Raw genomic sequence first — 144,179 nt, 5'->3', positions numbered from 1 at the left:
AATTTTAAAAATTAAATAAAGAAGATGTGGCACATATATACAATGGAATATTACTCAGCCATAGAAAGAAACGAAATTGAGTTATTTGTATGAGGTGGATGGACCTAGAGTCTGTCATACAGAGTGAAGTAAGTCAGAAAGAGAAAGACAAATACCGTATGCTAACACATATATATGGAATTTAAGAAAAAAAAAAAAAGGTCATGAAGAACCTAGGGGCAGGACAGGACTAAAGACGCAGATGTAGAGAATGGACTTGAGGACATGGGGAGGGGGAAGGGTAAGCTGGGACGAAATGAGAGAGTGGCATGGACATATATACACTACAAAACGTAAAATAGATAGCTAGTGGGAAGCAGCCGCATAGCACAGGGAGATCAGCTCGGTGCTATGTGGCCACCTAGAGGGGTGGGATAGGGCGGGTGGGAGGGAGACGCCAGAGGGAAGAGATATGGGGATATATGTATATGTATAACTGATTCACTTATACAGCAGAAACGAACACACCATTGTAAAGCAATTATACTCCAATAAAGATGTTAAAAAAAATTAAATGGAATGAAATTTAAAAAAATTTCCCATCCGCAATGGGATCCCGTTGCCACAAAGTCCTGTAATAACATCTGCTCAGTTATCTCAGCAGCGGCCCCCTTCGTCCACTCCGCGCACCCCCTTGCTCTGCTTGTACCGCTGCACCACGTACCATCAGGGCATCCCTCTGGATGAACCCCCAGTGACTCCCTTTACCAAGTGTAATTTCCTTTGTTGCATTCTTAGAACATTTCCTACTATGGCCCCATTTTGGTACAACCCTATTCTTTTTTATTCTGCTCCGTGTACTTTCTATATTTGTCCAGCGTCCAAAGTCCCAGAGATGACTGCTCTTCCAACTCACAATTTTTCCATTAGTTTATGCAGGTACACAAAATAGATGTTCTCTGAAGACAGGGTTTATTTCCGAGTGTCTGTTCACTAAAGGGCCTGGTACACAGTAGAACTTCCACAGTTATTCATCGACTCATTAAATGCTAAATCCTCATTTTTGAGAGAAAGGAGTACGTATTGTAGGTACCAATAAACGCATCTATCATACCAATATCCTAGGCCATAGAATAAGTTTTTTTTAAATTATTTTTCTGCGGTACGCGGGCCTCTCACTGCTGTGGCCTCTCCCGTGGCGGAGCACAGGCTCCGAGCGCGCAGGCTCAGTGGCCATGGCTCACGGGCCCAGCCGCTCCGCGGCACGTGGGGTCTTCCCGGACCGGGGCACGAACCCGCGTCCCCCGCATCGGCAGGCGGACTCTCAACTACTGTGCCACCAGGGAAGCCCCATAGAATAAGTTTTAATTTATACAAATTATAGTCACTAACTTCTTGCGTTGGCTCTTGTAACTATTACAGCTGATGCATTGCCTCAGAGCTTATAGGCTGAGAGGGACCCTTGTAGCCTACTCCCCAGGCAAAAATACATTGTTGCCCCGGTCAAGGGTGTGGCAGTCAGTGGGAATGAATTGCAGCACTGGGCTGGCAAGGATCCAGGGGGCTAGCTCCCCAGTCTCTGCTCATACCGCCGTTGGCTTGATCGGACTGTGGCTTGTGGAACCTTGAAGAAGAGAGGGAAACTCGCTGTTCTCTCCAAGGAGTGGCTGGTGGGGCGGACCCTGTCTCCAATGCTCTCTCCCCACTCAACCGAAACCTCCTCCTTGCTTAGTCAAGCTCACTCCTCCTGACTATAGAAGAAAGAGAAAATTCATGTTGTATGTGGAAAGAGGAAAACAAATTACATACTGCATCTGGCCTCATTTTCCAAGTTAAATCTCTTATAGGTAAGTCAAGTGTTGCTTGAATTTGGCCACTTAGAAGCAAGGGATCAACGGTAGCAGCGAGTTTGATGTCCTACTCAGTGTTTCCCAACTCTTGGCGGTTTATCAGGGTCATGGAAGGTGAAGGGATGCTGTCAAAGATACTGATGTCTGGGCCCAAACAACCACAGATAATGATTTTAGCTCTAAAGGCTCAAGCATGTGCATTTTTTATGAAGCTCCCCAGGGAATTTTGATGAGCATTCAGGGTTGGAAACCATCATTTTAAGATGTAGCAGCAGGGGGTAGATGTATGTGTAAGTTCCTTTCTGTCTTAAGAGTCTATGATTTGACGGAATAAACAAAGTACTATGGCAAAGAAAGTAATTCTGGGCCAGAAAAACATGACTTGGTGGAGAAAGAGTATGTTCTGTGGCCCATATCATTAAATTTTATTATCCCACATAGTAGACTGTAACACAGCTATATGCTTAAGCTAGTCTCCTTCCAAAAGTTAAAGGAAACAGGCCTGTTGGCTGTCCTATTGGGTTCTGAATGGCCACAATTTGCAACACCTAATGACCTTCCATCTCAGGGCTAAGGAGTATCAATATTTTAAACCTAATTAGAAACAGCCTTTGCAATCGTTTCAAGTAGGAAACTTTCAAAATTGAATCAACAAGTAGAAAAGGTTCAAGCAGGGAATTTGTCAACAAGGACAAATTCACAGGAAATTGACATATTTAATACAAGGGAAAGAGAAACCACTATTTTCTCAAAATACTTAGTTGAACTCCTTAAGTCCTCTCTAATTCCTGGAAGATTTGTCACTTTCTCCTGTGTTCCTTTCCATTTTCCTATTCAGATAATATGTTTGAACTTCCATATGAAATGTCAGATTCCATCACCCGTTCACCCCTGACAAAGTTACACGGAAACATTTGCATCTTTTCACAGAGAGCTTTTATTCATGTGTGCCGCTACCTTTAGTGTGCTTTTGATGTAAAGCATCACCAAATGAGGAGTTGTCATTTTGAAACAGGTGTGATCATTCTCAGAAACAGGAGAAGGTTTTATTTCAGAACTTAGTCTGCCCTATGGCTGGTCTTGAAAATATACTTTCCAGTGACACTCTTGGGAGAGTCTTTTATAGACCCTGCTTAGCCAATCAACAGAACTTGAATGGCTTGGTTTCTGTTGATTTAGGGTAGCCTCAGAAAGGAAAAGATGCATTTTCCACTTCAAAATAAGGTCCCGTGATCTGAAACTCTGCATAATGTATTCATTCCTTTGGATTAATTTGTTGCTGCATGTGAGACAAACTTATCTGCAGTCATTTACACCATAGTGTGAGCTAGTTCACTAGCCGCTTTCTGATGTGACTGCCAGCTGTTATTTTATTTGGATCAGAGAGAATAAGATGTATAGTGCCATGTCTAGGATAGCAAATTGCTGTGAAGACCACCAGCCCCTTGGGGAAAGGGCAGGAATTCCTCTGTAGCAGTTAAAGACTTGTGTCTGAAGCAGCAATGAAATAGGGCAGCCTGGGGCCAAGGAAAATGTTCCTCCAGTAGCACTAAGAAATAATCTGAGATGCAAATGCATACCCTTAACCTCTCTGTCCACACCCCTTAGCTATCAGCTGGAAGAAGAAAAAGGGTGAGCTCCTAAAATCCCCACATAGATCCCTGGGATTCTGTGGGTGAATTCGGAAGGTCCTTTTCCTCCTGGGTTTGTTTCCCTTTGACCAGTTTTCAACTGTTCAATAATCGTGAAGTAGGGAAAGGGCTGTAGAGTGATGGTGTGGGATACTACCCAGCAGGGTGAGGGGTTTGGACCGTGAGCTCTTCCCCGGGTCCTACTGGGGGCATCCTGAAGGTCAGAGCAACCTGAACATCAGCGGAAGAGCCCGGGAGAGGATGAAGAGACATGCTCAGAAGACGGGAGTGGAAACATCACCTGGTGACTTCTCTCTGTCACCGTGGTGCCCTCGTTTTCGCTCTCACCCAAGTTGAACCTCTGTCTTTTTTTTTTTTTTTTTTTTTTTTTTTTTTTTGCGGTACGTGGGCCTCTCACTGCTGTGGCCTCTCCCGTTGCGGAGCACAGGCTCCGGACGCGCAGGCTCAGCGGCCATGGCTCACGGGCCCAGCCGCTCCGCGGCATGTGGGATCTTCCCGGACCGGGGCACGAACCCGTGTCCCCCACATCGGCAGGTGGACTCTCAACCACTGCGCCACCAGGGAAGCCCAAGTTGAACCTCTGTAAGGCATCTTAGATTCTTTCTTTGCAGTCAGTCACCAAGCACGATCCATCTTCCCTGAATATTCCAACAGTGGCGTCTCTCCTCCACGGCTCCACAACACTTCTCAGTCAGACCTGTGTCACCTGACACCTGGGCTGAGTTTTCTTCTACCTGATCTCCTGGCCACCAGGGCCCATCAATCTGCAGCTCACCATATAGCCAGAAAGATGTCCTCCAAGGGTAACTTTTCTTCCCCCAAATCCTTAAAAGATCTCCTTGTCACCCCTAAAGGGTTCCCCTGATTGGGGGACCCTTACCGCTGACAGCTCTGGGGATCCTTTTGGAGACTCGTGGTGACGACGTCACCTCACAAGATTCCACATCATCAAGCCCGTTCCCTTTCCGTTTCCCTATCCATCTCCATCCTTCTAAGTGAAAAGTTTGCCATATGTGCTTGATGGCGTTCACACTCTTCGAAAACCTACTGATTTCCCTTTTTAGCCAAGAGACAGTAGGCTCAGAGCCTTTGTGGGCAAAAATGTCTAGCAAGAGTTTACTAAAGTATTTTGTTCTCACTTTGCTTCTTTCATCATTATATTGATCGCAAATTATACTGGTTATTACTGACCATAGTAATAAAGTTTTTTTTTTATAAAGTAAGTTTATTCAAGTTTTTTAAAAACGGTAAATCAATTTAAAGAAAATATTAGCTAAGAGTTACTGTATGACTCAGATCTGGCCAAAATTGTGAAGATGAAACTGACAGAAATTTGGAAAACACTGGCCCCGTGGAATCTAGTCCATCACTTACCATGCCACCCAAGGCCTCCAGTATCTGTATGTCTCCATGCCCCCCTCCAGCCATAACCTGAAAACCACCTCATCCTGGGGCACCGCGCCCCTGCCTGGAGTGAGGGCTCTGGCTACTTCTCATCTAGCAGTGACTTCTGTGTTCTTTGGGTCTCAGCTCAGTTTTCTGCTTTTCCGAGTCGTTCTCCTGCCATCTCCCCACCCCTCCCAGCTCCTCGTGTCCACCAGGAGAACTGGCCTTTCTGGATTTATTTATTCTTCATCTATTCTATGGCAGTCCCCTGTGTCTGCTCTGCCCCCTTCCCCTAGTGGGGCTGAGACCCTGTGTAAAGGAATGATATGACGGCAATGTAGTGCAGTAACTACTATGATCACAGTAGTTAATGTTTATTGAGTGTGTATTATGTGCCAGACATTCTGCTTATATATAATATATATTTTAAGTTTTCTTCATAATAAGAGTACGGCAAAGGAAGTACTATTAATATGGCCATTTTACAGATGAGAAAACTGAGACCTAAGGAGCTCAGGTAACTTTCTTCAGGCCACAGAACTACAGACAGTAAATAACAGTGCCAGGGAGGAAGTGGCAAGGGAGGGCAAGTTTTGGATGTGTGCTGTTGGTTCAAGACACATTTAAATGTAAATGCACCTGGATGCCACGGGCTCTAACATTTGCTAGGACACAGAGGGACAGCAAGGAGATCAGAGACCTTGCCCGAAGCAGGAGCCAGCAGTGCCTGCAACGCTTCTCTTCTGCCCTGTATTTGTGAGGGGAACTTAACAGAGAAGGCATCAAACAGTGCCTGCGAGCATCCCAACTGGACACATGAGGGCTCCTGATGGTAGAAGCTGATTACACTTCTCTGAGATTCTAAAATGACGTAGTTATCTCTCGCGCAGTCTAAAAGCTAGCAGTGGGTTTTCATGCATGAGTCTCCTTTCTGCTCACACCCCCCCTGCCACGTAAATATTAGCCCATTTTACAGTTAAGAAAACTGAGGCCCAGGGAAGGTAAGCCCTTTGTCCCAGATCAAAGAACTGTTTCATGCAAAGAGGTGGAGCTCAAGCCGGTACCCACAGCGTAATAGGGTCTCCTTGGCCGCTGGATCTGGAGTCTGGATGTTGCTCTATAAAGACCTTTAATAAAATCTTTTTAAAAGAAAAAAAAAAAAAGAGGTGGGGCTCAAATGTGAATGGTTGGTCACAAAACCAATGCTTCATTTAGTTATTTTTATGGTACCATATCTGCTCCCTTAGAGAAGAGGTAAGAGTTTTGCTGGTTTGGATTCACATTACATCCGAAAATGACATGCCAGCTTGGAGGGGGGGGGATGATTTCTGGTCTAGGATGATGTGGGAAAAGAATAGGATTATTAGAAACAAATCCTAGACTTGATATCACAATGAATGTCACCAGCAGGATGGTGGTTCCTCAGTTCTTGTCCTCTCAAAGAGAAAGAATTCAGCCGAGAGACATAGAGCAGATTTAAGTAGCAAGAGTTTTATTAAGCAGTGTGAAAGTACACTCTTGAGAAGGGAGGAGAGTGGGCTGTCTGGGAACCAGAAGCAGCCTCGCTGTGGGGTCGGGTTGGGTGTTTTAGAGTGGTGGTCCCTCCCCCTGTCCTGCGTCATTTGACTGACAAGTTGATTGACAACTTTAGGTTATATCACTTTTCTCCTAGTGTGCAGGTGCTTGCCCATAAGCACCCAACTGAAACCCACGGGGGTAGGGAGACAAAACCCTGATGCTAATTTATTATAAATAGGGCATAATGAACCCCGGGTTACTTTGAGTCACCTTTTAGGTCCTGGTGTGCCTGCACCAACCTGTGATGGTGGCTTTATCTTGCTTGGTCTTGATATGGCTGGAAACCTAGGGGTGGTCCTCAACCAGAAAAGGGAGGATCTCTGGGCATGTTCTGATCACCTGTGTCCAGGTGGGGGAGGGATGAATGACCCCTTCCCCGATGGGGTGTGACCTGCTCATGTCTGACTAACTACCTAACAAATTCAGTAAAGCACTGGTGCTCTGTGGAATGGTTGCGTCCAGGGTGGCATCGCTGTAGGGCACCATCAGTGTTGCCCACAGAGGCTAGAAGGAATGCCTTCCAGGCAGAGCCGGGCACCTTCTCTTCTTCATGATCGGCCAGGCTCAGGCCTGAGGTTCAGCTCGTCACTGTTTCCTCTTCTGCTGCTCTTCTCCCATCCTCAAACCCAGATGGCTGGACCGCTTGCAGTGTCTACAGTTCCGTGAGACTGTTTTCAGACAGGGATGCAGAAACTCAGCATCAACTGTGGGCAAAAGACTGATGGGGGGCTTCCCTGGTGGCGCAATGGTTGAGAGTCCGCCTGCCGATGCAGGGGACACGGGTTCGTGCCCCGGTCCGGGAAGATCCCACATGCCACGGAGCGGCTGGGCCCATGAGCCATGGCTGCTGAGCCTGCGTGTCCAGAGCCTGTGCTCTGCAACGGGAGAGGCCACAGCAGTGAGAGGCCCGCGTACAGCAAAAAAAAAAAAAAAAAAAAAGACTGATGGGGTAGCATGTTGCCAGTTCAGAGGTATCATAGGATGTGATCCTATGATATCCTATCCTATCCTCCCTGCCCACCGTCACCCTCTAAAGATGGGCTTGCATTTCCATCAGGTTGAGGATGACCGTTCTTGACCTTGACTCAATCCATCTTTTTGTCCCCAAGCTTTAGCCACACCAGACTCCTCCCCATTTCTCTGGGAGGTTCATGACTCTCATGCCCTCATAACCGTTAACATTTCTTGATCTAGAATGACTGGCTTTATCTTTTCCGTATGTAAAACCCTGCCCATCCTTAATACTCAGCTCAAATACCCTCTCTATGGGGAAGTCCTCACCATTTCCCCCTCTATCGTTTCTCTGAAATTGCATAACTCCTTAGTTCTGATACCACACATCGCAGTACTTACAAGCTCTTGTTTTAGAGTTATATAGCTCTAGGCCTAAAATCTAGTTCCTTCAATTACTAATAACAACATTGGGAAGTTATTAATTGCTCTGAATATCTCCAAATTCATCTCAAAGTAGGGATAATAATCATAGATTGCTCAGGAAGCTGGTTTGGAGCTAAATGACAAGGAATGATACACATATAGCATGATATCAAGATGAAGACAAAATACTATAACAATTAGGGACTTCCCTGGTGGTGCAGTGGTTAAGAATCCGCCTGCCAATGCAGGGATCACGGGTTCGAGCCCTGGTCCGGGAAGATCCCACATGCCGCGGAGCAACTAAGCCCGTGCACCACAACTACCGAGCCTGCCCTCTAGAGCCCACAAGCCACAACTGCTGAGCCTGTGTACTGCAACTCCTGAAGCCCGCATGCCTAGAGCCTATGCTCCGCAACAAGAGAAGCCACCGCAATGAGAGGCCCGCGCACCGCAACAAAGAGTAGACCCCGCTCGCCGCAACTAGAGAAAGCCCGCGCACAGCAACAAAGTCCCAACGCAGCCAAAAATAAATAAATAAAATATAAATAAATTTGTTTTAAAAAAATACTATAACAATTAGTTTTATTTCCTTTGCTACAAATAAAATTTTCCACTCCATCCTTTGTAGAGCAGTTACTGGGATACTGGTGTACACTGATCACAGCCTCAGTTTCCCCAGGGGGTGCAGTCTCTGGGGACCGACAGGGAGAGAGTGAGGAAGGGGAAAATGACGAGTACAGGACAGTGACGACAGCGCAGATTTTATTTGCCGTCTTCTGCCAGGGAGAAGGCTGCCGTGGACAAAAAGGTCACCCCTGCTTCTCCAGGTTACAGTCACTGAAGCCAGAGCATCCACAGATTGATGGATTTCTACGCACCGCAGCTTCACCTCTGAGATGCCTGGCTCTTGTCATTGCTTCCAGACAAAAGTTTGCAAATCTGGCTTTTCCCAGTGGATAGCAATAAAGACCCCTCACCTCATCTCTTGAAACCCTCTCAACACGCGCATCTTGGACCTCCCCTTTTAAGGACCCTAATTTTAATTCCCAAGACCCAGGAACATAACTGGGAGACTTTCCTGTGCAAAATTTTACTGTCTCTCTCCGTAGATAGAAAGAACTAATCCTCACGTAGAGCTTACTTATGCTAGGTATTCTTTCGAGCCCTTTAATTCAGTCAGCCATTTAGTTCCCATAATGATCATAGTGAGTAATTTCTATTATTCTCCCCATTTTACAGATGAGGAAATGAGGCAGCAAGAGGCTCACTTACCTCAGGTTACACAGTTAATAAGTGGCAGAGCTGGGATTCACACCAGAGCCTGTGATTGTAACCAGTAAGCAACACCCCTTTAATGGACGGATAGATGGAAAGTCAGTTATATAGATATGCATCTAAAGACTGACTTAAACTCTCTCTTTGAGGCTCACTTCCCCTTAAACTGAATTAGGTACCCCCTTTTCTCCTTCTTTTATCATTCTGGATCTGCCTCAAGAGAGACAACGTATTTGATTTCTCTTTGCCACACCAGTGTCTATCATAGTGCCTGATACAGAGGTATTTGGTGAATGAACGAATAAGTGTTTGGGGCGATGTCTGTCTATTACATCTATGGGAATCAATCGATAATATTCCACTTCTGGAAAGTAGGGCTTGTGCTTTAATAGTCTTAATATGCCCCCCAATGCTTAGCAGCTGTCTCATAATAAATGCTACCTAAAAGCTGGTGGAAGGAGTGAAAGAATAAAGCACTTTCTGGAACCCCCTGATGCAATCGGCCCCTGCTCCTTCCTGGGCTCTGAGGTTCGCTTGTCTAATGCTTTAGCCCCCTCAGGCTCCATTTGTGTAGCTTATTCATGTTTAAAAATGAAGATGACATTCTTCTATCCTAGAAATACTCTCAGCTCCAGTAGCTATTTTTAAAAGGACAAGTGCTGTAGTGGTTACAGAGCTATGTGAGGAACAGCGGGAGTTTATCATTCGTTGGTCTGTGGACTCATTCGAACATTTATGGTTCATTTCTCCGTTTCTTCCACCATTGGGTTTTCTTAGTTCCTGAGCTGGATTATGTCCTCCATGTTATGAGAAGAACTGTACTAAATCTGATAGTGAGTCTGCGTCCAGGGAGTCTGGAAAAGTAAGCTCTCTCTCTCTTTCTGTCTCTTGTCAAAAATGAGTGTGTGACACAAATGATCTTCTTTACCAAACAGAAACAGACTTACAGATATCAAAAACAAACTTATGGTTACCAAAGGGGAAACGTGAGGGGAAGGGATAAATTAGGAAGTTGGGATGAACATACACACAACTACTATATATAAAATAAGCATCAAAGACCTACTGTGTAGCACAGGGAACTCTACTCAATATTCTGTGATAACCTATATGAGAAAAAAATCTGAAAAAGAATGAATATATGTATAACTGAATCACTTTGCCGTACCCCTGAAATTAACACCACATTGTAAATCAACTATACTCCAATAAAATTAAAAATAAATTAATATTGCTGGAAAGGGATTCAAAGTATTTGAGGGTCAAAAACATCATGCTGAGTGAAAGGAGTCAGATGGAAAAGACTACATATTATATGACTCCATGTGTTTTCTCCTTTTTTTTTTAAAGTTTTAAAAACTTTAAAAAAGTTTTTAAACTTTCTTAAAGTTTAAATTTGGTAATTTTATTTTATTTAAAAAATGTTATTGAAGTATAGTTGATTTACAATGTTGTGTTAGTTTCAGGGGTACAGCAAAGTGAATCAGTTATACATATACATAGATCCACTGTTTTTTTTTTTTTTAGACTCTTTTCCCATATAGGCCATTACAGGGTATTGAGTAGAGTTCCCTGTGCTATACAGTAGGTTCTTATTAGTTATCTATTTTGTATATCATAGTGTTTTTATATATAGTAGTGTCATCTATTTGAATGTTAGGAAAAGGCACATCTATAGCAACAGAAAGCAGATCAGGGTTACCCTGGGCTGAGTGTAGGAACAGCATTGACCACAAATGGGCATAAAGATGCTTTTGGAGTTGGGGCAGGCATGGAAGGTTTCTAAAACTGGATTGTAGTGCTGGTTACAAAACTCTGTACGTGTAATGATTTGTAAAAACCATTGAATTATACACGTAAAGCGAGTGAGTTTTATGATACATAAATTGTAACTCATAAAGGATCTCAGTAAAATAAAAAAAAGAAATGGGTACGTGTGTGTGTCCTGAGAAGGGTTAGCTACCCTCAACAGAGCACACAGAGCTCACGCTATCCGAGGCACTGTGAAAGTTGTGAAAAGAATGAATTTTAGATAGCTTTCCTCTTCCGGTCTCCCGGTCTCTTATTAAGGAGAAGATGTCTGGGAAAAACATGCACCACCTTCTCCATGTTGATATGCAGCTGTACAGACACCTGGAGCCACGGGGACTGTGGGTCCCTTTCATGTGATGACATCGATCTCTGGTAGGTAAGGAAGTCCAACATCCAAGGCAGCCCAGGAGCCTGCCCCCCACCCGGGAGTCACAGCTTGCCCAGTGCCCTCATATTCTACCAGGGCTGGCCACTGGGACCAATAGCATCTTATGAAAAGAGTGAATGTCTCTTCTGAGATGCGATTAGACACGCCCTAGAGCTTTCATCTCAGTCAACGGCTCTCTCAGACGGTTCACTCTGAGGAAGCCAGCTGTCAGCTTGTCAGCCACCCTTCGGACAGAGCCACACTGTGGGGAACTGGCGCTTTCTGCCGGCACCCACGTGCGTGAGTTTGGGTCTTCTAATCCAGTGAAGCAATGGGACAACTGCAGCCCTAGGAAACATCTTGACCACAACTTCTAGAGAGACCTTCCACCAGAACCACCCATCTGACTGCTCCCTGACTCCTAACAGTCAGAAGCTGACATCATTAATCTTTGTTATCTTAAACTGCTAAGTTTGGGGATAATTTTTATGCAGAAATAGTTAACTACAGCTTTGCAGTGAGATCAGGGAGTTGCTATCAAACAGACTGGGGCTGGAATCACCCCTGTCTGGCTGTGTGACCTCTGTGGGCTCTTTACCTCTCTGAGCCCCAGGTTTCTCATTTAAAATACCAACTTTATCTCATAATTCTGACCTCATAAAGATATGACTAAATGGGGAAAAAAGTATGTGGCACACTTAATGCTGGGATTGCCCAGTGTTAGTGAGAGTTTAGTGCTCATTAATTCATAATTAACTTAAAGAAGTACCAGATATTAATCTAAATAATTTTAAGAACACCTCCTTGGTTCCTTAAAAAACTAAAAATAGAACTACCATATGACCCAGCAATCCCACTACTGGGCATAGACCCTGAGAAAACCATAATTCAAAAAGAGTCATGTACCACAATGTTCATTGCAGCTCTATTTACAATAGCCAGGACATGGAATCAGCCTAAAATGTCCATCGACAGATGAGTGGATAAAGAAGATGTGGCACATATATACAATGGAATATGACTCAGCCATAAAAAGAAATGAAATTGAGTTATTTGTATGAGGTGGATGGACCTAGAGTCTGTCATACAGAGTGAAGTAAGTCAGAAAGAGAAAAACGAATACCATATGCTAACACATATATATGGAATCCAAAAAAAAAAGTTCTGAAAAACCTAGGGGCAGGACAGGAATAAAGACGCAGGTGTAGAGAATGGACTTGAGGACATGGGGAGGGGGAAGGGTAAGCTGGGACGAAGTGAGAGAGGGGCATGGACATATATACACTACCAAACATAAAGTAGATAGCTAGTGGGAAGCAGCCGCATAGCACAGGGAGATCAGCTCAGTGCTTTGTGACCACGTAGAGGGGTGGGATAGGGAGGGTGGGAGGGAGACGCAAGAGGGAGGAGATATGGGGATATATGTATGTGTATAGCTGATACACTTTGTTATACAGCAGAAACTAACACACCATTGTAAAGCAGTTATACTCCAACAAAGATGTTAAAAAAAAAAAAACCCAAAACATCTCCTTAATCTACATTTGGTGTGCAAGTAGTTTCTAATGGAAACCATTGGAGAAGACAGATTGACTAGTAAGAATCCAATGGGCAGTACAGATAAGATGGATGGGAAGCAGGTAAAAATGGCGGATGTCTGGTGACGCAGAAGGGCCCCCTGGCCTGATTCACTTATGTATTAACATATATCTCCACAGAGAGATTTTTAGCTTGCCAGCAGGACCTGGAAGGTTTTTGCATGATGGCCTGTATCCTGATGGAATGTCCTGCTCAGGCAGACGTGAGCAGTCTCTTTTCTCCTTCAGGACGTTGTGTTGTAAATTCTTAAAACTTCCTATTTTCCTGGAACTTCATCACTCCCACATTCAGGCTGTGAGAACCTCTCCCAGGTGACCAGGTGCACAGGGGTAAGAAGGCTGGTCCCTGCCAGGAGTTCCCTTTCTTGCCCTTCCCTGCTGTGACCTAGTGACAGTCAAATGCAGCAGTGAGATCCCCTCCCGTTGGCTCCCGCCTCCACCCTGAGACCCTGGAAAGGCTTTAGCCCCCAGGTCCCCACTCTCTCGGCTTCCCCCCTGTTTGATTGAGTCTGCTCCCTGGTCCTGAGGCAGGGGATAGATGGGCTCCAGGTCAGACATTTACAACCAGCCCCCTGTTTATACTTTGAGATGGAAATAACAACAGAAACAGGATAAACAGCTGGACTTTGTCTCCTGTGGACACTTTAAGATAACAGTTATGGCAGGAACAGAGAGGGGCTAAACGCTGCTTGAGTAAAAGATGGAGAAGTCACATATTTCCCATCCTTAGGGCCAGAGAGATCTCGACTGCACATGCACAGAAAGACTCCTCAGGGGTCAAAAAGGGAGGGATGCCAGACCATAATAAGTTTTGCTAACTTCCCAAAGGCCCTGGTGCTGAAATCCATCTTGGCTAGAGGATGTGCACACACATAGGGGAGCCCTGAGTCAACGAATAAAGCAAGATGATTGGCCAGAGGAAAACAAAGACCCAGAAGACTGCCCCTTATAAATGACTTAACCTTCCCAAAGGCACGACTCTTTCTGAGCTCACCCGTGTATCTGTCTGCATGTACAGTACATCCCCTACATACAAACGAGTTCCGTTCTGAGAGCACGTTTATAAGTCCAATTTGTTTGTAAGTCCAAAAAAGTTAGCCTAGGTACCCAACTAACACAACTGGTTATATAGTACTACTGTAGTGTAATAGGTTTGTAATACTTTTCACAGAAATAATACATAAAAAAACACAAAATTTTTTTTTAATCTTGCAGTACAGTACCTTGAAAAGTACAGTAGTAACAGCTCCATCACCGCTGCTTTCACACTTGCTTCCAGACATCCTGGGCTTGAAACAAAGATACTGTACTACTGTACTCTGAACACTACTGTACAGTAAAGTACACAAAAGCACAACCACTTGTAGAGGATCCATGCACGTGACAGTGTACACCAGACACATGAACTAACTTAAGTGATTGGACATGCAAACACACATTCACTTCTTTGAAAGTTTGCAACTTGAAGGTTCGTATGTTGTGGACTTAACTGTATTCTCCTTTTCTAATAAACACCTTACTTTCCTCTCTACCTTCCATCTCCTTGCCAAATTCTTTCTTCAGGGCTGACAAGAACTGGGGCCCAGACTCTAGCCCCTGGCCGTCGTGGTCTGGTGGTTAGGATTTTGTACTCACTGCTGTGACCAGGATTTGACCCCTGGTCAAGAAACTAAGATTTTGTTTCAAGCTGCTCACTGCTATCTCTCCCAGACCAGTCCCTCCTCCCACATGGCCCCTGCATGGTATGCTGTGCCCCCTCTCTCGGACCTGTGAGTGTAACGAATGTCTCTCACTTTCTTACACCTCTCTTGTGTTATTTCATGTCTGCTCCTGACTGATTATCAAAAAAAAAAAAAAAAAAAAAAACCCTGTTTTAAGTAACATAATGATCATTTACAACACAGATGGTTTATCCTCAAGAAAATTTTTACTAGGGATGAGCAAATGGTTTCCCATTGGACAGAGAGAAACCCTGAAGCCCTCTAGCTGGAGGTACCTGGCTAGACATGTGTGGGCTGAGAAGTCTCGTCCTGCTCTCAGCCTCTGAGTCTCTTATCTCATCCCTGAGATGCAAGGACACAGCCCAGAGCATCTGAGACACCTTCAGCCTCTTATTCTTGCTTCACCAGAAAGCCAAGCATAGCAACGTGTGCCCAACACTCGTTCAGTAGAACACGGGCCAAAGGCATCACCTGGGACTTCTGCTCAAGGCTCTGCTTCTTGGTCTCCACGTTCGAAATGCAGTCCAGCAGAGGTTGTGCAGACAAACGCTCTGCCTCGAAGTGACCCTCGGGGCCTCCAGATGCGGTCTCAGGCTGCTCCGTCATTTGGGGTCGCTACTGACATCCTGAAGCTCCTGTGCTCTTGGGGACGCGCTGCCCTCCTCATGGCTCTGTGATGCAGCAGGGGCTGCAGAGCTGGGCACGGCTCCACAGCGCTGGGGACACTGGCCGCGTCTTGTGGTCAGAAGGAGCTTGCTGGCAAGCATGGCTTCCCTGCGCAGTCAGTACTGGGAGGACTCCAGCCCCACACACACCCTCTACACGGTGATCACAGCCCTACTAGGAGCTCAAGAGTCTGCAGTGGTAGCAGGTTTTGCAGAATTGGGTCTCTCAGCTTGCCAGTTTCATGCAAGCCTTTTCAGTTATTTTCTCAGGTTTCTCAAACTGGGGTTCCACACCAGAGAAACTGTTAGATCGCAAGTCACTTTCGTAAGGGAGGGAACAGTTCTCCTCTGCTCTCTTAGGGTCCCTGGCTGGCTCTGAAAATTAAACTCACAGAGACGGATTAGGAGAAAAGCATACACATTTCCTTGAATGTTTACACGTACATGGGCGCCTTCACAAGAGAATGAGGACCCAAAGGAGTCCCCAGAGCAGGAAATTTCCTGCCTTTTAGACAAAGAAACAATAAATTCGTGAAGAATTGGGAGAGGGTTTGGGCTGTAGGTAGTAAGTGAAGAGGTCACAGGGAGGATAAGGGTGAGTTTAACATGGTTTCCTTGCACGGATTTCTGCCCCGATTCCCTGTCTCAGGTGATGAGACCATCTCCCTTCCGCCTGGTGTAGGGCGCACCTTTCACAGGGGAGATTTATCTCCTGCTTTCTGGGAAGAAGGGCAAGGGATGGGGGTCAGAGAGATACTTTGGCTTCTGCCATTTAAAAAAGTCCTTCAGCTGAAGATATTAATATGCTGAGGCTATAATATTTGGGGGAGCGTGTCCTGGACCCAATAAATGACAATAGCATACTCAGAAGCGGGGTCAGCTGAGGTCACTTTTCTTTTTGCTGGACTGGGGGACTCTGCTTGTTCCCAAGGTGCATTTGGGCTGGTCACCAGGGCAGCGCTTAGCCATGTGTGTTTCTTGGAAGCCCAGACTGCCTGACCACTTTGAGTTATTCCTTCATGGTCTGCACTCTCACCTCCTCAAGTCTTTACCCAAATGTCACCTTCTCAGTGAGGTCTTTCCTAGCCACTGTGTCTAAAAATGCAGCTGTTCCCCCAATACTTCTCTTACCCTCTCTTCTTTTCCCCTCGGGACTTAGCACCCCTAACAACCTAAATATTTACTTATTTTCTCTATACTAGGATGTGTGTCAAGAAATTGTTTTATTTACCTCATGTCCTCAGAGCCTAGAACCTTGTCCGGCACCTCGTATGTACTCCATAAATATTTGTTGCATTAATTAATATTGGTAAAATGACAAGAAGGTACACACACCTTGCTTTGCAATGTTGTAATTCCCTAGTATATTACGGCATCTTTCTTTAAAATTTTTTTAAAATTTGCTTATTAAATTTATTTTATTTTTGGCTGCATGAGTCTTCGTTGCTGCACGCGGGCTTTCTCTAGTTGTGGTGAGCGGGGGCTACTCTTTGTTGCGGGGCGCAGGCTTCTCATTGCCGTGGCTTCTCTTGTTGCAGAGCACGGGCTCTAGGCACACGGGCTTCAGTAGTTGTGGCTCGTGGGCTCTAGAACACAGGCTCAGTAGTTGTGGCGCGTGGGCCTAGCTGCCCCGCGGCATGGGGGATCTTTCTGGACCAGGACTCGAACCCGTGTCCCCTGCATTGGCAGGCGGATTCTTAACCACTGCGCCACCAGGGAAGTCCTGTTACAGCATCTTAATATTTGCAAAATCTTCCCTACGCATTGCCACATTCTGACCCTCACCTTAGCTTGACATAGCCAGCACTATTGTAGCATAACCAAATTTGGGTCTGCTCCCTCGCGAGGTAAAGCCAGCCAGCCTACTGACACGGGGTTGAGGTGAAGGAAAGTGCGGCGTTTGTTGCAGGAGCTAAGCCACGAGTACAGGTGGCTCATGTTCAAAAGACCCGAACTCCATGATGGTTTTCAGGGAAGGGTTTTTAAAGGCCAGGTGAGGAAGGGGGTGAGATCAGCTCGTGCACAGTTCTCTGATTGGTTGGTGGTGAGGTAACAGGGTGGTGCCACAGGGGTCAACACCATCAATCCACAGGCTCTAGGAGGTCTGGGGGCTACATGCCCACGGTCATTATGCAGTTAACTTCTTCCATTTGGTGGCGGTTTTCGTATCTGTGAAACAACTCAGGAATGTGCATCAGACATTGTTATCGGTGTCCTTCAGGGAGGAACTAAAGATTCTGTGACTGCTACATGGCTGAACTATTGTTTCCGTTGTTACCCGTTCTCCTGGTCCAACTGCTATTTCTTATTATTTTTGGTTACTACACGTTCACATCCTTTCAATCACTAATTTTGAGCCAGCCTTTTGTGAGTCAGGGGAGACCTGGGAGACCACAGCTCTTCTACAAACAAGAGGCAGGCAGAGGGCATGGGGGTCTGTCCCAGGAAGGCCCCCAGAGAGTCCTGTTCAGTTTCACTATTAGGATCCTCACTTTGTGAAAAGTCAGGCTCAGAGTGGTGAAGTGATTTTCCTAAATTCACACAGCTGAGAAGTGTCACGGCATCCCACAGCAGTGTGCTATCACTCTTGAGTGTTTTCTTCTTACAGATGTGGTTAGTGATTTAGGGGAGATGCAGAGAAGAATTCTGAAAACCTTTGATGTTTTTCAAAGAAAGCTTTGATATTTCTTAAAGCCCAAGCCTTACTCTTTCTCCCCTTTCTTCTGAAGAACAATAAATTCATCAAACAGCAGTTATTCTGGTAGGATCAACGATCAGATCAGAAACATTTAAAGAAAAATACTGCCTTTTATTCTTGTTAAAGAATTTCACATTTTGGAAAACATCCAGGTGGGAGCATGAGCAGGGTCAGGGTACAGGGTGGCTTGGGGGTTCCTCCTATCCTACCCCACAGGGTTTGTTTCCTTCTCAGCACAGGATTGTGGGGTGAAGTGAAGCTACATACCACTGGATGAGGTTCCAGACGACATGTCCAACCTTGTTTCTCCAGAGAACCAGGCTGAATGCATTCAGAGACCTCCAGGAGAATTTTGTTAATTATAGCTGGCAAAGTGCAATGGCTGCAGACAGACTTGGGTTCTGATCTCTGCCTTGTCACTTACCATCTGTGTGACCTTTGGCAAGTTAACTAACTTGTCTGAACCTTGATTCATACAAAAAATAGCGTCGATTCTTGTGCCAGGCTGTCTGGCCTAGAACCCTGGTCCCTCTGCTAACCAGGTGCATAAACTTGGGTAAGATAGTTAACGTTTTCTGTCTTGCTTTCCTCATCTCTAACGGGGATAATATCAATACCCAGATCTTTATGGTGATGTGAGAATGATATCATCACTATGTCACCGGACTCAGTTGTTTATTATGAGCACCGAATGAAATATATAGGTTGTCTTGGGTTGGCCTCCCACGGAAGCAGACGCTGTGGCTATAATTTGGCTGTGGACCGTTTGTCTGGGAGCGGGGTCTCAAGAGGCACTGGTAGGGGGTCAGGAAGCTGCAGAAGGAAGAGAGGCGGCTCCCAGGTGTGCACTGTGGCCAGGTTACCGCTGTGGGCGCAGGAGACGCCGACCTGGGGGCGGGGGGCTTTGGGAAACTGGGTCAGACGTGCCTGAAAGTTGTGTCTCTGAGGGGTGAGGGTTGGCTGCTGCCCGCGCGCTTCGGAGTTGCTTCGCGAACATTCAGTCTGAGCAGGGCTGAAGCAGCCTCCGTGCAGGGGCGAGGGCTGCGGGCAGGCAGACGGCGCGGTTCCAGATTCCAGTCCTGCGCAGGGCGCGCACCGGGCAGAGAACCTGCCTCCTTTTAAGTTTTCAGGGAATGTCTGAAACCTCCCCTCTGCCTTTTAAAAAAGTTTCCATGGCCCGATTCTCTCCTTCAAGTCTACTCTGGCTATATTGGCGATTCCCTCCAAGGAGTGAGACAGAGATGGAGCGCCAGTGGTTTACTTGAGAGGTGACACCACGCAGCAAGGTTAGCGCGGTGGGGGGCGGGGGAGGGGCAGGGAGAAGACAGCCCCCCGCGGAGGCTTCATCATCATCTACCAGGGTCCCGGGGCGGGCGCCTGGGACTCAGCCCTTCGGGCACTCTGGAGCCTTTACAGGCACCTCAGAACCGTCTCTGCGCGGGGCAGGGATGCTGGGCGGCGTTTATCTACCAAGCCCCTGCCGCATCACGGGATGATGGCTGCATTCTCTCTCCAGGGTGAGGGAGAACCGTGGCCCGTTATCTCTCTTTCCTATCCTAGTTCAGTGCCTGGTTCCTAATAGTTAAAGCGCGGGCACCCAGGGTAAGAGCTAGGGGTTAGTGAATTCTGCCAGCTCTCAGCCGCGTAGCTTCTGTTGTATCAGAAAACACTTTGAGCAAGTTCTGGGCTAGGACAGTGCCTTTGGGCCATCACCTCACCATCCTCGTTAAGACCACACCGCACTGGGTCTGTCCCTTCCTGGTGTGGCAAACGGAGACACGGTTGCCTCACCCTGCCTGACCCTGCACTGACACCTATGTCACCCAGACAGAGCATAACCCAGGCTCTCGGGATGTCTGAGTTGGTGTCTCCCATGTGCTGTTTGCACGCCACGTCCGTGTGGCAAGCACATCCCAGAGACTGGAATTGCAGTTGCTGATGCCAAACACATTTCAGAAATGCTTGGGGGTTGAGTCAGGCTAGGAGTGATTTCACTGAGTGAACCGTGAAGCTAACATTTCTGGTGGCCCCGCTCCTCCAGGTTGGGTTACCTTTGCTTCATGATGGAAGCAGGACTTACAAGAGCCGGCTCGGCAGCTCCCAGGCTGGGGTGCTTACTGGGATGGGGGCGGGTAGACCACTCGTTCCATCCAACACCATTACTCCCTGGAGACTCTTTATCACAGGATGGTCCTGGCCGCAACTGGTTGGGAAAACTTATGGGGCACCTCAGACTTACATGCTAAGAGCCACAAGACATAGATCATACCTAGAGCTCTTCAAGGAGCTAGAAATCTATTTGAGGTGATAAATATAAACAGATTGGCAAGTACTCAGCAATTCTCTGCAGCGTATAGATGTGCCAAAAAGACATAAATAAGAAAAATGACTGCAGGGTGCAGAGGAGAAAAAAGATAGAGCCTATCAGCTGATGTGACCAAGGTTAGTCACCATTATAAGGTGGAGCCCAAGCAGAGCCTTGAAATTTAGGTAGGTGGGATTTAGGTAGGTCAAGAAGAAGAGGATAAAACACATCCACTCAGAAAGCACCCAGTAGCACAGAGCAAAGCCTGGACTTCTCAGTCTGTCACTTAGGGCCTCTCCTGTCGGTCTGGGTAGCCGTCTTGATCTACAGTCATGCAATCATTGCATCGGAACTTCTCAGCACTTACAGTCTCCCCTCGGTATTCCCGGTGGATTGGGTAAAGAATCTCGACAGAGTCCAAAATTCTGGGATACTCAAGTCCCTTGTTTAACCTAGGCACGTCTCCCCATATACTTTAAATCATCTTTAGACTGCTTATAATACCTAATCATACAATGCCAACCTATATAAACTGCTGTCTGTACGTGGCAAATTCAAGTTTTGCTTTTTGGAACTTCGTGGAATTTTTTTCTGAATACCTTTGCTCTGCGGTTGGTTGAATGCACAGATGCAGAACTGGTGGATTTGGATGGCTGACTGTACTCTGCACAGGCATTATTTTGTGCACTGCAGATACAGCAGTGAACCGGATGGGGGGGGGTATGTGTCCTGGTGGCATAGACAGGTGATGGATATATGAATAGGTAAGAAGCCAAGGTGACATTAGAGATTGTGGGTAGGGTGGTGTCTTTTCTATAGGTTTGTTGGGAACGGATTCTCTGAAAGAGACATTTGTGTTGAGTCTTGAATGAGGAAAGGGAGGTAACCACTCAGAGAATGAGGGAAGAACTTTGGCCAGAGGAACAGCAAGGGGAAAGCCCGGAGGAGGTAACGGCCTTCCCCTGTTCGAGGGACATAAGAAGGTCATAGGCCTGAGAGGGGAGGTGCGGTTAATGCAGGTGTGTTACGGTGAGGGCAAGATGGGGGAAGTTGTGCACGCCGGAGAAAGGGGTTTAGGGTTTTATAAGACGAACGGGAAACAGCAGAGGGAGGAGATAGCATGATTTCTACTTTGACCAACGTATGGAAAAGCACGCGAGCCAGGCCCTAAGGGTGAACGCAGAAGCAAGGAGGACCCACGGGAAGCCTTTGCAGCATTCCACGTGAGCGATGGATCCTGGGCCAGATGGTGGACATGAGGACAAACGGGTGAATTCGAATTTCATTTGGAAGTAGAGTGTACAGGACCCACTGACCCCTTACCCTGTACCATTCCATCAGTAATCCATGTCTCATCCCAGCTCCTGCCATCCCATATCCCACACACACTTCAACCACAACAGACAAAGCTCTCCTCTTCCAGCCACATCCAAGCCTCACGATGGCTCTAAAATAGAGTTTACTCATCATAACTACCTCTCAAGGCTACTCTCATCCTTCAGGACGAGTCAGATCTGATCTCTCCAAAGGCCTCCCAAATCCTCCATTAGAACTTTCCTATTCATAGCCATCATGACAATCACTTTAAAGTGATTTATTAATATGATATTTTTTTCAGCTTTGGAGGTACCATTCCACTGAGTATCTCCCTTGATACTGCTTCGGATGCAGTAGACACTCAGTAAGTGTTATATTGCACTGAATTAAAGTGAATGACGTAAAGAGTAAAAGTCCAGTATTTTAGCGTGGGGAAACCCTCCAGGAATGATGATATCCTGATGATGGCAGTAATGATGATGAAGATGATGCTGTTGACAACTATAATGATGATATTGATCACAGCCACCATTCACTGAGCACCTGGGATATACTGGACACTTTGCTAAACACTTCCTACATTTTATTCTCACAGCAATCCTATGATGCAAGATTTATTATTATTGCCATTTTCCAGATGAGGAAACTGTGTTGTAGAAATATAAAGTAAGTCACTCAAGCTCATACAGACAGTGGGGACAGTGCCTTTACTCTTAGAAAGCCTTGCTCTAAGGAAGATCTCTAGGATGCTTGTACAGAAGATCAGGTGTAGGGAGATGGGAATCGAGACAGGAAAACCCGGTGGGAGACTCTTGTGAGAGTCTTGGCAAGAGACGGTGTTTGAACTTGTGCAGTTCCTAAAATGGAGAAGAGAGGATGGATTCTAGACACAGTAGTTGACGACTAATTGGATGTAGGGGGTGAGAGGGAGGTAGGAAGACCCTGTCAGGGTTTCTGTTGAGGCAGTTGGGTAGCTGTTGGCACCAACAGACTCTATGGAGAAAACAAGACTTGCAAAGAAAAATAGCTGGACATACTACAGTGTGATGTGTTGACATTGAGACATCTGTGAGGCATCAGTTCTGCTCTAACACTTATTTTGAAACCTTGAATTGGTTCCAGTGTTATTAACACATTAAGGAACAGTTTGAGAATAACAAAATTTTGTGTCTGCTCATGTGTGATTTCATCCACAAGAAGCACTAGGTGATACAGAAAAGAGAACTGAACTGGACCAAGCCACACAGGAATATCAGAACTCACATACTTCATACACACACAGATACATACTTCACACATCTACCAGCTACCTCAGGTCACCTGTGTTATGAGCCACTCCTACCCACATCTAATACTACGCATTTCTTTTCTTTTTTTTTTTTTTCGTTAAGCCTTTGACTATATGGAATCTACTCCCCAGTACTTTTTTTTTTTTTAATATTTGTTTATTTGGTTGCACCAGGTCTTAGTTGCAGCAGGGAGGCTCCTTAGTTGCGGCTCCAGGGCTCCTTAGTTGTGGCATGCGAACTCCTAGTTGCGGCATGCATGTGGGATCTAGTTCCCCAACCAGGGATCAAACCCCAGCCCCCTGCATTGGAGCGTGGAGTCTTATCCACTGTACCACCAGGGAAGTCCCGTCCCCAGTACTTTGAATTTTCACCAGTGCAGTGGTAATTATTGTTAATAATCATACAATTTTGTGTAACTGCAAGTTCAGAAGTATTTCTTAAGTTATCAGTGACAAAATGATTAGATATTATTTATTAAAATGTCACTAGTAAGTGTATTTATCAGTTTTTAAATCTTTTGAAAATGAATACATATACATATAACGTGTATGAAATCTTAGATGATTAAATAAAATTAAACCAACCAGGACATGATTTTATCCAACCGTATTATGTAGTGAAGTGTTTGACATAATATAAATAGAAGAAAGTACTAGGGCTAATATTTTGTATCTACAATTTATATCTAGTTAACTGGAAATTACAACATATTACTATGCTTCATGCCCCATGAATGCAATAGATATCTGACATGGTAGAGTTAGTTTCTCTGATTGTTCACAGGGAAAATCATATCCAGAAAATCTGTCCTTTATGTATGGGTGAAACCACGATGAGTGATAATGTTTTGTAGTGCTACATGTTTCTGAATGATTTCACATATCCCTCTTTCCACCACTTCACAATAACTCACAAAGTACAGTGATTCCAAAGCACATTTCTACAGGCAAACTTCAGGTCTTTTTCAAGGTAAAGTGCTGTATTTATTGCAGTATTGTGTACTTCTTAACTGGTTAAGATGTACATCATAACATTGATTTTATTAGGTTTCATCTTTTTTTTTTTTTAATGTGTCATGAATAGAATTCTGGACTGTTGTTCCCCTAACCCTATTTTTTCCCTATAAGCCCTAGTGCTTTTATTGTGTAATTTTGCATAATGTTGCATCATAGCTGGGTCCTTGATCAGAGGTTGACAAACTATGGTCCACAGGCCAAATCTGGACGATTGCTTATTTTTGTGAATAGAATATTATTGGAAAACAGCCACGCCACTTTGTTTATATATTGGCTACGGCTGCTTTTGAACTACAGTGACAGACTTGAGCATCTGTGACAGAGACCCAATGGCCCATAAAGCCTAATGTATTTACTCTCTGGCCCTTTACAGAAAAAGTCTGGTAATGCCTCACCTAGATCAAAAGGAACATGAAGGATCCAAATGAGGGTGTCTAACCAAAGTTAAGAGAGTGAGGTTAAGTTCTCCAATCCAAGCTCATAAACCCTTCATTCCAAAGTCAAGGTCAACATGACTGATACAAATTAAACACATTTGCAAGAGGATGAAAGTACTCACTTACCAGTACTGCATACCCAACAGACGTAATAAATACTGGGAAAATATTTTTGAAAAAATATGATATTAGATGTTTCCAAAAAATCATCGATATATACATCATGGGAAAAATTAGAACTTTCTTGGGATTTCTTAAATTTATTTCATATTTTTAGTTGTTTTACTTTGAACTGCATATGGCATGGTTGGGGTGGGGGCGGGGGGCAACTCTTCCATACTTAGGGCCTACAAGGTCTTAATTCAAGGAAGAATTGTGTCTCCAGGACTGGACTTTACAGGCAGGATGACAAAGGGCTGTCAACATTTTGTGGCTATTTCTCTTCCCAAACCACCGTCTTTTTAGTAGCTGACCTGGCTCTTCTACTTTCCAATAGACCACTTCAGTACAAATTCCAGCCCCATCGTTTTCTGTTATTTGGGGGAAATTCGTTAAGTGCTCTCTGCTTCTTAATCTTCGTCTATACCTTGGGGATAGATAGTCGATAATCCATATAAAATGCTTAGAACAGTATCTGGTGCACATTTAGGTGTTCAGAAAATGTTAAATAAATGCCTGTTTAAACTCCCAATATACTTTCCCCCAAGAATATTTAGTAAAACCTGAAAGGGGAGAAGTAGGTGTGGCATCTTTTCCAATTAGAAGTCTTTTCCCTATCAACCTTAGATCTTTGAAGTTAAACCGTTCTTCCTGTCCTAACTGGTATAAAATGGTCCTTCAGTCACTCTTTTCCCCATAAGAATGCAAACCACTTTTGAAAGTACTTTAGTCCGGAAGGAAAGGAAGAGTGGTGACCCATAAGGACGGACATGCGAGGTTCTCTACTTAAGTCATCACAACTGCACTGCAGGGGTCGCTTTATCCTCACTTCACGAGTGATCCAACCAAGGTTTAGAACAGCTCGTTAGCTCGCTCGAGACACATAGTTTCTTTGGCTTTATTGATGGTTCTCATCCAGGAGCATTTTGTCCTCTGGGGGGCATTTGGCCATGTGAGGGGATGGAGGTGGGGCAGGGGTGGCACTAACCTCTAGTAGGTAGAGGGCAGGGATGGTGGTAAACATCCTACAATGCCCAGAACAGCCTCCAACTACCTGTCCCAAATGTAAATGGTACCGAGGTTGAGAACCCTGGGTGAGATCACACTGCTTCAGAGGGGTTTTTATTTGTTTTGTTTCAAGAAAATAAGTGAAAAGAAAATACATGCATATAACGAGACAGGCTGGGACCTGGGACCTGGGACCGTTTGCTGCAGGGCTTGCACCTGGACAAATATCTCCTCAAGCTACAAAATACAGAGAAACTATAAGGGACTAAAAATAACTGTGTGGATGCACGGCTGGGGCAAATTATGGACAACAAGATACAAAAAGACCAACTGCCACTTTTGAGGAGCCGGGAGCAAAAGCAGGGGGTCAGGAGAGAAAGCAGGGCACTGCGCATGCCCCCTGCACTCAGCACCACAGAGGGGTGGGCAGACCACCTAAGCCACACCTCTGGCCCCACCCCCTGGCCCCACCCCATATAAGGAACCAGCTCGACCCCCTTGGGGAGTGAGCGAGGGAACCTGTTACTTGTTCTCACTCCCCCTGTGCAGCAGGGGCCCCAATAAAGCCTTGCCTGGATTTCTTGTCTCCTCTTATCAATTTCTATTGATTGGGGAAGGCCAAGAAATCTGACTGGTAACAGTAAGATTTCTAAAGAACTTGCTGAAATGGTTTCATTCGATTATTATTCAATGTTGCTGATGAAATGGGACTCTTTTTTTTTTTAATCTTTAAATTGGATGATTTAACATCTATTTTTAACCTCTTACACTGCTCTCTGAGACTAGTTAATATGGCTTTTTGTAAAATGCTTGGAACATGTCAAGGAGAGAGGGAGATGCTATTCGACACTGCAAATACCACGTGGACATTGCCCTACATTAGCAGAATTGCCTGAGAAGAAGCTCAAGGGGCCAGACATGATTCTTAAGGCTACTGTGAATTATGCTGTGCTAAGCAGTGATACTTAGAGGAAGAGTTCCGGGGTATTTTTTTTTTTTTAAGCTGTGATTCACATCCCTTTGGGACTCCGGCAGACAAGAAGCAAATGCTGTTGGTGCCCCATCCCAGTCCGCTTACAAGATAGGGCGTCCAGCTACTGTGATTTTTCGCTGCTAAGGACCCACGGCTGCCTCCAGGGAGGTCATGCCCCATCCTACGGAGCAGAGGCCCAAGATGGACTTGTTACTGACCAGGGTTCTCGGCTTTCCCCAATCAATAGAAATTGATCAGAGGCCAGACCTGAAATCCAGGCAAGGCTTTTGGGGGGCTCCTGCTGCAGCAGAGGGGAGTGAGAACAAGTTACAGGTTCCCTTGCTGGCTCCCCGCTGGGGAGTGAGCTGATTCCTTATATGGGGTGAGAGTAGGGGCGGGTCCAGGGCTTAGGCCAGAGGTGTGGCTTAGGTGGTCTGCCCGCCCCCTTTGGTGGTGCTGAGTGCAGGGGGCATGCGCAGTGCCCTGCTTTTGCTCCTGACACCCTGCTTTTGCTCCCAGCTCTTCAGAAGTGGCAGTTGGGCTTTTTGGTCTTTTTGTATCTTGTTGTCCATAATTTGCCCCAACTGGACATGCACGCAGCTATTTCTAGTCCCTTATAGTTTCTTTGTATTTCGTTGCTGGAGGAGATGTTTGTCCAGGTGCAAGCCCTGCAGCAAACGGTCCCAGGTCCCAGGTCCCAGCCTGTCTCAGACTGACAAAGGGCTGTGAAAGGATGGTCCCCTGCCTGAAGGAAGACCATCTCCATGGCACACTTCATATTCCAGAGCTCTCCATGTGATCCGGTTGCAGCTGGACGCCAGCTACGATTTTCCTTAGATTTCTTCCCCTGTTCTATTCGACGCCCTACACTCCCTTTCTCCTGAGAGCAGCCCCCGATACATCACTTTCACAAAAGTACCCACTGGGGCTCTGGGTCTATGGAACCTGGCCCCAAAACACGTGGGGTCAGCAAATCCAAACGATGAGTGGTATTCCAGGTCCTTCTTCACGACACACTCTCTTCCCTCCATTACAGCCAGGGGCCCGAAGGAGATGCAGGGGACCCACCGGAACTCAGGCAGGTGTGGTCGGAGAGGATTCCAAGCTCTACCTGAGGAGCAAAGGGTTGCTGGGAGGTTGACTCTCCCAACCCAAACTTTTCCCTGAGAGAGCAATTTGTCTCTTGGGCCTGAAACCAGGCCCCAAGGCAATGGGAGCTTTGCCAGACACCCAGCTCCCATCAAGGTTAATGGGGAGGAATTTTTCTTACTTAACCATTCTTATTCAATTTACACATTTAAGATTATCCACACAAAGTAGTCTGTGAAACTGCATCCCTTAACAATACTATTAATCATGTCTTATGCGAATAGATCTAATTGAATGTTACTCTTTTCTTCCATGATCCCTGAAGTTCTAGAGAAATAGCTTGATCTATTTATACTCCTCCGTTCACAAAGACAGATTATGGTCACCAAATAATTAAAATGACAATTAGAGCTATTTCCTGATCATAATTCTGCAAACAGTCCTTGGTGAATGCAGGATTTTTTTTTTTTTTTTGGTAATGTCAGATTCTTAAAATACACAGTCATTGAGTTCAAGGGAAATTTATGTTTTTTCTCTTTATTCTGACCCCATTTCCAGATGGACTTTTTTTTCTAAGTGAACACACACATTTATTTATTCATTCCTCACTTGTTAGTCTAATATCACCTGTGGACCAGGCACTGTTCTAGGTACTGAAGATACAAAGATGAGAATAGACAACAGACAGACAAAACCCTGCCCTCCTGCAGCTCACTTTCTAATGGGGAGACAGATAAGAAACAGAATACACTGATAAATATACAGTATATTATGATATCAGATGTTGATAAATGAAAGGAAGAAACATTTAGCAGAATAACTCCTCACCTTAATGCAGGAGATGATAACTTAGATAAAATTGTGACACCGTGTTTCTCGTCAGATGACAATTTCACCGAGACCTGGATGAAGTGAGAGAGCCAGGCAGATGGGTTTTGGGGGAAGAGCTTTGAGTCAGGGAACAGTTAGTGCTAAATCCCTGAGATGCCAACATGATTGGCAGGTTCAGGGAGCATCAGGGTTGCTGAGTGCAGCACAGATGGCACGATGGAACATGGGGTCGGCAAGGAGGCTGCTGTGTCTTACCAGAGGCGCCAAATAGCGTGGGCAAGTCAGTTCTTTTTTAAAAAAATTTTATTATTTTTTATTGAAGTAGAGTTGATTTACAATGTTGTGTTAATTACTGCTGTACAGCAAAGTGATTCAGTTATACATACACATATATTCTTCTTTTAATATTCTTTTCCATTATGGTTTATCACAGGATATTGACTATAGTTCCCTGTGCTATACAATAGGACCTTGTTGTTTATCCATCCTGCATATAATAGTTTGCATCTGCTAATCCCAAACTCCCACTCCATCATGTCAGTTCTTCATAATCCCTCCGATTACAGGACAATTGGCTTCCTCTGCCCCCGTTACTAAAGGCTAGTGACACCTTACTTATTATGACAATCAAAAATATGCCCTACTGATTTCCAGTGGCACACTGGGACGTGGGATTAGTCCCAGTGAAGAACCAAGCTTTCCAACAAGGAAGTGACACGATCAGGTTCACATAGTTGAGGTCACTGTGGCTGCTGCATAGAAGACAGATCGAATGGGTGGAGAGTTGAAGAAGATCAACCATTTAGATGGTCCTTACAGTGGTCCAGGTGAAAGACAATAATGGCCAGACTACGAGGTATCAGTGGAGGTGGTGAGAAGCAGCTAGTTTCGAGGCAGAATCTGAAAGTGGAGCTGGCGGGATATGCTGATGTTGGAAGTGTCCTGGAAAACGTTAAGGTTTGCTGTTGCCATGACTGTTCTTGTCTTGCTTATCATGTTAGAAATGATGCACATGGCTATTTTATCCTCTTCTGTGTGTCATTTGTGTGTGTGTGTGTGCACGCGCGTGTGAGCTTGTGTGGAAGCCTTTACATGTGAGTGTCACTTCTATCCCTGGGTTTCCTCGCCTCGACACTACTGTGTTGGAGAACTGTTCTGTCAATTGCAGGATGTTTAACAACATCCCTGACCTTTACACACTGAATGCAAGAGGGCAGTAAGTGCATGTAGTACATTCCTCCTAGCGTGACAACCAAAAATGCCTCCAGACATTGTGCAATTTTTCTAGGGAGCAAAACTGCCACCAGTGGAGAATCACTGCTCTCAGCAAAGGTGGCACTGAAGCTGTCTCTACTGGAGTGACCTTGGGCAAGTCATTGAGCCTCTCAGGGCTCAATTTTTTCCTTTGTGTTTATCATACGTGTGAGTAAGATGTCTGCTAACCCAAGCTGGAAACTGTATAAATTAGTTAACCAACTCTGTCTTTCTAAGGAATTAACTTCCACTAAATTTCAGATGAGCAGTGCCTCAAAAATATCTTAATAAAAACACAAAATTAGTTTTTCTTTTGGGAGTGAAAAAATGTCCCCACCAATTATACAGCTCATTTTCTCAATGTTGGCCAAAATTTGGACAGGGAATATTTGCTAATAGGCATTCCCAGATTCTGAAAAAGCATCTGCAATTTCCAGGATAATTGAGGACTTATAACCTCAGCTGTCCATGTGTGGTTTTCTGTGGTCCTCATTGGGCAGTTTGGTCCAATAAAGTGTAGCTATTTGTTGACAATATTGAATTATGGCAGACACTGCTAGGGATTATTCTGTTACGTCACATCTGCTTCTTTGCCCAATTAGAGCTGTAGGTAATAATGGTACATTTTCTCTTATCTACCCTGAAAGTTGTGATTGAGAGGTGTTCATGATCAAAAGGATGGCACTCATTTGAATAAACTGAGGCTGAGATGGGCTTGTGTCTCTCCTCTAAGCAGCGAGGAGTTGGAACCACAGCCTGGGCCTTTTCCTCTGAGGTCTGGCCTTTGCTGGGCACAACTGCAAGGTCTGCTTTTTTGCCAGATGTTGAGGAAGCAAGTCCGCACACAGATTTACCATGGGCTATGAAGGTGTATTTACAAAACCATGGATACAACAGAAAGTCAAACCACATTGTTATATATTTGTGTATGTGTCGTAAGATGGCTGAAAGCTATTCTGTGTGTTCTCTATTTGGATGACCTATATGCAGCGTTTCTACTTTATGAAATCTACGGATGCTTTTGATTAAATGAAAAAGAGAAATCAATTTTCTATATGTAATGTCTGCATTCTAGCTTCTCTAAGCTTGGCCACTGCCAGAGATTTTTAAGGAAAGCAGAGTCAGCTGAATGTACCGGCCTCTTTTGGCTTTTCCTGATTTCTTTCCTGGCCATACTCATTTCTTTTCAGGCCATACTCATAAATGGTGGATTGATTTGTGACATTGATTAAATTAAGCAGCATATGTACAGAGTGGTCCCAAGAGGACCGTATCCGGTGACTGAGAGGAGAAACCTTGAGATGACTTTCATTATTCTGACAACTAAGCTCTACGGAGACGGCAGTGATGTGGTCCACCATGAAGAAGGCCCAACATTTATCGAGCATCTGGCCTCTGAAGAGCTCTGTCAATCAGCGTTCTACCTGGAAAAGTGGTTGAATAAGAAAACAGAATACATTTATAACCCCAGGCAGGTCATCAGCCTACTGGAGAAGCCATTAGGTCTACTTATTGGAAGTTCTAAAAATTTCAATGGCCAGAGGAATTGCAAAGAAATGATTATTCCATTTATTCTTTCCTTCAACAAATATTTGGACATTTGTTTTCACAGACCTTAATGCTAGGCAGAAAGGGGAAGACAAACCCAATAGGACATAGGCCTTCTCTTAAGGAGTTCATGAAGTCGTATGGTTCAGACTGACATGGACAGTTCTCACTGGACTCCATACGCATGACAAAATAAAACTCATCCAGTGATAGAGGAGAGGTCACATATGCAAAATAACAGAAAAGAGTACAGTTAATTCTACTTACGAAAGGAGATGTGTTTAGTGAGTATCTTAATTTGGGGGCTTCAACCACAATGAACAGAACACTGCACGCAATTAAAAGTGGCTTAAACTGGCGCTGGGGATCTTGTTAACATGCAGATTCTGATTCATTATTTCTGGGGTGTTACCCAGGATTCTGCAGTTTTAACACGTTTGGAGTTATGTTGATATAGTTCGTCCAGTGGCCACCCTTTGAGCAGCATGGACTTTTAAAACAAGATTTTGTATTATCTCACATAACAAAAGTTTGGAGGGAGGTAGGTGATGACAGGGCTGATTTAAAAGCTCAAACAACATTCATAAGGACCCAGGCGCTTTCCATTCTTCTTCTCCCCATCTTCAGCATCATGGCTCTGTCTTCAGGCTTTTCCCTCAAGGTCTCGAGATGGCTGCCAGGGCTCCAGGCATCACACACAGGCATGACAAAGTGCATGAGCAGCAGCAGATGAATAGTGCTCCTCTTGTGATTCTTTTCATAGGAAGAAAGGCCTTTACTAAAAAATTCTTGGCACCAAGCTTCCCCTTAGTTTCCATTGACTGAAATCATGTCTGATGCCCATCCTTCACTGCAAAGGCTGTGGGGAAAGTGAGTCTGAAATGGAGCAGGACCCTGTGGGGCTCCTGGGCATGGAAGCCTTTCTGTGTCGCCCAGTTTCTTGTTTGTAGGGAATAGGCTTCAGCCTCCATGACCTTCCCTGAGTTCCAAAGGGCAGGTTCAAACAGTTGCTAATCAGGGAAGGGAGGGGATGCAGAGACTAGGGAGGAGAAGCCAAGACACAATAGTGCAGCCTTGGGGCAGGGCCCTGGTTCCCCCTCAAGGGATATACATCACAATATCTTTGAGCTGTTTTGCAGATACTGAAACCCCTACTAGGTGGGAGAAGTTAAAGGTATGCTGCCCACAGGCATGTAAACCCCAGACGAGATGTAACCAGAAGGTTGATGATGCCGACTCCCACTTACCTCCCCACTAACCAATCAGAAGAATGTCTACCAGCTGATCACATCCTTTTCTTTGAACCATTACTATAAAACTCCTCACCGCCCCTCCAGGTTGAGACACACAGTTTTGGGAGTATTTACCTGCTGTGGCCCCCTTTGCCTGGCAAAGCAATAAAGCTATTCTCTTCCACTTCACCCAAAACTCTGTCTCTGAGATTTAATTCAGAACTGGTGCTCAGAGGCTAGACTCCGGTTGCAAGTGTTCAGCCGCTACAGTGAGATACGGGCTCTGATGGCAGAATGCTGGGGAGGAGAATGGTCATTCTGTTGGGCAGTCAACTGCATTCATCAGTGGGGCTGGCGTTCTCTTGGCCATGGAAATCTTGCAGGGCTAGGAAAACCCCGCTGAGCTGGCACAGGGAAGGGAAGATTGCCATCCATCCTATCACGTGTCACTTAGATTACGTCAGAGCCATCTCTCTCTACGGGTGCACGCCTCACCCCCCTTTCTCTTGTCTACATTCAGAACACTAACCTTTCTCACCTAGAGGACTGTAATTGAGTCCTAAATGACCTCACTACCCCATCCCTCCATTTACACCTCTCTCCATCCTGCATAGAGAGTCAGAGACTTCTAGCCCGCAAACGCGACTGTCATATACCTTGTTCAAAATTCTTTAATGGTTCCTCATATCCTTCATGATAAATGTTAATATTAAAATATTAACTCCATAGTATAGTATAGTCTTCAAGTGTCATTGAAACTTCCTGTCTACTACTTGTCCCGCCAGCTCTCCCAACACTCTCCATTAAAGGTCAATGTCTCTGATGTGTGTGTTGGGGGGTTCCCTGGTGGCCTAGTGGTTAGGGTTCTGAGCTTTCATTGCCGTGGTTCAGGTTTAGTCCCTGGTCGGGGAACTGAGATCCCGCAAGCCACGCAGCATAGCTACAAAAAAAAAAAAAAAAAAGGTCAACATCTTCGACGTTAAAGAGAATACTGATTCTCTTTAGTATTGCTAGAGACCAACGGTTGCTAGGACCAACGATTAAATTCTTTGGGTGTAAAGAATTCCTTTCAATATCTCTGCAGATCATGAAAAATGATTATTGGAATTCCCCTGATTTGGAACATCTACGTTTTCTGATCCACTCCATGTGCTAGATGCTTAATCATCAAGGTCATCTTCAAATATGCCAGGAGGCTCCTGTGAAGACTCCAGGGTCTTTCCACTCACTGAGGGAGTCAAAGTCATTTGGAGTCAAAGTTTGTATTTCCTTAACATTACCCTTAGTTTGCCTTCCCTTCCATGATTGATTAAGTTCTACCCAAGACTGGAAGACTGTCCAGCTGACCGACTTTTCAATAGGCATGGTTTTTGTGTATTGATGTCTCTGCCCAGCCTCTCATTGCTTTTATTATTCTGCCAGATGTGGCTCATAGACTCCTTCCTTTCCCTTCCTGTCCCTCACAGTCCCTCTCTCCCCTACCAAATCCAACACGGAGCCTGTCCTATCTTAGGCGCCTAGGAAATGCTCTTTCCATTTTCTTTCTTAGGAACTTATTTAACACCTCTTATCAGGTTTGGTGCTAGGGGCTTAAAGACCCAACACATGGCTGCAGACTTTAGGTGATCACACGTGTTCTCCATGGCCATGTGAGTCTGATGATTGCCATATTGAAAGCATGTCCATGGAGCACTGACAATGGGGAGGAAATAGTTCTTAGGTCTTCCTGATGGGCTAGAAAAGACAATTTGGGGAGGGTGTTGGTGACAGAAACCTAAAAGCAAGGAGAACCTGGCTGCAGAAGTGGAGATGCCATTTCCCTAATGATTAGTGATATAGAGCATCTTTTCATGTGTTTGTTGGCCATCTGTATGTCTTCTTTGGAGAAATGTTTATTTAGGTCTTCTACCCATTTTTGGATTGGGTTGTTTGTTTTTTTGATATTGAGCTGCATGAGCTATTTGTATTGTGGACACAGGGTGGGAAGGGGAGGGTGGGATGAATTGAGAGAGAGGCATGGACCTATATACACTACCATGTGTAAAATAGATAGTTAGTGGGAAGCAGCCGCATAGCACAGGGAGATCAGCTCGGTGCTTTGTGACCACCTAGAGGGGTGGGATGTGGAGGGTGGGAGGGAAACGCAAGAGGGAGGGGATATGGGGATATATGTATACGTATAGCTGATTAACTTTGTTCTACAGCAGAAAACTAACACACCATTGTAGAGCAATGATAATCTAATAAAGATTATATTAGAAAAAAAAAAAAGTGGAGATGGCAGGCAGGATCCCAGTGAGAGGCACACGGGTGTGGGGCATTTGAAAGAACCGTGAGCCGCTAAGCTTGGCTGGACCTAGAAGAAGCGGGAGTGGTAGAAGGTGAGGCTAATGAAAGAAGCAGCAGATCATGAATTTGGAGGCTGTATGGGAAGTGCAGACTTTTATCATGAACCACTGAAGAATTTTGAGCATGGCATGTCACAGTCACATCTGCAGGCTAGAGGGTCACTCCAGTCGCTGTGCTGAGAAGGGCGGGAGGGCGAGAGAGCCTTTCAGGAGGGAGTTCAGAGTTCAAGTGAGAAATGACCATGTTCCGAATCAAGGCAGCAGCAGAGGGCGCCTGATAGCGTGGTGTGGACCATTAGAGAGCTATTTGGGAGGTACACTTGGCTCTGTTAGGTGATGCATATGCAAGAGAAGAATATGCCTTCCAGGTTCCTTCATTCTGAAGAGATCCCCCCTCGCTGGAATTGCTGCATGACTTCTTGGGTAGAAAGTTGTGTGCCACACATATCCAGGAGCCTGCAACTGTAACGCAGGCTTGATTCCTGGTCAAACTCTCTAGCACACGCCTCTCCCCGCTGAACTCTTAAGGAATTGAATACCATCGCTCACAGAAGCAGAACACTGGCCATGTGTGAATACCGCACTTTTCCTCTTGGGTATGATCTCTATTTTTATTGAACAACTGTCAGTAGACCATGCAGCATTGCCAAAAACACACCGAAAATAGAATGAGGCAATTACCTCAGCACAGATTAACACAGAAAGTAAAATTGCACTTATGTAATGCTCATCCTCCAGGTACCGAGACCAGCCTGCCGCTGATTTCTGTGTGTCTGTTTAAGCATCACAACAGCACCATCCCTGACCACGTCGGAGGGACCGACTCTCTCCAGGATTCCCTCTTCTTGTGTTCTCTAAGCCTTTTCTCAGAGCAGACACCGGAACACCAAGTTGCTCTCAGGGATGAGTTCCCATCGAGACGCTGCAAACACAGAGGGATAATAGTAGCTAAGAACATTTCAGCACTCCTCTGGTGTTTGGGAACTACGTGTCAGTGAACTTCAGGAAAATACTTGTTTTTTTGGAGAACGTCAGGCCTGAGAGGAATTTTGCGGATGACTTAGGCCAATCCTCTAGTTTTCCAGAGGAAATCACTGAAGCCTAGGGGATTAAGTGACTTGACTGTGACTTCCTTTGTCCCTTGAGTTTAGAGAGAGGACTGAAACCTCAGCCTCCAACCCAACAAGGGCATTTCCCCTACACCCCTGGCTTCTTGCAAAGAAACAGGGACGATAGGAAAAGCTTCCCTGTCAAATCCCTAACACCCCCAGTGGGTGGAGAGAACTTTAATACAAAAGAAGGAAATCAGGACTTCCCTGGTGGCGCAGTGGTTGGGAGTCCACCTGCCGATGCAGGGGACGCGGGTTCGTGCCCCGGTCCGGGAAGATCCCACATGCCGCGGGAGCGGCTGTGCCCGTGAGCCATGGCCGCTGAGCCTGCGCGTCCGGAGCCTGTGCTCCGCAACGGGAGAGGCCACGACAGTGAGAGGCCCGCGTACCGCAAAAAAAAAAAAAAAAAAAAAAAAGAAAGAAGGAAACCACCCCCATAATTAGATACAGCACCGACTCCAGACCAACTAGCAGATATATTGCGCTGGCTTCCATGAGAGCTACAGAAGGAGAAAAGAAAGCCTGCATCAGCCACTAGAGCCTCACATGTGGGTCTGCTGGAATGATCGCATTTGCATAAAATCCAGCTAATAACAAAGATAGCTACAACTAATTGCTAAGGAGGGCCACTTGGGCATCTATTGTTAAGGTCACCCTGCTTTTTTCCCCCCAAATCTCTGGCATTGCAAACTGAGCTGGCTCATTGCAGTCTATTAAACTGTAGTCATAAAATGATTAACCTCACTGCTGGAACTCTGACCACACCTTGTCAGGCCGAATCTTATAGCAGAAAAGTAACAGGGGGGCATGGAAGATAACAGAGATCTTAGGAACAAATGGGATACCTGAGACACCGTGATGATTCTGTCCTATGCACCTAGGTCCCTATTATTTTAGTTAGAGAGAGAGAGGCTGTTTGCCAAATACATTGATGTCATATACACTATCTCTTGATGTCATATATACTATCTCAATTAATTCTTAAAACCGCCACATGAGAGGATTATGAGAAAATGTTGTCCCTTATAAGCAGAGAAACTGAGTCAGAAAGGTTTTGAACCTCCCCGTTTGGACCTTCGCAAGTTTAGACCCACTTAAAAAAACTATTCTGCAATCATCTCATACTTACAGAAGAGTTGCAAGTTTAAGCCAGAGCATTCTCATAGACCTTTTACCCAGCTTCCCCTAATCTTAACATTTAGCATCACCAGGTGGACCTAACTTTGACAGGTTTTTTGAGACGTAACTCACATATCATATAATTCACCCGTTTAAAGTGTACTGTTCAATGGTTTTTTTAGTACATTAACAGATATGGGTAACTGCCACTAGAGTCAATTTTAGAACATTTTCATGACCTCAAAAAGAAACCCCCTACCTTTTTTTTTTGTTGTTGCGGTACGCGGGCCTCCCACTGCTGTGGCCTCTCCCGTTGCGGAGCACAGGCTCCGGCCGCGCAGGCTCAGCGGCCGTGGCTCACGGGCCCAGCCGCTCCGCGGCATGAGGGATCCTCCCGGACCGGGGCACGAACCCGCGTCCCCTGCATCGGCAGGCGGACTCCCAACCACTGCGCCACCAGGGAAGCCCAACCCCATACTTTTTAGCTATCACTTTCCTTCCCCATCCTCCGCCCCAACCCTAAGCAACCACTAATCTGTTTGATGTCCCTATAGCTCTCCTGGCCATTTCGTATGAATGCGATTATACAATATGTGGTCCTCTGTGACTGATTCTTTCACTTACCATAATGTTTTCAAGGCCCATCCGTGCTGTAGCATGTACAAGTACTTTATTTCTTTTAATGGCCAAATAATATTCCACAGTATGGATATAACATATTTTTCTATTTGTCACTTGATGTATATTTGGGTTGTTTCCACCTTTTGGCTTTTATGAATCACGTGGACCTATTCTAGAATCAAACATGGACTCAAAATGTCTACTGTATTGCTAACAAAGCTGATTGGAGAACATGATTTTAGATCTGTAAGGACGTGGAGGGTGTCCTAATATATCACTCTTGAATTAAATTCACTTATCCATCCAGATGCTAATTAAAGACCTTTCCTTGAGGGCAAGTCCTCAAACACATGGCAGAGGGCAGTCCAAACACGCATGGCCTATGGATTTACCATTACCAAAAGGGGGGAATGTAATGGATAATGCTGTTTCTTTCTTCAAATTCATCAAGTCGGTCATTTGACCTGCTCCTCTAGGAATCAGTAGGGGCCAGAGAGATGACTTAGGTTACCCCAGAAGCAGACCCTTGAGATAAAGGTGAGAGTTCAGTTTCTTTGGAAAGTTCTATTAGAGGTCTAGGAAAGTGAAACAAGGAAGCCAATAAAGGCTTCACTTTTGAGCTAGTTAGCGTTGCGGATAATTGGGGCACAGTGATGCTGAGGGCCTCTGGGAGACAGTGTGGAACGTGCCTTAGAGTCATAACAGCAGAGGAGCTGTGTAGACTCTCTACCCATCAACTCCCATCAGTCAGTGGGGGAGAGGCAGTCAGACTACCTCTAAACGAGTTAAACTGAAAACACCAGTAAATCATGTTTGCCTCTGTATTTCTGTAGCATTTGTAATAGACACAGGCAAGTTTTACGAAAGCTCCACCTCCGACCCAGAGGGTCCACTATTGTAGATGTGAAGGTCACAGACTCTCATGGCCTTCAGTGCCAGGCTTTCTTCTCCGATTCACTAATCAAAAGTTACGAACATAGCTTCTGATCCCTTCTCTCTCCTCTGCTTTTTTTATTGGCTCTCAAGATAAGGCAGGGGCAGCAACCAGTCAGCTCTTCACATTAAGCAGCATATTTTGCTGAGCTGGGACTTGACTCCTAGTTGCTACAAAACAAATCTAAGTTTATATGAAAGGTGACAAACTCCATGCCCTGTCATTTATTCTTTTTATAGCATGCGCGATACCAAGAGTCAGCAAGTCTTGTTGATTACGTGAATCGACTAGAGCAGAAAGCATCCTAGTGTAGAGATTTCCTGTGTCCATAGTTAGAAATTGTTTGTTTTAATTAAGAGAAAACTAATTCCACTGCTTCTGATTACTACATACATTTTTACAAAGAAACCCATAATCCCAGTATTAAGAGGGATAAACGCAGTTTATCCCTCTTAATACTGGAGTGCATATTACTCTAGACAGGAGTCTAAATACATATAGATGTAATAAAAAATGTATTATACTTTAAACTCATTTTTAAACATTTAACGATTGCCAGAGAAAAACATATGGAGATTTTACTATGCCCTAGGCACTGCACTAAGTTCTTCATAAATACTATTTCATTTAAAGTACAACACTATGAGAGAAATAACATCAACCCGATTATTGGAGGTCACGGTCACGGCTGGCACGTTGAAATGTCTGACTCTAAACTGAGATCTGTCCATTCCAGATTTTAATTTTCACTATTCTCTCATCCCTGCAGCTGATTTTTTCAGTTAAAATTGTATTATAACCATCACTCCTGACAATATTCACCTATCCACTACAACAACAGTTGAATGTCTGACTAATACTCCATTTATAGTTCTTCAAAATATTTCACCATTTCTCTCTTGTTAAGACATTTGAGTTTGGTTTTGTTTGGTTTGAATTTTCTACTAGTACCAATATAAACAACGGCAATAAATACCCGGTAGATAAATCTTGTTGTACATCCTTAATTACTTCCTGAGGATGAATTTCTAGAAATAGAGTCATCGGGGCAATGACATACAAACATTTTATGCTTTCAATAGTAAAATTTCCCTTCAGAAAAACTATACCAAATTACACACCTGCCATTTATTGATCTGTGAATTCATTTAAAACAAAACAAAAAACCCCCAAATAAATGAAACTACAACCTTTCCAATCTCAGTATCATCTTAGAAATAGAAAAGATCTTAGGAGTCTTTTTTTTTTTTTTTTCCTAATCTCCTACACATTATGGACCTTTTTCACAGTGCATACCTGGTCTGGGGTATCTGTCCTATAATTCACAGAAAGTGGAGACAGAGAAGAATGATTTAAAATATCCCTAAAGCACAAACAGTCAGCAAGAAATACTGCTCTAACAGTTCAAAAATGCATCCAGAATAGGAGAGACTCATGGGGAAATGAGGAGATCGTGGCGGGATTCCAACATACTTGACACAGGTCACAAAATGATAATGATTTTCTGGTCCTTCTCCACCTGGAATGGGTTTGCTCTAGGTTTTGGCAGCTGAGTACATACCACTTGCCCTATGCAGTTGTGCAACAGCTCGGTTTTCTTTGCCTTTGGAGATTCCACAAACAGAGGTAGGGTGGTCAGTGGGAGAAGAAGATTGTTTAGAAACAAAAATGAATTAAAGAGTGTTACATTTCTAGGTCATAGGGGCTGTGAGTTTAACTTTTTGTGTCTTCTCTTCCACCCAAACTCTGAAAAATTTCATCGCTGAGTCCCTTTAATTTTAGAGACACTGGGATTTAGCTGTGTTTGAAGGAGAAAGTGACCTTCCGCTGGTTAAGCTTTCCTTGAGTACGTTACCCATTAGATACAAAACATGGCTGGATGTTGCAGTGGAAAAAAAAATAATAATACAGGTCAGTGAAGCAATAGAAATCTATAAAAAAATCTATCAATATGTAAATTCTGCGAATGATTGGCAAATACAACCGTGACAGCAAAGAGGAGGAAAGATTAATTCTACCTGGTGAGGGGATGAGGATAGGGGTGGAAAAGAAGGTTGTATCTGTAGACCGTGGCAAGGCCGGGTCCTATGGACCTTTTTTTTTTTTCTTCTTCTTTTGGTGTAGATCTGATAAAGAATTGAAATCATGAAACAGTAACATTATGAATACCAAGATTTGCTTTAATCGTACACACACTTTCTTCGGGGACATACAGACTCCATTTCGGCTGCACGTTCAAAGTCATCCTGGAAGAGGAAGGAAAAATGGAAATTTCTCACACCTCCTCTGCTTTGGGAAACTGGATTGATTGGGGGTAGGGCTCAGGGTCCAGGACTCAGTCCCAAAACTTTGGGCTTCAGGAGCTGCAAGGGACCATTCCGGGGTCTATCTTGTAGTCTTCGGGGCGGGGGTATCCCACTTTATTCACCCTACCGCAAAATCGCCTAGCGCAATACTTAGCACCCGGTTAAGCAATGGTTTGTCCAAAGGATTTCATGCATCAGCCTTTTTCCCTGTTAGAGGACCATTCCCCTATCAGCACGTTATGCATCCTCTGCCAGCTCGGCTCATCTCCGATCTCCAGAGTTAGAAAAGCAGGGAAAGCATCGGCCCGGAGTACCCTGAGAGCGGAGCTCTGCCGGGGGGCGGGGGGGCCGGGGGAGGGAGGGAGGGCGGCGAAGGCGGCGGGCCGAGCGAACACTCCCACCTCAGCTCCCTCCCCCCGCAGCAATCGCCCAACCCCCGCCCTCTCTCTCCATCCCGGACCACCGCCCGGGAGGCGGGAGAGTGGCGCCCGCGCCGCCGAGGCTGGCTCCGGCGGTCACGTTCGTCCCCTGCAGCTTTTGCAGTCCCCTCCTCCCTCCTCCCCGGCCCGGGTCTGGAGGCGATTCCCCTCTAGCGACTGAGCCGAGCGTTTCTGGGCGAGCGGCGCTTCGCCCCCTCCCGGCTTTGTCTCCTCCTCCGGCGAGGCTCCGGGCCCGGAGCAGGGTCTGCAGCGGCCGCCGCAGCGGCGAGAGCCCAGCGGTGCCTCCTGGCGCGGCCGCCCGGGGCCGCACCCTCTCTCGGCGGAGGCGCCGGAGGACAGCGGCCCAGCCACGCACCGCCCGCGTCCCGCGCACCAACGCCGCAGCCGCCGCGGGAGAACCAGCCCACCCGGCCGGCCGGGTCCGAGGCCGGCAGCCCCGCTGGCAGTCGGGTGGGGACGGCGGCTGCTACGGGTCTGGCAGTGCTCCCCGCGCTGCGAGGATGGAGCAGCCACCCCGGCCGCGGACCGGCGCAAGGTAAGGTGCAGCCGCCTGTTGCTTTTCGCAAAGCGCGGCATCGTCCCCTCGGCCCGGGCGCCTAGGCCATCCCTCCCGGCACCGGTAGAGGACAACTATCACCCCATTTCTGAGCCTTGTCCAACCCCCGCCCCCTCCCGGTTCCCTGGCGCAGATCCTTGGAGAGATTCCCTCCTGGCGAGTTGGGGGCGGGGGTGGGTGGTCTACCCTCTTCGCTCGCGAGCCGCTGGCTGCAGTGCAACAGTCTGCAAACTTTTGTGCCCCCTCCCTGCGTGCTGCTCAGCCAGTGCGGTGCAAGTTGCGTGTCCAGTTCTCGCTTGCGCCCTTCCCCCACTCCTCTCCCCACCCCAACCCCGAACCTCCCCTCGCCCTAGGCATCTGCCTGTTTCTCCGTGCGTTCTTGCCAGTCGACTTTTCGCTCCCTGCAGTTCCCGCTAGAGAGGCGAGGGTTTGGGACCCAGCGGGGCTGATCCTGCCTGTAGGGGTTGAGTGGGAGCGGAGATGGAGAGGTAGTATAGGTGGGACGTGGGGAAAGGCTTCCCCCGCCCCTGGGGCTCCGTCCGGCGCGGCGGGAGTCGGCCCGCTCTTCCATTTGCCACCTCCAGCTCGGGAATGAACCCCCTGGAGTGGCTCGAGGCTGTGCGCCGTGGGAAGGCAAGTGCAGCTGCGGGTGGGTGAAGTAAGTGGTTAGGGGAGGGACAGGGAGCTGGTGAGGCGGGGGGAGGAAGCTGAGGATGGGTACGGATCTGGTTGAGGGTGGACCAAAAGGCTCTGCTAAAGGGGGCGAGGGGCCGGCCCCAGGCCGCCTTCAGACGTGGAGGAAAAGGAATTTGAGCCTGGTGGGGGGGGGGGCGGGTGCGTACAGACGGATGGCGGAGGGGTTGATACCTGAGAAAAGCAGAGGGGCAGACCCGAGCCCTGGAATGCCGGGCCCCGGAGGCCTTGGGAAGGCAGGCTTCTGGGTGCCTGGGATGGGGCGACCTTTCTCCCCGGGAGAAACAGACCTCCCGATTCTGTGTACGTTGGCATCTTGGGCGGTGACTGAGTGGTCAGATCAGGGACCAGGGGAGCTTTTCCCTGCTCGAAGAGGACCCCCGTGTCCCCTCCTTTCTCCGACACCGGCTTCCACACCTTTCCACTTCCCACGCCCACAGTCCCTGCCCCGCGCCGGGGAGTTAGGGATGTTTCCACGGCCGCAGGGTGGGAAGGGGATTCCGGTACTCCGGCGGCAGGCTTGGGTGGTGGGTTGGGGATAGTCCCAGCGCCTGGCGAGTAGACCTCGGTCCCAACTGGTTGGAGGACAGCGCAGGGGGCGGAGGCTGCAGTGGGAGCCCCCGCCCCCCTCTCCCGCCCCTCCCCACATCGCACCTGGGCGGAGCGAGGGACCCGGGGAGCCCCAGACGCCCGGGAGGCTCGGTAGCGCGGCACGGAAGGGCGTGCGGCGAAACGCAGGGCGCTGGGCTAAGGAGTGTGAGCATCGGGTGAGGGGAGGCCTGGCTCTCAAACCCGGGGCCCCAGGCAGAGGTGCGTCTGCCCAGCTCTCAGCCCCCCAGGTAGATCCTCTGGTTGTTGCAGACGCTTTGGCGGATGCGGAAAGGCGAGGCGCTTTCCTCCTTTGCACCCCAGCAATCTGGAAGGGGGCCTAGACTGCTGTGGCGAGGCAAGGGCAGTTCCTGGGATCCACTGATGCTGGCGGGGAACACCCCGGGCTGTCAAAGGCCTGGAAGCACCTTATTTAACCTTTCTCTCTCTGAGGAGGTGCACGCCCCTCTCAAAGTGGCGCCTTGGGCTGAGAATCCAATTCCCGGCTGGTTCCTCCTGGCTCCATAGGAGGCGAATTTGGAGGTTGCGTAGGTCAGGAGCCCCGTAAATCCCTCTGGTCCTTCCTGTGCAGCTCTCCCACGTGCAGGCTTTGAGGGGCACCACCGGCTCTGCGGTTGCCCTGCGGACATCTTCTGCTCTCCGGACCCGAGCTGGGAGAAAGCAGAGCTCAGCGCAGTCCCCTTTTCTGGGCCCTACGCCCTGGCCAGACCCTTCCGGAAGAGACGTCGACTGGCCAGGGCTCCGGAGGAATCCTGAGTTCGGTCACTCCCATCCGGGCCCCCCCTGCAGCCGCGAGCTCCCTGTCTCCCTACAGCAAGCTCCAGAGTCCCAGGCGGCGGACAGGGGATGCCCTCGGAACAGGCTGGGGCGCACCTGCTGAGCGCAAACTCCACACCCTCCCAGGCCAGGCGTCGAGGGGGATAGAGCGTTGGCCTCCTCCGAATTCCCTGGATAACTGAGGTAGGATCCCAGAATGAAGTCCCTCACTCGGCACCACTGAACTTTGGACACCCGAGGACCTGGTTCTTTCTGGGTGCTTGTCGCCTGGTTTTGTGCTTGGGCCACTTGCTTTGCCTGTAGAAACAGATTGGAACGTGTCCCTTGGCGACTCTTGAAGGAAGACTTAAAATCCACACCAAGGTGGTTTTTTTTTTCAGATTGCTGAGCTATTCTGGGGAGACAGGTAGTAATAATAACCACCAGCATTCGCATTTACTCTGTGCCAGGCTCTAAAGATTTCATTCATGGGCACTAATCCTCACAACAACCCTGGAAGGTAGTTATTACTCCCGTTTTATTGGTGGGGAAACTAAGCCATGGAGAAATTAATTTCTTTGCTCGTTTTCACCCAGCCAGTAAGTGGTGGGACTGGTTAGGCTTGTGGGTAGAGAACACTGGTGTGTCCCCTTCTTTGAACCCCATTTGGTACCAAAGAACCTTTGTCCCAGGGAAGCATGGGTGAGGCCCCCCGTTTTCTACTCAAACCCCAGGCCATGCTGGCAGTGCCATCCTTGCACTGGAGGCCCCTGTAGCTGTGACCCTGGGGAGACGGATGGTGCACATCCCCCCTCAGAGCCCCATGGGGCGCACCTCCAGAGGATGGGATCCTGGCACCGGAAGCAGATTTGGGGAATTGGCTGCTGGCGCTGGATTTCTTTTCTGAATCTTTTGGAGGACATTCCCTTTGTAAACGTGAGGAGAAATGGAAGGGGGATCCGAATGTGAGCAGGGCTCTGCTCTAGGGACACACGCTGTAGACACAGTATTCTGCAAATAAGTCCCTTTCTAGTGACTGAATCACAGAACATTAGAGTCGGCTCAGGTATCACCCTTCCCAATCCAGAAGCCGGGAGGGGCCTCCTTGATGTGGTCAGGGCCACACGGTGTGTTTCTGGTACCACTAGTACTAGACCACTGTCTTCTGACCCGTGGTCAAAATAAGCTCTGTTTATGCATGTATAGATTAGGTTCACTGTGGCTGTTTTCAGCATCTTAGAATTAATTCATGAAAATTTAATTAGGGAAACGCTTGTTTATTTAAAAAGTAGACCCTTTTGCTGATTTCTCATAAATGCCTCCATCTGCATAACCAGAAAAAGCCACTATCATAGAGTGGGTAAGCCACCACAAATGTGTGTCTTTTGCCAGACATTGCAGTATGCTACTGATAAGCCTTCCAATAAAAAAATTAACTAACCGTGCAACCCTTTAGATGATTCTAAACAAAATTTAACGGATTCTCAACCATTTTAGCCAAGTCCTTCTGTTAAGTTTAGTGGCTCTGTCCTGCCCCAAACCCAATTATCTGTGAAAATAAGAAAATCTTGGGGCTTCCCTGGTGGCGCAGTGGTTGAGAGTCCGCCTGCCGATGCAGGGGACACGGGTTCGTGCCCCGGTCCGGGAAGATCCCACATGCCGCGGAGCGGCTGGGCCCGTGAGCCATGGCCGCTGAGCCTGCGCGTCCGGAGCCTGTGCTCCGCAACGGGAGAGGCCACAGCAGTGAGAGGCCCGCGTACCACCAAAAAAAAAAAAAAAAAAAAAAAAAGAAAATGTTGGACCTCAGAGGGAAAAATCCTTTTGCATGCAATGAGATGATTTGGTGTTAGTTCTTCGGGATTTCTGACCATTGCGTTAAACTTTAGGCCGATGTCAATTTGAGGCAAAATCACATCATACTTGAGGCTCAGAAAGGGGAAAATAATTCTTTGTCCCTTTCTCACTCCCTGAGTCCCTTTAACAAAGGGGACTTTCTCTAGCAGTTTAGGGATTCCATATGCCCCTAGGCATTCTTGTAGGACAGAATTCTGATTTCTAAGAGCATCCTATGTCTTTTCTCTGTAGCTACAATACTAGGATGTTCTCCCCCTGGAGCTGAACCAACAAAAAGTCAGTAAACAGAGAGGGGAATTGGGAAAGCCTGTTTCTCAGAGTCACATTGTGTGTGTGTGTTTGGGGGGTGGGCGGTAGCTAAGAGTTACAGGCGGAGGGTGGAAATTTGGTGCCTGTTATGTCACCTGAAATAAGATTTCCATCCCTGATGCTATGCTAAACGAGGACAGAGGCCCTCGGGCAGTGATGGGTAGGTTTGGGGTGAAGGAGGAAGAGGTGAGGATGAGGGGTATGGAAAGGAGGCTTGGCTGATGAAGGGCCTTGGGGTGGCAGAGATGACCCCGGAGAGCCTGCACTGAGAGATGCTGTCCTTCCCCCCCTTCCCCTCCTACCCACCTCCTCAGTCCGCCATCTGTGTTGGGTTGACTGATCTGAATCCCAGTGTCCTCAGTTATCTCAGGGGAAGCACTCACTTTCTAGAGAATTCATTAGAAACGCATATTGTTTTTATGTAAGGAGGGGAAAATGTGCACAGATGCCTCAGTCCTCAGGGAGAGCCCTGAACCTCAGATCATCCCAGAAGGGTGATCTTCTGAAGGTGGGGATACCGCTTTAGTTGGATTACTGCAGTGTTAGAGAATAAAAGATGTGGCATTGAAATCAGGTGTGACAACGTCCCAGAGAAATGGTTTCTTTTTTGGGAACCTCAGGAAGAAGAATTCTTTTGCACCTGGGCAGACATCCTGGTTTCCAATTCCTAGCTTTTCAGGGGTGTCAGGGAGTTAGCTGTATCCTTATCCCATGAGTGTGGTCTATACCCCCTCTACTTACTTACTCATTCCTGTGTGGCCCACATAACACTTCTAATGGGGCAATTGGTTGGGGGTGTATTTATTTTAATCATATAAACACAAGTTTGTTGACAGAATAACAATTATTATTAAGCAACAGGCTCTGGGAAAAGGTTATTAAAAAGAACGAAACCTTTTTATTCAGAACACAATGAATAAATATTTGTATGCAATACACAGTAAGAAGTATTGATAAGATTTTTGGTTTTGGTGAGATACTTAAAAATAAAAGAGAATCAAGAACCAGAGCATCTGAACTTGACCAATTTTTAATAACAAGAGAAGCCAAATAATAAGGATCTGTGGGATTTGAAGAGGACAGCGGGGGAAGAAAAGAAAAAGAAAACATAAGCAAGTAGAACCTGAGAAGCTATTCCCTCATGGATTTTATTTTAAATAAAAACATAATATCTTAATCTATGTTTAGATTTGAATAATCCATAGGATTAATAGTGTTAGTATTTTCTCTTCAGATTGTGGCTTCCATGAGCTTTATTCTACAAGTGACTGGGAACCATGATGGCAGCCCTTGTACCTGCCATACTAGTATCTACCTACCTGTGCTTTGTAAAAACCTGGTGAATTAATACATCACAACATGACATATGAAATGACCATTTGATATAAGAATGAAGTCTGCAACCTTCTCAAGAGCTGACAGGCCTGGAACATATTTTCCCAAAGTGAATAAGCTAAGAGTAAGGGCTGTATAATTCATTAAAAAAAAAAAAAGAAAAAAAACAAGAATACATATTGAAAAACAGCCACCGGGATAAAAACAAGATTTTTCTCTTTCAGAGGATAAATTAACAGATAAGTTTATAAAATTTATGGTTTCAATTTCTCCTAAGCTCTCTGAGATGCCTTTTATATTAATACTTGTCCAGTGACAGTTTTTGAAAAAGGATCTAAGACACTTTTTGAAAAAGGATTTATGCCTTTTTAAAAAATTTATTTTATTTATTTATTTTTGGCTGTGCTGGGTCTTCGTTTCTGCGCGCGGGCTTTCTCTAGTTGCGGTGAGCGGGGGCTACTCTTCGTTGCGATGCACGGGCTTCTCATTGCGGTGGCTTCTCTTGTTGCAGAGCACAGGCTCTAGGCACGCGGGCTTCAGTAGTCGTGGCATGTGGGCTCAGTAGTTGTGGCTCGCGGGTTCTAGAGCGCAGGCTCAGTAGTTGTGGAGCACGGGCTTAGTTGCTCTGCATCATGTGGGATCTTCCCGGACCAGGGATGGAACCCGTGTCCCCTGCATTAGCAGGCAGATTCTTAACCACTGCGCCACCAGGGAAGCTGTGTGCCTTTTATTAGAAGTAAAATGGAAAACAAATATAAAAAATAAAATATTGTGAGTCATTCTCAAGCATCGAATAATACAGATTTAGATTGATTTCCTTCTTTCTTTCTTCTTCTTCCTCTTTTTTTTCTTTTTAGGTCACTGATAGAATTTTCATTCTGCATGTAAATAATCAGTACCTTGCTGGCAGAGACAGCTGGACAAATATTTCCCCTGGTAGCAGCCGGAAGAAGGCACAGGGCACTTGTATATTTGTCCAGAACTAAAGCGCGAAGGTCCTGGCTTCCCCTCTAGTTTTTTAACCTCAGTTCTGGTCTAGGAAAGCAGTCCTTGCATAGGCCTGCATACAGCGGGCTCACCCCGGTAGCAGTGACTAAGCAGTATCCCTTCCTTGGCTACACTGGGAATTTATGCTCTGAGGAGGATCCTGGTCCAGCTTGCTGACCTTCCCTAGACATCTGGTCATGAGCAATTACCAAGCAGGAATGTTTCCCATCCTTTCTACAGATGATATTTAAGCTTGGGTTGGCAAAGTCGCGTCATCTCCTGCCGTGGAGTGTTTTGTAGTCATTTATTCGGGTGGTCGGTCTGTGTTTTAGTTGCTTCTCAAAAACACTTCCTACCAACAAAATTAATACCCCTCCCCAACGAAAGGTATAATGTAGACTCTTGGTGCTCAAAGCATCTGCTACAAAACTCATGAGAGAGGGATGGCTGAGAGCCAGCCAGGTCAGGAGGCCCAGGAGAGAGGCCACAGAGAAGCAGTGGGGGGGGGTGGGTAGGAAAGAAAGGGGGTAGGAGGGGCAAACATCAGGGGAAATGGGCCACCCAAAGGAAGGGGGCCCAGCGGTTAATACAGGAAGACTGAGAGATACTTGCTAAAAGCCAAATCCAAAGGATAAGGAAAAAAGGCGTAAAAATAAGAGAAGATGAAGAAAGCTAATGGGTGTGATAAAGGCCTGAAGAAGAGGTGTACAAGTTATTAATAATGCACCTAAATAATTCCTCAAGGTCTAGACCAACCCAAAGGCAAGCTGAGACCTCAGCCAGAGGGCAGGCTGTCTTTCCCACACTCCCTGTCCTTGGTAAATGTGGCTTCTCCGTCACCAGGCCCAGGGCTCTTAATCTTATTTATGCCATGGTGCCCTTTGGCAGTCTGACACATTTAGGGAGCCTAGAATGATGTGTTTAGATATATAAATGGCAGTACATAAGATTATAACACGAGCCGTGTAAACCATTGTGACCTACTAGTGTACGCACAACAAGATCTGATGGTGGACCCGTGGGATGAGTATAATGCTGCTGTGGGTGACTGCAGACCTGCACCGTGATAGGAGAACATCCCACCTGTATGTTTGGGTGGCAACATCACCGGTCCCGGTACTGTGCTCAAGGCTTGTGGCCTGCATTTATAATAGAGTGAAACGCTAAATTGTCGTTCAACATTAGTAAACAAATTCATGACTTTTGTCCCATTCGGGTTCCTGGATTGCTTGAATCCACTTGATAGATGCCTGGAGGTCTGCGACTGGGGTGACCATATCATTCATGACCGGGATACTTTTGAGAGTAAAAGGGAGTATAGTTGTTCCTCTAAGAAGTGGGTGTGAATTGGGATGGGCCTGGGCAAATTGTAGCACAGGGGCCCTCAGCTGTGGAGACCTCCTTGGGGTCTGTCTTCCCAGATGAGTTTTCACTTCTCTGGCCCAAGGAATTGGCATTATCCACCCTATTCCTAGGGGTCACCCTTGTAGATTCTGATGGGCATTGGGAAGTGGAGAACAGCTCTAGGTGAAAGGAGCCACGTGTCAGGGCCACAGCCGGCCGATGGGATGCCTTTGTGAGAACTGGAAAATGGGCTTCCTTGGAGCAGCTGCGGCTTCTGGCTCCTGGCTGGGTGAACACTGGCCTGCATTTCATTTCCCACTGGCTGTCTTGGCCGCATGTCCTGAAGCCTCGCCAATTTCTCCTGAAGTGAGGTTGAATTATTAGACTACGGTGCATTTCAGCCCACAGTTTCAACTTCTCCCAACAGTTTTTTTTTTTCAAAGCAGAGCTGCCACAATGGCTTTTCAAGGTTCACTTCCTGTCCCTACCCACTTCTTACTCATCAGGAAGTGGCGTCAGTGTGGGCAGGTGGATGGAGACCCATGGGAAGAGGCCAGGATCTGGAGAATTCTTAAACTGGATCATAAGGCCTCGAGTGACGGAGACGGACCGAGGTCACAGAGTGGTCCCTAAGCACGTGGTTCATGTTGTCCTGTGCTGGGGGAAGATGACAGCAGGTCCCTGAGCCTGGGGATCGCCGTGCGTCTGTCTGTGCCGACTGGTGAAGTGGAACCTGCTTAGTAGAAAAGAAGTCTCTTCTAAGAAAGCCTTTGACTCTGCAGGGGGGATGCAGCATCTCAGGAACCTTGTCTTTATGTGCATGTAGAGCATTTGGTCAGGAGCCGGGCAACCAGCTTTGGCCCTAACCAGCTTGGTGGTGATGGGCTGGTTAGGATGACTGCTCTCTGCTCCCTTTCCTCAGACAGAGGACGCTTGCAAGCTAGATGGTTTCTAAAGCCCCTTCCAGTGCGGTGGTCTGCGAGGGCATTTTTTAATTTATACTCCATTCGCTGGCCTTCGTCTTTAAGCGGGTCCAGGCTCATTTTCTTGCTCAGAGCTTCCAGACCCTACGTACCACAGATCCAACAATGATAGATGGAGACACTCTGCCATCCTTAGGGTCTGTGACTAGAGTGAGGGGATGGGGGTGGGAAGAGTAGCTGGGAGGCAAAGGGATAGACTAGGAAAGCAGTGGACCAACTGATAACTTTGCAACAATAATAATCGCTCAGGAGAGCTGGAGGGAAGATGAGTTCCTAAAATTTTGACTGTGTGTTCATCTGTGTCTAACTCTTTATAACCATGTAATCATGTCAGTCCCTGCTAAACACTTGTCAGTTCCTCCTGGTCGTCTCCAGGAGGATTACATCCTTACGATGGTTTAATAGGTCCTTCGTCACCCGGTCCTGCCTGTCTCTCCATCTGTCATTTTCCTGGGCACACCTACGCCCTGGTGTGTTCGAGCTGGTGTGTTAGTACTAGTTAGCAGTGACAAGGCTTCTCACTTCTTCTCTGAAACTCTGCCCTTGGTGATGCCACACGGCAGCCTGAAATCAGCTACGGCAGGGGCATCTACACCACAGAACCTGACAGGCATTATAAAGCAGTGCTGTTTTCCCAGACAGTCCCTTGTTAAAACTTGACTAGCACACACCACTGCCCCTGCCTCTCCCAAAGACTTGCACTTCCTGCCACAAAAGCTTCTCTTTCCGCTCTCTCCATCTGCTCTTCCGGCCTGCTGACAGCTCATCTGTCTTTCTTTCCTTCTCTCTTGCTTTCCCTTCTTCTTCCCCTCCCTCCCCTCCTTCTAAGTGTCCATCCACCTTCTCATATAGAGGCTGCCAGACTCTGTTCTCATCCCTCTTCTGCCACTTCACAGTCGAGTTGAGTGAATCTGGCAGAATTTCCTAACTTTTAATGTGCCTCAGTTTTCTCTACGTAAAATGGGTATAATCATTGGTCGTTGTGAGGCTTAAATGAGTTAATACGTATAAGGTACTGTGAATAGTACGTGATAAGTACCATTTAAAAGTCTTTGTTTCTAGTATTGATCACAGCATTACGGATCGCTTGCTACGTACCCGGCACTGAATATTGCACATAGGAAGAGAGGTTCAACAAAACAAGCACAAGACAAGGTTTAAGAGCCTTGAGCAAAGCCTTCTTCCAGGCATATCAGAATGGACTTCATGGAGTCAGCGGCATTGAAACTGAATCCTGAAAGACTGATGGCAAAAACCCACCAAACTGGCAAGACAGACAGAGGCATCTCAGGAGGAGCAGAGTCACATGAGCACCTGCACACAAGAGGGGACAGCATGGTCTGTTAAGTCTCTGTGTAGCTGAGCGTGAGGGCATGGAGGGAGAGGGGCTCTGATCGTATCTGGGTTATGGTAACATCCACCGGGGAGTCAGCTGCGGTCTCCTCTTATTTCTGCCTTTCTGTTGCCTGCAGCAGTGCGGGTCTGAGCTTCGGATTTGCCCAAAAAATGTCAGACGTCCAGATTTCTATGCGAAAGCTCGTAATGGTAATGGTTAATGGTAGAACGCATTCAATCAAAAAATAAACAAAATTAACAAAACAAAGCCTACCCAGAGGCTATATCCAGTCTCCTCTGGGAGAATGGGATTCTAGGTCCTCAGGCTGTGCCACGATAAGGTCTGCAGTTGAATACCTGACTTCCAATGTGGTTCTGCTCGGTGAGAGTGCCTCAAGGTCTCAGAGCCCTGGTTTTCTGCCAAACGGCCTCGCCACAAAGAACCTTTTGGCTTATGGAGATAAAAGCCATTGCAAAGAACCTGACACGTGTTAGAATTTTTCCCAGAACCCACGGACTGTGGCAGAGATGTCCCCTCAGTAGAGCCCAAGCCTGATCTCAGTCACCCAAAGATACCCGGATAGCCTTACCTGCCTTTTTAATTTTAACAATAGATGGGGGAAGAGAAATGTAGGAGTATTTTTTTTCCCCTTCATTCTGTTAAAAACATCACAAGGAACTTGACATTCCATTCTGGAAGGCTGGCTGTCACAGATCCAGCTGAGAGCGATTGATTGCTTCTGCTTGGATCTAAGATCCTGGGGAAAAGGTGCACTCAACTTCTATGCGGTGTGTGTTGATTGTTCCTTCGAGGCGGGGGAGATTCTCTGAGAAGCAGTCAGCCGCGCTAGGTGTTAGTCGGGGTCCTGTCAAGAGCTGCACTTACGTTTGTGAAATTTCCTGTCTTTTTTTTTTTTTTTAATTTTATTTATTTATTTATGGCTGTGTTGGGTCTTCGTTTCTGTGCGAGGGCTTTCTCTAGTTGTGGCAAGCGGGGGCCACTCATTGGCAGGCAGACTCTCAACCACTGTGCCACCAGGGAAGCCCAAAATGTCCCCTCTTTTGAGTACTTTCCATTCCAGGCTGGCTTTGATTGAGCAGGTTTTAAGAAAAATGATCAAACCTTAGAAGAGTGGAATTATTTCTAGTTGAGGGAGCTTGGTGGATGCCGGCTTCCGCGAAGTAGAGAGGTGGCTAGGCCACCAGCCTGCTTCATCAGGCCTGATGAAAAGCACTCTGTAATTGCAGCTTTGTGATATAATACATTGAATCCTGGTGTTATTCTGATTTTGGGTTATCCGTATTTGTTTCCTCGTATTGTCTGATTGAACTTGATCACGAGAAGCTTTGGAGTTGCAAGCAGGCCTTGGAGTAAGGACACCTGACTTACAAAAGCACATCAGAGGGCTTCCAAGCCCTAAGCCCCCCTGGGCCCTCAGGACTGAGGGGTCTGGTGCTGCTGTAGCTCTCACCCCCCGTTGGTGTCTGGGGTCCTGTCCCATACCAACCACTTCAGGAACCAAACCCCAGAGAAACCCAGGTCCTACTCTTCTGAGGTGGATTTGAAACACTTAAGTTTATTGAGTTAACATTATGGGTCAAATAGCACATTTGCTGTGACGGAGGTGTTGGAGGCCTAACCCCTAATGTGATGGTGTTTAGAGATGGGGCCTTTGGGAGGTGATTAGGTTTGGGTGAGGTCAGGAGGGTAGGGCCAGACACCACCGGAGAGCTTCCTTCCTGTTTTCCAGTTACACACACCCAGGAAAGGCCACCTCAGGATACAGCAAGAGCATGGCCTTCTGTAACCCAAGGAGAGGGCCCTCATCAGACCCTGACCATGCTGGCATCTTGATCTTGGACTCCAGTCACTAGAACTGAGAGAAATAAATTCCTGCTGCACCCGGCCTATGGAATTTATAACAAAATTAACAGGCAGCCTGAGATGACTAATATAGGAGGTTACTATAATTTAGCCTGGCACCTAGCCACCTTGTGAAACATATCTGGGCAAAGATGTGTCTTTTTTATACCGTGGTATCTGATGCTTACCACCAGCCTGGCACTTAGTAGGCACTCAGTAACTTCCTGTTGAATGAAAGAATGAGTGAACACTAATGAATGGAGTGGGAAACGTCCAATTTATAAACAAACATTTAGAAAACGGTTAATTTGAGTGTTGGAAATTTCCTGCAACTGTGGTTTGGAGATGAAGGAAACATAAATTCTTTTAGAGAAGAAGCTGTTAACACCTTGAAGTTTTTACTAGTTCACCCCACATAGGGTCTCCTGGAGCAGTTCTCCGTAAAGAGACGCTGAGTTGAGCTGCTGGCCTACCAAAAAAACATAATTAACTTAATTTTAGTAAAATAACAAAGAAAAGTCATTTCTTTATAAATGAATCATAGAACCTCAACATTGGAAAGGACTCGTGAGGTCCTTTTTCATTTTAAATACCCAATGGGCAGGTTGCATAGAAGGAAGTGATTTTTTTCTGACAAAATCGTGGCTTTCGGGGTCTTTCTTGTTCCTCTGAGAGATCCTTCAGACACGAGGAGGACTTTGCTCCATGGCTTTTGCAATTTGAGAATGGAGATACTGTTTCCTCAAGATGCTATTCATCTTTATTCATATCTGGGTGCAGAGGAGTTAAGAATGTGTGGGTGTGGGATTTGAAGAGTGACGTGCTTAGGTAACAGTTGGCGTGCCAGTTGTATAATGAAGAATAAGTATTGACAGTGTTAAATTGTGGATGAATCTTGGTTTTGGTGTTTAAAAAAAAACAAACAGAAGAAAATTTCTAAAAGCGACAGCGTTGTTTTTATGCCAGGGGTGTTTTCTAAATGTTGGGACAACAGTGCTGAGAAATGTGGACCTCCCATACGTGTCACTTTCTTCTGCCTAGCCTGGTTTTACTACTACCCGCATAACTTTCTTTTTAATTGGCAAGGGTTGTACTGTTTCTAAATACACATTTGTGTTGTACTCGATGGATGGAGGGAAATAGCTTTGGAAATAGGTAAAATCTTAATTCACTTTTCATATTGAAGGTGGAAGAGCCAACTGGTTTCTCAGGAAAATTAATGGCATTTTATTGAGTTACTAGGTAGTTACTGTTTGCCTCCCAAGCTCCGAAAACTCTGTCGTCATCAGCTTCCAGGGCTTTCTCAGGTGAAGCTGTGCACCATTACTTCTTTAAGAAGCAATGTTCCTTTCTCCACCTTTTCTGTGTGCCGACAAGAATAGAGACAGAAATACAGAGAGCCTCACTTGTGGGTGGAGTAGGCAGTGTGAGTGTTACCTGACGGGCGCTGGGTAACGTTGTGGATTCTACTAGATACAGGTGCCTCTAGTTAAAAAACACATGGATATTCAGAGTCCTGGATGAATAATGTAATGCTTAGGTCAGGGGGTTTTAACCATTTTTCCTGCTATGTATCCTTTTGGCAGTCTAGTGAAACCTACGTATCTCTTCTTATTTTGAAAAAATTTTATTTCAACAAATTAATATGTGTTTACATAAAATGTAAAATATTAAAATTAATATTTTTAATTTGTTTAAATAAAATGTAAAAAAATTTTTAAATGTAAGAAGTATGTAGGATTACAAAGAACAAAAAAAAATACACAAACACACTGATTTTCACAGAGCTTACAAATGTATGCATGACCTATATCACTGCCCAATCTATCAACAATATTTTAAAAATTACTTTAACACACTTTAATAGTTAGCTTAACCATCAGATGTGTCTGAACTTGCCTGTTATAGACTTGCAGCCCACATGCCTCTCATATTTCAAAAGACAGTGTTAACTTACGAAGAATTAAAAATTCTCATTTGAACGGTCCAGTTTTGCGAAACTCTAACAAATAATTTAAATGGCTGATTTCTTCCCACGTATTCATGAAGGACAAGCAAGTGTAGATACGTAAGGCTATACAGCATCCTAGTTGTCTGGTCGCTAGGTGGAGAATGCACCTTCCCTGTTTTGTAGCTGAACGATGACCAGATTAGAAATTGACTAAGAGTTGCCTCTGTATAGTATGAGGGGCTATAGTCAGGAAGAATTAACTACCATAAAGTTATGATGCACATAAACGATATTTCAGGATTTCTGGAACAACTGTGTGGTCGTGTGGAAAAAAGCTGTGATTTTTTTACTGCTCATGTCACAGGTACCGATAATACCAATGTACTTTGTTGCTTGCCTTGAAATTGGAAGGAAAGCTAAATTCCAGTTGGAGATCAGTGGAGAAAAAAAATCAGAAAGACCTCCCACGGTTGTGGATCCCTTGTATTCTAGCTATGACCACAATATAGGGAGGGGTAGGGCATGGACCCTGAGTTAAAAACCTCTGTCTCAAGGTGTGAGTAAACACCTGTAACAGACAAAGCAGTTTTCAGATGGATGAAACCCATTAGAAGGGATTATAAAAGAGTGTCATTTTCTGTTTGGTAGTTTATTTAACAAACATGGCTAAGGAGTGCGGCTGGCCTCATAACTGGTCCCTTCAGAGAGACACGCCATTGATTTGATCTAAAATAGTGTTGGGTCTTCTTTGAGAGTGGGGAGTATAATATTTTGAATATTTTCATCAGTGTTAATTCTTAAACCGTTTTGGGGTGGTTTGAAATAAGCCAAAGTTGTTTGAAGTAAGGCTGTTGAATGCAGAGGGTGGTCAAGGTGTGTAGACACCAGACTGGGACTTGAAAATCCCAAGGCTTCTTTTCAGAGGGGACTCGCCAGCTCCATCACGGGTGGAGGTGGGGTAGGGATGAGATCCAGAAAAGACTGTGTTTCTAAAATGATAGCATTTTTGGAGTCAGCCTTTGGTCCTCTGGGGTGACAACTTTATACACGCACTTCACTCTATAGAGTAACGTTCCAAGACGGTTTCAAAATACTTAGTGACAATATTCAGTGTCACAGTTTACACAGTCTTGACTAGAACTGCACTGTCCAGCAGAAGCATAATGCTAGCTACCTATGCAATTTCAGCTTTCCAGTAATACCCTACACATGTAAAAAGAAAAAGGTGAAATTAGTTTGAATAATATATTTTACTTAACCCAGTATCTCCAAAAGTATCATTTAAACTTAAATCCAAATTAAAACTCATTAAATGTTTTCCACACCGAGTCTTTGAAATCTCGTGTGTATTTTATATCCACAGCACATTGCGCTTTGGACACTGAATTTTCATCAGAAACACTTGACCTATATTTAGATTTCATAAAGGTACTGTTGAAAAATCAGATTTACGTATCCAAGTTGTAGCAGATATACTTAAACGTTTTCCAATAACTGAGTATTCGTTTTTAAACTTTAAATAAATCACAATTAAAATTCAACCTTTAGCTTCTCAGTCTTGCAGGCCCCATTTCCAGGGCTGAGTGGCCACACGTGACTGCTGGTTATCGTACTGGATGGTGCAGGTCAAGACTGTATACAGTCAAGTAGGACCCACTCTATAGCACAGGGAACTCTACTCAGGACTCTGTAATGGCCTATATGGGAAAAGAATCTAAAAAAAGTGGATATAGGTACATGTATAACTGAGTCACTTTGCTGTGCACTGGAAACTAATACAACATTGTAAATTAACTATACTCCAATAAAAATTAAAAAAAAAAAACAACTGTGTGGGATACCACTGGAGAGAAATCCACAGGCACCAAGCAGACAGTCAAAACTCATTGGCAAAATTATGGAGAGAGGCTTGTCTTTGCAGTTGTCTGTCCTTTCTGTGAATCAGTCCTATTAGTCTTTTTGTTAATCCAGTATTTTTCCAGAAGCTCCTGATCTTTTCTTTAGAATCTTTCATATGATCCCCGCCCCCCCCCCCCCCCCCCCCGCAAAGGGCCTTTTCTTAGGACTATTGGTCTCCTCCATCCAGGGGCATCCTATGGCTTCTGCCTCCTAGAAGGAAGTTTCAGGGATCAGGGTAGGTGGTTAGCTGGAGACAGGAAGCTCATGCCTCTGCCCCAGGTTCTCAAGACTGAGAGTACAGTTTTCTGACTCTGAGTCCCACTGGATGTCCAGTACCTCTGAATCTGAGAAATTGGAGTGGAACCCAGGAAACTGCATTTTTATCAAGTCTTCCTTGCTCTCCCTACCTTCCCCCACCAAGTGACTCAGAACAGCTTAGTTTAAGAACTGCTGACCTAAGCATCCCTCCTCCCCCGATTCTTTTTGTTAGTGGTTCATAAGGTGTGTTCTGAGGACCCTTTCATCAGAGGGCCCTGTGTCTCCTTAAACTGAAGAGTTGTAGGCCCTGCCCCTAACCAGCTAAATCAGAATATCTGAAGGTGTGACACTAGGAATTGACATTTTTAACAAGCTCCCCAAGTAATTCTTATGCCTACTAAAGTTTAAAGACTTTAAACCTTATGCATTGTGACCACGTAGAGGGGTGGGATAGGGAGGGTGGGAGGGAGACACAAGAGGGAGGGGATATGGGGATATATGTATACACACAGCTGATTCACTTTGTTATACAGCAGCAACTAACACAACAGTGTAAAGCAATTATACTCCAATAAAGATGTAAACAAACAAACAAACCTTATGCAGACCTTCCCACTTAGAAATTTGGAATTCTTCAATTCCATCCTTTCTCATTCACCCTTCCCCCATGTCTGACCTTTAGAAACCCACTTGCCATATTTATTCTACCTCCCTTGTGTTAGGGTTATTTAACGAATATGCATTTGTTCCAGGGACTGGGGAAAGAGAAATAAAGATCGTGAGATCCTGTCTCTGACTGCAGAGAGCTTGTAGACATAGGAGGGAGAGGCAGATTTATGGAAAACTGAGGTCATAAAGCACTACAGGTGGAGCGCCACATATATGTGCTGGGCACCTTGAGGACACGAAGAAGACAAGAGTCATATAGGCACCTGGGTCGGGAGTTGATGAGAATCGCTTCAAAAGGGCTTCAGAGACCTGCTACCCAACCAGGGTTCTGGGCCTCCTTAATCAGTAGAAATTGATCAGAGGCCAGACGAGAAATCCAGGCAAGGCTTTATTGGGGCTGCGGTGGCTGCCAGAGGGAGTAAAAACAAGCAACAAGTTCCCTTGCTCTCTTACCCGGGATGGGGGTGGGGGCGGTGAGCTTGTTCCTTACGTGAGGGTGAGGGTAGGGTTGTGGCCAGGGGTGGGGCCGGAGGTGTGGCTTAGGTGGTCTGCCCGCCCCTTTGGTGGTGTCGCGTGCAGGGGGCATGCGCAGTGTCCTGCGTTTGCTCCTGGCTCTTCAGAAGTGGCGGTTGGCTTTTTGGGTTTTTTTTTTTTGGTCTTTTTGTATCTTCTTGTCCATAATATGCCCCAACTGCACATGCCGCAGAGGTGTCCAGTCTGATGCTGTGGCTTCACTTCCGCTGCCATGGTTCACACAGATTTCTGCTGTGGTTGACCTTCCCTTGAAACCCACAGGCAAGGGAACTCTGGAGAACAAGGCCAAATGAAGCAAAATCAACCCAATACAAAACCACTGCAGCTCCTTGGGACACCTGTGCTGGGGTTGGCTGAGTGCAGGAGGGAGTGGGGTGATGGGTGGGATGCCCAGCCTCGAGGGCCCTGCTAAATCCATAAGGACTTTACCTGTGGATAGCAATGGCTTATACATTGGAGGTGTGACCTGATAAATGAATTTTCTTTACGAGAATAACTCAGACAGTGGTTCTCAAATTTCTGGCATTAGACACATTTCAGAGTCTCAGCCATGATGGAGGATCCCAAAGAGTTTTTGTTTACATGGGTTATAGTATCCATATTTACCAAATATGCTAAATTAGAAGTTAATACTGAGAACTTAAAAGTTTACTAATTTATTAAAAATAACAACAGTAAGCACATTTTGTGTTAACATAAAAGCAATTTTTTGTGAAAAATAATTTATTTTCCAAAACAAAAATTCAGTGAGGAGAGTGGCATCATGTTACGTTTCTGCACGTCACATTAATACCTGATTCCCACACCTGCTTCTGTGTTCATTCTCTTGTGATAGCCCATGGCAGAAAGCCTTGGGAAAACCCCAGTCCACTTGTGATAGGTGAAGAGTAGAAAAGGCAAGTCATGTCTTTAGTGTCGTGTCTGTGGTATTATGGAAATAGTCTATATCATAACTGGAGTCAAGTCATATCTACAGAATTATGGAAAGAGTCTTATATCCTCACCGATCCCTGGGAAGGGCCTCAGGAACCCCCCAGGAGTCCCTGGACCATGTTTTGAGAGCGTTGGTGAGGAGGGTGTCTTGGTGAGCAGGCAGTGTGACCAGGATACGGGGAGGAGACCTCATAACAGTGTTGGGGGAGGTGAGGGAGGGCCTGCATCAAGGTGTATCAGCGGGGATGAGAAGGGAGGGTGAGCGAGAGATGCTAAGGAGACAGATGCCACAGAACCAACCAAGTGGATGTGGGGGTGAAAGAGGGGAGAGGCCCTGAGGATGTCCTGGGTCAGTGGAGATCCACCAGCTGCTGGTATCCAGCCCTGAGCTGGCCAGGCGTCTGTTCCTCAGGATCACAGCTTAAGGGGAAGGGAGGTGTCAGGTCCAGCCCTAGAGTGATTGTCTGCAGGTCTAAAGCTGCCTTCTATGGTATGATAATACCTTGGTAGGAATGTATCTTTTAGGATGGGCAGAGTTCCTGAAAGCCTTCCAGGCTGCGTGGTTCATGTATGCAGGGATACAGGGAGAGAAGTCTGTTTGGTGAGTAGCAAAGATGACAAGGGTTGAGGTTTGGGGAACGCCCTTCTTTCTGGGACTGGACGCATTTGTGGTGAAAGAGCGTTCACAAGGCACTCAGGAAGCCAGAATGTGGTTTGACACAATGTAAGTGTGTGTGCGCATGTGTATGTGTGTATGTGTGTTCTCTATATATGTGTATAAATACGGTTTTATATATGTATATGGTGTGTATGGTTTTATATATAAATAGCTATAAAGGCTCAGGGAGCTGCGTGGGGGAATTCTGGGGGATGGAATGAACTGGCCTGGGCATCTGAAGCTGTGGATGAAGGTCCTGGTTTACCACCGACTCCCAGTGTGACCCTGGACAAGCCACTAGGCATCTCAGGGTCTCGAGCTCCTTGTCTGGGAAACGTAGAGGGTGTGAAACGTAGGAATCGTGTGATCCAATCCAGGTATTTTACAGGCCACAAAGAGTGATCTTCTGGAGGACACAGCGATTCCATCAGCGTCAGCATTTGCTCAAGTAATGTTTTCCTGGCCCCGTTTTCAATCTCACCTGCTGAGGGGTTGGGAAATGAACAGAGAAGCAGTCCATTTGGTGTCAAGGGACAGCAGCTGTGTCTCTCAGGAGCTGCAGGTCTTGTCATTGGTTTGAATGTGGTCCCCCGGCTTGGCCTGGCAACCTGGCCCCCTCTTGTTTCCTTAGTCCTTGAGAAAGCCTTTTGTGCTAATTCTGTCCACACGCGTGTGCACACAGAGCAGTTTGACCCTACTCTGCTCAGTGATTCCCCAAGTGTGCAATGGGAGGTGGTTTTAGATGTGCACAGATGGTATTTATGTATACTTTGATAGTATAGAAAAATACAGCAAGCATAGCAAAACCATTTATATTGGTATTATTTCATAGGCTAAGAAAGAGTTTAAATAAGTAAATTGAATTTTAAAAAGAGTGCATAAATGCTAATGCAGGAAAAACTTGGATGTAACAAAATTCTTTTTTTTTAAAATTTATTTATTTATTTTTGGCTGCGTTGAGTCTTCGTTGCTGCATGCGGGCTTTCTCTAGTTGCGGCGAGCAGGGGCTGCTCTTCGTTGCGGTGTGTGGGCTTCTCATTGCGGTGGCTTCTCTTGTTGCGGAGCACGGGCTCTAGGCGCCCAGGCTTCAGTAGTTGTGGCACGCGGGCTCAGTAGTTGTGGCTCACGGGCTCTAGAGTGCAGGCTCAGTAGTTGTGGCGCATGGGCTTAGTTGCTCCACAGCATGTGGGATCTTCCCGGACCAGGGCTCGAACCTGTGTCCCCTGCATTGACAGGCGGATTCTTAACCACTGTGCCACCAGGGAAACCCTGTAGCAAAATTCTTGAAGGTAGGATGTGAGTGACTAACATGTGAGTAACATTAACTTAATCATATTAATGAGGCTTTTGACAAATTCAGAAAAGGAGACGGTCTTATCACGTGATCCCTGATCCTGATACCTGTGTCAGGAGTGTTTTTATTTTTCATGGGTTTGGTATTTCAGCCTAAAAATTCCTTCTGGGGACCTGAGCTTTTTATATCTACTTTATATTGGTCATGTTAAGTACTTAAAATGTTAGATTTTAATCCGGATTTAACTAAGGGAAAGAATCAGGCAAATTAAAATGAAAGGAAATTCTGTAAAACGACTGACCCTGTACTCTACAAAAATGGCAATGTCAGAAACACCACCCCTCTCCAAAACAAACAAAAAGAAAGCCATGGCTTGGGGACCATTCTAGACTAAAGGAAACTAGAAGTTTGACAACTAAATATAATGAGTGATCCTTGATTGGACCCTGGATCAAAAAATAAGAAGTTATAAAGGACATGTTGGGACACTTAGGGAAATTTGGGAAAGCAGGTGTGACAGAAAATTAACAGTTGGTTCATCCAAAGTGCCCATTGTGCAATTCTTGTACCCTCTTCATAGATTCAGACTTAAATTTTTTTCAAAATAAAAAGTTGCAGAAACTATTAGACTTTGTGAAGTAGAGAAATCTAAGCGATAATCTAAGACTTTCATCAAGTAGATCAAGACGTAAGTGTTGAGAATGTGGATAACAGTTTCTCGAGCTTACTACTGTTAGCAAACCAAACTTGGGTCCACTCACCCGCACACAGTAAATCCAACCTACTGACACCAGGTTGTGGTGAAGAAAGTACAGCATTTATTGCAGGCACCAAGCAAGGAGAACAGGCAGCTCTTGTTCAAAAGACCTGAGCTCCCCAGTGGCTTTCACGGAAGGGATTTTAAAGGCATTGGAAGGGAGGGGGCTGTAGGTGCGTGATTAGCTTGTGCCCGGTTCTCAGACTGGTTGGCATCAAGGTGAAGTTTCAAGAATCATTGACCTTCTGGTTTCAACCAGTCTGGGGTCTCTGTCCTTGCAGTCAGCAGTTTTCATCTGGTGGGTTCTGCTTCCTGTACAAACAACTTAGGAAGGCGTGTCAGGCCTTTATCTATAGCTTTCAGGGAACTGGGAGTTCGGTGACTCTGCTATGTGGCGGATTTATAGTCTAAAGTGTTACCAGTTCCCCAGCCCAACAGCTATTCTTTGTTTCTCCATCTTCACGTTTCCTATCATTAACTCTCGATTCAGCCTTTTACTTCAAAAGACAGGGAAACAGGGGCTTGTGCACGGTTTCACTAAGGCACGTGCTTTCATAGTGCATAGACATACAGCTGCTCCACAGCTAAGATTCCCTCCTCCAAGTAACCGTTAGACATAGTCGGTCTCTGACCAGCAGAGCCAAGGTGGTTCACGGTGACTGCCTGGATTCTGGTTTGCACAGGCTTTACTATGACCGCTGATCAAACAACACTGTTACGTACAGGATAGCCTCTGGTATAATAAGAATTTTGTGAATTCAGAAGTCCTTCACTAGATACTCATCAAGGACTTCCACGCACCAGGCATTGTTCCTCGGGGCTCACGGAAGACCTTTGAGATCCTGCTTCTCATGGAAATTGTGCTCTGGGTGGGAGGGATAGAAGTAGCTAAGCAAGGAATGAGATGGACTGGGTGATTTCAAAAATTGCTAAGTCTTGTAAAGAAAAAGAAAATCATGAGGGTAACAGGACAGAGAGTGATGAGGCAGGTGCGACAGGATAGTCATGACGTGAAGGCTTCTCCGAGGAGGTGACCCATCATCAAGCTCACGAGGAAGAATGTTTTACTTTACATGTCTCTGTTACTGACTCCTCATTCCGCCAGCCTTCAAGTTTGCCCTTGATGTCAAAGTCAAGGATCTTCTGAAACCTGAGTGCCTGCCGGGCTGCCATGGGGTCTGTGCGTCTGGTTTATCCACGCCAAGTGACTGCAGGGTGTGCTCGTTTCCTCGTTCTCTTGTTTGATGAAGGCGGATGTTCTCCGTGTACTTTTCATCTTTATGATGGACTTTTAAGAAAGTTAAATCTAAAAACCACAGAAAGCCCATCGTTTGCTCACACTGACACATGGTGATGAAAGTGAGTTATTGTCTCCGAATAATGCTGCAGGAAGTCTTCCAACCAGCAGTTTTCAGGAACGCCGCACTGGCACCCCTCTGAATTACTATCTGCTTTTGCTAATTCACTATGACAGGTTTCTAAAGCAATTCAAGTTCATGTAAAAGCGGTGACAGAGAGATTATTCAAACTTGCGTAGAGGAGGGTGGAGGAAAGAACTCTATGACATTCTCCTCGTAGCACCAAGCAAGATCCATTGAGATTCATTTCCTGGAAGCATTAAATATGTTTTATTTTTTCCTCTTCAGCCACCTTTTCAGTTTCATCTGATAATTATATTCTATCTGCAGTGCTTGAATTTATCCCAGAGCATAGAATCAGTCAGCTGATTCTCTAGCCCGGAGGCCGCCAAGGACAGGAAGTGAAGACAGTATTCCTAAGCATTAGAGAAATTCCAATTTTTAAAATTCAGGCCAAAATTATGTCCCTCATATAAAAGCACTCAGGAGATAGTCTGGCAGGTAGAAAAGATCCTACGTAGGATTCAAGATATCTGTGTTCCTTTATTTCCCATTTCCACCTAGGTGAACCAGAGCTGGCCTTCCGGATGGCAGGGTGGGGGCCATAGCGCCACACATAAAGGATCTAGAGTCCGAGAGCCTCGTCCGAGGTCCAGCCCCTCCACTTACAATTGTGAACTTGGATCGAGGCCTGGCCCAGAGTAAACACTCTGTAGACATGAACCGGCTTTCCTCCTTCCCCCCCGTCTTGTTTCTTTTTTTTTTGTTTTTGTTTTTGTTTTTTTGCGGTACGCGGGCCTCTCACTGCCGTGGCCTCTCCCGTTGCGGAGCACAGGCTCCAGACGCACAGGCTCAGCGGCCATGGCTCACGGGCCCAGCCGCTCCGCGGCATGTGGGATCTTCCCGGACCGGGGGACGAACCCGCGTCCCCTGCATCGGCAGGCGGACTCTCAACCGCTGCGCCACCAGGGAAGCCCCCGTCTTGTTTCTTTATGCCTGGTGACTCACACTCCCACCCACCTTTCACCATCCACCCGCTCAGCGCCGGCCAGTCTGCTGGCCTTCGTTCTGTTTGTCGGAGACGCTGAGCATGTTCCTGCTCCAAACCTGCTGAGTTTGCACTTGATGCTGCTCCCTGGGTCCCCCCTTCAGCTCACCCGTGGCTGCTTCTCATGCTTAGCTCTCAACTCAGACGTCACCGCTCAGAGCAGCTCCCATCCTCGATCACACCAACACATTACCCTGATGGGTTTTCCTTGTGGCTTCTCTCCCTCTCCTGAGTTATCTTGATGCTTCCTTTGCTGGTTTTGATGATCTTTCCACCCTGAGCTCTGTGGGAGCAGTGGCCTTGACTACCGTGGGTGCACCAGCCCCCGGCATATACTAGTTGCTCACTAAATATTAGTTGCATGGGAGTTACGGGGGACTCCTTGCGAGGTGGAGGGGCCTCGTGGAGCCGGTCTGAAGGTCAGATGGTACGAGGTTTCTGAGAGGACTTTAGAAGTTATAAAACTCTATGCAAATAACACATCGTTCAGTCTTCCCTCCCATGGAAGCACCCCTTTCTTATTGCCCCAAACTAAGGCATACTCTTCATATTCTTGCAGCATGTTCTGTAAAGACCTGGCATTTCTGACACATGCCTTAACTCCTGATACATCTCATTAGCAGGAGTTTCAAATGAAACTCGGAGGAATTTGAAGCAAGAGGAAAAAATCCTTCGGCTTGGAAATTGGTCATCAGCAAACCGTTCCCAGGTGCAGCTTCGGTGCCGGAGAGCACGCAGAGCCTGCAGCATTGCAGTGATGCCCAGCATTCAAACTCCACACAGCTGCCCTGTGCCAAGTTTGGCTTCAAGATCACGGCATCCTGTGCCTGGTTTGGGGAGGAGGAGACAAATGCACAGATTTCAGCTCAGAGGTGAGCACAGCCCTTGTTCCTCACGTTCCTTCAAGACAGCAGTTCTGTGATCCAGGAGGGCAGCACTGATCATGAGGCTCTAAGCACATCCTGCCTGGGTGCAATGTAAGGACTTTTTCTCCCACATCTACCTACCTTTGTGGAAAATTTTCAACCTTTACCATTTATAACCTTTTCAGGCTTCAATCAAGATGTAGTATTTAGATTCCATATATATGTGTTAGCATATGGTATTTGTTTTTCTCTTTCTGACTTACTTCACTCTGTATGACAGACTCTAGGTCCATCCACCTCGAGACAAAGTGAGAGAGTGGCATGGACATATATACACTACCAAATGTAAAATAGATAGCTAGTGCAAAGCAGCCTCATAACACGGGGAGATCCACTCAGTGCTTTGTGACCACCTGGAGGGGTGGGATAGGGAGGGTGGGAGGGAGACGCAAGAGGGAGGGGATATGGGGATATATGTATACGTATATCTGATTCACTTTGTTATACAGCAGAAGCTAACGCACCATTGTAAAGCAATTCTACTCCAATAAAGATGTTTAAAAAAAAAAGATGCAGTATTTTGGCTTTGAAAGAGCTTCATTTAAATTGTGGAACGAAAAGAAGGGGGTTTCCGAAATATCAATCCATGATTCATGTTTAGAAAGATGTGTTTTTCTGGAAGTGTGACAATCATCCTGAGAGAGACTGGGTCAGGCAGCGAACAGCGCTGATTTTGGATGGCCAGAGCCCTCTTGGCCACCTCGTTGTAGACACAGTATGCAAGGGTCCTGTGCCTTTTCCTCTCTCCACTCCCTCTCAGGTTTTCCAGGAAATGAAAAGGGATTCAAGTTTCGGTGGAAATTGGAATCTCTAGTTTAAGAAAATGAAAACAGACCTTGAATTTGGGAAAAAAATGACTTTATCTGTGGCTCTCAAGATGGATAGTCTCCCCTTTATTGAAGTGTAAGGATTTTGGTTAACTGGGTCAGAAAAGGAAATTGCACATCCACTCTGTTCCTCTCCCCTCCCCAGAGGACCAGATCCTGTCCGCCTCCTGGGACATGCAGTTTCTTTGTCAAACTCCTCACATAAATGTCCATATCTACTGGAAAAAAAAAAGTATATAGCACAAGGATGTTGAGGCTTGATGCAAAAATATTTTAATTATATTCTTTTTAATTTTTAATTAGAATGAACAATGCAACACGAAATTTCTTTTTTAAGCAAAAATTTCCCTAGCTTTATTGAGATATAACTGACATATAACATTGTGTAAGTTTAAGGTGTACATTATAATGATTCAACATATGTACACATTGTGAAATGATTACCACAGCAAGTTTCTTTAACACAGTCATCACTTCATATATTTATAAAAATTTGTTTGAGAACTTTTAAGATCTACTGTCTTAGCAACTTTTAAGTATACAATACAGTATTGTTAACTATAGTCACCAGCCGCACGTTACATCCCCAGAATGTTTGCATCTTATAACTGGAAGTTTGTACCCTTTGAACACTTTCATCGATTTTCCCTATACAATGAGTAAACTTGAAGAATGGACAATATCTGTTCTTAGAATTGAACTTCATTTTAACAACATCTCGAGCCTAACTTATCTGTAATAACTGAGCGTAGGAGAAGTGACTAAATTTTTTATCAGTATCTAGAAATAAATACTTGAACCTTTAACTTTGCTTGACAAGAACCACGCTTTCATCTACTACTAAGTAGAGGCTAAGACTATTGCAGTGTATAGATTTTGTCTTACAAACATTATACCATTAGACAGGTAGACTGCTAGTGTTAATGAGAAGCTAAGAGAATCCAGGGGCGTTGAAGGTCATGGCCACGGCAACACCGAATTTCTAACATGGACTGTGCCTTAAAATCAGCTAATTATCTGTAATAAAGATAAATATAGTTTATAAACTTTATAAACTCTTAAATTTACATTCCTCCCTTAAGTCAACTCATAAATAAGAATGGGGCACTTTTCTGGAGAACTTAAGGATTCTTATACGGAGTTTTAAAGAGGAGAGTTGAATTAATTAGCACAGAAGCCATCACAAATTAAAACAGCTCTGAAATACGGCTCATTCAGAGGATTAAAACACACCTCTTTTTTCAATTGAAGTTACGTATGTTTTCAAGGAAAGAATTAGAAACAGAAGGTAGATCCTAAATTCCTAAGGGACTAAGGGTTTCACATCATCTGACTCTAGGCCAGGTTGTCTTGGGTGAGGCCAACCACCAGACAGAATGTTCCTGAACACTATTTAAGTGACCCTTTTGCTTGTTTGCTTGTTTTGGAGGATGGAAAGCTTTTTACTGGCTTTTGTGGAGAAACTAACATTTGAGCTCTAACGCTCAAAGAAGATTCTTTGTTCCTCAGACTTCTCTGTATTGCTTCTTCGGGAGCCTTTAGGTCAGAACATTTCATCTTTGATTCAGAATACTGCATCAACGAATCGAAAGGAACTTTCCTAGATGCCAGTTGTGGGACTATTTTCCCCATACCCTTATCTTCATGGTCTCCAAATTAAAAATAAATTCAGACTCTGAGTTTGAATCTGTGGTGTTTGATCCCTTGTCTAATGTCATATATTTCCATTATATTTGAAGGAGGATTTCCTCAGTTTGGGCCTTTATCACTTTTTGCCTTTATGTATGCAAATTTGCTCCTTCTTTACCCCCTTCCTCAGCTCAGTTCTTACTTTATATTTTCACCAGATTCGTTTTTTTTTTTTTAAATACCACTTTGAGTGGGTTACCTCTTTGCTTAAAGCATTTAATGACTCTCAGTCGTCTATAACGTCAGATTCCTAAACCCGGCATTCGAGGCCCCCGTGGCCCTATTTTACCCTCCTGATATATTTCATGGTGCATCTCACGTTGGACCGTCATCCAAACTGTCATTTGACTCTGTAACACACTCTGCATCTTCTCTCTCCTCTTCCTCTTTACTTATCCAAAGCCATTGCATCCTTTTGAGACCTGGGTCAAACACTAATGCAGAAGTTTTCCTTCCCCACCCCTGATTAAAGTAATCCCTCCTTTTAAATAAACTTCTATCTCTTGAATTTATTTGCTCTATGTTTTTCGCCTTTCATAAGCTGTGTCCAAGACTATATATGTCTTAGGGTCCCAGACCACGTCTCATAACTTTGTGTACCCCCATTCACTGCCTATCTCACCAACTTACACATTATAAGTATTCAGTAATATCTGTTATTTGCTCTCAAAAGGGAGGTAGTGCTCTTTCTAATAAACAGGAAGGCTGGGTGGCTTCCGTTTTGAAGGAGTCCAATGAGCTTTTCTGTTGAGCTTCAACAACCATGTCAGATCACTTTACTTGCAGGATGCGGGCTGCTGTATTCCAAGTTCTGAAAGGTCCATCAAGGAAAGTGTGAAACGTATTTGGAAGAAGGGATCCTGCTAGATCTGGAAATGAGGAGAGAGGGGTCACCCATCTCAGCCCATCGGTGGCATCTCTAGGGGGGCAGTGGGAGTGGCACATCCTGGGGGCAGGTAATAATAGCAGGCACATAGAGAATTTAAAACTAATGTGAAATGGACTCAGTTGTTTTGTTTCTTATCATCACCAAACACTAGCGTATCTAACTAATGTCAGTGATAAAATACTCTTTCTTCCCCAAAATATGTGTTGTTGTGGTTACTGTTAAATTTTAATAATATACGTAAGCTCCAAATTAGCACATTGTTACTATTTAATAAAAGCTGTAGTCTACGCGGAAGTTAATTCCAGGGGAGAAGTCCCGGCTACGCAGACCGCTCTCCCAATCATCCCGTGTGTCCCAGGACACACCCATTCTGGGACCTTTCTCCTGCTTCAGGCACAGCTCAGGTCTCCAGAACCTTTGGTATTCTTGCATTTAAATAGTAGCTTTGGAATAAGCCACAAGAACACAATGATTATAAAAATGAATAAACCTTGAGTTACATGCATTCTGTCATTCTCTGAGGCCACAATTCTGTCATTCTCTGAGGTTTTTATTTGTGTTTATCATTTGGATACTTCATGTGTGTGATTTCATTTGGTGAGGACGCATTTCATGACTATCACTGAAAATCACTTTTTCAGATAGAGGAGGGGTATGTTAAAAACGAATTACCCTGAGAGTACTGCAAGAATTTCTGTGTATCAGTTGTGCTCCTTTTACTGAGAACGGTTTCCAAAGAGGTCTCCAGAGAAGGCTCTACACAAATGTCAGAGAGGCGTTTTCTATCCAGCATCTGCAAGATGTGCTCACTCCTCTACCCTCTCCTGCCCGATCTCTAGCATTCTTATCCCCGTGAGTTTTTCTCCATAGCACTTATCACCTCCTGATATATTATACATCAGTGTGTGTGTTCACTTGTTAGTATTGTCGGCTCTGCTAGTCTCAGGTTCCATAGGGTCAGGAAATTTGTTTTATCGATGCAGTATCCCAGGCGCCTGTCAGATGGTCTGGCGTGTGGTCGATGCTCAATCCATATTTGCTGAGTGAATGAATAAATGAACGAATGAGAGAAGTGTCAGAATAAATCCCACAGAGGCCTTTCGTTTATTTTCTTCTCTCCGGAGCCCATCTGAAGTGGGGAGAATGGACAGACCTTCAGACGGGTTCCAGAAGTACCTTTTGCCGATCTTAAAGAACGTGGTTTTCTTGAGGTAGGTGGAAAATTGCCTCAGCTTCCCTCCACAGCCGTTTAACCTGTAAACCTAACTCGGAACGTGGCGGTATAATAAAAATGACCATATATTGACAATGTACTATAATTAGGCCCTTTAAAATGTCTTATCTCAATGAATTGTCAAAAAGCCATTGTATAGATGAGAAAATGATGCCACCAGTGTGGTCATCTGGGCCTGCCCCGTCCCCACGTCCCCAGGACCAGGGACCAGGAAGGAAGAGCAGCTGGGACCCGCGAGGCAGAGCCCAGCCCTTCGCGGGATCCTCTCCATCTCTCACAGCCTCTGCTGCTCTGGCACCGGCTCCCGCCAGCATATGCTACCGCGAAGTGTTAGGTGTCACCGCATCACCGCACAGCTGGGAAGTGGGGCGGAAGAGAGAAGCAAAAGGAAGAGCACAGCAGAGCCGGGGAGCGTAGTGCAAGGCTTCAGAGAGGTGGGAGAGCGGTGTCAGCTCCAATCCTGGAAGAATACAGAAGACGGTCCTCTGGGGAAGGATGTGTAACGAAGCCTTGATTCCAGAGTCATTGTGCGCAAGGAAGACGGGCCGTTTTCGAGCATCCGCGTACTAAGTGAAGTCTGCCTCTGCAGAAGTTCTCGTTATCTTCTGTCTCACTCTTTGAATTCCTCACCCTAGAGCCCTGCTTTTTTTTTTTTAACACTCTATAAATGTTTGAGAGATAAGTCACTTTTTTCAAAAGTGCATGCTTTTTTTAATTCCAAAGTTGAAAATTCTACTAACAAAGTGATAGCAACACTAGGGAAAGTAAGCAAAGCATCTACACACAGCACTACAAAAGATTTTCCATTTCTTCTGGACCTTTTCCTTTCCAGTCGTTGTACATATGCACTCCCGCTTTTATTATGGCATATGCTTCTATCTTTAATGTGCTAGGATCTGTTTCCAGACGGAATTGTTTCCACGGCTACCAGTACAAGCAGGGCATCACTGGGGCCAAGGATGAACTGAAGGGGTGAGAGCACCCCTGGTAGATTCACACTTGAGGAGAGGTCTCCCCCAAACCAGAGGCTGAGCTTGTGAGATTAAAGAATGAAGGAGGTGTCAGAGAAGATTCTAAGGAAGAGAGAACAAAAGGGCCTAAAAGACTGAATACAAAACATGGAACGTAGGTGGGGACAGAGAAGAATGAGGGGAGGAGAAGATATTAGTGGGAATTAATGAAAGGAAAATGACTTGCATCTCCCTGACATTTAGCTCGGCTGACTTGTACTAGCCACAGTCTCTATCTGGACAGCTTCTCCGTGAAATCCAGAAGGTCTGGCATTTTTCTACAGGCAGAGTAACGAAAATGGCAAAGAATGATTTAAAATATTCTCCAAGATGCACTTGGATATACATGTGAGTTCAGATGTTGCAGACCTTGGTCTGTCATTAATAATGTTTTAGGAGAAACAGACATGCCATTGCTCACTGATTTCAGAACCTGGGAGGCTGAGAGAGATGGAGTATAAAACGAAGCCTGTAAACTGTCAGAAGAACTCACAGAAAACAAGCTGACCGTGTCTTTTAAACAGCAGTAAGATAACCCGAAGTCTGGCAGAGATTGTGAGAGCTCTCGATCGTGTTGGGTATTTTAGGCTCTTAAATCATTTCTCTGGTTACAACTCGCGGCCCGGTGTTAGACTTTACCATGACTTATAATGGCCCCCATTTAAACTCATTCTGAACTGTCGCTTCCGGAGAACAGACTGTCCCCACCTGTATGCCCTGAGGGAGTCAGGCACAGCCACACTGAGAGACGCCGTATTGAAAACAATGCTTTCTCTAATCGATAGCATTTAGTTAATAGAGGTGAATTATATCATGTGGAAATCGGAGAGAAAACATTTTAGGGTCCATACTTGGTGGCCCCAGATGGCTATTGGTTTTTGCAACCTAAATTAACAACCTAAAATAGCCTGCATGATACTTTTCTTAGATGTGGAAGCAGTCCAATGCTTGGCTGAATTGTGCTGCCTTCCTGTTCCTGGTGGGCTGTTTTTAATAACGTGTGCAATAATGTAATAGAGTCATGATTGAAAAGCCATCAGAGATTTGGGTGTCCTGGAGCCAGACCAGGGAGGACTTAGCAAGCCCAGGCCCAGATGGGTTCAGGACACTGGAATGAATGCTCAAGCCTTTCTCAGCCATTCCATCCATTACAAGGTGAGCAAATATGAGACTGACCATCCGCTTGCAGGGGGCCTGGAGAAGATCACAAGTGTCTATAGCAATGGTTCTCAAACTTTGCTGCAGACCGGAGTCTACAGTCCTCCAAGGCCTGAGCTCTACTCTAGAAACCAGGATTTCTGAGGCTGGCGCTAAGGCGTTAGTAGTTTAAAATATCTCCCAGGTGGTTCTGATACATGGCTATAAAAAGAGTGAGGTATAATAATGCTCATGAGAAATGCAGGTAGCTCAAGGAGTATTTCAAAGAGAAATAGCAAAGAATTCTTTGTCAGGGAGTAAGGAGGGGATGCTAGGTGGAGGGTACAACCTGGGCAAAAACAGGAATAAGAAAGCAGGTAGTGGGCTGGTGTGAAGTTCCTATTGGCCAGAGCATGGAAGCGTAAAGGAAGAGCAGGGGAGAATGTCGGGGAGCCTCAGAATATGCTGGAAAGGGGCTTAGATGCGAGGCTGATACCATCTTAGTGGAAAACTGGTATCACTATTCATACGTAGAAGTTTAACCTTAGGGACCAGTACCATAAAAATAAAGTTGTTTCATGTTGGATACCATCACCTGCCAATGATTCTGTCTTTAACACCTTTAACTCTTTGCAAGAGGAGATTTGCAAGCGGTGTTAAAGATGGAGTAGCCCTGAGCGGGGTGGTGGCAGTGAGGATGGAGGGGAGGGGCTGGGAGTGAGACAGCTCAGGGACAGACACAGCGGGGCTTTGGCCAGTGACCCTTGTTGACTCTGCCCGGGGTGATGGGCATTTCGTCAGTGTTGCCCCGGAGAATGCAGAGCCTGCCGTGTGTCAGCTTGAATGCTGAGATACCTACAAGGGGTTGGCTGAGAAACATGGTAAAAATCACAACAGCAAATCTCTGAAAGTGCTTTCAGATCTAATCATCCCCTTTTATTCTGCCTGCAGAAAAGGCAGCTCCCAATGGTTTGATAATCCCATGAAGAATGTACTTGTTCTCACTGTGAATGAACTGAACTGGTAACATGTAATTTAACTCAACATACTTGGATTTAGAGAGTGTCATTTTTAAAATGCAATATTGAGTAACATAAGAATTTGAAATGTCATGGAATTTGAAAACCGTGTACTGCATGGCTCTTGTTTTTTATGGGCACATTTTATTTTGGTGATGGTTGGATTAGGTTTGAAACAATGGGAAAATTGTTGTGTCCATATGTGCGTGAGAGATGGTCACGAAGCACTAGGGTAAATGGGAATTTTCCAAAGTAAAGTTTTGAAATGACTAGCCAAAGAAAGTAATGAAAGAAATAAGCCTGCAGTCATAGAACAAATATTATGACCCTATCTTTAAAGTCAGTGGCCAAGAGATACGGAGATGTAATTCTCTCTAACCCTCTGGCGTTCTCTTAAGGACTCTGAGAGGTGTAATCATGTCTGTATTTGGGTCACATGCTGCTTTGATTACGTAGACTATTAGTAAAACCCAATCCACAGCCCCCTACGATGACGTGACTAAGCCATTTTGCTGATCGTAGATCTTACTTTGCACGGTGACCTAGAATTATTAGTGGAAGCCGGTAGTACTGGAGACAAATACGCTTCTGCTCATTTCACTAACTCATCTGTCCCCGTGGCATCAACAGCGCTTACCTTTACCTTTTTAATTGTCTTCACTGTCTTTGGTAGCTGCGTCCTCTTTAGAATAACAAATGAAGAGCTGCAGTCTCTACTTCTCCACTATTAGCCACCCACATTACCCTCAGCTACAATTCTACTGGTGTTGTGGTGACAGAAGAGCTCAGCAGTGCACATGTTGAAGATGAATAATGCCTCCTGGTGACCAAATATCCTTTATGTACCAGGGTCTGTGCCGAGCATGTCACTTAAGTCATGACATAGCTTAAAATTCACCATAACATTATTGCTGTTTAGTATCGCTATGTTACAGATGAGGAAACCAAGACTCAGAGAGGCTATGGGAGCAGCCAGGATTTGCGTAGCTAATAAATGATAGAGCAGGACTTCAAACCGAGGTGTGTTCACAAAGCCTGGTCTCTTCTGCTTCTCTACACCGCCTCCAAATGGCTCTGCCTGCTTTGCTTGGATCCCCGAATGCCCTGAAGCGTCACAGCAGGGATGGATTTGATAGTCTCTTAAGTAGAGCAGAAGGCACGGAGCTGCTGCCCCACTGAGCTGGCATTCACTACAGCTTGTGTATCCCAGCCAAGAAAATCCATAACTGATCCACCAAAACGTGTCATGACTCAACACAGTGAAAGTTTATTTCTTAATCACGTGGTTGTCCAGTTTGAGGGCAATTTGAGGCTGGTGGTGAGGTGGGAAGGGGACTTTGCTCCACGCATGCAGGGACCGAGAGGGACTGTGGCACTGTTATCATCAATACGTAGCTTCCAAGTTTGTCACTGTTGTCTCCATTGCACTCAGCCAGGAGCAGAGCAGGCTTAGAGGTGTGTACCTGGGAGACTTTGACGGACCAAGCCTTGGAAGAGGCATACATGCCTTGCACTCCCATTTCATTGGCTAGAATTCAGTTGCATGGCTACCGCTAATTGCAAAGAAGACTGTGAAATGTAATCAAGCCAGGTATGCAAGAAGAAGAGGAAATAGATTTTAGAGAGTGTTCATACCAGGGAAGAAGAAGAAAGCTCCCCAATCAGGAATCCAAAGATTGAGGTTTTGGTCCTGATGGCCCATTGTAGAGCCACTCGATAAGTTTTTCATCTGAAAATCAGAATCACCATCCCCTGCTGCTTTCTACTCCATAGGATAATTTAAGATCGAAATTAGCATTAAATAAAATATATGGGCATGCTTTATAAGCAACTTAAGACTTAGCATGGGAGAGCAGACAAAGTTCTAGACTGGGACATGGAATCCAAGTTGATATTCCTTTTTCCACTACTCCGTGGCCGTGCAAGCATGACTCACTCATTTGAGGTCTCTGAGCTGGGAAGCCTTTTCTGTAAAGTTGAAGGAAAAGCACTTACCTTACCTTCTTTATAGGGATGCAGAGCATATACAAATCAGCAGCCTGTGCAAAAGTGTTTGAAACTCATTACATGTCAAATTTTTGTTTTTGATATCACTGGGGACAATTTTACTTGGAGAGGGCTTTCTGAACCCAAACTCCCTGCTTTATCCTCTCCACCTGACTGAATGAAGTAGGACATTTATGCACAAAATAATATTTTTTTCAAAAAATCGAAATAGATGTCTCAGCACACACCATGAGTGACCATAAACTTCTGAGGGAACTGCCTGAATCACCTCCATGTTTGAAATTCCCATCATGCCAGGTGTGTATAGTCCCTGCCCAATTGATACTCACTGAATTACACCCAAGTTTCTTTCTTTTTATAAACAAGTCAAATGTAAATAGTGTGTCTTTTTTGTTTTTTTTTTGTATATTGGAGTACAGTTGATTAACAATGTTGTGTTAGTTTCAGGTGTACAGCAAAGAGATTCAGTTTTACATATACATGTATCTATTCTTTTTCAAATTCTTTTCCCATTTAGGTGATTACAGAATATTGAGTAGAGTTCCCTGTGCTGTACAGTAGATCCTTGCTGGTTATCTATTTTGAATATAGTAGTGGGAATCTAAATTTAAAAAATTAAAAAATGATACAAATGAACTTGTTTATAAAACAGAAACAGACTCACAGACTTAGAAAACAAACTTATGGTTACCAAAGGGGAAAGGTGGTGGGTAGCGGGATAAATTGGGAGTTTGGGACTGATACATTCAAGTTTCTTATTTATTTATTTTTGGCTGCGTTGGGTCTTCATTGCTGTGTGCGGACTATAGTTGCAGCGAGCGGAGGCTACTCTTCGTTGCGGTGCACAGTCTTCTCACTGTGGTGGCTTCTCTTGTTGTGGAGCATGGGCTCTAGGTGCGTGGGCTTCAGTAGTTGTGGCATGTGGGCTCAGAAGTTGTGGCTCATGGGCTGTAGAGCGCAGGCTCAGTAGTTGTGGCGCACGGGATTAGTTGCTCCGCGGCATGTGGGATCTTCCTGGACCAGGGCTCGAACCCGTGTCCCCTGCATTGGCAGGTGGATTCTTAACCACTGTGCCACCAGGGAAGCCCCTGAAGTTTCAAATAGACTATCTGGTCAAAGACAAAGTGACCAAGGGGCCAGCACAGTAATAGTTAGTGACACTGGCAGTAATGTGAAGCTCTCCCCGCTGCCATTCTGTCTTTGAAGGGAGGGTTTATCCTGACTGATCACATTCCAACTTTCTTATTTGCTAAGTCACTTCTCTGAATATGATAGCAGTCACTTACACAGACTCATACTTTCTTTCTGCATTGAGTGGTTCCAGAATTAGAGTGATTCATTCAGTTATCTTCCTTTCCCTCTCTTGTTGGAGTCTCTTGAAACTTCTGAATTCCAGCCAAGGCGCTGATTTCCTTCCAGGTTGCCTTCTGAGCCGAGTCGTGCAGAGAGATGATCTGGCCTGCCTTCTCATTCACTTCTGGGCTCAGTCAGCTACGAACCGACAGGCAGAGCTTGCTCTGCTAATTGTGGCGTGGGATGATTCACTCTTCCATTTTTCTGGGTTGTTGCAGGTGAGGCTGCATCTGCTTTTTTCAAGCTTTAACAAGTAACAAGAGACAGTAGAGAAAATCAGGAAGGGACTGGCTGCCTTTAGTTCTAGAATGGTTGCCGAAGTGTAGCACTGACGATCCAACTTAGGCTAATCTTGACTTTATCCCCCCACGGAACAACTAGCAGCATGTCATTCTGTAAATGGCCCCTCCAAGAAGAGAGAAATGGCAAATAAAGCACTTGCAGAGAGGGAACTCTGTGCTTCTTAAACTTTCATGTGCACAGGAATCACCTGGGATTTTCTTACCATGAAGATCCTGATGCATTCGACCTGAAGTGGGACCAGGGGGTTGGCATTTCCAACAAGCTCCCCAGGGTTGCTTCGGTCCAGCTACCACACTTTGAGGAGGCAGAAGAGTTTTTGAGGAAGGGCCCATACATACCAAGGCCTCACTCTTCATACATATTTTCAGATGATGTAGTTTCTGTAATAAGGAGTAATATCCAGGCTGCACTTGTAGAAACAGATAAGAAATTGCAATCAGGAGGAAAGTGGGATCTTATGTCTTTTCAATCTACAGTATTTTACAGAGTTCCTCCTCTGGGTCATTGTGAATCTGCATAAGTTAGGCAGCTCCAATTGTAAGATTGCATTTACACTGACAGTGAACAGGAAGGTAACATCCCGTTCCATCTGAGTGATGGTATGGGCGTCACTACCACTAATTACCCGGCGGAAGGGATCCTTAACTATAAAAGCAGGGATGTATCAGGATCACAGGAAATTAAGGATCTGGGTTGGGTTCAGATGCTAACTTGCTAATGATTTTGCACAGACATTGGGAGTTTTGGGATATCCAAAAATAAATGTTGGGAACATGACTTTACAAATATATTTGTATGTTTAAAAGAGGAGGTGGAACCAGATACCTGTACTTTATTAATAACAGCCACATGTATGGTGCTTCCTGTGTGCCGAGCACTTTGCAAATATCAACTCATTTCATTCTGACAACAACCTTATGTAGTAGGTACTGTTATTGACTCTATAGATAAAGAAATTGAGTCACAGAAAGGTGAAGTACATTCTCCAAATCACCAGTGTTCAGGTTTTGAATCTGGGTAGGCTGGCTCTTATCATGCTTTTCCTGGACTCACACACCGCGAGGACATGTGAGTTCAAGTTCAGACTCTGCCATTTGTACTTGCCCTTGAATAAGCTCTCTAGTCTCTGTCCTCATGATGCCCTGGGAACCTCTCAGGACTGTTGAGAAGTTGAAATAAGACAATGCATGTGAAATGTTATAAATTATATACAACTGTACAGACAGATTCAAAGATTAGATGGATGCATTGGATTACTATTGTTATATTTTGAATAGTATTGTGTAAATAGCCAACTTATGTTTCTTTAGTCTCTATGTTTATATTTCTGCTGCTTCCTTGGAAGAACTAGTTTTGCCAGGACCCTTAAAAGAAAAGCAACAGCAACAAAAAATATTTTTGGATTTGTTTTCTTAGGTTTTCTGAAAATAGACTATTCTGTAGAGGCTAAAAACCAGTTGATGGCCTCTCAGCTGATTTCATTCACTCCTATTTTGTGATATTATTCCCTGGAGGTACTTCTCCGAAGTGTTAGCCCATCTGGATTGAAATGATTTTCCAACACCTCTTGCATTTACTTCATTTGGAAAGGTGTTTTCGGATGAAATCAGTTTCACCCTAGAACTTTGCACTTGGACGTGGATCATGGTTATTTTGTTACCTTGTCTCATCCCAGCACAGTTACCATTCTTCAAAAACCCTCACTTTTCTTATAGTTTTGATGTTCCAGATGCACACATTTTTCTCCCTCTGAATCTTATTAGGAATTAATATAGGGTTTCCCTCATCATTGTATTATTACATCCCCCTCAGCCCAAGAATTCAGGGGACTTATGAAAATATGGAACTGTGAGAAGGAAGGATGACGGGGGTTTGCTTGTGTTGCTGGGGCCAGGATTTCTATGTCTCTGGCTCCTGGATGCAGGTGATGGAAGTGCCTCCTAATTATTAAATTATGAAAATTATAATTAGAGATGAATTTCCTTTCTTTTTGTCAAATCCATGGAAGTAAATTATTTTTTTATTTTATTTTATTTTAAAATTAAAAAAATTTTATTTTATGTTGGAGTATAGTTGATTAACAATGTTGTGTTAGTTTCATGTTGTTAGATTCTGTTTGCTACTATTTTGTTGAGGAGCTTTGCATCTATATTCATCAGTGATATTGGTCTGTAATTTTCTTTTTTTGTAGTATCTCTATCTGGTTTTGATATCAGAGGGATGGTGGCCTCATAGAATGAGTTTGGGAGTCTTCCTCCCTCTGCAATTTTTTGGAAGAGTTTGAGAAGGATGGGTGTTAGCTCTTCTCTAAAAGTTTGATAGAATTCACCTGTGAAGCCATCTAGTTCCTGGGCTTTTGTTTGTTGGAAGATTTTTAATCACAGTTTCAATTTCATTCCTTGTGATTGGTCTGCTCATATTTTCTATTTCTTCCTGGTTCAGTCTTGGAAGGTTATACCTTTCTAAGAATTTGTGCATTTCTTCCAGGTTGTCCACTTTATTGGCATAGAGTTGCTTGCAGTAGTCTCTTAGGATGCTTTGTATTTCTGTGGTGTCTGTTGTAACCTCTCCTTTTTCATTTCTAATTTTATTGATTTGAGTCCTCTCTCTCTTTTTCTTGATCAGTCTGGCTAATGGTTTATCAATTTTGTTTATCTTCTCAAAGAACCAGCTTTTAGTTTTATTGATCTTTGCTATTGTTTTCTTTGTTTCTATTTCATTTATTTCTGCTCTGATCTTTATGCTTTCTTTCCTTCTACTAACTTTGGGTTTTGTTTGTTCTTCTTTCTCTAGTTCCTTTAGGTGTAAGGTTAGATTGTTTATTTGAGATTTTTCTGGTTTCTTGAGGTTGGCTTGTATTGCTATAAACTTCCCTCTTAGAACTGCTTTTGCTGCATCCCATAGGTTTTGGATCGTTGTGTTTTCATTGTAATTTGTCTCTGGGAATTTTCTGATTTCCTCTTTGATTTGTTCAGTGATCTCTTGGTTATTTAGTAACATATTGTTTAGCCTCTGTGGGTTTGTGTTTTTTATGTTTTTTTCCTCTGTGATTGATTTCTAATCTCATAGCATTGTGGTCGGAAAAGATGCTTGATATGATTTCAGTTTCCTTAAATATACCGAGGCTTGATTTGTGACCCAAGATGTGATCTATCCTGGAGAATGTTCCATGTGCACTTGAGAAGAAAGTGTAACTGCTGTTTTCGAATGGAATGTCCTATAAATATCAATTAAGTCTATCTGGTCTATTGTGCCATTTAAAGCTTGTGTTTCCTTATTAATTTTCTGTCTGGATGATCTGTCCATTGGTGTAAGTGAGTTGTTAAAGTCCCCCACTATTATTGTGTTACTGTCGATTTCCTCTTTTAGAGCTGTTAGCAGTTGCCTTATGTATTGAGGTGCTCCTGTGTTGGGTGCATATATATTTATAATTGTCATATTTTCTTCCTGGATTGATCCCTTGATTGTTATGTAGTGTCCTTCCTTGTCTCTTGTTACATTCTTTATTTTAAAGTCTACTTTATCTGATATGAGAGTTGCTACTCCCGATTACTTTGGATTTCCATTTGCATGGAATATCTTTTTCCATCCCCTCACTTTCAGTCAGTGTGTGTCCCTAGGTCTGACTTGGGTCTCTTGTAGACAGCATATATATGGGTCTTATTTTTGTATCCATTCAGCGAGCCCGTGTCCTTTGGTTGGAGCATTTAATCCATTCACGTTTAAGGTAATTATCGATATGTATGTTCCTATTACCATTTTCTTAATTGTTATGAGTTTGTTTTTGTAGGTCCTTTTCTTCTCTTGTGTTTCCCATTTAGAGAAGTTCCTTTAGCACTTGTTTTAGAGCTGGTTTGGTGGCGCTGAATTCTCTTAGCTTTTGCTTGTCTGTAAAGCTTTTGATTTCTCCATCGAATCTGATGAGATCCTTGCTGGGTAGAGTAATCTTGGTTGTAAGTTCTTCCCCCTCATCACTTTAAATATATCATGCCACTCCCTTTTGGCTTGTAGAGTTTCTGCTGAGAAATTAGCTGTTAACCTTATGGGAGTTCCCTTGTATGTTATTTGTCATTTTTCCCTTGCTGCTTTCAATAATTTTTCTTTGTTTTTAATTTTTGCCAATTTGATTACTATGTGTCCTTGTGTGTTTCTCCCTGGGTTTATCCTACCTGGGACTCTCTGTGCTTCCTGGACTTGGGTGGCTATTTTCTTTCCCATGTTAGGGAAGTTTTTGACTATAATCTCTTCAAATATTGTCTAGGGTCCTTTCTTTCTCTTTTCCTTCTGGGACCCCTATAATGTGAATGTTGCTGCGTTTAATGTTGTCCCAGAGGTCTCTTAGGCTGTCTTCATTTCTTTTCATTCTTTTTTCTTTATTCTGTTCTGTGGCAGTGAATTCCACCATTCTGTCTTCCAGGTCACTTATCCGTTCTTCTGCCTCAGTTATTCTGCTATTGATTCCTTCTAGTGTAGTTTTCATTTCAGTTATTTTATTGTTCAACTCTGTTTGTTTGTTCTTTAATTCTTCTAGGTCTTTGTTAAACATTTCTTGCATCTCCTCAATCTTTGCCTCCATTCTTTTTCTGAGGTCCTGGATAATCTTCACTATCATTATTCTGAATTCTTTTTCTGGAAGGTTGCCTATCTCTTCTTCATTTAGTTGTTTTTCTGGGGTTTTATCTTGTTCCTTCATCTGGTATATAGTCCTCTGCCTTTTCATTTTGTCTGTCTTTCCGTGAATGTGGTTTCTATTTCACAGGCTGCAGAACTGTAGTTCTTCTTGCTTCTCCAGTCAGTAATTCTTCTTGTCTGTTCACTCGGTGCCAGCCCTTGTATGCCAGCTGTTGTGCTGCACTACTGTACCTTTCAAGGTACTGTACTGTAGGATTAAATATGTCTTCTTTATTTTTTGTGTTTGTTTGTTTGTTTCTGTATTATTTGTGTGAAAACTATTATAAAGCGATTACAGTAGAGGACCCTATAGCCGATTGTGTTAGTTGGGTACCTAGGCTAACTTTGTTGGACTTACGAACAAATTGGACTTAAGAACACGCTCTCAGAATGGAACTCATTTGTATGTAGGGGACTTACTGTAGCTTTGACATTGTCCACACTGATTGGTTTCCGTCTCTATCTTAAGATAGACAGATGTGTGTGTGTGTGTGTGTGTGTGTGTGTGTGTGTTAATAGCACCCTTTGCTTTATTCAAATTGGAATTTGAGTCTGTAACTATAAGTTTCTTGGAGAGAATCTACCTACTCTGGTGGTAGTGATATCATTGATTCCTACCACTGCCTCATGCTTTCACTCAATCCTTTACTGGAAGCCTTTTCTCAGATGGATGGTGGGTGATGAGGCCAATTGGCATCTCCATTATTTTTAGGAAAGCCTGAAACTGGCCTTTCCTGTTGATATTTCCCTCATTTTGAATACCAAGTAGTTGAAGTCAAATAGAGCAGAAAGGAAGATGTGTGTGCATCTTTGTTACTCCAGTGGCCTTTCTAGGAATCAAGAGACAGAACAGTTGGGCAGAAGGGGAACTGGACTCTTGCTCTGGCTCTGCCATTCTGTACCTTTTCCTCCCAGGGCATCAGGTGCAAGAGGACAGGGTAAACTGGGTTATGCTGTGACCCCTCCAGGCACAGTGACATCAGTAAACAACCTCTTCCAAGCCATTTCCCCAGGCTTCCCCCTATTGGCAGCAGCATTTGGCTCGATCGGGTTCTGTCTCTGACAAAGGGGCACATTTAATGGTTAGTCTTTATGAACCACAGTTAGGGTTAGGGATAGGGTTAGGGTTAGGGTTAGGGTTAAGGTTAGGGTTGTGTTTTGCTTCCGTCCAAATAGGAATCTGTGGGATTCATTTTGCAGTTTGCTTGTTGACAGATCACTCTGATTATGTTTTTGCTCCCCACCCATTACTCTTCATTGTACCGTTTCTTCTTCTAGTAAATTTAAGCATGTCTTTACGTCTTCTTTTATCAAGACTTAGAATTTCATTAATTAAATACTGAAAAATTTCATAAACTTTCCATTTAAAGTGATCATCCCTAAATTGTGTTTAACTGAAAAGTCTTGTGTATTAAATGTGCCTGGTGTTTTTGTTGATTAAGCAATTCTGTACCAGCACTAATGAGAGCTGCCTTATGTCTTTCAGCACTGAGGAGGTTTGGCAAAATAGAAAAGGTTATGACTCTAAGTTAATTGCAACACTCAAGCCAGAAACCTGGGTTTGTCCTTGTCTCACTCCTCCCTGTCATTTACTACTACATCTATTCAGTTGAAGTCCTGCCAGTTTCACCTCCTAAATCTTTCCTGGGTTCCACATTCTCCTCAAGTTCAGGCGCTTGTCATATCTTTCCTAGACTATCACTGTAGTCTTTGACTTGGTCTCCTTGCTGACAGATTGCCCTCTTAATTCAGCCAGGAGAAGCCTTATGCTGAAAATCCATCAGCAATGCCCATCATGCACAGAATAAAGGCCCCACTAGTTAGCAGGGCATAGCAGTCTTTCTGTGTCTCTATGTTTTTCAACTTCATCACCTGCCTCTCTTCAATTTGAATTTAACACCAGAGGAATGCCAAGTGATGCATGGTTTTCTCTGTTCCTCACTTCCATGTTTTGGTCCATGACTGTGGCAAGAATATTTTGTTCACTTTCCGTATCCTAACTCACTGATCCTCAACCACACTTCAGCAGTTAGCTTGGCCTACTACCTCTTCCAGGAATTTTGGGGGAAATGTTTTCCCAGCACTGTTGAGAATTTCAATGTTGTTCTATTGACAAGATCCATTCACGTGTATGCTCTGCACCATGACTCCACTAGCCCTAAGTGCTGTGAGGTCAGAGAGAGTTCTAACCTTGTTATCCTCAGACTCTAGTTAGTAGCTAGTGTAGAAAAAATTGCCAGGACACCAGACTGTAACCAATGAAGTTGAAGTTTTCGCGGAAAGAGGTATGTTTGGTTTGGTTCCCTAGAAGCTGACTCTGAGCTGAAGATTCCTGTGAAATTGATTGATTAGAAAGTGGTCCTAGGAAAAGCTGGTGGGGGAGTGGGAAAGTGAGACAAGGAGTTGAAAGGAAGGAGGCCAGGTGAGGTTGTGCTATTGAGAGAGTCCCACAGAGGGTAACTGTGGCTCAGTTCTGCAGGAGGTTCTGGAAACAGTCAGGGCCCTACCAGCAGTGAGGCAGAGGGGTGTTGATACACCCACTGTTCCAGCATTGGCTCAGGGCTGCCTCTCCCCAAAATATAAACTCCCAGTCGCTCAGCTGCCCATGTAGATAGATCAGTGGGGCTCAACATTTAGCATGTATCAGAAGAACCTAGGGGGCTTATTAAAATACAGTTTGTGGCACTATTTCACCTTTTTATGGCTGAGTAATATTCCACTGTATATATGTGCCACATCTTCTTTATCCATTCATCTGTCGATGGACACTTAGGTTGCTTCCATGTCCTGGCTGTTGTAAATAGTGCTGCAGTGAACATTGGGGTGCATGTGTCTTTTTGAATTTTGGTTTTCTCAGGGTATATGCCCAGTAGTGGGATTGCTGGATCATATGGTAGTTCTATTTTTAGTTTTTTGAAGAACCTCCATACTGTTCTCCATAATGATTGTATCAATTTACATTCCCACCAACAGTGTAGGAGGGTTCCCTTTTCTCCAAACCTTCTCCAGCATTTATTGTTTGTAGATTTTTTGATGATGGCCATTCTGACCAGTGTGAGGTGATACATCATTGTAGTTTTTTTTTTTTTTTGTGGTACGCGGGCCTCTCACTGTTGTGGCCTCTTCCGTTGCGGAGCACAGCCTCCGGACGCGCAGGCTCAGTGGGCATGGCTCACGGGCCCAGCCACTCGCAGCATGTGGGATCTTCCCGGACCAGGGCACGAACCCGTGTCCCCTGCATCGGCAGGCGGACTCTCAACCACTGCGCCACCAGGGAAGCCCCATTGTAGTTTTGATTTGCATTTCTCTAGTAATTAGCGATGATGAGTATCTTTCCATGTGTTTTTTGGCCATCTGTGTGTCTTCTTTGGAGAAGTGTGTATTTAGGTCTTCTGTCTATTTTTTGATTTGGTTGGTTGGTTGTTCGATATTGAGCTGCATGAGCTGTTTATATATTTTGGAGATTAATCCCTTGTCAGTTGCTTCATTTGCAAATATTTTCTCCTATTCTGAAGGTTGTCTTTTTGTCTTGTTTATGGTTTCCTTTGCTGTGTAAAAGGTTTTAAATTTCATTAGGTCCCTTTTTTTTTTTTTTTTTTTTTTGCGGTACGCGGGCCTATCAGTGTCGTTGCCTCTCCTGTTGCGGAGCACAAACTCCGGACGTGCAGGCTCAGCGGCCATGGCTCATGGGCCCAGCCGCTCTGTGGCATGTGGGATCCTCCCGGACCGGGACACGAATCCGTGTCCCCTGCATCGGCAGGTGGACTCTCGACCACTGTGCCACCAGGGAAGCCCTATTTTTGTTTTCATTAATCTAGGAGGTGTGTCCAAAAAGATATTGCTGCAATTTATGTCAGAGAGTGTTCTGCCTATGTTTTCCTCCAAGAATTTTACAGTGTTTGGCCTTACATTAGCCACCCCACTCCTAGAGTTTCTGATTCAGTGGGTTTGGGTGGGATCCACGTTTGCATTTCTAATGAGTTCCCCCATGATGTCGTTGCTGCTTGTCTGTGGATCACAATTTGAGGAGCACTAATTTAAGTTTACAGCAACCCAAGGGTCATCCTACAATAAATGTATGCGTGCAGGCTCTTGGGAGTGAAACACAGCAGAAGCGGTCATCACGGGGTCCACAGAGACAAGGGTAGAGCGTCAGCAGCACCTGCTTCAGGGGGTGGGGGCTCTGACTAATGTCCAAGAGGATTCAAGCTCTCGAGAGCAGAGAGCTGCTGGCCCCATTTATACTCCAAGTAACTCAGCTCCCAATTTGCAGGACTGACTCAGCTGAGTATCCAAATTCAAACCAAACTTCACTTTGCTGTGATTGAAAATCACACTTACTAAACTATTTCTTTTTACCATCTTTGGTCATCTTTTATCCTTCCTCATTCAGTTCTGCCAAAAATATTTCCTGGAGGCACCATTGCTTCGTCTTATTGACATGTTTTTCTTCCCAGTTGAACCTTTGTGTGTTCTTTTATTATAATTGACCAAAATTTCAAAATGTTGTTATTAGAAAAAGGTAGAGTTCAGTCCTGATAAGTACAGAAAAGAGAGTTGAGACAATAAATCATAAAAATATGTACAGTGAAAGAAAGAAATAACCAGATACCAAAATTGCAAGAAAGAACCTAGAGTAAAAGAAAGTTGTTGATTTGCCAGACATTCTTTGGAAATAGGGAGGAATTTTTTGGCAATTGTGGGAATTATGGTCAAACCTTAAGGTATGTTTTTATTTTACTAAGAGAGTTTCCATCGCCTTTTCCTCCTGGTTGATTGAAAGAGTTCATGGAGCTCCCAGAGTCACCTAATGTTCACAAGAGGAGCTCATGTACTGGAAAACCTGTCTAACTTGGTGCTTTGAAATAAATATGAAAGAGCTAAGTGTTTCGTGTCGTAATTAAATCTGACATTATGCTGGAATGCTTGCAAAGGTAATAAATCATTCAAAAATCATGAAACGGTCCTTTCATTATACTTGGTGTTCAGTAATTTAAATCAAGTTCACAGAAACATACTGAGAACCTACTCAGTGTAAAACTTATTCTGTCATGCCTAGAGTGTGGTCACATCTTCATGGACCAGAAGGGAGGGAAGGGAGGGGGGATCCCCATGGAGAAAAGCAACTTTGTCCTTAGGACACTTCTTATGGGACTTCCTTGGTGGTGCAGTGGTTAAGAATCTGCCTGCCAATTCAGGGGACCATGGGATTGAGCCCTGGTCTGGGAAGATCCCATATGCCATGGAGCAATTAAGCCCATGCTCCACAACTGCTGATCCTGTGCTCTAGAGCCTGTGAGCCACAACTACTAAGCCTGCGTGCCTAGAGCCTGTGCTCTGGAACAAGAGAAGCCACCACAATGAGAAGCCCGTGCACCGCAGTGAAGAGTAGCCCCTGCTTGCTGCAACTAGAGAAAGCCTGCGCACAGCAACGGAGACCCAACGCAGCAACGGAGACCCAACGCATTGAAAGACTACAGAAAGAAGCCTTCAAGGAAGTGTATGAGGAAAAGCTGACAACAAATACCTTAGTCATGGTGGAGAAGGAAAGGGCTGGAAAACATACAACCCATCTTCAAATTCGTGAAAGTTTATGACAAGAGGGTAAGTTGTTCAGCCAAGACAGAAGTACATGTCAAAGAATGTATCTGATAAGTTCAGTTAAATGATGAAATAAGTGGCTTATCTTGCCCCAGTTAGATTACTTTACCACTGATCCAATATTTTATCCATGGACGAAAACAAATGAAGTTCCTTACATCAGGTAGGAGGGAAGGGGGAGTGAGTACCAACTGGCATTCTATCAGGGTAGTTATTGGGTGATTGTCTGCTGAGTCTGAGAGGAAGTTAACCAATTCTGAGTCTTACCATGAGAGAGGAATTGAGCTAAGAAAAATGTTCAAGTAGGTATGCGTGTATGCATAATTTCACGTACTGCTGGATAGATATGGACTCAACCCCATAGGTCATAGTAAACCGTATTTTTGAATGATACATGATAATGATAAATATTTAGTTTATGAAAATATCATCTCAAAACTATTTTAGGGCAAAGAGTTTGCTTTGAGGGAGCGTGAGACTCTGTCTTGGGATCATATGCTCTTCTACTAAAAGAGACCCAATTTAAAAAAAAAACAAACAACAAAAAAAGAATTTATCTAATAACAAGTGGGTTGGTGGGATTTTAAGGGTTTACTTGAGAGGAAGTATATGAACACTTACCGTATTCCTTCTACAAGCATTTATACCTATTATCTCAACCAATCCTCCTGACTATTTAGCAGTACATATTGCTAATTTTTTAAATAAAAATTTAAAAATTAGAATGATTGTAGACATACACAAAGTTATAAAGATAGAACAGAGAGTTCTGTGTGCCATCACCCGTTTCCCCTGTTGTTCACATCTTACGTTAGTTTGGTTTGTTCGTCCCAGTTACAAATATTGGTGCATTGCTCTCAACCACATGCCAGACATTTTTCGGATGCCACCTGTTTTCCACTACTGTGCTTTTCTTTTCCAGAGTCCAATCCAGGATCCAGATTATCTTCCACTTTCCTGCCACCCTCTCTTCTGGTCTGTGATGATATCTCAGGCCTCCCTTGTGTTTCATGCCCTTGACAGTTTTGAGGATCACTGATGAGCTATTTCATAGGGTGGAAATTGCTAGACTAATAGAAATATATCGACTGCAACGTTTTCATCAAAGATAGGAATTTCAGCTGAAAAGAGGTTTCACTACTGTAGGAAGGAAATTGAAAGTCCCCAGTCCCAAACAGAGGAGTTAACCAGAATTAACATCCGCTAACTTTTTCTCATATAACCTTACAGAACTTTGCTATGGATATAATAGTCTACATCTGACCTTCAGAAACAGTGCATGCAGCTGGGACTTCCCTGGTGGTCCAGTGGTTAAGACTCTGTGCTTCCCCTGCAGGGGGTGCAGGTTTGATTCCTGGCCGGGGAACTAAGATCCTGCATGGTGTGGCCACTAAATAACTAGATAGACAGATAGTTAAATAAAATAAAAAATAGTGCAGCAATATACAAATATTGAATCATTATGTTTTATCCCTGAAGCTAATATAATGTTATATGTTAATTATACTTCAATTAAAAAATTGTAAAAGTGGAAAAGCAAAGAGGTATCACTAATAACTTTTGCCAGCAACAACATTTAAAACTAAGAATGAACTGGTTTGTAGCAATGCCTGGGCTCCTGGAATTCTGGGAATTCTCCCTCTGTGATTTTTTTTCACTGCTAGTAAAGCCTCCCTTCCAACAAAAAGAAAAAAGCCTCGGTTTAGGCAGGTATACCCAATCCCATGGCCTTTCAGCCCCTGGGAGATATGCTGAGGATACTAACCTTCTAAGTGACTTCTTAAGGATCACTAACACTTGTATTCACTAACTTAACGTAGTGCATTATTCAGTTTATTAAGGGTTCTAATTCTGTATTCTGCTAAAATGCCTGGTGTCAAGCAAAGCTCCATATATTCTATACGATTAGGTTTGGCTGCAAGTAAAAAGGCCTGAAAACAAATTGGCCTGCAAATAGAGACTTGAAGAAGGAAAATGTTTATTCTTTTCTCACCTAGGAACAATGCATAGTAGGCAATCCAGACCTGGAATAGAAGCTACAGAAATTACCTATTTAGGGACTTCAGCTCCTTCTGGCTCACTGTTCTGTCATCCCCAGGGTGTGGCCACATCCTCAGGATCCAGAGGGGCAGATAAAACTCTGGTCATCACCTCCACATTCCATGTAATAGGTTTTGGAGCAAGAAGACGGTGTGTCTTCTCTCTAATAAGAAGACTTTCTGGAGGTACAGCATGTTGCTGCCTCTTTATAGCCCCTTACCCAAAACCTAGTCACATGGGCACTCCCCAGCACAAAGGAGGCTGGGGTGTATGATTTTCATGGTGGGGGCCTTGTACCTGGCAAAAGGGAACATCTCTCACCAAAGATGAAGATGAGACTGGAAACTGGGAGATAAATAGTTGTCGCTACCACACTTGGCAACGCTATTCAACCCCTCATGCACATATAGACGCAGGTGACTGGTTTACTAAGAGTTCTCAGTGCGCCATCCATGTTGGGTCTTTGGACTCAACATTGCTTTGGACCTCTCAATTTTTGCATAAACAGTGTTTTGGACCTGTAGTTTTCCAATAACTAGATGATGGGAACATATCTGGGTTGCAGTTAAATCCTAAAGAAAATGTATTTGCTGTCTTTGTAGTGTGTCCTCAGAATGCGAGATGGCTTTCTTTCTCCCTGCAAAAAGGAGCTCTGGTAGGAGAACTGGGGAGCCTTGCTCCAGAGCACATCCTCTTCCAAGAAGTAGCAAGTAAGGTGGTTCTGACAGATCCAGGGTTGGTTACTCAACAGAGTGGTTAAGTATGAGGCTAGAGCGGTTAGTAGGACAGGATCAGGCAGTTTGGGGGACCATGGTGTTACCTTAAAAGTTAATGGGGTGCAGGACTTAAGCAGAAGCGTGACAGGATTACTTGTGCAACGACAAGGTAGTTGTTCTTGCCAGAAACTTATTTTTTGTGGAATATGTCGTGATGGTAGCATGAACATTACAGTTTCTATAATTTCCTATGTCACTTTGTAGAAATGGGTCCCCCGGACGACTGGGAGCAGATATTAGGGACGCTTTCCAAGAAACTGAGTTTTTGTTTTTTTAAAATTTTTATTGGAGTATAGTTGATTAAAAAATGTTGTGTTAGTTTCAGGTGTACAGCAAAGTGATTCAGTTATACGTATACATGTATCTATTCTTTTTCAAATTCTTTTCCCATTTAGGTTGTTACATAATATTGAGCAGAGTTCCCTGTGCTATAGAGTAGGTCCTTATTAGTTATCTATTGATATTTTATATATAGTAGTATGTATATGTTAATCACAACCTCCAAGTTTATCTCTCCCCCCGCCCCCAGTAACCATAAGTTTGTTTCCTACATCTGTGACTCTTATCTCTCTTTTGTTAAGTTTACAGACTACTGCTGGGGCCTTTCTGATCAAGTGGCATGGAGCCCTTTTGTTGTTTCTTTGTTTTGCTTTTTTGTTGTTTGTTTTTACTACAAAAGGGATGAATAATTATTCCTGAGAATTTGGAAAGCACAGCAAAGCAAATAAACCTCCCTAAACTATTCTAGTCAGTGAATATTGTTCATTTAAGCGTGTGATATTCCGGTTCTTTATTAATGCATATAGGCTGCAAATTTTTGCAGGATAACATGCTGGAATACCTTCCAAAGTCTATTTTTAGACCATGGAGTCTTTAGTAGAAGAGAAGGATTCAGTAGTTCTCGTCTGGCAGCTGAAAATCCTGGGGAGCCATGGATTACTTTCTAAGGGTCTTCAAATCCACACGCTTATCAAACATTGTCTGTAGATTGAACAACTTAGTATGTTGCACACACGTTCAACCATTGGGTAAACATACAAATATGCTCTTCATTGAGATTAATACATGCAAATGCATTCACAAGCCCCACTGAATTTAGAGTAGCTTGTTGCCATTAGTTATTTCTTTCAGTCAATGAATATTAAATAACTTCAACGGTTTTATGGGCCACAGATGTGCTGATGTTCCAAAGGGGTTCTTGTGCTTATAAAGGTGAAAACAAAAATGCGATGAGGGAAGGAGTGCAGAGTCATTGCTGTTTCCACCATGTCATACTTCAGCCCACGCTCTTTTGCGTGGACACGTCTTTTGCCTTTGAATTTACCATTTAGATCCTTTCATAAGGATCTAAATGTGCCCAGGACACCTCTGTGCCGAGGACACCTCTTTTGCCTTTGAATTTACCATTTAGATCCTTTCATAAGAGGGAGCAAATTGCTCACATTGTTGGGTGATCCTTCTTCCACAGTTGGATTAACTTTAACCGGCTTAGCTAAATCCAGAAAATGAAAGATTTGATTATCAAAGCAAAAATATCGTATAAATATACCATTACTTGTAAAATACGGAGATGGTGATTTTTACCTTTTTGCCCCACGGTGACCCCAAGGATACTATGGCTGAACCCCAACCTTTGCTACTTACTTGAAATGTAGTCTCAAGATTTACTCTCAGTACAATCTGTCCTATTTGAAGAGAGCAAACCAATAACTTGGAAAATGAAAGCGGTTTCCTATTTGCCATTCTAAAGAAAAAACTATCTCACACTTCATTACTTTTCTTTCTCCAAAGTTGACTCTTACCTGAAATCATACGGTTGCTGGTGAAAGATGATTTCCTGAATTTTCCATAAGCAGGATGTGTTAAAAGATACCCCTTCCCAGCCAATTATTTTAGTTTAGTTTGTTTTAGTTTGGTATGGTTCAGTTCTGTTACTTAGGGGTAGAAACGGGCCCCCAGGTGAAAGATAAAGCTCTCCTCTTCCACTCCAGTAAATTCCAACTATAAGCACATTTTTTTAAAAAAATCTTTATTGGAGTATAATTGCTTTACAACGGTGTGTTAGTTTCTGCTGTACAACAAAGTGAATCAGCTATACATATACATAGATCCCCATATCTCTTCCCTCTTGTGTCTCCTTCCCACCCTCCACATCCCACCCCTCTAGGTGGTCACAAAGCACCGAGCTGATCTCCCTGTGCTATGCGGCTGCTTCCCACTAGCTATGTGTTTTACATTTGGTAGTGTATATATGTCCATGCCACTCTCCCATTTCGTTCCAGCTTGCCCTTCCCTCTCCCCATGTCCTCAAGTCCATTCTCTACATCTGCATCTTTATTCCTGTCCTGCCTCTAGGTTCTTCAGAACCATTTTTTTTTCTTTTACGATTCCATATATATGTGTTAGCATATGGTATTTGTTTTTCTCTTTCTGACTTACTTCACTCTGTATGACAGACTCTAAGTCCATCCACGTCACTACAAATAACTCAGTTTCATTTCTTTTTATGGCTGAGTAATATTCCATTGTATATATGTGCCACATCTTCTTTATCCATTCATCTGTCGATGGACACCTAGGTTGCTTCCATGTCCTGGCTATTGTAAATGGTGCTGCAATGAACATTGTGGTACATGACTCTTTTTGAATTATGGTTTTCTCAGGGTATATGCCCAGTAGTGGGATTGCTGGGTCGTATGGTAGTTCTATTTTTAGTTTCATTGTAGTTTTGGTTTATATTTCCCTAATGATTAGTGATGTTGAGCATCCTTTCATCTGTTGGTTGGCAATCTGTATATCTTGCTAGGAGAAATGTCTATTTAGATCTTCTGCCCATTTTTGGATTGGGTTGTTTGTTTTTTTGATATTGAGGTGCATGAGCTGCTTGTATATTTTGGAGATTAATCCTTTGTCAGTTGCTTTGTTTGCAAATATTTTCTCCCATTCTGAGGGTTGTCTTTTCATCTTGGTTATGGTTTCCTTTGTGTGCAAAAGCTTTTAAGTTTCATTAGGGTCCCATTTATTTATTTTTGTTTTTATTTCCAATTCCTCTAGGAGATGGGTCAAAACTGATCTTGCTGTGATTTACGTCATAGAGTGTTCTGCCTATTTTTTCCTCTAAGAGTTTTATAGAGTCTGGCCTTCCATTTAGGTCTTTAATCCATTTTGAGTTTATTTTTGTGTATGGTGTTAGGGAGTGTTCTAATTTCATTCTTTTACATGTAGCTGTCCAGTTTTCCCAGCACCACTTATTGAAGAGGCAGTCTTTTCTACATTGTATATTCTTGCCTCCTTTATCAAAGGTAAGGTGACCATATGTGTGTGGGTTTATCTCTGGGATTTCTATCCTGTTCCATTGATCTATATTTCTGTTTTTGTGCCAGTACCATACTGTCTTGATTATTGTAGCTTTGTAGTATAGTCTGAGTTCAGGGAGTCTGATTCCTCCAGCTCCGTTTTTCTTCTTCAAGATTGCTTTGGCTATTTGGGGTCTTTTGTGTTTCCATACAAATTGTGAAATTTTTTGTTCTACTTTTGTGAAAAATGCCATTGGTAGTTTGATAGGGATTGCATTGAATCTGTAGATTGCTTTGGGTAATATAGTCATTTTCACAATATTGATTCTTCCAATCCAAGAACATGGTATGTCTCTCCATCTCTTTCTGTCATCTTTAATTTCCTTCATCAGTGTCTTATACTTTTCTGCATACAGCTTTTTTGTCTCCTTAGGTATGCTTATTCCTACGTATTTTTATTCTTTTTGTTGCAGTGATAAATGGGAGTGTTTCCTTAATTTCTCTTTCAGATTTTTCATCATTAGTGTATAGGAATGCAAGAGATTTCTGTGAATTAATTTTGTATCCTGCTACTTTACCAAATTCATGGATTAGCTCTGGTAGTTTTCTAGTAGCATCTTTAGGATTCTCTATGTATAGTATCATGTCATCTGTAAACAGTGAAAGTTTTACTTCTCCTTTTCCAATTTGGAATCCTTTTATTTCTTTTTATTCTCTGATTTCTGTTGCTAAAACTTCCAAAACTATGTTGAATAATAGTGGTGAGAGTGGACAACCTTGTCTTGTTTCTGATCTTAGAGGAAATGTTTTCAGTTTTTCACCATTGAGAATGATGTTGGCTGTGGGTTTGTCATGTATGGCCTTCATTATGTTGAGGTAAGTTCCCTCTGTGCCTACTTACTGGAGAGTTTTTATCATAACTGGGTGTTGAATTTTGTTGAAAGCTTTTTCTGCATCTATTGAGATTATCATATGAGTTTTCTCCTTCAATTTGTTGATATTGTGTATCACATTGATTATTTTGCATATATTGAAGAATCCTTGCATTCCTGGGATAAACCCCACTTGATCATAGTGTATGATCCTTTTAATGTGCTGTTGGCTTCTGTTTGCTAGTATTTTGTTGAGGATTTTTGCATCCATATTCATCAGTGATATTGGCCTGTAGTTTTCTTTCTTTGTGACATCTTTGGCTGGTTTTGGTATCAGGTTGTTGGTGGCCTCATAGAATGATTTGGGGAGTGTTCCTCCCTCTGCTATATTTTGGTAGAGTTTGCGAAGGAAAGGTGTTAGCTCTTCTCTAAATGTTGATAGAATTCACCTATGAAGACATCTGGTCCTGGGCTTTTGTTTGTTGGAAGATTTTAAAACACAGTTTCAATTTCAGTGCTTGTGATTGGTCTTTTTATATTTTCTGCTTCTTCCTGGTTCAGTCTCAGAAGGTTGTGCTTTTCTAAGAATTTGTCATTTTCTTCCAGGTTGTCCATTTTATTGGCATAGAGTAGCTTGTAGTAATCTCTTATGATCCTTTGTATTTCTGCAGTGTCAGTGGTTACTTTCTTTTTCATTTCTAATTCTGTTGATTTGAGTCTTCTCCCTTTTTTTCTTGATGAGTCTGGCTAATGGTTTATCAATTTTGTTCATCTTTTCAAAGAACGAGCTTTTAGTTTTATTGATCTTTGCTATCATTTCCTTCATTTCTTTTTCATTTATTTCTGAACTGATCTTTATGATTTCTTTCCTTCTGTTAACTTTGGAGTTTTTGTGTTCTTTCTCTTGATTGTTTTAGGTATAACGTTAAGTTGTTTATTTGAGATGTTTCTTGTTTCTTGAGGTAGGATCGTATTGCTTTAAACTTCCCTCTTAAACTGCATCCCATAGGTTTTGGGTCGTCCTGTTTTCATTGTCATTTGTTTCTATGTATTTTTTGATTTCCTGTTTGATTTCTTCAGTGAGCTCTTGGTTATTTAGTAGTGTATTGTTTAGCCCTCATGTGCTCATATTTTTTACAGTTTTTTTCCTGTAATTGATATCTAGTCTCATAGCATTGTGGTCAGTAAGGATACTTGATACGATTTCAATTTTCTTAAATTTAACAATGCTTGATTTGTGAACCAAGATATGATCTATCCTGGAGAATGTTCCATGAACGCTTGAGAAGAAAGCGTATTCTGTTGTTTTTGGATGGAATGTCGTATAAATATCACTTAAGTCCATATTGTTTAATGTATCATTTAAAGCTTGTGTTTCCTTATTTATTTTCATTTTGGTTGATGTGTCCATTAGTGGAAGTGGGGTGTTAAAGCCCCCTACTCTTATTGTGTTACTGTTGATTTCTCCTTTTATGGCTGTTAGCATTTGCCTTTTGTATTGAGGTGCTCCTATGTTGGGTACATAAATATTCACAATTGTTATATCTTCTTCTTGGATTGATCCCTTGATCATTATGTAGTGTCATTCTTTGTCTCTTGTAATAGTCTTTATTTTCAAGTCTATTTTGTCTCATATGAGAATTGCTACTCCAGCTTTCTTTTGATTTCCATTTGCATGGAATATCTTTTTCTGTCCCCTCATTTTCAGTCTCTATGTGTCCCTAGGTCTGAAGTGGGACTCTTGCGGACAGGCTATATATACAGGTCTTATTTTTGTATCCATTCAGCCAGTCTGTGTCTTTTGGTTGCAGCACTTAATCCATTTACATTTAAGGTAATTATTGATATATATGTTCCTATTACCATTTTCTTAATTGTCTTGGGTTTGTTATTGTAGGTCTTTTCCTTCTTTTGTGTTTCCTACCTAGAGATGTTCCTTTAGCATTTGTTGTAAAGCTGGTTTCTTGGTGCTGAGTTCTCTTAGCTTTTGCCTGTCTGAAAAGGTTTTAATATCTCCATCGAATCTGAGTGAGATCCTTGCTGCGTAGAATAATCTTGGTTGTAGTTTCTTCCCTTTCATCACTTTAAATATATCCTGCCACTCTCTTCTGGCTTGCAGAGTTTCTGCTGAAAGATCAGCTGTTAACCCTATGGGGATTCCCTTGTATGTTATTTGTTACTTTCCCCTTGCTGCTTTTAATATTTTTCTTCATATTTAATTTTTGAATAGTTTGATTAATATGTGTCTTGTCATGTTTCTCCTTGGATTTATCCTGTATTAGACTCTCTGCGCTTCCTAGACTTGATTATTTCTTTTCCCATATTAGGGAAGTTTTCAACTATAATCTCTTCAAATATTTTCTCAGTTTCTTTGTTTTTCTCTTCTTCTTATGAGACCCCTATAATTCAACTGTTGGTGTGTTTAATATTGTCCCAGAGTTCTCTGAGACTGTCTTTAATTCTTTTCATTCTTTTTTCTTTATTCTGCTCTGTGGTAGTTGTTTCCACTATTTTATCTTCCAGGTCACTTATCCGTTCTTCTGCCTCTGTTATTCTGCTATTGATTCCTTTTAGAGAATTTTAAATTTCACTTATTCTGTTGTTCATCATTGTTTGCTTTTTAGTTCTCCTAGGTCTTTGTTAAACGTTTCTGTGTTTTCTCCCTTCTATTTCCAAGATTTTGGATCATCTTTACTGTCATTACTCTGAATACTTTTTCAGGTAGACTGCCTATTTTCTCTTCATTTGTTTGGTCTGGTGGGTTTTTACCTTGCTCCTTCACCTGCTGCATATTTCTTTGTCTTTTCATTTTGCTTAACTTACTGTGTTTGGGGTGTCCTTTTTGCAGGCTGCAGGTTCGTAGTTCCCATTGTTTTTGGTGTCTGCCCCCAGTGGGTAAGCTTGGTTCAGTGGGTTGTGTAGGCTTCCAGGTGGAGGAGACTGGTGCCTGTGTTCTGGTGGATGAGGCTGGATGTTGTCTTTCTGGTGGGCAGGACCATGTCTGGTGGTGTGTTTTGGGGTGTCTCTGAGCTTAGTGTGATTTTAGGCAGCCTCTCTGCTAATTGGTGGGGTTGTGTTCCTGTCTTGCTAGTTGTTTGGCATAGGGTATCCAGCACTGTAGCTTGCTGGTCGTTGCGTGGAGCTGGATCTTAGCGTTGAGATGGAGATCTCTGGGAGAGCTCTTGCTGATTGATATTATGTATGGCCGGGAAGCCTCGGGTGGTCCAATGTCCTGAACTCAGCTCTCCCACCTCAGAGGCTGAGGCCTGACACCTGGCCAGAGCACCAAGACCCTGTCAGCCACATGGCCAGGTACGTGGGGAGTTTCTTGCCTTTTGGGAAGCCTGAGGTCTTCTGCCATCACTCAGTAGGTGTTCTGTAGGAGTTGTTCCACAGGTAGATGTATTTCTGATGTATTTGTGGGGAGGAAGGTGATCTCCACGTCTTACTCCTCTACCATCTTGAACATCCCTAAGCACATTTTTTTTAAGCTTAATAAAATGCTCTTTACCCCCTCTACACCCTGCTTAGCTTTGTCTTTGTAAATTAGTTGAGTTAATATCCCTGACCCTCTCTGTGCCTGAGTTTGCTATCAGTTTAGAGCCTCATCCGCATCATTTCTCTCCTTTGTCCCATTCATTTTTATCTGCATGTGCTGTTCATTGCTTTCATCACAGGAGAAGTGAAAGTGGTTTAGAGAATAAAGGACATTTCCTGGAGTATGCTCAGCTCCAAGGAGAAGTCATTTCATCCGTTTTACTTTCAGCATTTAGAGATGGGAAGCAGTCTCCTAGAATGTGGAGACACAGTGTGTTACTCAAAATAACTCAAGGGATTTGATTTTGAGGCCCATCGCCTCCTTCCTGCTTGCTAGAAGGGCACAGTGGTTGATATAGGGAATTTTCATTCTGTTATTATTCTGAAGGCTTGAAGTCTTGTTTCTTCTTTCTGAGCTTTTTTTTTTTTTAGCCCCATGGTATATGTGGGATCTTAGTTCCTTGACCAGGGATCAAACCTGGGATGCCCCCTGCATAGGAAACATGGAGTCTTAGCCACTGGACCGCCAGGGAAGTTCCTGAGCTTTGAGCTTTTTAACCTATAAAATGGAGCTAATGTTATTCCCAGGTTGTTTGGGTCATGAAATATCACATGTGCTATAAAAATATCAGGAATTGTTACTGCATCAAAGATTTTATGAGAAAGCTGAAGGCAAAAGCCATTTATTTTATTTTATTGAGTGTTTTTTAAAATTTTTATTTTATATTGGACTATAGTTGATTTACAGTGCTGTGCTAGCTGCAGGCATACAGTGAAGTGATTCAGTTATACATATACATATATCTATTCTTTTTCAAATTCTTTTCCCATTTACGTTATTACAGAATACTGAGCAGCGTTCCTTGTGCTATACAGTATGTCCTTGTTGTTTATCTATTTTATATATAGTAGTGTGTGTATGTTAATCCCAAACTCCCAATTTATCTCTCCCCCTCCATCTTTCCCCCTGGTAATCATAAGTTTGTTTTCTATGTCTGTGAGTCTGTTTCTGTTTTGTAAATAAGTTCATTTGTATCTTTTTTTTTGTTTTTTCTTAGATTCCACATATAAGTGATATCATATGGTATTTGTCTTTCTCTGTCTGACTCACTTCACTTAGTATGATAATCTCTAGGTCCATCCATGTTGCTGAAGTGGCATTATTTTGTTCTTTTTTATGGCTGAGTAACATTCCATTATATATATATACCACATCTTCTTTATCCATTCATCTGTTGATGGACATTTAGGTTGTTTCCGTGTCTTGGCTATTGTGAATAGAGCTGCAATGAACATTGGGGTGCGTGTATTCTTTCAAACCATGGTTTTCTCCAGATATATGCCCAAGAGTCGGATTTCTGGATCATATGGTAGCTCTATTTTTAGGTTTTTTAAAATTAGTTTCTTCATTGTAGAAGGAGATCATGAGTCCGGGTATGGATTCCCAGCCATAGTAGCTCACTATATGACCTTGGGCAAGTTATTTGACCTCTTTGTATCTCAGTTTCCCTGACCATAAAATAGAGATAATCGTAGTAACTACCTCATTAGGTTAGGGGAGTGGAAAGCAACAATCCACGTAAAGCATTCGGTGTGGTATTGGGAGAATAGCAAGCTGCACTTGAGGTGAGGTGAGGTAAGGATGCTGGGTGGGAGGTGGGCTAGTTACTGTCCAAAAGGTCCACTCACCCAGCCTCACAGCACTTGAGATTCCAATTCTAGCCTCAGCTTCTGTCGATGTTGCCATGTGAAACAAACCTTAGTGATCACTCCTGAATTGTCCAAACAAAAGTGTGCTGTGGTGGTGAGCCATCATTTCTGCACATATGTCAAATCAAAAAAAAAAATCAAAGTGTTCATAGGTTGCTTTCATTTTTTTCCTAGAAGTCATAACTTTAAAAAAGAAACCAAAAAAAGAATGTGAATTGTCTAAAACTGAGCTTACACTGTCTTTTATTTCTCTTAGGCTAAGGTTTTCATTTCAAGCAGTAACTGCAGTGCTGTGTCTTTAGATGTACCTGTGTGAGATGAAAGCCCATCTACATGGAAGGGGGCTTGTGGAATTTGTAGATGGGGAGAAAAACTTGGCACCAGATTGGCACCACGTTTGAGCCAGAGTACAATGAAAGTCTCCTTCTGTTAAGGTTTTTCTCAGATGCCTGGGGTGGTTTTGAGGGGCAGTCTTAGGAAATGGGGTAGCTCCATGGGGTGGGGTGGATACTCAGACCTACTAGTGAGTGCTTGCCTGTTCCATACCTAATTCCAGCCTGTAACACAGCAGAGAGAAGAACCCAGTTGTCCTGGTCCCCCAGTGTGGGGTGGGTGGGAGCAGCGCCCTCAGTCTTTCTTCCTGGTTTGCGCCTCTCTGGCTGCTCTTCCTTCTATGGTGTCATAGGCCCTGTGACGTCTTGGCCACCATCTCCCTGAGAATGTCCCCATCCCTGTTTCAGTCCTCGGATAGCATCCTTCTCAACCTTCTTAGTGAAGAGTCACCAGGTCTGACACCTGGGTGTCTCCCTAGACCAAGACCTAAACCTAGACCATCGTCCCTCCTCACTATTTATAGGAGACCACGTGCTCAAATACAATTTAAAATGGATTCAGAGTAGTTTATATAGGCTCTTGTGTTGATGTCCCATGACTTGAAACAATTGGAAACATCCTGGGATTTCCCAAGCAGAAAGGACAAGAATCCTCCTCTCATCATTTTCTAGCTTGGATGTATGTGTTCTGTGTCCTGTAGTACGATGACTTCCCTGTGGAGTGCTTTCCCACCTGATTTCAGATATAAAGGTGGATGAACTCTGCTAGTGCCAAAGGCGTTTTCTAAACACAGCCACGTGACTTGGTGAGTGACACTCACCCTTCTCCACTTTACTCTTCTGAATTCCTTGTTCCTGGGTTGTGTACCACATCAGAAAGCTAAACAGGCTGCAGGAGACCCAGTCTCATCCCCTGACCTTCTGTAGATGGTACATAACAAGTAATAACAAATAACAAAGAAACAAATAGATCTGCTGATGAGGGGTTTCTGAACTAAGTCAACTCCATGATTTGAGAGAAGTCATGTAAACCACTCGAATTTTTAGAGCAAGCGTACTCTGCATTTTACAGGAGAGGTTACGTTGAGTTAGTTTTTGAATTAATGGCGGAGCACCGTCAGAAATGTGGCTATGACGTTTACCATATCCCAAAGTTAATTGATGGAGATTTTTCTGAAGTCTGTGGGACGTTAAATATCTCCAATTCAACAGGTTAATTATGCACATTTGGTCAATATATGTTGTCATGCTGTCACAGGAAAAAAGCAAACGCACGTACTGATGAATGAAAAATATTAAGCTGGAATTAAATGGACCAAAATAAAATGTAAGCTCTTGACTAATGTAGCTATAGATCAAAAGAAGAAAAGTAAAATATGGGATTATGCAAATTACAGCACTTGGCTTCTATTTCTGTTTTCTCATAAAAAAAGAACGAAGGATGCTCTTTAAAATTTCCAAATGAATGGTATATTTTAAAACAAGTTTTCTCAAAGAATAAAAACATGCTCTCAGCTGACAGACTGGCGGGGCTGTGAGTCTGGCTGGGGCCCTCAGCCCTGGGTCTTTGCAGTGGCTCTGGGTACCACATCCCCCTTCTTTCAGCACTTGCCATCGTCAACCAGATACACAATCTGCCAACTACCCACTGCCTTCCTGGCGCTCCAGAGAGAGAGATGGTCAGAAAAGCAGCTGGTGGCGTGGAAACAATTAATTCTCAACTTCTTTGTTTGCCTAGAATATTCCAAGCTGTTGTGAAAAAGCCCCAGTGAGGGTTGTTTCCATTTTTGCCAAACAGAAATGAAACTGGAGGTTTGATAATGATAAGGATAAATATAAAGTTAAATGGAATAGTTTTCCTTACCTTGTTGAATGTATATGTATATATATTGTATGTACATATCTATAGGTACTGAGATTGACAATTAATAATTATATACAAAGCATACAGGAAAGTTATTTTAATTTTTCTGCATTTAAATTCAAAAATATAATTTATATTTTAAAAGATAGAGTGATATAAAATGCTTTCATGGTTGTTTCTTAGGAAAGGCTAAGCTCTTACTCTTAAGTGTTCCCCTTCTCATTTTCATGGTGAACATGTCACTTTTACGAAATAATGGTGGTGACTGGCTAGGCAAAATGTAGCAACCCTATGTCAGTCCTTGGTCTGCTTCTTTTCCAAATTGTACACTGCTGTGAACAGTGGTTTTGGAAGGTGGCGGTCTAGGCTTCATTGTAGGCACTGCCCTGGATTCACATGTAGAACGGAAATGTTTGCCACTCAGAATCATGGTATAAAGTAGGAGCTGGGTAAGGTGTCGGAGTAGACTAGGAATGACACTAGTCTAGGGGTCAGGGAGCACGGATTCTCATTCTCGCTCCATCACTGATTGGTCATAAGAAAAATGTATATTTTTCTTATCTCCCCATTAGAAACAAAGTGAAAACTAGAATTCCTCTTCCATAAATATTTGGGTGGACTTTCTGTTGACAACATGTCTGCTGGCCTATAACACGTCCAAATAGATTTGATGAGAAAAGAGTTTAATGAATATGGGATAACATTGGATTCTTGGCCTTGGGTAGCCAAAATCTGGACCACTAGAACCATTCATTGGCATATTCATTCAGTCATCAAACATCTGAACAGGAAGGCACGAAGTCCTCAAGGATGGACATTCTGTGGTATTGTAGATTTTTGTAGGAGAGATGATGGCAGGTGGTAGCCTTGGTGAGATCACAACAGCCAGCGTGACTTTTCTAATGAATAAATCAGACCATCTTGCTTCTCTGTGTAAAATCCTCCAATGGCTTTTTATCATGCTTAAGATAAACCCCAGCCCCCTCCATGTTCTGTGAGGACATCCGTGGTCTGGCCCCTCCTGACCTCCCTAAACCTCTCACTACCACCCTGCCCCTGCCCACCTGGCTTCGGCCACACTGGGCTTCTCACTCTTCTCAAAGAAGCTGAGGGTGTCTCAGGGTCTTAGCACATGCTGTTCCTTCTGCCTGGAACACTGTTCCCCCCACCAGCTTCATAAATCATTCCTCTGCTCAAAAGTTACCTCCTTGGAGAGGTTTCTACCAACTCTTCCATCTGAAATAGCACCCCAGAACACTTCTTTTATTCTGCTTTATTATTTTATGGAAGAAATGTCAAATATGCTTAAATAGTCCATTTTTTTAAATTGAGAAGGGGATGCCCAGAGCTTTAGTATTAACTGAAATTGATGGGGGAGCCTTAGGTTGTTTCCAAGGAATCTGAATCTCCTGGTTCTTGCCATTTCAATTTTTTTTCTTCTTATATGAGTCCAAAGGTATCAATAAATTGTGGCTATTGTCCCAAAGTTTCAAGAACTTTCCTGGTAAAAATATTCATGGAGAAAAAAATGATATGCATAAATGCTCTTTTTGAAGTTTCTATGTTTAGGAATCCTGCTAAGTTGCATTTTGAAATGTATGTCTTCTTAATTTAGGGATTGACTATGTCTTTATTTCTCAAATAAATAAAAAAGTTCTGATGGGAATTTCTCCTGGATGAGGTCTAATGCCATGGGCAGAGATTGTAAATTTCCCAGTGGGTCTGGGACATAGGATTTTACATTTTATCCGTTTGCTGGAAGGTTATCCCAGAAATGTCACACACACATAAGGTACTTCTGTAGTTTCCTTAAGCCTCTCTCACCCCAACTCACAAAAGCGCAGTTTCTACTCCACAGCTCAGAGCTGTTCAAACAATTGACCTTTTACACCTTCAAAGCGAATGCCTGCCTAAAGCCTATGGGTAATACGCAAACATCCTTTGGACTTTGCGTTTGGTAGAGGAAACTATAGCCGGCTTCTCCCTCTTGGTCTCCAAGAACTTTTATTTCACTGTGATCAAAAGAATCAAAGTATGTTCCAGCCCAGAGAGAGAACCTATTTTTGCATATCTCAAAACACAGGTTTCCAATAATTTCAGACAAGTATCCTAATCTAGAAAGATGACTTTACCTTTCCTACTGCATTATTAATCATCGCGTTTTCTTTTGGAAGCTAAAACCCAGAGGTATCATTGGACAGATAAGAGAAAATCTGTTCTTTTGTTCTCTCAGAAATGTGTTTTTGTCACTTACATGCTACACAAGACAATTGAAATACTGTGGTCTAGATCAGGCTTTAAAAAACATAGCTTTTAAGGGAGTGAGAAAGTAGGGAAAGATTGGAAGGTGAGATATTAATATATAGTTTCTGTTCTCGTTGGCATTTACTTGTTCTTTTTATTGTTCTTTTGTGTTTATGGAAGAAGTTCTTTTCGACAGGTAATCTGAGATCACAGTAAATTGTGTGAACACACATAATTATAGGTGTTGATTTTATGGTTAAAAACATGTAATATTGAATATGTAGTTATAACAGGGAAAGCAATTTGAAAACGAAGGCTGAATTCAATGTACTTATGAGAACATGGTAGCACGTGAAATCCCTCTTCCTCACAATCTAATAGGCAAGAATAGATGTAAACCACATCAATTCCACTCAGCAAGAGATGATATTCCATAATGTTGATGAACCCAAGATTATGAACTGGCAGATACGGGTCAAAATCGAGGCTGTGCCGCTGACTCAAGCAAGCTTTTCTGAGCTTCCATTCCTTCATCTATGAAAGGGAAGACGGTGGTTCCCACCTCTCTGGGTAGCTCTGAGGGTGGGATAGGATGATGCCATGTGTATAGAGCATCTGGTCCAAAGTAAGGGCTAAGTAACTGTCAGCCACCACAATTATAATCATCACTGTCATCACTATCACATCACATTCACATTCACATCACTATCACATCACTATCACATCACTGACATCACATTAATGTCAGTCACTGTCTGATACTAGAGTAGAAACCAGATGGCTGACCAACCTGGTATAAACAAAAGTATTTCTGAAATGGGCAAAGGCTCTTGAAAAATGTAAACAAAATGATTCATTTCATAAACCAGTCTGTGCAGTGTGTTTACGAGAGTTAGTAGTTAACCACACCCATTTTACGCCATGGCCAAGTTATACAGTTAATACCGAATCCCTTCTCACTCGGGACTTGGCAAAAGTTTTGTAACCACTCCCTCCTCTTTGTTCAAGCCATTTATTTTATGTTCATTTTGTTTTTCTTACATGCTACCTAGAATTTAGATCCCTCTGGACATTACCTGTATCCAGGTATCACCACCTTTCCCTTGCAGACTCTAAATGCATTCTCTTCTCCTTTGCTCCCCTCGCAGTGTATACACACATGTCACCTGCAGAAGAGAACTTCTTTGGTTGCTCTCTCGTCACCTGGTTTTCTGCATGACTAAATTTCCTTTTGCTTTTTTTTCCTGGTGCTGAGGAAGAGCTATTTATTTTCCCCCAGGAAGTCCTGTCCTTGAGATTGGGAAAATACGCTTCCTGGTCGAGCACCTCTGGAAAGACAGTCCCCAACCTGGAGAAAAAGCAGACACCCCCTTTGGTGGTGGCGTCGTTCACTCTAAAGCACCCCTGGGCCCGTGCACTGCCCCCACTCAGGACACTCACACCGGGGGCATCGTTACCCCAGTGGGGTGGGTCTCCTCTTCCATTGCAGTTGCACGTGGTGTCCACCCACAGAATGTCAGCATCAAAAGCTTGCTGTTTTTACTCCTTCTACATCAGTTATTTCCTATTTCCCTTTTCCATTGTGTTTACCCCAAACAATGCAAAATCTGAGATTTCCTAATTGACACCCGTGTTTCTCTACACAGGCGTTCTGCAGCATGTACGAAGAGCAGCACACTAAAACAATTCTGGCTGCATTTTTTGTTTATACCAGTTCAACCTGGGCAACTCAGTTCAGGAGATCTTTTATATTCTCGTCATGCTTAGTTCCTAGGCATGCTGAGGAGTCAGCTGCACCTCTGGGAAATGGGGGGAGGTTTGGAAAGGTCAAGTTCTGGGAAAGGGAAACTCAGGAGGCTCTGAGGCTTCTCTTGGCCCATCCAGGAAGGGGACAGCAGCTCAGGCCACACGTATAATAGGGGCATGGCAGACACTGGCTTGACACAGGGTGGCATTAGCATCACAGCCATCTCGTCTGTTGGGTAAGTGGCAGCACAGGCAGCAGCTGGACTCTCTAACCGCTGGCAAAGCCAGATTTGGGCACTTGCAGCACCTCAGTTCCTGGGGACCCAGCAGAAGCTCTAGCAAGATCTAGAAACATGAAGAAGGGGAGTGACAAGAGTGTTCCGGGGGTTGGATCCCCAAGGAGCAGGAGGTTCCCGGCAGGGCTCCCCCCAGGGTGTGTAGAACGCAGATCAGGAATGAAAGCGCAGCCATTTTCAAAGGTCTGGTCCAACGTGCACGGGCTGTGGCTACGTGGACTCATGGGTGCCAGAGGTTTCTGCCCGTTGAAGCGGTGAATGCCTCCCAGACTACATTCATAAAATCCTGCCTACTCCAAGCCGGTTGCTTCTATCACCCTGTCCAGCCCAGTGGTCACCAGTTCTTCTGGGCCAAGAGAGAAGCCCCTCAGGCTTCCATTTTGTATCCTACTGCTTATTTTACAGCGTTGGGATGCTCAGTTTTCCTAAAATACCTGCAACAGAATTTCTGGGGAATAAACCTCTGTTCTTACCTTATGACACTTTGCCCGACAAATCTTGGTGCCGGCTCTTTTCTGAGTGTCAGGCATGGTGAAGTCTGACAGAGGCTGAGCCTCTGCCCACATGGCTTGTTCCTCTCAGTATTTTCTCAGGATCCTTCTAGCCGAAGCGCCTGCCATGGCCTTGTCCCATTTCTGCTGGTGAATCAGCCAATGTAGACAGTTTGCCTAAGTTATTCAGAGAGGTCATGGCTGGATGAACAATTCCCTTGGGAGCTCCCGCCAACCTTTTAAAAAAGAAGGTTGGGAAAGTTCCAGCCCTCTCTGTGAAGGCTTTGCATTTTCTGATAGCGGCCAAGGAACCAAAGGTGAAAGCAGATTGCTTGGAACTGGTCAGTGGAGCTGGTTCCCGCGGCATCAAGTCAGAGAATCATTCTACGTGCCGTTTAAAAGACCGGGCAGTGGGCTTCCCTGGTGGCGCAGTGGTTGAGAATCCGCCTGCCGATGCAGCGGACACAGGTTCGAGCCCTGGTCTGGGAGGATCCCACATGCCGCGGAGCAACTAGGCCCGTGAGCCATGGCCGCTGAGCCTGTGCGTCCGGAGCCTGTGCTCCGCAACAGGAGAGGCCGCAATAGTGAGAGGCCTGTACATCGCGATGAAGAGTGGCCCCCGCTCCCTGCAACTAGAGAAAGCCCTCGCACAGAAACGAAGACCTAGCACAGCCAAAAATAAAAACAAAAAAACAAAAAAACAAAAAAACCAGGCAGTGTCAGGAATTGTGTGAGTTGGTAGGAAAATCTTGATGGTGTCCTGGCCCTGAGCAGGATGTGTGCTGCATCCGTGTTGACAGTTTTCTATCTCTTTTCTGACAATTTCCAGTCCTTTGCTCTAGCTTTCTTACTGACTTACTATAAACATTTAGTTCAGAATGAACTCGATATTCATGTGGAATTCAGAACTCTGATTTTCCCTGTCAGCAGCTCTCCATTCCCCACACTGGAATATTTACAGTGGCTCAAATGTACTCTCTTGCCTTCTTGACTTTGCTGGAGAGAGTGTGTGTGTGTGTGCATGCGTGTGTGTGTGCTTCCTAAAATGATTCCTCTTCTGAGTCTCTGCTTGTCAAAGGGCTTCTCAACTTACTAGCCTGTGTCCGTGGACAAATCATTAAGCTTCTCTGAACCTTAGTTTCTTTATCTGTAGAAGGAGGATAAGCAATTTACAATGGTGAGGATGGGCTTGGTAATGCTGCACTAATAAATGATCCCCAGATCTCAGTGGCTTAAAAGGACAAAAGTTGGGGACTTCCCTGGCAGGCCAGTGGTTAGGACTCTCAGCTCTCACTGCCTGCGGCGCAGGTTCAGTCCCTGGTCAGGGAACTAAGATCCCACAAGCTACGTGGAGCAGCAAAAAAATAAATAAGAAGGACAAAAGTTTATTTTTCATTCATGCTATGTGTCCAGTCTGTATCAGTGACAGGATCTGCTTTTCCCAGTTACTTATTGACCCAGGAAGATAGAGGAGGGGATTAAAAGGGTCCTTAATTCTCACTGAAGTTCTGCTCAGAATTCATTCACCAAAGTGATCACATGGCCACAACTAACTGCAAAGAGGGTGGGGATGTGTAGCCCTCTCCCTTCCTCAAAGAATGCTGACGATTTTCTGAAGCACTGTGATGACAGCACACCTCCATCAAGGTACATGGTAAACCCTAGAATATCATACAGCTGTCAGGCGGAGTCACTATACTTCCTCTTTGCAAGGGCCAGCGTCAATCTGGAGATGAGAGAGAGACAGAGCGCACACACACACACACACACACAGATTGAGCGAGAGAGAGAGAGAGAGAGAGAGAGAGAGAGAGAGAGACAAAGAAGTAGCTAGCAAGAATTCTACGCCAGTCCAAATAGTACCTTAACCAGTTACTAACTGTGTGATCTTGGGCAAATTAACGTCTCTGAGCGTCAATTTCTTCACCTGGAAAATGGGGACAGCAATTGTAAATTCCTCTAGAGGTGATTATGCATGTTAAATGTTAGCGATTGTGAAATTATCAGATGGAGTATCTGATGCCATATATGTATTTACTTATTAAATGGAATACAACTGGCTTTTTTCTTTTAATATTAAGATGTGGTAGACTTTATATATATATACATATATATACATATATATATATTTCCATGTGTATGTTTGTGCATATATGTGTGTGTATTCATCTTGTTTTTAAAAATAGCTACATACTGTTCTGGTTTGGGGCCATATCTTAATTGTCGTTCAATTGATTAAAACTTCCTGTAGTACAATTCAAGAAGACCATGGTTTCATGCGTCTCCATTCATTGACCTGTTTCCTGCCTTACCCCTTAGATGTAGTCTAAAGACTGTGTCTAATGCCATTTGGTGGGGAAGTATGTCCAGATTTACTGATAATTTAGTCCATTCTCTCTGTTATGACATCTTTATCTTGTGGCAGACATTCTCTTACGGTTGTATTGCCAAAACTTCCCCTAAATAGAAAGTACCATGTTCTTAGGTTTGGCCCCAAATGGTCACTTTCCCATCAATGGACTCAGCTGTGGTGTAGGAGCCACACAGACGCTACCCCTTGCCCTGACCAGGTGAACGCCACGCTTGACCCCTTCACTGTTCCCCGCAAAGCCTGGACCTGATCTGGGTGCCATAACATTTGCCGAATGATACAGCTGTGACTTCTTACTGCTCCCTCTTCCTTAGGGTCACTTCACCTGCTTCTTTTAATTTTCAATTGGAAGACCGATCTCGTTATCCTGTTTCCATTTCACTCATGCATAGCCTTTTTCTCTCCTCCATCCCCCATCTCCCCGACTTATATTTCTTGTTTTCTGTGTTTTATAGCTTCTCCTGTATACACCAATGTCATAAGCAAAAGTAAATCTTTTAGCTCAGAAAAAAACGATCAGCTGTACATCCCAGGCAGGATGGTCCCTTGTTGAGCTTTCAGGGGAGAAGACTCTGGAAATGGGACTCTACATCCAAGAGGTTTATTAAGAAGTACCTTTGGGCTCAACATTTGTGGGTGAGATGGGATGGGCTGGAGAGAGGAAGAAGTTTAACTGTGATGCAGGCCCTGCCGCAGCCTCAGCCAGCCCCATAGCTGCTCAGAGCTGTCCCAGATCGGGCCACCGTGGCCAGGACTTTCTCTCCTACATTGGCCAGTCATTGGATGTAGGCTCTTCCTGGGAGGCAAAGTCACTCTGCCATGGATACAGTCCCCAAAGGGGAACCTGTCCATTGGCATCCCAGTAGCTGGGACAAGCCCTCCACTGCAGGGCCGTGTGGGTGGCACATCACAGGGTCCACTGCAGAGCAGGACAGCACATTGGGAACCAGAGTCCAATCCTTTCCTCTTACATAAGCTCAGAGAGAAGAGGACATTCCCCGCCCTCTCCTGCCATCCTACCTGTGTGGGTGATAGCAGGGTTAAAGGTCTTTCATACAGTCCTTACTTGTTTCTGCTTTTGCGGTCCTTGCCATAATCTTTTCAGAATACTTTCTTTTTGTTGCTATGACAATCCGTGCATCTTCTGTATTATAATTGCTCTCAATATGGTCTCAGCATCCCTTTTCCTCTAGCTCTGAGGGGATGAGTCCAAACATGAGCTTGTTTAATAAAATTCGGGCCACTCTGTGTGACACCCTCTCCCTTTTCTTTGAAGAAGTTGCTTTTGGAGTGGGCGTTCCCGCTGCCTTTCTTCTGTCATCCCACAGATCATCTCCATCCTTCCCACTCAATATTGCCTGGCAGCAAGGGGGACGGGAATAGCACGGAGAATGGGAACCCACAGAAGGGCTGCAGCCTCCTCCCCCTTGTATGCTTGCGAGCTGAGCTGCTAACAAGTGGCAGAATTGATTCACTTGAATTTCATCTTCTTTCATTTCCTCTGCCTTCCCTCTGGTGCTGGTGATAATAAAGGGTGAAAAATGACCTGGGACCCAGGAGGTAGATGAAAGAGAGAACCGGGATTGAGAGAATTCAGAGTCTGACTAATCAAACATTAGCCCTTGGCTCCTATACCCTCCCGCAGGCGTATCACCTTGTGGCCACGGAGCAGAGCCTCCAAACAAGGAGACATTCCCGGGAAGGATGCCTGTCAGGGTGTTAACACTATAGAGACACCTCATTGAAGCCTCCATCCTGGTCATTGCAGAAAGAGGCTCAGGTACCCGAGGTCACCTGGGAAGACATAACATGGAAGTTTTGTGATAGATTAAGAGGAAAGAGGTCTTTAAAAATATGTCCACAGGGGCTTCCCTGGTGGCGCAGTGGTTGAGAGTCCGCCTGCCGATGCAGGGGACACGGGTTCGTGCCCCGGTCCGGGAAGATCCCACATGCCGCGGAGTGGCTGGGCCCGTGAGCCATGGCCGCCGCTGAGCCTGCGCGTCCGGAGCCTGTGCTCCGCAACGGGAGAGGCCACAGCAGTGAGAGGCCCGCGTACCGCAAAAAAAAAAAAAAAAAAACGTCCACAAACAGATACCCAGGCGTCTGCCCTTCTCAAGTCAGCAGATAAGAGTAATTCTCCTCTGCAGAGGATAACAGATATACGTTTTCTTTATTTTATTTTTTATTGAAGTATTGTTGATTTACAATGTGGTGTTAATTATTGCTGTATAGCAAAGGGATTCAGTTATACATATATATATACACACATATATACATTCTTTTTATATATATATTGTTTTCCGTTATGATTTATCACAGGATATTGAATATAGTTCTCTGTGCTATACAGTAGAACCTTGTTGTTTATCCATCCTGTATATAATAGTTTGCATCTGCTAATCCCAACCTCCCACTCCATCCCCTCCCCCAGCCCCCTTCCCCTTGGCAACCACCAGCCTGTTCTCTATGTCCATGATTCTATTTCTGTTTTGTAGATAAGTTCATTTGTGTCATATTTTAGATTCCCCATGTAAGTGATATCATATATTTGTCTTGGTCTGACTTACTTCACTTAGTATGATAATCTCTAGGTCCATCCATGTTGCTGCAAATGGCATTATTTCATTCTTTTTTATGGCTGAGTAATATTCCATTGTATATATGCACCACATCTTCTTTATCCATCCATCCGTTGATGGACATTTAGGTGGTTTCCACAGACATACAGTTAAAATAAAGGATCACAGAAGGAAGGGTGCTTGCTGCTTTATTGTGCTGGGGGAAAAGTCAAGTCTCATCAGGGAGTATCTGCCAGCATCAGCAGAGAATAATGACCTTTTCCAAACCACCCCAATCATCACTGCTTAGAGTAGACTTTTCAATCACTCTCTCCTACCTCTGCCTACAGAAAGGCAAGCACAGCCTCTGCCCTGTATAATTGCTGATCTGCTGGAACACATCTACCTGGATCCCCAAAGAGATAAGAATCTATTACGTGGATACTAGAAGAGTCTGCTCTTACTGTGGTCAAGGCCTTGGTCTCCCCATCACGGGATGAGTGCCATCTGTTTCTGCAGCTGGAGGGCACTCGGTGTCTCAGTCCTGCCAAGGTTTCCTTGATTCTGGGGAATTCCCTGCCGCTGAGCACAGGAGGCCTCGTAGACTCATAGACCCTTCATCTCCCTCAGGGTCGCTGATTAGGCGAGACACGGCACAGGCAAAGAGGGAAATGCTGCGAATTTAAAGTGAAAAACACAGTTGGTACAGATTCAGCCTCTGTCTGCCACTGCTTCCCCATAAATATTTTACCTTTGTGTTTTGACTATGTGTTTCTGAAACTCGTAGGCCAGGCCAATGTCACAGGCTTGATGACAGTGTGTCTGGGAGACTGGGCCCCACCTCGACGTGTCAAACACAGTGAGCCCTCCCAGGGCCCGACCTCCTGCGACTGTGGCCGTGCCTGGTTGTCTGCGTCTTTATTCCTGTCCTGCCCCTAGGTTCTTCAGAACATTTTTTTTTTTTAGATTCCATATATATGTGTTAGAGGCTGGTTTTCTTGCATTGGTCGCTGTCTTCTCCCTTTCCTCAGTGTGAAAAGCTACCTGTTTTCATTTTGAGCCCGACTGCAAGAGAAGCAGCTCACACTTAACTGTGCTCTCTCTCTTCCTGCGTTTCCACATGGGTTGCCATCTAGATGAAAGCGGGGTAAGTCTGCACCCCATCAGGCTCTTCGGTTCTTGAGAAACTTCCGCTTTGTTTTCAGCCATTCAGCCCTTCACTGAGCAGAGAGGTCCTGAGCACCTGCTGTGTCATTGGCCCCAAGACAGCCCTGGGGATGCTTACACCCACCCACACCTGGGCATTTGCTCTACCCTGTCCACCCTCCCACCTGTTACTTTAGGAATTGCTGAGGTGGAAAGGGTAAAAAGGAAAGAAGTGCTTGGTATGTGGAGGTGGGGAGCGGTGTCCCCCTCATGCTTAGATCAACTGTTTCTACGTCAGGGAGTTGGGAGACCAGCCCAGACTCACGTCCCTCCCATTCTCACATCCCGAGACCCTATGCAAAGCAAAAAGCCGCAGGTGGGGTAAAAAGAACACACTGTCACCTGACCAATCATTATTTCAGCTGAATATGTATAAAACTTGGTTTAATGCACTAGCAGTTTGGTCACAATTCCTGAAACTGTCCTATAGGCAATGAAGTTTGTGACTGCAGCTTAATATTGTGACGGTTTACGTTTTTTAAATTGTGCAAGCATTTAGAGGAGACAAAATGGGAATTTGTTATCTTTTATAGGAGTGGCTTTCTCTTCTCTGCTTGACTTTCTTGTCTTCGCCTGGACTGATTCTTACCTTTTTTACTTATGTTACCTGGCTGGTTGGCTCCCCAAGATAGAGTGAATGCTAGGATGGAGAACACAAATTCCGTTTCATTTACATTGGCATCCTAGGTCTGAGCGAGGAGATGGGGAAGTCTTACTGCAGCCTGCAGACAATTAAATGAGTTTGGAAAGTTTTCATTTGCTTTGTTGTTGACGAAAACTAAGTCCCTGGATGGCTGTTAATTTTTCTGGGTGATTCCCAGAGGAAAACCAAGCCAACACGGGGCCCTGCATTTCCCTATGGAACTTCGGTGAACTACGTAGTATGGAGATCTCAGTTCTGATTTCCGTGTTTTGTTTTGTTGAGTTTCCTTACGTAAAAGGAAGTTTTGGGGAAGAAACCTATGTTTAACTGAGAAGATAAAGGACTCAGGTGGAGAACAGGAAGAGGTAAGAACAATTCTAGACTAGATCCAACCCACTGATCTAAAAAGCACTGCTTCATTAACCCGTTGGCGTAATTTCATAAGCAGGAGGTGGCCTGTCTGATGATCTTTCTGTTAGAATTCAATTGTCGTCAGTAATATCCAAGCAAGTTCTTTGTATGACTTTACTGATATCGGTTGTTTTTTCCATTCTATCTTCTTCTTTAAGGAGGACTTGAGTTTTTTTAAAGCAGATTAGCATATTTATTTATTTAAAAAATTTTAAAATTTTATATTGGAGTATAGTTGATTCAAAATGTTGTGTTAGTTTCAGGTGTACAGCAAAGTAATTTAATTATACATATTCGTATATCTATTCTTTTTCAGATTCTTTTCCCACGTAGGTTATTACAGAGTACCGAGTAGGGCTCCCTGTGCTACACAGTAGAGGACTTAAGTTTTTTGAAAAACACGTATCACAGGATAAAATTAATGAGGAAAAGTTACATATTGCATGATTCCCCATGTGATCACTGAGAAGATGAAATTTGAAAGTAGGGTACTTAACAGTATGAAGACTCTAAGTCTGAAATCAAAGGCAAATCACATGAAGATTGAGGATGATTTATACACCACTTGGTTTTTGCTAACAGATTGAAGGGGTAGCAATTCTACCTGGTTTGATAGACAGTCATTCTGGAAAGGAAAAATTATGAGGTTCTAGAAGGAAGGATAATCTGAATGCAAACGAGTTCTCTGTTCACCTTAAACTGAAATCAGGGTTCAGGTGTCAGCCCCAGGTTATCAGCCTGGATTATTCAGTGACAATTTATGTGAAGTCACCAGGTTGGGTGAATGGCCAACCTGAAATCGAAGAAAACAGTCCCTCAGGGTTCTACCTTCAGGTGTCTGTAATGGAGAGCAGGTTTCATTGGATGGGAACCTTTCACAGACAAACAATAGGTGAGAATCTCAGAGTAACTCTATGCTGGCAGTAGCTCCTGAATTAATAAAACATTATTTATTTCAGTTCTGTTTCATCACGACTGTTAAAACATGACATTTAAATTCTTCACTGAATCTCTAGGAACTTTGGTTTCCCTGTAGCTGTCTCTTTGATATCTGTCTCTGTGTCTGCATGCTAGTTTCTGAAGCCTGGCAGAACAGGCAAGTGCTAGGATGGCTATAACAGAAATGCCCAGAACTACCACACAGGCTCCTTCTCCAAGAGTAGGTTTCAAGCAGAAATCACTCAACAAAGAGAAATAACTAACATCTATTGTGCACTGACTTTGTGCCAGGTACTATTTTAACTGCTTTGCCTAAATAATCTCGATCCACTACAAATAGAAGTAACTATTGCTTTTATCCTCATTTACAAATGAGGAGACTGAGTCAGGCGAAGTCCTGGAGAGAACTGGGGTTCCATCTCAGACAGTCTGACTCCTGAGCCCTTGCTCGTCGCCGTCGGGCTACACACAGAGCACTGACTTCATGCTGGCCACTGAGCCATAGGCACCAGGGATATGGGAGCAAACAGTATTGAGACGTATTGTTCAGATTTGACCCTGGCCTTGGATGGATATCTTTCATCTATGTATCGGTTTTCCTGGGCTACTGGGAGGATCCCATAACAATTTGGAACATTATTGATGATCACGGTCAGCAGATAGAATTAAATAACTTGGTTTCTACTGATAATGTAACTGCTAATGTCCTTCAGCATTGAGCCATCACAACATTCTTGAATGAGGTTTCTATGAGACTTTAAGAAGTTTACTCTTCTAACAGTTGTTGGTACAAATCTGTTAAACATCCATCAGGCCTTGTGATGATTAACATAAATATGTTAGCTTTTTAAATGGTTAAAATGGTCCTGCGTGTCAGCTAGCTTTTGCGACATAACCGTGTCCCCGGACTCGGTGGCATTTATCGCTTACAAGTTCACGAGCACCTGGGTGGCCCTCTGGTCTTAGCTGGGTTCGCCCATGAGTCTGTGGTCAGCCGCAGGTCAGGGCGGTGGCTCTGAGGATCTGGCTGGGCTTTCTCACATGCTGGGAGTGTGTCTGGCTCTAGGCTGGGACAGCGGGCCTCTCCTTCACAGGATCACTCATTAGCCAGTAGGCTAGCCAGGGACTGTCCCTACGGTGGCTGGGGAGAGCCCACGAGCAAAGGCCAGAGCGTGTACTGACTCCTGAAAAGGCCTAGGCTTAGAACTGGCATAACGTAACTTCTTCCTCATCTATGGTCAAAGCAAAGCCCAAGGCCAGCCTAGATCCGAGGGGTGGGGAAACAGACCCCACCTCTTGGTGTGAGGAGCTTGCAGGTTACCTGGTGAAAAAGCAGGAACAACACAAGGCAGGGGATCATGGGAGCCATTTTTGAAAACAACCCACAGCAAAGTAATCCGTTAACTCAGAGTTTCCCAAACATACCTGGTCCCCCTGCCAAAGGTCTCCCTTGCCCTGTAGTTTTTATAGCATAACCACCCACAGAATATGATATTTGCTAAATTCAGATTAATTAAAGAACATTTTCCATGAAAAATGAGTAGTAGTATGCCCATTTTATAGAGGGAGAAGCTGAGGTTCAGAGCTAAGTAACATACCCTAAAAATCGTAAAACTAATAAGTAGTAAGTTACTAGCATTAATTAGTATCTAATAAGTTGTTGGATGTCAAAGTTTGACAAGCTTAGGTAAGTCTAACTCCAAAGCCCTTTCTTTGAATTACCACTTTACAAGGTTTTCAAGGCCTTTAAAGGTCACGTTATTAATGATTTTTTCAAAAATGAAAGTGGTGCCTGAGGATGAGGAAATAGGAGAGGAGAAAATTCAAACACAATAATAGCCCATTTGTTGCAGTCTATTTACAGGCATGAGTGTTTTAATCAAGGAGCATTTCTTTCACTAAACAAAATGATCCTTTGTGATAGCTATGGATTATTAATTTTTTCATCTCTTCCTGCAATAAATATTTGGTGGTGGTGGGTGTTTCTGTATGGTAATATTATTTGGCTTGAGAAGGGTCAAGTGCAAATAGAATTCTCATTTGCAAAACTTGTCACCTATATTCCTTCAGAATATTTGGGGAAAGTAAGAGTAATAGCAGCAGTACAGGTAGTATTAAATGTTCTTTAATTAGATCTGAATTTACCAATTATCATATTCTGTGGGTGGTTATACTATAAAAACTACGGGACATGGGAGACCTTTGGCAGGGTGACCAGGTATGTTTGGGAAATTCTGAGTTAACAGGTTACTTTGCTGTAATTTCTCAGAATCTTACGTAGACTGATGACCATTGTAATTCTCAATGAGTCCATTTCTCAGACTTCCATAACTGCAGAATATTCATTTATTTGGTGCCACTCACAGATGCCTAGTATTCCGTAGAACCCTTGGGAAATCTGACCTTTATTCTGATCCCTTTGAAAGTATGTTTGGAGTCAATAGTATTTTGTCAAGCATCTGCTGTGAGAGAGGCACTATTAGAACCACATCAGAAACCCGTGAAATAGGTATTATTCTTATTGATAGTTGAGGAAACTGGGACTCCAAGCAGTTACTCTGTTTGCTCAAGATCTCCCATCTGGTACCAAAACTGAAAGTTGACCCTAGTTTTATCTAACTTCAGGCCTAGGGTATGTCTTGTAGCCTTTGCTGAGATTCAGAAAGTTTAAGTGACTTTTTAGGATGACTCAGCTGGTCAGAAGAGACACCATGTCTTACATACTTTTGTAGTTCCTGTAGCTCCTAAGAGAAAATAGCTTATCAGTCAGTACCTACAGGCCAATCCCTTTTTTTCATTACCTAGTTATTATTATCCTCATGCTCATGGCAAAAATTGTAATAGTAGAGAAGAGAATAAGGTAAAAAGTAAAAATTCTCCATACCATCAGCACCAGAACCATACTCTAAAGATAAGACTATTATCCATTTTGTATATGTTCTTCCATAACATTTTAACTATACAAGTGTGTGTGTGTGTGTGTGTGTGTGTGTGTGTGTGTGTGTGCATCCTTCTGTTTTGATTTACACAGATGAGATCATATATGTACATTTTCACTTAATATATCTTTGAAACCTTTTCTCAAAATATAATTGATGGGGGCTTCCCTGGTGGCACAGTGGTTAAGAATCCACCTGCCAATGGAGGGGACACGGGTTCGATCCCTGGTCCGGGAAGATCCCACATGCCGTGGAGCAACTAAAAGCCCCTGCACCACGACTACTGAGCCTGCGCTCTAGAGCCTGTGAGCCACAACTACTGAGCCCAAGTGCTACAACTGCTGAAGCCCGCATGCCTAGAGCCCAAGCTCCTCAACAAGAGAAGCCACCGCAGTGAGAAGTCCACGCACCACAAAGAAGAGTAGCCCCGGCTTGCTGCAACTAGAGAAAGCCTGCACACAGCAACGAAGACCCAACGCAGCCAAAAATAAATTAATTAAATAAATTAAATATATATATATTTAAGTAATGTGTAACATTATTTCAGGTATACAACATTGATTTGATAGTTGTATATATTGCAAAAAATTGTTACAAGTCTAGTTACCGTCCATCATCATGTATAGTTACAACTAGTTGATTTACAGTATTATATTAGTTTCAGATATATAATGTAGTGATTCTATATTTTAATAGGTTATACTCCATGCAAAGTTATTATAAAATATTGGCTATATTCCCTGTGCTGTCCATTACATCGTTGTATCTTATTTTTTTTAATACCTAGTAGTTTGTTACCTCTTAATCCCCTTTCCCTATTTTGCCTCTTCCCCCACCCCTCTCCCCACTGTTAACAGTTTGTTTTCTGTATCTGTGACACTGTTTGTTTTATTATACTCATTTGTTTGTTTCAATTTGTTAGATTTCACATACAAGTGAAAACAACAGTATTTGTCTTTCTCTGACTTACTTCACTATGCATAATACCCTCCAGGTCCATCTATGTTGTTGGAAAAGGCAAGATTTCATTCTTTTTTATGGCTGAATAATATTCCACTGTCTACACATATACCACATTTTATTTATCCATCCTTTATGCAAGTGTTGATGGACACGTAGGTTGATGTTTCCATTTCTTGGCTATTGTAAATAATGCTGCTGTGAACACTGGGGTGCATGTAGCCTTTCAAATTAGTGTTTTCCTTTTCTTTGGATATATACCCAGGAGTAGAATTGCTGGAAGATTCCACTACCATATGGTAGTTCTATTTTTAGTTATATGAGGAACCTCCATACTGTTTTCCATAGTGACTGCACCAATTTACATTCCCACCAGCAATGTACTAAGGTTCCTCTTCTCTAAATCCTTGCCAACATTTATTATTTATTTTTTGACAACAGCTATTCTGACAGGTGTGTGGTGATATCTCACTGTGGTTTTGATTTGCATTTCCCTGGTGTTGAGCATCTTTTCATGTGCCTGTTGGCCATCTATGTATCTTCTTTGGCAAAATGTCTATTCAAGTCTTCCCTGTTTTAATTGAGTTGTTTGTTTTTTTGATATTGAGTTGTATGAGCTGTTTTTATGTGTTGAATATTTACCCCTTAATGGTCATATCATTAGCAAATATCTTCTCCAGTTCAGTTGTTTGTCTTCTCATTTTGTTAATGGTTTCCTTCGCTGTGCAAATGCTTTAAGTTTGATTAGGTCCCATTTGTTTACTTTTGTTTTTATTACTTTTGCCTTAGGAGACAGATCCGATATATACATACATATATATATATATATATATATATATATATATATATATATATATATGGCTACAGTTTATGTCAAAGAGTGTTCTTTCTATGTTCTTTTCTAGGAGTTTTATGGTTTCTGGGCTTACATTTAGGTCTTTAATCCATTTGGGGTTTTTTTGTTTGTTTGTTTATCCTGTGAGAAAATGTTGTAATCTCATTTTTTTTTTTTTTTTTTTGCTGTACGCGGGCCTCTCACTGTCGTGGCCTCTCCCGTTGCGGAGCACAGGCTCTGGACACGCAGGCTCAGCAGCCATGGCTCACGGGCCCAGCCGCTCCGCAGCATGTGGGATCTTCCGGGACCGGGGCACGAACCTGTGTCCCCTGCATCGGCAGGCGGACTCTCAACCACTGCGCCACCAGGGAAGCCCCTAAACTCATTTTTTACATGTAGCTGTCCAGTTTCCCAGCACCACTTATTGAAGAGACTGTCTTTTCTTCACTGTATCTTCTTGCCTCCTTTGATGTAGATTAGTTGACCATAGGCACACATGGGTTTATTTCTGGGCTTTCTACTCTATTCTGCTGAGCTATGTGTCCATTTTTGTGCCAGTACTATAGTGTTTTGATTGCTGTAGCTTTATAATATAGTCTGAAGTCAGGGAGCATGATACCTCCAGCTTTGTTCTTCTTTCTCAAGATTGCTTTGGCTATTCAGGGTCTTTTGTCTCTCTATAGGCATTTTAAGACTATTTGTTCTAGTTCAGTGAGAAGTGTCATGGGTATTTTGGTAGGGATTGCATTAAATATGTAGATTGAGTTGGTTAACATGGATATTTTAACAATATTAATTCTTCCAATCCATTAACACAGGATATCTTTCCATTTCTTGGTATCATCTTCAATTTCCTTCATCAGAATATAGTTTTCAGAGAATAGGTCTGTAACCTCCTTGGTTAAGTTTATTCCTGGGTGTTTTATTCTTTTTGATGCGATTTTAAACTGGTTTGTTTTCTTGCTTTCTCTTTCTGCTATTTTTAGTGTATAGAAATACAACAGATTTCTCTATGTTAATCTTGTATCCTGCAACAGTCCTTTGGTGGAGACTTTAGGGTTTTCCATATATAGTATCATGTCATCCGCAAATAGTGACACAATATTTTTTCTTGGGAAGAGAACTTTTAAGATCTGTTCTCTTAGCAACTTTTAAATGTATAATGCAGTGTTATTAACTATAATCACCATGCTATACACCCGAGGATTTATTTATTTTATAACTGGAAGTTTGTACCTTATTTGGCATCATTTTTATCAGGATTTGTAGATTGTTTCTTTGTTTTGTATTGATGTACCATATTTATTTAATTAGCTTTTGTGTGATGGATTTTTAGGTTCCTTGTAGGTTTTTAATTTATTCATTTATTTATGTATATATTTATATATTTTTGCTATAACAAACAGCGCCTCAATGAAGAAACAATATTATACATATATCTTTGCACAGTTATGTTTCTAATGGAAAACAAAACCAAAAAATGCAGGGTACTGTATCATAGAAAAATAGTGTACTATTGCCAAGAAAATATTATAGGAACTGCAAATAAGCAGGTTTTTTTTTAATACACATTTTTTGACCAAGAAATAGTATCCTGTTTATCCGGTGGGCTGGGCTCTTACCAGGGAGCAAAATGACTGAGCCACTGGTCCCATTAGGTGCCTTTATGACCAAGATCAATGATGGCTAAATGAGGAGAAGCCAACTTAGCCTCCTGGAGCTGCTACCTTCCCCACTGGACGGCTCTGCATGGTTTGTTTTTGATGCTGTAGACACAGATGCAACACACATTGGACAGATGTAACCAACTTTTTTTGTCATTTTAAAGACATTGCTCATTATGTTACACAATGGCCCTTTCAATGATGCAGACCATGAACTGAATTCAGATGACAAGCTGAGAATCCTTTAACCCTATTAATTTCACCTCTAGGAATTTATCCAAAAGAGATAAATGTGTTGATGCAAAACATTCTTTTCAATTCCACATTGTTTATGAGAACAAAAATGGGGACAAAACCCCAAAATATCTAACAAAATTATAATTAGCTGTTAGATTTAACATATAACCCCATTCACTGGGGCCTCTTTAGCTTCAAGCATAAGGTGAAATTTAAAAGATATTATCCCTTATGCTGTATGGTAACCCTTTCACAGGACCTTCTAAAAATCCTGAAATTTGAAAAAGTTTATCTCTGCCAATAACCAGTCATCCTTCACTGTATCAGATAATTACCATTTTGTAATGACATTATTTATCTTCCTCTGGCTACCTGGAAACTCAGAGCTAAGCCAGGTACTTAGTTGCAGCAAAAGTCCTTAACCCGGTGTAATGGGGAGTCAGATAGAATGGACTTCGAGTTCTGTTTCTCACTTACTCTACTGTATTGGTTTCCTATGGTTGCTGAACAAATTACCAACAACTTTGTGGTTTAAAAAAAGCACATGTCTCTTATAATTCTGGAGGCCATAATTTTGAGTCAGTCTTTCTGGACCTAAATCAGTCTGTTGGCAGGGCCATATCTCCTCCAAAGGCTCTAGGGAAGAATCCACTCCCTGATGCTTCCAGCTTCTGGTGGTGGCCAGCATTCCTTGACTTGTAGCCACATCACTCCAAGCTCTAACTCAGTAGATATCATGCCTTCTCCTCTTCTGTGTCAACTGTCCCTCTGCCTCCTACTTAGAGGGTCACAAAGATTATTCAGGATAATCTCTCCATCTCAAGATCCCTAATTCAGTCCCATCTGCAAAGTCTCTTTTTCCTAAAAGTAACATTCATGGGTTCTAGGAATTAGGACCTAGATATTTGGGGGGCACCTTTTAGCCAACAACAACCTACCTTATGGCCCCTAAAGATTTATATTCATCCCCATGCAAAATATATTTATTCTACTCCAACATTCCCCAAAGTCTCAACCCATTACAGCATCAATTCAGAATCCAAAATCTCATCTAAATAGCATCAGCTTTAAAGTCCCAAATCTCATCATCTAAATTATTCAAAGTACATATGGGGAGACTCCAGGTATGATCCACCCTGGGGCAAAATTCCTTTTTATTTTTATTTTCTTTTGCGGTACGCGGGCCTCTCACTGTTGTGGCCTCTCCTGTTCGGAGCACAGGCTCCGGACGCGCAGGCTCAGCGGCCATGGATCACGGGCCCAGCCGCTCCGTGGCATGTGGGATCTTCCCGGACCGGGGCATGACCCCGCGTCCCCTGCATCGGCAGGCGAACTCTCAACCACTGCGCCACTAGGGAACCCCTTCTCTTTATTTTTAAAGTAAAGCATTTGGTTCAGTGTCTTGCATGTAGTAGAAATGTTAGCCACTGTCAGAATTATTCCCTTCATTGCATTAAGGGGATGGTAACACTTGTAGCCTCCACATTGCCCTAGCAGAGAGACGACAAGATATAAAAGGATGATAATGATAACAATAACAGTAGTAGTAGCAGAACTGGTGGTAGCAGTAACTCTCGCTGAGAGTTTTTCATGCAACCGAAGCTTTAAGTTTTTTTTGTTTTTAATTTTTACTGGAGTATAGCTGCTTTACAATGTTGTTCTAGTTCCTGCTGTACAGCAAAGTGAATCAGTTATACATATACATATATCCCCTCCTTTTTGGATTTCCTTCCCATTTAGGTCACCACAGAGCACTGAATAGAGTTCCCTGTGCTGTACAGTAGGTTCTCATTAGTTATCTCTTTTATACATGGTATCAATAGTGTATATATGTCAATCCCAATCTCCCAATTCATCCCACCCACCCTTCCCCCCTTGGTATCTGTAAGTTTGTTCTCTACAACTGTGTCTGTATTTCTGCTTTGCAAATAAGCTAATCTTTACCATTTTTCTAGGTTTCACATAGAAGCGATACCATATGGTATTTGTTTTTCTCTTTCTGACTTACTTCACTCTGTATGACAGACTCTAGGTCCATCCACGTCTCTGCAAATGGCACTATTTTGTTGCTTTTTATGGCTGAGTAATACATGTTATCTAAATTAATCCTCATGAAATCCCTTTGTGGTACGAACTATTGTTATCCCCATGTTCATTTGAGAAAACTGTGGGATAGAGAGGTTACATAATTAGTAAGGAGCCAAGCCATGATCTTCATGCTGCCCAATTAAAACTAGGTCCTCCTGACACATGAGTCTTATGTCAGCGTGCTCTCCTTTTTCTAGTCTTGATATTCATGAAATGCAGTTTTAAAGAATCGCTGCTCCTTTCACCTTGGGTTTGCATTTTGTGTATCTCTGAAGACATAAGTCAAACTCTGATTAGCATTCCTAAGATTCTCCTGATTTACCAGGAAGGGGTTTCTTCTCCTCTTGAAGTTCTTTTTTGTTGTTGTTTATTTATTTATTTTTGCAGCACGCGGGCCTCTCACTATTGTAGCCTCTCCCGTTGCGGAGCACAGGCTCCGGACGCGCAGGCTCAGCGGCCATGGCTCACGGGCCCAGCCGCTCTGCAGCATGTGGGATCTTCCCGGACTGGGGCTCGAACCCGTGTCCCCCACATCGGCAGGCGGACTCTCAACCACTGCGCCACCAGGGAAGCCCCTGTTGTTTATTTTTAAAACATAGAATCTCCCCTCCAAATTTTCATTTGAAAAAATTCAAAACTTTCAGATAAGTTGAAAAATTGGTACAATGAACACGTTCATCCTATCACTTTCCGTTTACCAATTGTTAATCTTTTGCCACTTTTGTCTTTTTCTTTCTACATATAAATATAGTTTTGTTTTTGCTGGACAATGGTAAAGTTGCAGTCGTCGTGACTCTTGACCCCCAAATCTTGTACCTTCAAAGAACAAGGACTCTCTTCTTTCTACTTATATCATGATAAAACCAAATAAATTTAAATTTGATACAATAATAGCTAACATTGTTTTTATGCAAAATTTCCCCTAATCGTTCCAAAAATGCCCTTTTCTAGCATTTTTTTTTAAATCCAGGGGTCAATCTCTCACAACACCTTTGTTACCAAGGCTGTTGCCCCAGAATCATATCCCTGCCCCTCCCTCGAATGGAAACCAATTACTCTTACTTAAGTTTAAGGAGGAAGCTGCAAAGAGGAAAAAACAAGAACTGGATGGAACCTACTGGACCCAAGATGGCAGAGAATTTGACTTCCAGTGGGTTTTGATCCTCATTATACGCTCGTTATATTAGCTAAATGACACTCCCACCGGCAGCATGACAGTTGACAGTTGCCATGACAACAGCCAGAAAAGCCCATATAAGGACTGAAAAGGAGTGTTGCCTCAGGTCTTAACCACACTCCTGTTCTCAGATAACTCACAAATATTCTTCCCACTCTTTCCAAACCTCTCCCTTTACTGTGAATCTCCTATATATTTGCTGTCTCCAAATAAATATACAGGAGAAGTTTACTTGCGAACTAAGTTCCTGCTTCTCCATTCTTGGCCATTGAATAAAGCTTGTGTTGTTCCAGCCTCAGCAGTGGTTTTGTTATTGGCTGTGCGAATCTGATCAGAAAAAGAACCTCCCTGGCCGAGACAAAGGGTCTCAGCCCAGGCTAGGACCCCAGTGTGGGTTCAGGCAACTAATTGGGTAACATGTTTAGTTGTCACGTCCCTTTTTTCTTTAATCTAGAACAGTTCTTCAGCCTGTTCTTATTTGATTTTGGTTTTGTTTCTTGTTTGTTTTGTTTTTTCCCTTCAGTGACTCTTTGAAGAATCCTGATCAGTCACCCTGTAAAATGTCTCAAGTTCTGGATTGGTCAGGTCGTTTCCTCTTGATTAGATTCAGGTTAAATATATTTTGGCATACTGTATCTACTGAAAAAAAAAAAAGCACAACCTAAAAGTTGAGATTTATGTTTTATTTGCGGACAACACCAAGGTCTTAAGCCTGGGAAACAGCCTTTCAGATCGTTCTGAGTGACTGCTGTGAAGCAATCAGGGGGCAGCCAAGATATATAGGAGTTTTTGCAACAAACACCAGGTAGTTGGAACACCAAAAGATTACTGTTCATTAAAGAAGACCAGACATCTCAAGTTAGGAATTTAGTGCTTTTCTGTGTATGGGAAGATGCAAGACTCTGGGCTTGTTCAAATCATTCCTTTGATATGCACCTCAGCTTTCTGGGACCAGTATCCTGTGTGTCCACATCCTTGTCAGGGTGCACAGTGTGTTGGGGGGGGTGGGTAGAGGGTGGCTGCAGCAGCTGGTGGCCTGATGGGAGGCGTCCAGTTTCTATCCTGAGTTCCCTCAGGGCTCACCTGGCGGCTGTAATGTGATGTCTGCAGCATCCTTTGTTTACTGATACGGCAGCAACATTTCTTCATTGACAACTGTATAAGTGATGTGAGAACTATTTCATAGTTGATTATGCCTAAGAAAAATAAATGTGAAGCTCTGGAAAAAATGATGATTGATATTTGAGAAAAACAACTAAATACTGAAACTCAGAGCATAATCTTTGAACAGTCATTGACAGTTTCTGAAGCACATTTCACATATATTTATTTTATTTTATCCTTATAATTATGAGACCAGTGAGGTGGATATTATTGGTCATAGTCCTAAGGCAACTAAGGCATGGGTGTGTAAGTGAGTCCGTAACTTCCTAGAATTCAAGGAAGCTGGACTTTGAATCCAGTTTCTGGACCTTGGGTTTGGACCTGAATCCTATACTTTTGCCACCAAGTCATTGGCTAGGGTTAAGTAGGAAAAGTTTTTTAAAAATGGTGACAATCATTCACCCCGCTCAGAAGTACAACTGAATACAGCATAAGTTAGTGCTATCTAAAAGCAGCTTTCAAGTTGCCTCTGGACCCTGGAGCATCTTTGGGACCCTACATTTATGTAGATTATGTAAGAGTTTGCAAAGCTCTCATGGTTGTAAATGCCTTAGGCACTTACGGAGAAATAATAACAGAGAAGCAGAAGGAAACTGAGACAGATGGGTTCCCACTCAGCCTTCCTATAAACTTGCAGCATGTTGAATACTAAATACAGATGTTAGCCAAGATATAATCTTATCTTTAATCTTTGTTAGTACCCAGAGAGGGATAGATGCTGGGTTCAAACAAAAGGTGCTGTTTATTTGTTAGTGTCGACTGGAAAAAAAAACACCACAACCTAAAAGTTTCCAGTTAAGTTTTATTCGGGGACCTTACTGAGGACTATAGCCCAGGAGAGACAGCCTCTCGGGTAGCTCTGAGGGACTGCTCAGAAGAGGTAAGGGAGGAGCCCAGATACATAGGAGTTTTTGCTGAAAAAGAACAAAAAACAAACAAAAAAACCCCAGGTAGTCAATCAAAAGATTACTGTAGTCACAAACAAACAAACAAACAAAAACCAGACATCTCAAGTTAAGGATTTTAGTGCTTTTCTATATATGGGATATGGTTTGCGGTAGAAGAGAGGTCATCGGGTGGGGTGGAAGGGTGAAAATGATTTTGCTTTTAGGGATGCCCAGTTTGAAGCCCGGTGGAATCTTTTGCTGATAGATGTTACGGAGTCCAAGCTCCCTCTGCTCGCCGCGCAACAGGCCAATAAATCAGGAGACGAAGTGTTGAGGCAAGGAATAACGACCGTATTCGGAAAGCCGGGCATCTGAGAAGATGGCGCAGTAGCGTCCCAGAGTACCATCTTATCGGGGTCTGGATGCCACTTTCTTTTATAGAACAGAGTGTGGGAGGAGGTGAGGAAGTAAAGTAAAAAGGCCACGAACCTTGCGAAATATCTCCTGGTTTTGGCCAGCCTCAGGGAGGGGATGTGTTAATTTCTTCTTTTCTGCAGCCATCCACAGGTGGGTGGGGTCCGGGGGTTTCCCTGTGAGCTGAACGAAGGCACTTCCTGTAACATTCAGGCAGAGGGGCAGGGCTCCCTGAGGCAGGCCATTATGTATGCCTATAGCTATAGACAGAACAAAAGCAATGGAAAGCAAAGGTCAAAGTAAAAGAAACAGATCCACCATGGGACCACATTTTGTTCTTCCCTGTTACAGTAGGTGTCTGTGGATGGAAATGTAGAACTAAAGTTCAAGGCAGGGCTCTGTGCTAAAGATGTGGAATAAGGCGTTGTACATACAAACGCAGCCTCCAAGAGCAGTGGCGAAAACTACCTCTGCAGTTCATTCACCTGAATGATTCAGGTCCCAACTCACTTCCCCTAATTTTTGGTCAGGAGTTATGCAGATTGATGGCATATGCAACCCATGCTTAGTTGATAGAGAATAAAGAAATTGGAATATAATTTCTCTAATAGGTTGGAAAGCTAATTTTGGAAATGTGGCATTGAAAATATCATGTACTCAAATGTTAGTCTTTTGGAAACTAATGAAAACTGACCAACTGAGAACAAGCAAAGGCTATTTATTCAGCTCTTTCTGTAGCAAGGGTGTCAACCACCATCTTCTGCATTTGGCAGAGATTCAAATGAAGGCAGGGGTGTGTAAAAGGTTTATAGTGGAAAAAAAGAAAACCTTCAAATATGCCCTGATGGGAGGCTCTTGGCGTGGGCAAGCTAGAGGTGGGCAAAATAGAAGCAGAGCGTCCTATGTGATTGGTTATGGGAGCAGATTTGGTTTTCCCTGGTTTGGTCCTACGTTGGAAGCAGGGACAGAGATCAGGGAAGCTGGAATTATTGATCAAATCCTGGCGATTTTGGTACAAACTACAGGTCATAGTTTAACTTTCCAGGCTGGTTGCTGCAGGTTGTGGGTTAGGGTTCTCTTTTTATATAGGATCTCACCACTGTCCCTTTGTATGTTCAGTCTTTCTTGTTGAAAATGTTCAGCTTTTCAAAATTTATCATCTTCTCATTTGCTTGTCCCTCTGGGCCACCATTGTTTAACTCAGGGGCTCAAAACTTGCTTTCGGAGGCATTACATTTGGATTGCTTTTTTATTAAATCAGTTTTAATTTTGGTCCTTTTGTATTAAATCAGTTAAATCTTTTGTATTAAATCAGTTAAATCTTTATTGTAAAACAAAATCAAAAGCAAACAAAACACCTTTATACCATAAGAAGTTAAAACCGTACAGAAGGGTATAAAACAAAAAAGACAATTCCTCTTCTCCCCCTACCAGCCCCTGAGTTCTACTATTCAGAGTTAACCACTATTAATAGTTTCTTATACATCCTTTCAAAAGTGATCTATGCATATGTAAATGTATAAATTATATACCTGTGGTTTCATATTTACCTCCTCTTTATAAAAATTTTACACAAATGCAGTTATACTATAATCCCTTTTCTATTAACCCTTTTTCAAGCTGATTTTGGAGGTCATCTTTGGAGATCTTTGCATCAGTACAAGTCAATCTAACTTGTTCTTAAATTTGAAATAGATATTCCTAAATTGCTCCTACAGAAAGAGTGCCCCATTTATTCCCTCATCAAGTGTCTGAGAGTGCTTTGTTCTTCACCCTTTCATTGACACTAGATAGTCTTCCTAATTTTAACCAAAATGAGAGGTACTTTAACTTGAATTCATTTTACTGTCAGATCAAGAATCTTTTCATATAATTTATTGTCCATTTGTATATATTGTTTTTCTGTCCATTTTTATATTGGATCCATTTCTTATTCCTCTGGGAAGACCTTCTTTTTTTTTTTTTTGCGGTACACGGGCCTCTCACTGTTGTGGCCTCTCCCGTTGCGGAGCACAGGCTCTGGACGCGCAGGCTCAGTGGCCATGGCTCACGGGCCCAGCCGCTCCGCGGCATGTGGGATCTTTCTGGACCGGGGCACGAACCCACGTCCCCTGCATCGGCAGGCAGACTCTCAACCACTGCGCCACCAGGGAAGCCCAAGACCTTCTTGTATATTAGAGAAATCAGCCTTTTATTTTATCATTGGTCATTTCACTTTGTATATTTGCCATACTCAAGTTTTAATTTTAAGTACTTACTTTTATGGTTTTTTATTGGTTTGAATTTTATGTCCTAAATTGAAATACCTTCCTGTTTTTCCATTTTTGGCCTTTTAATCAAATCCTTCTATTTGGTAGCAGAGTTGCATGGAAGAAATTGATGTGTCTGGTATCTCTCTCTGAATCAAGGCATATAGCTATCTCCGAAGAGTTCATGAAGCCCTGAGTGTCCCTGGGTATCCCCTAATGATGAGAAGAAAGAAACAGGAAACAAGACAGAGTTTTTAATCAGCCACTGAAAGAACGGTCTTCTCAGGCAGGCTGCCAAGTGAATTTTTTTTTCTTCTGGAAACAGCATTTGATGGTTGACACCCAATCCCAGCATTAATTGCTGTAGCTCTGAAACTCATGTGACAAGGAAATGGGAGCAAGACATGGATAGAGGGGTAAAATGGCCCTCTTTGGGGACTCAGCTCAGACCTGAACAACACATCCAGAAATCCTGTAGCTTCTTGGTTGCCCCAGACATATTTGAAAGGAATGAGGGTATGAGGATAGGGTAGTATAATGAGTTGAGAAATTTGAAGGGCGAGTCAGGAGGTAGAAAAGATGCTGTTTAATTTGGGCTCTCCTCTTGGTGGGTCTTCTTCCTTTCCAGGAGGGCAGGCGGGAATTGCTGCCACCACTGTTGCATCACCAGTGTGACCCCAAGCCTTCACTGTGTTCCACCCGCTCGTTCTGAAGTTAGCAAGGAGGCAGTTTTCCACCAGCAGTATGGCTTATTTGCTACTTTGGGTTTGCGGGTAGACCTGATGACGAACAGAGCGGGAGGGAGCTTTAGGTTTCCAGGCTTCTCTTTAGCTCTGTCCTCTGCTGGATGATCACTGATTTCTGCGGAATGCCCGGTGTTTTCCTCTGAGGCACATCTCCCCACGGCTTCCTTTCCTAGGAATCACTGTTTACCTTTCCAGTACTTTAAGGCAATGCCAAGCTGATAATCCCTTTGGAAAATAGTAATTCAGCACAATAGAGCAGAGAGGCAGCTCTTCTGTCCTTCCTGCTGAAGATAACCTTGATTCGATGTATTTGGACATCTAAGGGCTCAGCTCTGTACATCCTGCAACTTTTGTCACTTTATACTGGATGACAGTGGAGGCTCTAGAGGCTGTCATGGCAACCCAGTGATCCGGCCAGACCCAGAAGATTTTATTCCCTTTTTATGAATCGTAGAGAGAAAATGAAATAGTTTGAGTCCAACCTCTTTGAATGCAAGGAATATTCAGTATTTGTACACCCAATAGGCATTCCATCCGGTGTTCAGGTGGACCATTTGGTGCTTGAAGGATTTCATCTCAAGAAACTTTGCACCACTTCTTGTCTGTGACCATGACCATTGGACTGATCATTCTGGAGAAACAATAGATTAAGTCTAGAGACGTGTACTGGGAAAAAGTTCTATTCTCCAAATAAGAGTGTGCATTTGTGATTTTTCCAGAGGCCACCGTTTTGACATGTAAGACCAACAGACGTTTGATGAGCCAGTGCTTATGTTCGAGGTAATAAAAATAATTACCATAGGGAAGAAAAACCACAGCTAGATTGCTCAATACTTCATTGGTTCATTCATACAATAGATATTTATTTAGCCCTTCATACAGGCCAGGCACAATGCTAGGAGTTCGGAATGTATCTGGAATAATAATAATAACTCTAGCTAACGAGTCTTGTGCACTTACTATCTATCAGGCATTGTGCAAAATGCTTTACATGGATTATCTCATGTAATGCTCAAGTCAACATTGTTATTAGATGCTTTTATAATCTCTATATGAAGAGAAGGGGAGTGAGGTTTAGATAGCATAATGCTCATCAGGATTAGTTGAAATACAAACCCAGTGTACTTTTTCCTTCTTAATTGTTCACTATTGTCTCTACACAAGGTAGAAACAAGTCCCTGCCCTCCCAGAACTTAGAGTCTAAATTAGAGAACACTTCCCTCCAGGTAGACTTGGAATCAGTCTCTGGAGAGATGTGGAAAGTCCTCCAGAGAAGGCGTTCCTTCTTTCAGCACATACTCAGGTCGCACCTACTCAGGTGATGGAAGTCGCTTGATGACAGGGACTCCCTTTGTTTTCTCTAATCACACTCATTTCTCCCATCCCCTGTGTCCTTCTCATGTCCTCCTCACAGCCACATTTGCCTTGTCCTACTGCCACACTCTTTCTTCTCTGAGTGTCCCCCCCCTTCACACCTGTCCATGCTTTTTTTCTCCCATCTAGACAATTACTAGAGTCCCCAGGTGATATGTGATGAAGTTTTGAAGGAAGGAAAACATGGAAGGGAGGTAAAGTTTCACTGCAGATGAAATGAGCTGTTGACACACGGCTTAGTACGCCTAGGGGTTCATCTCTAGCATCTCTGGCATTGGAGGGATTCAGGATTCCAAAAGTACATTCATTGCATTCTGCTGTTGCTAATCTTACTTTTTTCCATGATGAACAACCCAGTTCATTATGTTTTCAGCTCACATTAATCTTCCTTTCTGTGAGTTTGGTAACATTTGGAGTCATTTCCCTCTGTATTTATCCATCTGGGATCTTTAGAAAAGACAAGTTTGCAGAGAGTCATTTGTTGCTCACTGCTGTAAGAGGAATGAATGCTCTCCTTGTTTCTCAGATCCTGAGAGACAATCCTTGGAAGTCAGGCATGGATCCCCTCCACAAGGCAGAGGGCCCCCTTCCTGGGATCCGATGGGGTCCTCAATGTGGGATAGAGCAGCAACGTAACAGCATCGGAAGTTACAGCAATCCCTGGATTCTGTTTGCCCTCATGGAGCAGATGGAATTGGGAAAGAGGGGTAAAGAAAGAATTGTGGAAAGAATTGTGAGATTAATGAGTCAGAGCAAAGTCTTTGGCTTGATTCCTTTCTCTACCCCCTGCAAGCTATTTGACCTTGGACAAGTCACATAATCTGTCCAAGATCCACTTGCCTAACCTGTGAGGATGCCTGTCCTCTTTACATGAGAGAGTAGTTTTGAATGTTCACTTATGTTCTCATCTCCATTTTGGGGTAAGTTCATAACTTTGCTCATATCACTAAAGTTTTGCAATTACTTTTGGCCTTTTTCCAACACTAATACATGTGTATATATACGACTAGAAAGAAAAATAAGCTATTGAGGAAGTCTTAGAGCCTAGTATTTCTTTTTTGGAGGGGATTTAAATTTTTGTTTAATTTTAGAACATTTCCCTAGAACAGATTACTTGAAAGAAAATTACAATGTCAAAAGATATATATATAGAGAGAGAGATGTATATGTATATAAAATTTAATGTTCTCAATAGATATTGCCAAATTTCTTTCCAAAACATATTCTCAAAAGATGTGTTAATGAGGATGCTATATTATACTATTCTTATAAGCATATGGATGGTATTTTCAAAAATTATACTGATAGAAGAAAAACATTCATATCTCATTTTATAGTTGCATTTCTTTGGCCGCTAATTACATCATTTTTTTCCAGTTTCATTGACATATAATTTGCATACAGCACTGTATAAGATTATGGTGCACAGCATAATGATTTGACTTACATATAAGAGGCTCGTATTTCTTAATTCTCTTTCTATACTAAAAAAAAAAGGCTTGGATGTGTGTGTCATATTTAAAGATCTATTAGAGAGGGGATACATTGTTTAGAAAACAAAGAGAGAATCCTTTGGAAGTTCAGTTAAGGACATCCTTCCGGGTATAATGTAATCTTAAGAGGTCACAAAGGAGGCAACCCTTTTGGAGATTCCATGCTGTAGGTCCTTAGCAACATTTTGTTGTGAAGGATGGAATGCACTCATACGTTCCGTAGTTCAAGTAAGAGATTTCTTTACAGAAAAGATTCCAAATTGGGCATCCATTCAAAAGCCATGAAAGATATTGTTATCTATGGTCATTAATTTTAAAATATCAGTATGATTTCTCACTGCTGCCCAAGGGAAGGGCTCGGTTGCCTTGATGCCTCTTGATTGCCGGAAGAAGCAAAGGGGTAATTAAATCTTATTGCTGTAAAATTCACAAAGGGTTCAGGATGCGGTGAAGGCCAGTAGAAATGAGAGAAATCTGGACTGTCTGCTCTAATTCTGCACAACGAACAACAAGTCAACATCCTTTGGAAATGTCATTTATTGACAGTCCTCTCCCCCGGGACCTGGGATTTGAGCAGGAGACTCCCATTACACAGATAACTCCCAGTGGTGTTGATGGAAATTACCTGCATAACCAACTCTCCTGCCCACATAAAATGCCAGATGCCTGAGAGCATTTTTAATTGCAGTGTACCTCCCTTTGCAAAAGAGCTAATTGCATCTGCTTTCCTTTCCTTTAGGTACCCAAGCATGGACCGGAATAATGAAGGGATACGTGTATTAGCTGCAGCCCCTTGAACCACGCAAGAAGGAAATCAACAGTGGGGACAGGGCTGGAAGCGTTACCACACCTGCTTGTTGGAATAAATGAAGAATGGGCTTGTGATTATGCTGACATTCCAGCATGAATCTGGTGGACCTGTGGTTAACTCGTTCCCTCTCCATGTGTCTCCTCCTACAAAGTTTTGTTCTTATGATACTGTGTTTTCATTCCGCCAGTATGTGTCCCAAGGGCTGTCTTTGTTCTTCCTCTGGGGGTTTAAATGTCACCTGCAGCAATGCAAATCTCAAGGAAATACCTAGAGATCTTCCTCCTGAAACAGTCTTACTGTATCTGGACTCCAATCAGATCACATCCATCCCCAATGAGATTTTTAAGGACCTCCATCAACTAAGAGTTCTCAACCTGTCCAAAAATGGCATTGAGTTTATCGATGAGCATGCCTTCAAAGGAGTCGCCGAAACTCTGCAGACTCTGGACTTGTCTGACAACCGGATTCAGAGCGTGCACAAAAACGCTTTCAATAACCTGAAGGCCAGGGCCAGGATTGCCAACAACCCCTGGCACTGCGACTGTACGCTCCAGCAAGTTCTGAGGGGCATGGTGTCCAATCACGAGACAGCCCACAATGTGATCTGCAAGACCTCCGTGCTGGATGAACACGCCGGGAGACCGTTCCTCAACGCTGCCAATGATGCTGACCTTTGTAACCTCCCTAAAAAAACGACTGATTATGCCATGCTGGTCACCATGTTTGGCTGGTTCACCATGGTGATCTCGTACGTGGTGTATTACGTGAGGCAAAATCAGGAAGATGCACGAAGACACCTCGAATACTTGAAATCCCTGCCGAGCAGGCAAAAGAAAGCCGACGAACCCGACGATATTAGTACAGTGGTGTAGTGTCCGCACTGACTGGCATGGAAAAAGAAATCCGTTTGGGATTGCAGTAGAATAAGTGGTTTACTTCTCTCATCCATTGTAAACATTTGAAACTTTGTATCTCAGTTTCTTTTGAATCCTGCCACTGTTGAACTTTTAACAAACATGACAGCATAAATCATTTGCGTTTCGGTAATCCACCCCTCCGTTGTACTCCTGGTGGTATATTCCTGAGTCAGCTACTTCCCTGAACCTTAGTTCTATCCATCTCAGTATTTAATAATGAAATTTATTTTTTTAATTTGAAACCAAATAAAAGCCTAACTTTGAACCATGAAAAACAGAGTGACTTATTGGTCCCGAAAACAGTACAGTCATTCCATTGCTTTAAAGAGAAACAGACAACTCTTGTGAACCTAAAGAATGATCACAATGAGAGATGTTATTAAGTTCTATTGTACACTGGGGCGCCATAGCTGAGTTATCAGCCAAGTAAAATACCTGTCAGACTTCAAAATACTAAGCCTTAGCAAACTTAAGTGACAATACATAGCATGGCAACCTGCAGAGGCGTAAATTGGGATGTCTCTAGGTGTTTGCTACCTAAAAGTCGGTGTGTTTAGCAAAACACACTACTTCTACTCTATGCTAGACACATGGGGAAAAAAAAAGGAGCACATATTCTGTCCTCAAGATTACCTTCTGGTGGACAGAGGTGTGTGACCAACATAGAAATAGCCATGCCAAAAAGGAAGGTCTTAATAATCACGTAGCATCAACTGTGTGCGAGCATGGTGCAAGGCATTTGTATACTATGACTTCAAACCCTGACTCCCAGAGGAGAAAGTGACAACCACCCCATCTGCGAGGAGGAAGCCGTGGGCGAAAGAAGTCCAGTGACCTGCCAAGTAGAAAGTAACAGAACTCAAACTTGAACCAAGTCTCCCTGACTCCAAAGACTGAGGTCTTCTCATTATGTTCTGACTGGGTTGGCTGCTAGAGGTATAATTTGCATATTAAAAAATGCACCCGTGTTAAGTGTACAGTTCCATATATTTGACAAATGCAAACACCTGTGTATCAAGATAGCCTGTCCCTGATATTGTTCAGAGATAGGAGAAAGCTCATTTGGTGCTTGGAGGAGGGAATTGTGTTTCTTTGGGTTTAAGCTGCAGTTAAGGTCATCCTTGAGACTTGGGTGGGATCTCATCAGATGCTGTAGGTGAGGAAGGTAAAGGAAGCAGAACACAGGGATAAAAGTAGGGAGGTGTGGGGGACGAAGGGTTCTATGTAACAGGAAGCGAGAAAAGGGCTGGAGCCACAGCATGGGGACTCGACCCCAGACTAACGAATAAAAGTAACTAATACTGTTTATGGAACACTTACTATACAGCAAGCACTTTCTTTGGGTTGTCCTGGTTAATCCTACCATTTACCCTATGAGATAGTCTTCTGTGAATGATGAGTCAGAGACGCAGGAGTTTAAGTAGTTAATTCAGGATGAGGATTATTATAGAGAAGTATTATAAGCTTGTAAGAAGTATTGCAGATATTGAAACCCTGTCCGTCAACTGCAGAACCAACGGACCTCTTAGCTGCTATACTGTATGCTTAGCAGTCGTAGACTTTTACCACTTCAAGTTGCTGGTTCGCCAGACCTAGAGGTTTGCAGACTCCCAAGTGATGGTTTCATTAAGAAATAACAGCAAAAATAGCCCTTTGAGGGGATTAAGTAGGAAGGAAGGATCCTTTGCCATTTTGACGGACATAGCCTTCTCCAGCTCATATGAGGTTACCTTTGGGCCTTCAGGAATCACACTTCTGCCCTTGGAAAGCACCATGGTTTCTATCCATAACAATAGTGTCTTGAAAAGTTTAGCAGTGAACCCTGAGGATCAGCCAGCCCAAGATTTGCCATCTGACATTCAGAGCACACGGCTGGGCTCGTGGCACGCACCTCACGGCCACCGGCTTTTCACGCCTGCGTTAGCCTTACTAAAAAGTATGAGGTCTCGTGTAGAAGCCTGAGATGTGAAATTCAGGATGTGGGCCCTAGAACTCCTGCACCCCCGTGAGGAGGAAGCCACGTTGTCTGCCTGTGCTAACTGGATTTGAATGCCTTTCAGCAGCACTGGAGCTTTGCTGAAGATTTAACACCCCCTGGAGGACAACCTTATAATATATCTCTGTGAGTATTACCATGGAAAGATGACTAACAGAATACGCTTTCTTTTCTCCCTAAAGAGTAGAAAAATCAAGGCTTTGCTAAGATAACCTTTAAAATAGTCAATAAATTAATTGTGTTACCTGAGTGTGTGAAACACATTCATTTTAGAAAATCTTTCATAAATCCCCAAATCCATTTCAGATTGCTTCTTCCAAAATAATCTGTATATTCTTAGGAATAAGAGCTTATTTTCCTACTGCCCAATTACATTAGTCGAGTGAAAGTACCTGTCAAGGGAAGAAAACCTCTGAAATGTGTTGACGTATAGTCCTGGTCTTGTCCAGATGTGGCCAAGTTCAATTCCCACATTTTAGTTTGTAATTCTCCACGTACGTAGAGATAAAAGCACATCCTAGGTTAAACCCTTTCCCTGCCTGTATATTTCCAGTTAACGGTGCCATAAGTGCAAATGCTTAAGAAAACCTAATGTTTTAAATTGCCATGAATTGGAATATATAAACCATTGGAGGAGAAAATTAATTCTTCTTTTTTTACACAAATAACAGGCTACAGGACCCCTTCAGGGCCAAAACTGAAAGGAAATACTCTTCCCATCAGCCTATAGGAATGATGCCAGGGTGTGGAAAGAGCTTGCTGAAGCTCACGGCTGGCTATATAGAAAAAGGCCCAATGTGCACACTCTGGTTTTGATCCCAACATGCTCTTTAATTTCCAAACCCTTGCACATGTTTACGTTACATGGAGAGCAACTTATTTTAGAGCTGTAAGGTTTTTGAAACGAACTATTATCTGAGGCACATGGCATCTTCCCTTCCAAATATTCCACGTAACAGCTTCTTTGCTCAGCTCTCTCCTTTGGCATCACTCTTTTAACTTCAACCTTTATTTATTTATTTATTTTAATTTTTATTTTATATTGGAGTGTAGTTGATTAACAATGTTGTGTTAGTTTCAGGTGTACAGCAAAGTGATTCAGTTATACATATATAAGCATCTGTATACTCAACAAAATGCACTGAGGAAAAAAGGAGAGATTTGAGTTACACAGTTTTACAATGTACAGGGTTGGGAGTAACTCAGATCAAGTCAGAAAATTTACTTTCTATCATTAAATATCTGGAGTTTGTTGAATGAATGGACACTCTCTCCAAACCAAATTTCTTCCCAGAATTTAACTTAAACTAAGGGACTTATAACGTGAAGCTTTTCCTGAGGAGCTTGGTTGGAGTACTGGAAGTTTGTTTGATATGCAGGAAATACTTTTATTTCTCTCTTGCATCTGCTGGAGGAATGGGTTGACGACTCACAGGCCTTCATAGATCTGTCAAAGCTCACCTTGCCCGGGCTTAGAGACTCCCTTCTGTATGATCTTGGTCAGTCAGAGGGGGCCACCTAAAGGTTATCACAGCATCAATGCAGCCAGCAGAGGTGACAGATCTCTTGCCTCTATCCCCCAAACCCACTAGGCTTCTGCCTTTCCCATCTTGAAGTTCCTGGAAACTCCCACTGCGTTTCGTGGGATCGTTTGGAGAGTTCAAGCCCAGATGAGAGGGTAGTCAAGTTTTGCATTTCTGGAAGATACCTGGCAGAAGTGGTCAGAATGAATTGTCAGGAGCGGTAGGATGATTGCGGATGAAGAGCCCAGGTATTTATTGCACCAGATCCAGGTAGAACACGCTGATGAATTGGGCAGAGATGTGGCAGTGGAGATGGAGTTTCAGTGACTTGGAGAGACATTAGGGAGATAATCGTGGTCACCGTCGTCATGGTCACTATCGTCATCATAGTTGTTACTGCTGGGGTCGTGCTCCAATCCTAAAGTCGAATGATTATACATGAAAATAATGGAATCAATGAAGAGGCCTCAGAAAACCAGCCTAATTATCCTAGCCGGGCCACATGATTTCACTGTCACGTTCAACCTGATGTAGCCAAAAATAGGTTTTATTTCAACTGCATCGCAGATTTAATGGTCTTACATTTTTCCTCTGTTTGTCATAAAAGGATGAAGTTCATTTCGTTTGAAGACCTCTTTTAATGAAGGCTTTAAATCAAGAGCTGTAACTGCTTGTCACCTTGCAGGGAGATGACTGAGCTCCGGCTAACGCAGTTTATTAAATTCCTTGTCTAACAAACACTTGACCTGAGAGCTGCAACCAGCTGGAATCTCTGTCTTTTTAGCTCCTACCACACACGTGGGGACCTGCTTCTTGGGAGACCTGGGCAACCTCTGTATTTCATTCAGGAGAGTAGAGTATGAGATGCCTATACCTTCACCTCACCCACGCCACTCAAATGGCATCTCATGGAGTCTAAAAGGCCAATAAAAGAATGTTCTATTATAAAGGTAAACCTAGTTGCCAAAAAATAAGATTAATTGCAACGTTTTTGAGACTCAATATAAGAAAATTGTCCCTGGGACCCTTCTGTGTTGCAGAAATTTAACATTTACCATAAAATAATGGAAATTTATCACTGTCAGCTAATAACATTTATTAAACAACTACTATGTGCTAGGTATCATGCTGAGCACTTCCTGGCCTTCCTTGGTTACTCTTCAGAGCAACCTTCTGAAGTAAATACTATTTTTTAAAATTAATTAATTAATTAATTAATTAATTTATGGCTGCATTGGGTCTTCGTTGCTGCGTGCAGGCTTTCTCTAGTTGCAGTGAGCAGGGGCACCGTTGCGGTGCGTGGGTTTCTCATTGCGGTGGCTTCTCTTGTTGCAGAGCAGGGGCGCTAGATGCGGGCTCAGTAGTTGTGTCACATGGGCTCAGTAGTTGTGACACATGGGCTTAGTTGTTCCAAGGCATGTGGGATCTTCCGGGACCAGGGCTCAAACTCGTGTCCCCTGCATTGGCAGGCGGATTCTTAACCACTGCGCCACCAGGGAAGTCCCTGAAGTAGAAACTATTATGGTTCACATAATAGTTCACAACAGCAGCATGGAGAGAGCAATTAACACACTGAGGCCACGACTTCTCCAAGGTACAGACGGGATTTCAGTACCATGATCGGACTCCAGCGGCAGCCTCACATTACTGCTCCATGCCAGGCGAACACGTGTCTCCACGTTTGTCATCCTGATGATAATTAACATGTGGGTTCATTCTTTTAAGCCTGAGAACCTTATATATAATTATTCTCCTCATTCTCTACATAAGGATTTATACCCAACAGCCTTTAGTGACTCACCAGGTCCCACAATTGAGTTAGGCAGAATAGGAACCATAACCTCAGTCTTCTCATACACAGAGGGCTAGGCTGCCTCTTCTTGTATCAGTATACGTCATTCCAAGCCTGTGTCGTCACTCTTGAAATTAGCTACCGCCTGTCATGGGGAGGCCTAGCTGGACATTTTGTGAATTAAGCGACATTGGACTTTATCCAAGTTAACAATTTGTATATCTTAACCAAGCTGCCAGGATTTAATAACTCTTGTCCATCATAAGGAACAGACTATACAATTTAATAACTACAGGAATATTTGATTTTCACCTATATTACAGTACATGTCAGTACTGAGAAAGTGCCAACCATTCTGAGAGTTGACAGCTGGAGTTAAGGTAAAAGGTCTTAAGATAATAAATTACAGTGTATTACATTGTGGGTACGTGCTGAATCCCAATTTATTAATGTTCCAATTGCTCTTCTCCATGACAGATTGGGTGCTGTTAGCCATAACACACTCTTTTCCTTGGGAAAGTATGTAGTAAATTTAGTTTCTCATTTTTCCAAAATAGGAGAGATATCGTCAAAACACAACTTAGTGATCCATCTAAAAAAAATCGAAAGTAAAAAAAATAAGCATTTTGGGGGATGAAGCAGTCCCTGTATGATTTTAGTCTTCCTTTTCCTGGAGTTTTAGCTCTGCCTAAACTAAATGACACTTTGAAGTGGCCTTTCATATACATAATATATTATTCAGAAGGCCCAATTTAAAAAACCAATAGGAAGAAAACAAATACTCCTGTGGTACATCGGACCATGCTACCGTCACATCTCATCTGTGGCCATGTGACCAGCACTACCTCTTTCTGGAAAGAATGAACAGTGTGCTGATTTAGTCTAGGCCTTAAAAAACATCAAATACTTGCACTCACCCTCCTGTGCTCTGGCTACTCATCATGAGAAAAACATGTGTCAGGTAGCCACTGGCCCAAAGAAGATGAAAGACCCGTGAAGCAGACTCCCTAAACTTCCTGAAGCAGATCTTCCAGTAGCTTAAAGCAGAGTCACCCCTGCTGACTGTCAGAACTAAAAGCACGAGAAATAAATGTTTCCTCCTTGTCTTAATCTGTTCAGCCTGCTGTAACAGAACACCGTGGACAGGTTGCCTTAAAAAACAAACACAGTTTGTTATTCCTCACAGTTCTGGACTCCAGGAAGTCCAAGATCAAGGTGCTGACAGAGTCAGTGTTTGGTGGGAACCCACTTCATGGTTCACAGATGGCCATCCTCTCGTGGTATCCTCACATAGCAGCGAGCAGAGAGAAGCAGGACCTTTCAGGATTCTTATAACAGCACTAATCCCATTCGTGAGGGCTTGGCCCTCGTGATGTCATCTGATCCTATGTCCCAAAGGCCCCACCTCTTGATACCATCACATTGGGGGTTAGGGTTTCTACATATGGATTTTAAGGGGACACAATTCAGTCCATAACTCTCCTTTAAGTCACAGATTTTTTGGTTGTTTGCTATGAGGTATTATGTCACTATAGCTGACTACTACAAACCCTAAGAAACAATCCTAAAAGTACACCAATAGGGATGAGCAAAAAAGGTGCCCTAAAGGAATCTGCCTACTGCTGTAAGTGAATGGTCCCCAGGATCAGTGGGGAGAAATAGGTCAGTTCTACTGTATTCTAAGACTGGAGGACACACTTCATTTCAAGGGGAAATAAACTATGCGTGTGTTGTGCATAGAAAAAAGCCATGCCCTTACTTTGTAAAATTCTTTGGGCAAACCTTTCATCAATATCAAAATGTCACTCTACTGTGTTCAATCTGATTCTCATATAAAAAGCAAATAACTGTAGGTATGAATATCAGTAAATATTTAGCTCATTTCCAAAATTCACCATAGATAAAGTTGATTAGAATCATTCCAAGTCACATGTCTACATTTTAAAGTGTCTCCCTGAGATTGGCCTGCAAACTTCATAAAACTCAGAGGACACTGAACCCATGGGGAATGGAGTGGAGGTTTTATAAGATAATTAGCACTTTGCTTAAGGACCAAGGTATTCACTGTATCCAAAGGCTTCCCATCATTGGGGCTGTAGCTCCCTGAGAAGACATTATGTACATGGCAGAAGCATCAAGAATCTCCCCTTCACTTTCTCGTTCACATCATGGTGTCAAAATGTGTTCTTGGTTGGAAGTATGGCCTGGTATTCCTTATTAGCAAAGAATCCCTCAAAGCTGTATCACTGTATATATCACAGCCGTAGTGTAATATCCAGCTTTGAAGCTTGGATTTTCCATTTCCTGAGAAGTCACCTGAGGTGACTTAAATTCTATGAACTTCAGTTCTTTACTGTAAAGTAAGAAGAAATAAGAGTAACTACAGGAGTTATTATGTAGGTTAAATGAGATATTGTGTGTCAAGCTATAATACTGAGATATAAGACCTAAGAATAAGTAAATTTCAATATTATGTGCTGCTTTGACAGCTGGTGAAATTGGGAGGGGCATGAATGGCTTAACTACTCATTCCCCTCCCCACCACTCTGCTCCCATGGATGAGTTCCCCAGGCCAAACAACTCTCCTTATCTTGGGAGCCTGTCACGGTCCTTGCTTACCCCTGAATAGCAGGCTTCAGTTTCCTGCCAGCCCACAGAATTATTCCTACAAGCCAATCACTTCTTCCTGTGGGAAGCAGGGGTTCCCCACCTTCTTGGTGATAACAGCCAGGGTTCTTGGTCTCCTTAATCGATAGAAATTGATGAGGCCAGCCGAGAAATTCAGGCAGGCTTTATTGGGGCCCCTGCTTCAGCAGGAGGGAGTGAGAACAAGTAACAGGTTCCCTTGCTCACTCCCCAAGGCGAGTGAGTTGATTCCTTATATGGGGTGAGAGTAGGGGCGGGTCCAGGTGTCAGGTGGGAGGGGTGCCTTAGGTGGTTTGCCCACCCCCTTTGGTGGTGTCGTGTGCAGGGGGCATGCGCAGTGCCCTGCTTTTGCTCCAGGCTCCTCAGAAGTGGCAGTTGGTCTTTTTGTATCTTGTGCATAATTTGCCCCAGCTGTGCATGCATGCAGTTATTTTTAGTCCCTCATAGTTTCTTTGTATTTTGTTGCTGGAGAAGTTTGCCCAGGTGCAAGCACTGCAGCCAAGAGGCCCAGGTCCCAGGTCCCAGCATGTCTCACTGGTACTACAAAGCCTGCCTCCACAGCCCTTGTCTGTTTACTCTGTTCTTAGCGCAACCCCTATTTAACTCTGCACACATGCAGTGTTCTCCTCCCTGGGCTGTGAGTACATGTGACTAATAAATATATGTCAACCTGATCTGCCCATTGTTGGATGTCTTCTGTTTGGCTATCCCTACAAGGTAGGAATTTCTCTCCACAATGTGATAAAGAGGAGACAATGAAAACAAATACCTAGCACACTGCAAGTAATAAATGGTAAATAATGTCATAGTTTTTGAGAAAAAGAAACCCTAGAATTGCTCTCAGCCTCTTAGAAACCCCTTTAATAAAGTTGCCCTTCTCTAAGACATAGAGGTGCTCATTCTCTATCTGTCATTACCCAGAGCTGGCATTTGAATACTGGGGCCAAAGGAGAGGAGTGAGCACCACAGTTGGGGAGAAATCAAGGTGCCTG

The 144,179-nt window shown here is 43.6% G+C and overlaps 2 protein-coding genes across 4 annotated transcripts; one reads left to right on the top strand and one right to left on the bottom strand.

Annotated features, from left to right (window-relative positions):
* Positions 1–40,720: 40,720 nt before the first annotated feature.
* LOC125964504 (translation initiation factor IF-2-like) lies at positions 40,721–64,044 on the bottom strand. The gene is made up of 4 exons (XM_049710248.1): positions 63,958–64,044; positions 44,025–44,225; positions 42,717–43,289; positions 40,721–40,793 (listed from the first exon to the last, which is right to left on the bottom strand). Exons 1-4 carry the CDS (start codon positions 64,042–64,044, stop codon positions 40,728–40,730), a joined length of 927 nt encoding a protein of 308 aa, XP_049566205.1. The 3' UTR covers positions 40,721–40,727.
* Positions 41,692–135,500, top strand: LRRC3B (leucine rich repeat containing 3B). Of its 3 annotated transcripts, none has more exons than XM_004271899.4 (2): positions 41,692–41,828; positions 134,242–135,500. In XM_004271899.4, the coding sequence occupies exon 2, from the start codon at positions 134,406–134,408 to the stop codon at positions 135,183–135,185; it is 780 nt and encodes a 259-aa protein (XP_004271947.1). In that variant the 5' UTR covers positions 41,692–41,828; positions 134,242–134,405; the 3' UTR covers positions 135,186–135,500. The 3 variants fall into 3 exon arrangements, with proteins under 3 accessions (XP_004271947.1, XP_049566093.1, XP_049566094.1); XM_049710136.1 differs by lacking the exon at positions 41,692–41,828 and adding an exon at positions 43,165–44,111; XM_049710137.1 differs by lacking the exon at positions 41,692–41,828 and adding an exon at positions 62,118–66,149.
* The last annotated feature ends 8,679 nt before the right edge of the window (positions 135,501–144,179 follow it).

The sequence above is a fragment of the Orcinus orca genome, chromosome 5 (assembly GCF_937001465.1).
Source record: "Orcinus orca chromosome 5, mOrcOrc1.1, whole genome shotgun sequence".
Taxonomy (NCBI): domain Eukaryota; kingdom Metazoa; phylum Chordata; class Mammalia; order Artiodactyla; family Delphinidae; genus Orcinus; species Orcinus orca.
This window is presented reverse-complemented; position numbering and strand designations above follow the sequence as displayed.

Excerpts from the sequence above, each read along its gene's own strand:
- LOC125964504 (XM_049710248.1), bottom strand. The coding sequence starts at position 64,044 with ATGGCAGCCCGGCAGGCACTCAGGTTTCAGAAGATCCTTGACTTTGAC. Across the intron at positions 44,226-63,957 it reads GCTGGCGGAATGAGGAGTCA|GCAAAGCAAGTGGCCCAAGC; the intron begins GTAACAGAGACA and ends CTGTTTCTACAG. Across the intron at positions 40,794-42,716 it reads TGCCCCTCTGCTTTTCTCAG|GATGACTTTGAACGTGCAGC; the intron begins GTATCAACCCCT and ends TTCCTCTTCCAG.
- LRRC3B (XM_004271899.4), top strand. The coding sequence starts at position 134,406 with ATGAATCTGGTGGACCTGTGGTTAACTCGTTCCCTCTCCATGTGTCTC.